We start from the raw sequence: 125,752 nt of genomic DNA on the forward strand, positions 1-125,752 counted from the left end.
AAGAGGTTACCTTGCCAGTCAGCTTTGAATAAGCAAGATGAGTAACTAAAGTAAACCAAGAACAGAGAAAACAAGAGTTCTGGCATGTGCTAGACAATTGAAATACCTCAGCTCCCAAGGCATGGATTATTATGGATACATGAAGTACCACCTATTTCAGGCAGCCATTCTCTTCCTAGGAAAGCAGAACAAAAGAGCAGTTGACATTGGTGCAGCCACATTTGGGAGCTTTTCAGGAGTCGTATGTGTGCAGATCAAATGACAGAAAAGGTAAGGAGGCTCAGAAGAAGGGACAGTGAACTAGACAGCCTGAGCACCTCTGAGTATTTTTTAAATGAAAAAAAGTTTAAGGAAATATCTAATCACAATGTATACAAATAAGAAATTCCTATAGGGAATAGCTTTTCATTAGCAAACTTACTAATTTTCCACTTTATATTATTTAGTTAGTTGAAGCTATAAATAAGATAACTTTAAATACGGATGATTTAACTCTTAACCTAGAATCTGTAGCTTTTCATAAATCGTAACATTCTCTCTATCCCATTTGGAAAGATGTCACCTCCTTTCTAGTAACCAGAGATCACAGAATACCGGGTTGGAAGGGACTTCAAGGATCATCTGGTCCAACCTTTCTTGGAAAAAGCACTGTCTAGATAAGATGGCCAAGCACCCTGTTCAACAAAATCTCTAAAGTGTCCAATGTTGGGGAATCCATAACTTCCCTGGGGAGATTATTCCAATGGTTGATTGTTCTCATTGTGAAAACTTTTCCTTGTGCGTCCAATTAGAACCTCCCCAGGATTAACTTGTATCCATTACCCCTTGTCTTTTCCACATAACTCCTTGTAAATAGGGACTTTTCATCTTCTCCACATCCACCCTTTAAATATTGGACTGTGGTGATAAGGTCTCCCCTAAACCTTCTTAATGCTGAACAAAATCAGTTCTCTCAGACTTTCCTCCAGTGACAGGCTTCCCAGTCCTGTTTCATCTTTGTTGCTCTTCTCTAGACTTTCTCCAGCCTGTCCATATCTCTTCTGCATAGTGGGCACCAAAACTGAACATGGTATTCCAGGTGTGGCCTGATGAGTGCTGAGCAGTGTGGGATAATGACTTCTTGATCTCTGCTGGTGATGCCCTTGTGGGTGCAGCCCAGCATCCTGCTGGCTTTCTTTGCCACAGCAGCACACTGTTCACTCATATTGATCTTATTGTCCACCTGGATTCTCAGGTCCCTTTCCACAGAGCTGCTCCCAACTGGGTAGATTGCAGCCTGTGCTGCACGCCTGGGTTATGTTTTCCCAGGTGCAAGACCTTACACTTGTTGAACTTGACTAGGTTCTTGTTAGCCCATTTTTCCAGTCTATCCAGGTCTTCTTGCAGGGTGGCTCTCCCTTCCCACTCAGGTGGTATCATTGGGAAACTTATCAAGGTACACTTGAGCCCATCTTCCAGATCACTTATGATGATATTAAACAGCGCTGGGTCCAACATCGATCCCTGGGGGACCCCACTCATGACAAGTTGCTGGTTTGAAAAGAAGCTCTTTACCAACAACCTCTGGGTGCTGCCTGTCAGCCAGTTCCCCACCACCACATGGGCCACTTGTCCAGACTGTAGCCCATCCCTTTCTCTAGGAGCAAGCTGTGGGAAACTGCACTGAAAGCCTTGGAGAAATCAAGGTAGACAATGCCCACCACTCACCCCACATCAAGCAAGCCAATTACTTTGTTGCAAAGGATCATCAGGTTTGTCAAGCATGATTTGCCCTTGATGAATCTGTGCTGGCTTCTCCCAGTCCCATGCTTCATATGATAGCCCTCAGGAGGATTTATTCCACAATTTTCCCAGGGACCGAAGCAAGACTGATGGGCCTGTAATTTCCTGAATCCTCATTTAAGTCCTTCTTGGAGATGGGAGTGACATTATTCTTCTTCTTCCAGTTCTCTGGGACATCCCTCCAACTCCACAACTTCTCAAAGCCTATGGAGAGCAGCCTTGCAATGGTATCAGCCAGTTCTCTTGACACCTTCAGGCAGGTGTCCCATTGATTCATAGGGGTCAAGATCCTGAAATAGCTCACATACTCTCTCCTTCTTCACTGACAGTAGTGGATCTGTGTTTGCCTCAGCCTGGATTTTTCTTCCCAAGGCCAGTGGCCCAGCAGTGCTGGTGAAGACAGAAGTGAAGGAAGCGTTGAGAACCTCTGCCTTTTCAGCATTGTTAGTGACTAATTCACCTCTCTTGTTCATCAGCAGGACGGTATTTTCCTTCTGCCTGTCACTTCTGTACCTGAAGAACCCTTTCTTGTAGTTTTTGATATCTCGGGCCAAATTGAATTTGAGCTCAGCTTATTCTTTTCTAACTGCATCATCAGCTGAGCTTTTTCTTTCCTAATTGCATCTCTGCATGCCCTAGCAATGTCCACGTAGTTTTCAACAGGTATGTATCCACTTCTTCATCTGTGGTATGCTTTGCTTTTGAGCAGACTCAGAAGCTCTCAGTTAAGCCAAGGGGGTCTCTTGCTCCACCTACTTCCTTTATCTTTAAAGGGGATGAACTGTTTTTGTGCTTTCAGAAGTGTGTTCTTAAAAACTGCTAGCACTCACTTGCTTCTGTGGAAGCTTCTCATGGAATCCCTTCCTTCTTGAGAAAACTCACTGCAGGAATTTCAGACATGGCTGCAAGTATTTCCCCCACTTAATAACTACCTCTGCATACAGGTGAAAATGGGAGGTTACCGATCTTTCACACTGCCTTTGGAGACAGAGCAGAAGCAAACCTTGCACATCTCCTTGGATATACGCCCAGCCACTCAGCTGCAGACAGACACAGCTCCTACTCTTTTGGCTAACTGGCTGCAAGTCAGAAAGGCACTGGTCTCCAGAGTCACATGCCTCTTCAAAAGCTACATTAAAACCTGGCTGACTGAGAGCGAAACCAAGTTACCGAATCACATCAGAGAGGAGTTATCTCCCATCCAGAGCTTTGCTTGCAGACCTAGTTCAAGGCACAACTTCATTCGTTAGCTACGTAGGCAAGGATGGCCAAGGAAATAGTAGTAATGAAAAACAAGCTGTGGCAGCCTTTGTCAGAATGGCCTCTGAAAAAAAAAAAAAAGAGCAGCTCCCAGTAACAACATATTCGGTTTATACTTCACCAGATATTTGAAATAAGGAATCACTTAACTCCAAGTCAGAGCCTATTGAAGAGGGGAAATGCCGTGTGTGTAGAAGACAGGGAATCATCTCAAACTAGTCAGTTTTCCGAGTTCATTGTGGTGATCCGGTTCTGAGTGATCCATGACTTACCTTCTACCATGGACTGAATTAAAAACACTGAGGCAAGTTAAGAGATTACTTGATGCTACAATTAACACAGAAAATGTACATCTTTGAGCTGATGTTCCTAGGCATTTTTGTTTAGGAGAACTGTATGAAACCCTGAAGCCATGACTTTCATGTTAAGAGTTTTAAATGCATTTTTCTTTTCCAGAAATACACTAACATTAAAGACATCACAGTTTCAGTAAAGAAACTGATTTTCAGTGCACCAGGGACCTTCACTTTGGTACAACTAGCTAGAAATTTAAAACAGAAGTTCAATAGTTTCCTCAACTGAAGGAACCCACTATGGAGACTAGATAATTTTAGTAATGCAACCAAGTTTCAACAGGAACAACCCGTGAACCATTAATAACATGACATAAAATACAGATAACAATAACTCCCACCCTCCACCCATGAAAAAATAGAAGTTGTCCCACTTTGCTCCCAGTGTCCATCCCAATTAACAGCAGTTCTGTTAGTCCTGTGGCAAATAAAATCTATTGTGTTACCACATGACTTACAAGTTAAGGAGTATCGGTCATGCAGCCTTTCCTGGTCCTTCCCCCCACCCAAATTCACTTGGCTGATGTTCTTAAATGAGGCAATTCACTCAGAATTTTAACAGTAAAATATTTTTAGCAGAATATTTTAAAAAGTAATTTAATGTTTTAGGTTTTTTTTCCCTTCCATTCACAGCAGAACAATGAAGAAATCTTTCAGTACTGGCTTGAAAAACTGGAACTGCTCTTCACTGGTACTCAGTGGTCACCAGAAGGAGACTCACAAGTACAAGTGGCTGCAAGAGACTTGTGTTTTTTTAACAGCTGAAATCTTGACTGGCAACCAAGTTGAGTTAAAAGCAAAACAACTATGATTAATAACAGATGAAAGTCTGCTTAAATCATGTACTCTGCTGTCTGCACTTTTCAAAAGCCTTGTTCACAGGACGATCCCATGGCTAGGGACTATTAATAGGGCAGCTTCAAATGAGATACAATTCAGTTACAACACAACAGTACTAGAAGTATTTCTATAAATTTTGAAATGTTTTTAATATGTACATTCTTTCTTAGTAAATATTAAAGTAGTGCTCTTTTCTTGCACTTTTTTCTTTAGACTTCTAAAAGGGCATCAGAAATACAGTTTTCACCCCCCTCCAAACCAATGCAGTTACCTTTGTAACAAGCACATATGAATTCTGTACACCTTTCCCTCCCCACAAAAGAAATAAAAATATGCCATGACTATCCAATTACACATCATCACAAGTTTAAATTACACATACAAATAATTCCAGAGTATTTAGAAAAAAACAACATACTGGATTTATGGAACCATTCCATGCATTTAAAAAAAAAAAAAAGAAAAAAAGAAGAAAAAAAATTTTTAAGTTTTTAAGTTTCTTTAAATGGTGTTTTTTGCTCTATCCAAGTACCAAAGTCTGGATTCAGTGTATCATTAAGACTAACCACTGCTTTAGTCATAGAAACATGACAGTACACAGATAACCAAGTTTCTATTTATAGACAATATGATATACAGTTACTACCTCTTTAATGAATGTCAAATAAAGCAAGTTTCGCTTTCTAAGACATTGAAACTGCACATTAAGAAAACAGTAAGAGGTGCTGCTAAATAGGTAACAATATTTTGGAAGGAAGGCTATGTATTTATATGATCCCGCTTAGCAGTAGCAGTTAATTAGCAGGGTTCCTATGTTTTAGCTAATTTGTTTCTTTTTCCAGAATGACAAGCTATTCAAGAGCTAGCACTTACTAATCCAGAAATATCACCAATTTTATCTTCAAGAGGAAAAAAGAATTTATGCAGTGAAAGCCCTTGGGGGCAGTTTCTTTCATTACATAAAATCTTTGTATTTTCTACAAAAGAGGCTCGTAGCACAACATACAGATTGGAAACAGACATTTCAGACATACATTAAAAACCTGAATTCAAAGGGTATTCTTTTAACCTTTACTATGAAGACCACACGTAAAATTATCATATTTACATGCAAAGGACGCTGCATGATTTCATAATATCCTATTTTTCATGTTTGCCTTAAGATACTCCTTGAAAAGTTGTATCAGTTCTAAATTTATTTTACATGAATCTTGACAGATATCACACTCAAGCATTACTCCCTCCCAGTAAATAAATCAATACTGTCAATATGCTCAATTTATTTTAACAAATGAATTTAGAGTGTCATATGTTCCTGATATACAGGGGTTAATACCTGTGCAAGTGAGTATCCATTTATCAGGAAAGCTCTCAATTAGCAAGGTGCATTTTCAGTACAATCAAACCCAGCTTGCTGCATTACCTGTTCTTGCCCTGAAACACTGTCAAACTGCAGTTGAGTACAGTAAGAGTACAAGATTGTTGATCAGTACCATTCATTACAGCTGTTAATAATTCTGTTTGTGCCGCAAAATCAGAAGCCAACATTTGAAAAGAAATCTTGGCTCTTCTTCAACTGAATTTACCAGGTGATGTTAACTACCATCCTTATCAAACAGATATCTGTAAAGGCTATTTACAGTGCACATGGCTGAGCATGTGCCCTACAGACACAAACACATCTGCCAGTTGGATACCATGTCATTACACAGTACCTGAAAATGACAACACATCTTAAATGCCATTTCAATTAACAGTTTCAAGCGGGAAATGGTCTTTATTTTACAACTGCTATACTTGCATCATTTTTTATTTTTTTTAATATAAAAACACTAACTCCTGTCCAGAAGTCTAGACACATTCTACATACTACAGGTTAAGGCAGTAAAAAAATGTGTTCCTGATAACTGGTCTTGACAATGTCAATTAAAGCTGTCTGAAGCTACTCCAGTTCTCCAACAGATCTTTGAAATCCCAAATAATTTGAGAGTGAAAAATTACCTTTGCTTTCTTTTAGTAATAGAGACATAACAGAATTTGGTATGCTAAGTTAACAAGTGTTAAGGGAAGGAAACATTTCATTTCAGTTCATTCCATGAGTTTAAAAGTGGAAAGAATACAGTTTTAGATAGGACTCTGAATCAACCAAGAACTGTAAGGAATGAAGGAGAAAACCAATTTTATGCACATTACTGCATTCTTAAAAATATACTGTTATCTTCAATAATTCAAGTAAGGTAGTAGACATTATAAAAAATAACTTCATGAACCATACTCAAGTTTCAAATCACATTCTCAAACTTTTAACCCAAAGCAGTTTTATTGTGTTAACTTCATATAATAAACCATGAAGGTCTCACTGTACAAATGGTTAATGATTTGCACTTGTGATTCCTGTAACAGCTAGCAGACTTGCTAACCAACTTACTGTAAAGATATGGCAGATTATGTATTTAATCAAAGCACTTTGATTTAGGCATGAAACAAATTCAGATGGTTGACATTCTGTGCTTCTAATGCATCACTCATAAGAGAGGCAAGAAACACTCACTACTGTACAGACAATTATTTTTACAGAAAACCCTTCCTTGAAATTAATCTTTTATCCGCAGCTGTAGATGAGAGTATAATCTGTTGTAAACAGGGCACTGTGTTGTAAAACCAGTTTTTTTTAATTAAGATCTCTCTCCAAAAGTTGGAAAAACAGACTCTTCAGAATGTCTTTCAAATGTAGCATGTTCTGTTTGCTATATCATAAAGTTACTTTCATTTGATTCCTTTTAAAGATGTTTGTGTTCACAGCAGTTCTGTTTTTAAAAAGTGTTTGAAATTTTTATAAAATTCTGTACATGTTCACAAATTATTGCATAAACAGCATAATCTTCATGACAATATTCAGCAACACATGTCCATCTCAGGAACCTCACGTTTCCCTTCTTGCTTTTTTCTTCTTTTTAACTTGTTTGGGGGATTCCCAGCTTTCTTCAGACTTCGCTAAAAAACAAAACATAACTATAGTGTTAGGACTGAGAATGTTTACATAGAATTGTAACTTTTATAACCCTGGATAGTACACACGATATTATTATGAAGTAATTCAGAACAATCAACTAGCAGTTCTATTCACCTGCTTCTTCCAAATAGTTTAATTTAAAGTACATCTAAACCAACATTTGCCAATTTCAACCTCCTTTTTAGCCCCATAAACACATAGAGTGATACACAACAAAAGTCATTCATTTTGCACATGTATTATTTACAAAAGAGTCACTGTTATTTTCTGGTTAACTAAAAAATAATGTACATGTACACAATTGACATTAAATGCTCATTTTTACCAGATTACACTGGTTTTAGTCACTATATATGTGACATGTCAGAAGAGTTTTTTTAAAAATAATGAACTATGTAAAGATGTGGTTCCAATAAGAAACTATATTCTTTTCATAAAACAGACTGCCTTAAAACATGCTGGCTGCCAAGAGTGGTAAAACGAGTAAAATATTGTATATACTGAACATAAGAGATGTGCTTTCAATTGCTGAGACGTGAATCAGTACAAAAGATTTCATATTTTAGAGCCAGAACAAAAAGGCATCAACTGACACATTGACTTGAAAGATTCCATTGTTTCACGTATTGAAAACCAAGAAGCCAATTACTGCAGTTGAAGGAGACCATTATTATGAAGTCATAATTCTGCAATCATTAAAAACTCATTTAGTACTTTAACACTTAGCCAGGAACTTATTATGGATTGTCAGTATTTATTAATTTCATTAAAAAGTCTGATTCAAAACAACTTTTTTTTTTTTAAGCAATGCCTTTCACATCCTGACTTCCTTTCCAATTTTCCCATGTTACTGTGTGAGTACTTCGGTAGAAGCACTTTTGTAGCGTACAACAAGAAGGTACTTGACATTTTTGGGCACAGCATATTTTCAAAAAACAATATACCTGCAGCAATTCAGCCTGATCTATGTGCTGTTAAGCTACAACAAAAAAATAAGTCCATCACCCAATACCTTTTTATTACAATATAAGCAACTGTTTTCCTATATGATTACATGGGAGCATACAGAAAAAGATGCTAATGAGCTAAAAGTTGAGAAGTCAAAAAACCCCAGTAGGTTGAAAATTGAATTGTTTGTATTTTTTCAAAATTTTTGGTAGCTAAATATCCTGTCAACTGCTATGTCAGCAGCCATCTGTTCTCCACCGAAGGCTCACAAGCAGGCCTTTGAAACAGCGTTGGCAGAACCCCTCAGTCGCAGCATGGAGCTCAAGTCCTCATGGTGTACATGAGTACCTCCAAATGTCTGTTAAGGACTGGACAAGCCCGACAGATATTTTCAGTCATTCAAGCATATGAAGCCAGTTTTTCCTCACAATGAAAACAAATATATCAAAGTGCTTCAGAGGAAGTTAAAAACATGGCAAGATGTATAAATGAGATACACAAGTACCCGATATGGCACTCTAAAACTCAAAGCCCAGGGCAAGGCATTCTGACTGTACACGCTCTATGGGGAAAAAGCACACCCTGAATTCAGACAAAGGAATTGCACCAAGAGATACTTACTCTGTGGAGGAGGCACACTGTTTTGCTTAATATTAGGACTAGAAACATCTGTCTCTTGCAGCATCTGTGGCACTTGGGAAATGATCTTGTCAGAATTGCTCTCTGATACAATTACAGATGGCTCAGTAGAAACAGCAAGTGAAGGAGCCTCCTCAGACTATTTGAGAAACAGAAAAAAAGTTTCCAAAAGTTTTTTAAGTCATATAAAATAATTACTCTTACATGATGTTATTTTAGCAGTATACTTAGCAGCTGCTGAGAAGATGGCATTGAAAAATTAAGCCAATATTAAAATCCTTCAAAATTTTAAATTGAGGCTGTAATACTAGGACTGCCATCTAGTGCCAAAATTTTTAGTTGCATAGAAGTAAAGATAAACCACACAAATAAATTCTTAAAATATATCACATGCAAAAAAAGGGAAAACAATCTAGAAATCACCAGGACCCTAAAAAAGATTCTTGAATAGTTATTCAAGAGAGATGTAAGACAGTGACACATATGCATTTGGTTGCAAGGCAAACAGGCAAGTTACACAGGCCCAAATACGCAACTTAAAACTCAAATCAAACTTTTATTTAAAAAGGATTTGCAGTCATTCCTATCAACTGCTCAAAACACTCTGTATGCTTCTATTAGAATAACAAATATTTGCGAGAGCAGTCAGCAAGTATTTAAGTGGAAACTACTGGAGAAATAACTGCCAAGATACTTGCAGTATTTTCCAGTTATCTAGTCGGTTTTGAAGGTTCCCACTACAGAGACAAGACATAACTGTAACTTAGTGTGTAGCACTTATTGTAATTAAAATTACAGCAAAACAGAAAAAAAATTTTTATATTCCAATAGGAAAGTCAGAACATAAAAAAGTACGATCCCACAGCAAGTCAACAAATGACAAAAGGCTTCAAAAAAGAACGCATTAGAATTGTGTCTTAGCCAAGCAATAAAACCCAAACTTTAGGATGTTATTAAGAAGTCATGGCTGTAGTTGTGCCACAATGGCCAAGACCTGGAACTCTGACAACAAAACAGTGAAGTTTACACCCAGCCCTTGATGAAGATGTACACAGATCCTACGTTACAGTCACCAGTTTGTACTGTTTCCATCACTATAATGCAAGCATCTCAAAAATTCACTCAGAATACAGAAAAGAGCAAAAAGATATAATTTTCTTTTAATCAAATCACACTAAGCAAGAAATTAAACAACTTTAATTGAAAAAAACCAAACACATGAATTTAGAGGATAGCAGTTCTTTAACCTTTTATGAATAGTCTGCTGTACCCTTACACAGACTGAAACAAGTTTTTTTAATAACTATAATTGCAGTATTTCTCTTAATCTAGTGAAAAATTAGTAATCTCAAATATTTTTTAATATATCAACCATGCTGATAAAATGAACTCCCATCCTACAGGAGTTCCAAGCTTAGCTAATTCTAATGTTGCCTAATGGTTAGCAATCATCAGCTACATAAATAAGGGAGCTTTAGCACAACGAAATGTGGTTTCTAAAACAAAAGGAGGACATAAAGTTTCTAGTGCAAGGTAATCAATTCAGGTAACTGGTATCAAAGTTTTGTTAGGACAGCCACACTCCACCAGCAGGTAAAGAAACTCAATTAAGATTTTAATGGCTCAGCTCTCTTAGGTTGACTAACAAACATGTTGCAGCTTGAATATTACAGGATGCAGTATTACTGACAATGTAATGATATTGGTACATCCAGCACTATCTGGACATTTTTCCAAATATTTCTATCTAAATTTTGGATACAGAAAAGTGGGTAGTGATACCAAACATTAAAAATTGGGTACTACTCTTTTCTAGGATATTCTCTGTTAACAAATCCGTTCAGAAAGTAGACCTGTAACAATGAATAAAGCCTACTTGAAGATATAAATAGTTATATGCATAATTATATGATTTAGTAATGAAGTAGTAACTTGTCGAAGCATTACAAATGAAGGATTTCCAAAGATATCTCTTCATTTAAAACTAAAACATGCCCACTGATAAAATGCAAAAAGTTTCAATGAAGCCCAATGTATAATATGGGAAAAATAGTGTGATGTGAAACAGAAATGTTCAACACTCAGGTATTTCTGGTGTCTATGAGGATATCCTAAATAATAACTTATTTGTACTCAGTTTATTTTCCCTTATATTTGGTTCTCATGTTTTAGAGCATTTGCTCAAGCAAGACTAAATTACCTACCTTGGAAACTCAAGTCATCCATTTCACACATCAATCACAGATTGTTTCTAAAACTTTTTGGAACAGCTGAGTCAAACAATATTGGAAGGCATCTCTGCCTGTGTGAAATTACAATGAAGCCAAATCTGACGGCAAGGAGATTTGATAAAGACTGACAGACCATCTGCATTGTCAGATACAACAATTCGCAAGCTGTCCTTTATCAACTCCAGTTCCAGAGAATGCTAGTAATAGTTTCATTTATCCTCTTCCCCCATACCAAGTTTAATTCAGTCACCACTTGCACAGACATACATAGGCACATATATGAACAGATGGAATTTAAGATTCAAGAGTAACAGAAGCTCTCGAGCCCCTCAAAAATAGCACAGCGTGGGTCTACATCACCAAATCACCCAGGAATTTCGGTATGATTATAAACACTAAAGAATTGAGGAAAGTCTGCTGAAACTGGGCTTGTATTTTGACAGTGTCAACAGCTTGTGAGAAAAAATAAAATCTAACTGCTGATACATTTCAAATCAATTTAGACTTCTGGACAGCAAAAGCTATAGTCTTTTGGGAAGCACAAGTACGCCTCTCTCTAGATGCCAGAAAAACCCACCTTGATGTCACAACCTAAGCTTTCTGTCTACACATTTTCAACTAAAGCTTCTAAAATGAAGCAATGTATTTGCTTTTAAGTTTTTTTAAAAAAACCAGACAGTAACAGGAGTAAAGGCACTTGCGCACACAGGCAGATAATCTTTCCAAACACAGCTTCAAAAAACCACCTCTAAAACCAGCTATGCTCTGGTCAGATAGAATAGGTAGCTAGTTACTAACCTTGAATAAAGGTTGAACTGATCTAAACTAAATAATTGTAGTAAAACTCCACTTGGATGTAGGGTATTTTTAATGAGCCTTAAGTATTTCTGAATGAATGTACTTTTCAAGACACATTTTCAACACACTTCTGTACTTTTTCTTTGGTGACCTGCATCCTCTTGTAAAAGATTTCATTCTAGCATTTTCATTTGAATCTTAACACCTTGTTATCATTACAAAACTAATGCTTAGCACTTAAACTCAGTATTCTGACATATACTCTCTGGTACTGAACTGCTGCCTCACTAGTATTGTTCACTTTTTATGGAACACAAAATCAACGTCACTAGAAATATTAAATACTTTACATCTCCTACAGTGTGACAGTTTGTAGGGTAGCAGTATCTGAGAAAGCTGCTATTTGGAGAAAGATTGAAAGAGAACTTGTATTCACTAGACTATGTTTCAATTGTGAGATGAAGCAAACAGTTTGTGAATTGGTTCACGTAAAACCTTTTCTTATTCAGTCACTAAGATTAAGCTCAGTACAGCTACAAAAAAATCAATTTTAGACAGCATTTAAGTCAGAATATAGCAAGTCAATAACACTTCATTCTTTTGCAACAAAACAGTAGAATATCCTACTAGTCTTGTGCTCAGAACTTTTAGTTCTTATGTTTCCAGATTTCAAAGTTTTCAACTATTGCCTGAATAATTCAAACGAGAAAAAAACTTGCCAGTCGAGAAAGTGACCACTGATTTGGAAGATACTGCTTTTCAGAGCAGATATATTTTTTAAAACTTATAAATGATATCTGTCTGAAATTCAATTTCTCAATTACCTTTACATTCGTAAGCATTTAGCCTGAAACAGTATTTTTAGTGTAACCTTATCCACACAAATTAATCTTTGAAAGGACTTCAGCACTTCCAAATCCAATTGTAACATAAACCAAATTTTGCATCCCTACCTTAGCTGGTTCACTAGTACTTATGGTCTTCAGAGAAAAAGCTCTTTCCTGCTGTGGTTGAACTTTTGAGGTATCCTCCTGAAATTCCTCTCCAGCTTCTCTATCCAGTTCTTCAGTGTCCTACAAAAAGGGGTGTGGGAGGGGAAAAAAGAAGAGCCTGTGTTTGCAGTCAAGTTCTGACTCTTCTTCCCTGCATGAGTTTTGTTGCCATAATTTTATTATAGCTTCTATAACTTCTATACTAACTTCCATAACTAAGAAAATCTATTACAAAAATTAAAGTAGTGAGCTAAAATTAGCCTAGGCTAACACTCAAAATTTATAGAACAACATAATAAAAAAATACCCATAGAATCCAATAAAGCCCAGAAAGCAGTATTCTTCATACAGCTTACTAACAAAAATCCCAATCCGAGAATGAACTACACTTCACACTCCTGTTAAATTATAAGGATGTGAAATTAAACTGAATTTACTCTAAAAACTTTGCAAAAGTATCACAATGACACTTGACTGCTCTCAATTCTGTGCTTTGTTACAAATAGAAAGTTTTAAAATGCAAGCGCTGCATATTAACCTGCATAGTTGTCTATTATTAAGCTTTAATATTTTTGCAACTCAATTTAGTTTGCCATGATGCCTGTAAAACAAACTTCAGTACAAAAACCGAAAATATGTTCAAAGTATCCAAGACTTTTACTCCTTAAACACTCTAATGGTGGAAAGTTTTCATTTTACGTGTGGAATTAGAGTAGTTACACTTCTTTATAGGACTAGAAGAATCCCATGGTAGTAAAGAGTAAATAGTACACAGGTCTCTGATTTTAAACTGGAAGTACCTCTTGAAACACTGTTCCTTCACTTACTTCCACTGGAACCTTATAAAAATGCAGTCACGGTCTAAGTCTGTTGTTTCTTGACAGGAAAGAACACATTGCCTTATACGTAGCTCTTAAGTTAGCTTCCACTGCTTTGACAAACAGTGAAGTCAAAAAAAGAGTGTGAACATTTAAGTAAAATCAATGAGAAAGATGAGGCTGTTTAAATGAAGGTGTTCCATTTTCAGAGAATAAATATACAGATTTTAAGTGAGTTTGAAGTAGGACTGACAAGTTAAATTACTAAACTCTTATAAAAAGGATAACTTCAGTGATGTATTGGGAGTTCTGTCAGCTCCTATCAAGCAACACCCTCAATTTTACATAAAAATTTAGTACAGATAAATTCTCATCTGTAAACTTATGGCTTCATAGACTGATGGACTGAAAGAAAAAGTAACAAAATTGAGTGGCTGGAGACTAACATGCAGAACAAGTGAATCTGATTATGTTAATATGGACAGTAGAACTCCATTTGACATATACCACTTAAAAGACAGCTCACAAGCAATGGAAAAAAACCAAATTCAGAATGCCCTCACTGACTATAAGATCCATCCAGGATACCCACAAACACCTGTTAACCATAACCTATTAATCTTGACTTACATTCAGAGTCATTGTAGAGCCCAGAACAGATTTCAATTACAAAAAAGTTGCAGTCCTAGTTCCCCCAGATTGAATCTGCCTCAAAAGAAACACTGCAAATTGCCTCACATTTGCCTCAAAAGAAACACTGCAAATTGACACAAGCTCCACCTCCAAACAGACAACTTGAAAAGAGAATTTTATGTAGCAGGTATGTAATATATTAAAATTGTTTTAAAACAATCTCAGACTGAAAAGCGTGACAACCATAAAAGCAAATCCAAAGCAAGCATGACTGAAGTTTTGCTTTCTCCCCTGTCCAATCCACCTAGTCAGATTTCACTGAACACTGATCATTTTGTAAAGAATGTAAACTATGAATGGCTGTCACTACAAGCAGATGCAGGATGTAATCTGATAATGAGCTATTAAAAGCTTTTTCCTATTAGGAAAGTACTTGTTTTCATCTATTCAAACATGATTCAATTGCCAAGTGAAGTGCAATCTGCTTTCGCTATTTTTACAAATGTGTTTCAATGTAATCTTCAAAAGCTATTTAAGTAACACAGAAAACTCCAACCATCCTCAGTTTGAAAATATTCTCTTCCTTGTTAAAATCTGACTCAGAGTTTGAGGCATTGAGACTTTCAGATAAATCAAGTTACAACAGTACTTACAAAAACCACTATATTCTCACAGAATTGAAAGTTTAAGAGAGAACTTAAATTTCTTTCATTCTGCTAGCTAGCTATGTTCACCAAGGCAGCTGTCTTTGAAAGGACATGAGGAGAAGGCCTCCCATGCAGAGGACAGTTCCTCCTGGAAGCATCCCTACAGTACAGAACCCAGATTTGATAGGAAATAAATAATTCAGGATAAATAGATCCCATATTTCACGCTTTTCTTAAACCTAGCAAAATTACGAATTATTCCACATTTGACCTGTGAATACAACAAATTAAGGAAATTACTGTAATTCTTGAGAAACAATAGTAGACGATCCAATACCATAAGGAAATTAATTTCCCCAAAATAATTTTTGGTTAAGATGCTAATATACAAAGATAAGGCAATTCTGTGAATTCCTCACAACTGCCTTTCAAACCATCCAGATTTTACCTGTGCAGGAGAGTTAGCTTCTTCCCCCTGCTTCTTCTTTTTCTTCTTCTTTTTCTTGGATTTGCCACTTGTAGAACTCTGAAGAATTGGCTCTGCTTTTTCTCTTTCATTATCTGAAATCTTTGTATGGGAACAAAAGGTATTTAGCATTTAAAATGACAATAAAACATGCCTTCTATAGACTAAACACAAATTAAAGGAATTTAGTTGCATATACAAGTGTAAACAGCCTTATCTGTTCAGTTCATTTTAGGAAGACCACATTCTTTACATGCTATCTGGTAATACAGGTAGAGGAGTTGGGAAGGGAAAAGGCAACAGAGCACCATGTACTGGTGGCATGGAAATGCTGTTTTTCATATTGAGAATTAAATACTGTTAAGAAGTATTTATGAAAACAGATCTAAATCCTCTCAGTCTATACTGATAAGGTAATCCCTTTAAATACAATGAGACAGTAAGATTTAACATGGAGCTGAGCAACTTCTCTTTTCTTAATAACAACATAGAGCATTTTCCTTCTCTGTGTACACAACAAACACAATTGTGCTATTCTTGTCAGTAAAAGAGATGAGAGATTACCTTTATCACCACCCTCTAAGTTACTTTAAGAAATGGCAGTGGTAAGGGCAAAGTCTTGGTGCTAAGGAGAAAATACCACCTTTTACCTTCTGAATATCAGATCTCTCTTCACGCTGAGGAACAGAAGCAACTTTTTCTTCATCTACCCAGTTTCCCCACTCCTCTGCTGGTGCATTCCAATCAGAGCTGGGATCAGCTGAAGAAAGTCCATCTACAAAGATTAAAAGTTACTTTACAGGTGCTCTTTTCCAGTTTAAAAATGAAAAAAAAAAAACAAACCCAAAACTAAGCATAAACCCACTTCCTGAAATCAAGATATAAAGAGTAATTTCCTGAATTTTTGAAAAAAGTAAAGATTTTATCAATAGGTGCAGGACATTTTTAAGTGATGAGTACGACTGATTTTACAGCGCAGTCTGATTACAGACTAATCACAGCAGCTAGCCAGATGCAATTGCTTTGAGATATTTTTCTAAATTACATGAAGAGGAACAAATTTAAGAGTTGTTCTCTATGTTAAACCTTCTTCCTAGTTTGTGAAAAAATTAGGATGAACTGTAACACTGATCAATCTTACCTTCGTAAGATTACTTTACAAGTGATATATCTGAAAGTGTAATTCTTAGTCAAAAGTCATCTTGAAGCACTGACATTTATTAATAACCTTATTTTTTCTAAGACTCTTTCATCCCTAATCCATTTTGTTATTGTTCATTTATGATGGCACATATTTATGTTGTCACACAGGAATGACAGGTTTAAAGGGTCAGTTACATAAAAATTAGAAATATCTGAACGGAAGAACTAAGCCTTAGACTGTCTGTTTAGTAGAAAGTTACTGCAAGCCAATTTTAAAACAGAACACCTTGTAAAAGATTGCATTTTCATTTCACATTTGTATTAACATCACAAATATTTCTCATTCCCCATCTATACCAAATTGAAGAAGAGGCAAACTTGGTCTGCCAACTACAGTAGGATTCAGTTTAATCATTTAAAAATCAAGTCAAAATGAAAAGCAATAATAAACCTAATTAAATTTACTGGAAAACATACAAAGCTAAAAATGCACTAAGAGATCTTAAGATTAGTTAGTGCCTCTTGCCTTCGTAGAAAAATATTACGTTAATTATTCCTACTTTGGATGCTAAAATTTACTGATTTGAAAACGCAATTACTGCCCAACATAACACTTCACAGTTTATCTACTGCCGTCTCACTACTTGCTTAAGGAAAACATCCATTCTGATTAATAATAAAAGTAAGTAGTATTTCTATATACAGTTAATTTCCTCATCCTGATCCTGATCAAGCAGTAAGGTGTATCTGTGTATCACATTGGCCTAAATTTGCATTTACCCACTTCTATCACTGTACCTTTCAATTAGTTGACATCTATGATAAAATTACTCTACTAACAGAAGCTATAGCCTTAAACACTCCATGCTCAGAAATGTGAGTGAATTATGCTTTTGATAAAATGTAAATCTGATTACTTTCAAATGTGCTTCCCTTATCCTTAAACCAGATAAACCACAAAAGATAAGTTTCAAAATGATCTGGTATCAGAGCAATCATGCCAAAAGTGGTGTAATGCAGGACTGCATCAATCTATTCCACTTTGGAAGTCATTAAACAGGAAGTTGTTCTTAGAGAGAAGGTAACATGCAAGGCTGCTCTGGAAGTCCATTTCTGGAACAACTATCCAGTTCAATGCCCTAATGAGATGCAGTAAATGTTTTCTTAAGGAGGAAAGGGAAAGCGGGGAGTAAACACACATTTTACCACAATTCCCAAGTAATTTCAGTGATTTCTATCCTATATATGCTTTCTATACACTAAGAACTTCCTAATGTTTGGTAAATGTGAAAGTCAGTTAGATTAAATACAGGAATCTTATCTCACATTAACTTTTCAGTAAGGTACAAACATATAGAAACAAACTGACTCAAATACAATCTGCTAAATATATAGTTTGCAGATTTGCAGTAGATTTTTCTCATCATTTGCAGTAAGACTTTTTTAATTTATTACTCTGATTTTTCTAGCAAAAGCCAGAACTACCTTAAAATGCATGAGCTCTCCCACTTCTGAGTTTGAATAGCCAAGTATTTTTTCTAAAAATTAACCATTTTCTATCATAATTTGTAAAAATACTTCTTCCTGCTTTCTTCAAACTGTCAATTAGTTTTACAAAAGTGAAACATTCCAGGTTTTTCCTCAGATATCCACAACTGTCCAATACCAGTAGCTAATATAAGTAACTAACAGTAATTAACATTTTATTAATGAACATTTTAGAGGAACATACTTAACCCAGACCATTCATCATCAACAGGGGGTTGAGCATGACTTAAATCCCACTGAAAATCAGAAGTACCAGTCTGAGAAACTGATTCACTGTTGGATCCTGAAAGGGAATAAACAGAATTGTACTTGTAAGTTAACAAGCTTCTTGAAGTTTTCTTGGGGAACGAAATTCCAATCAAAGTAGGAAAGGAAGACAAAAGAAAACACTCTGACTCTAAGGACTGCACAGGACAGGAAAACTAGAAGGCTCTTGTACATGAGGTATATTCAGAAAATAAGGAAACTGAAGGAAGACAAAATTAAGTCATGAAAAGAATATGGAAAAAGAGATAAGAAGAGTGAGTGAAAGCAGTCTGTGAGGCTTTCAGCAGTCTCCTCAAACTGAAAAACACAATGAAATTTTGTGGGTAGTAAAATTATTACCCTGTATTAGTAGGAACTCTTACAGAGAGAAGCTTAAAAGATTACTAGAAAGAAACCTCATTAATTACATTGCAGGTCGACCAATTAAATTATACATTACTAAGATTCCAATTCTCATTTAAAGTAAAGGATTTCAGGAATGTAAAAGCGGCATGACAAACAACAGTAAGGCCAGTATCAGTCATCATAACAGAAAGTGTTACACATCTAACATTATTAAGAAAAATAAACAAGAAACAGAAACCATTACATAAAAAAGTAAAAAAAACAAAAAAAACCCCTTAATTGTAAGAACGAGAGAAATTAGTATATTACTGTATACTGAGACTTCTGAAGTTTAAATGCAGTTCAAATATGACCTGGGTCTCTTTTATACACACCTCTGCAAAAGATACCTCAGATGACAGAAATATTGACGTGTTCTCATTGTTTTTGCCAGCCAGTCACAATTAAGAAGTAAATATATGTCCATGTGGTCACTTTACATTACAATGTTGCTGCTTAATAGCAATGAATAGCATTAGCTGTTTTCACACTTCTCTCAGAGTTTTCATTGCAGATGAATCTCAACTCAGTCTGTCATCCTACTTTATTTAATAAACTTTAAGTTTTAGTTTAAAGACGACTTGAATTCAAGTGGCTGCTTGGAAATATTTTTTTTTAATTAAAACTTTCTGTACAATTAAGACTCAGGACACTGAGCTTGAGTTCAACAGTTAAAAGCCTGTAACATGGAATACAAGCAAACATAGCCTAAGTTCATAAACACGTGGCCAGCTACTTCCAAACAGAAAACAGCCATGCCAAGCTCATGCAATAAGCAAGCAAGAGCAGAAAACCTGACATATGATCCCTCTTTTGTATAATAAATCATTGTAGCACTTATGTCAGTAGTTTAACATACAAGATTTATTATGAAGGCAGGTTTGCACTCTACAGCAATTTCACCCTTCAAAAAACAAAACCCTAGAGCTCAGCTTTTCCATCTGTCATACAGAGAAAAGACTCAAGACTTACAATCCTGCCTATGGAACACATTTTGAAAGTAGTGATTCAGTTCCTTGACGGGCAAAAAACCATCAAATAACAAATGTCCTAAAAGATCAGAGGTAAATGGGCTTTCCTGGAAAGCAATCTTCAGATCTCTAACTTGAGACATAGCAAAACTGAGCAACCTCTTATGCCCATTATTTAGACTTAATATACAAACAGGAAGGCTAAATAAGAAATCACAGAATCACAGAATGATTTGTGTTGGAAGGGACCTTAAAGATCACCTCATTCCAAGCCCCTCTAGGTACCAACCCTCTTAATGATCTAGCTTCTGATTATCAATTTAAAACAGTTACTTCATTGCATAATTTCAGCATAACAAAAAAGCTTTCTAGGCTTTCATAAAACACGCCTTCTACTCTTTATAGTACTATTTTCAAAGAACAATGAGAAAAATGTGTATTAATAACACTTGGCAAACTACATTCCACCCGGTGGAGTAGAAGAGTGGAAAAATCTTTGGAAAGGCATACATACCAGAAACTGCAGGAGTTAATCCAAATGAGGAGAAAGAAGTAGAATTCTGTTCAGAGGTATTAATCCTTGCATCCACATTCCAAGCAGCTGTGGAGGAAGGGGAGAAAAAAATTAAAAGAACTTCACACACTGCTGGCAATGTTGAAAAAGTTAGTTATTTTATTATGAATCAAGTCAGAAAAACAGTGGACATTCCAGCTGTGATAACATTTCACACAACTGAGGATATTAATCAGTGCTGATAGAGATGGGACTTCAGGAACACACAGCTTGAAATAATTTTCAAGCTTTTCAAGATCATCTTCCCTTTCAGCCTATATATAAACTTCTCACAGAGGAAAAGTAGATTGTGTTTTGAATGCCATTCTATTATTCTTCCCAATATCACAACCATTAAGTTATCGAAAAGCACATGTAGATGAAACACAGCTTGGAGAAAACATATATATATGTTAAAGAATAGAACCAAATTTAGAATAATTTTTGACAAATAGGAGATACTGCTTAAAAATTAACACATATTTGACTGTTAAATGTAAGGCAGAAAATAAGCAGAAATGATCAGTGGCACTAATGTGTCAAAAGGAACACCTGGTTATAACGTGATTCTAAATAAAAACTACTAGTGTTTTTTTTATTTTGAATCACATTTATTTAATTGAGGGGGATGCACTAAAAACTGGGCAGGTATTCCAGATGTTGCCCAAAAGGCCGACAATCACTACCCCTAATCTACTGACTCTTGTGTTAATACATTCCAGAATACTGTTGGTGTCCTTTGCTGCTAGGACCTACGGCTGACTCATGTCCAGCTTGGTGTCCTGCAGGACCCCTTATCCACAGAGCTTCTCTCCAGACAGTCAGTCTCCAGCCAGGATCGCTTCCAACCCAAGGTTCAGCACTTCACATTTGTCCTCACTGAGCTTCCTTGGGTTCCTGTTGACCCATTACTCCATTGGGTTTAGGTCCTTCTGGATGGCACCCCTGATCTGGACTGTATCAACTGATTCCCCTGTTCCCACTCAAGTTTGGTGTAAACTGGAAATCTGATATAAACGGCACTCTGTTGCCTCTTCCAGGTCACTCATAAAGACAATAAACAGGAAAGTTTAAGTACAGCCCTGTGATATCCCCCCTGTTAACAGCCTCAAAGGAGAGTAGGACTTATAACCATTACCTTTGAGCCCGACCAGTTTTTCAACCACCCTAACTTGGATACAACAATGCTGTGAGACAGTGTTGAAAGCATTAGTCAAGTCACTATGAAAGATTTCCACTGCTCTCCCCTCACCCACAAAATCAGTCATTTTACTAGAAGTAAATCAGCCTGGTCAAACATGATGTAACAAAACCAACAAAAAGATGTTCACAGTAACCAAGAACTGCCTTATTAGAAAATACAGCAGAATACAACTAACTAGAAGATGAAAAAAAGCCCTTTGCTTCCACTTGGCAACAGTAAAGCTTCCAATGGTGTATCAGGCCCAGCCTCAGGAACCCCATTTCAAGATATGCCAGAGAAATAAAAAAACATCTCGTCTTGTGCTAGTTATGGCTGGGGTAGGGCTAAGTTTTGGATTTGTGCTGAAAACAGGGTTGATAACATAGTGATGTTTTTGTCATTGCTGAGCAGTGCTTACACAGAGCCAAGGCCTTTTCTGCTTCTTGTACCACTGGCAGCAAGGAGGCTGAGCATTGTCTTCCCAACAAGAAGTTGGGAAGAGACACAGGTGGGACAGCTGACCTCAGCTGGCCAAAGGGATATTCCATACCATATGGCATCAAGCTCAGTATATAAAGTAGGGGGCAGAAGGAGGAAGAGAGGGACATTTGGATTGATGCCATTTGTCTTCCCAGGTACCCGTGATGAGCGATGGGGCCCTGCTATTTTGGAGATGGACAAACACCTGCCCATGGGAAGTAGAGAATTATTTCCTTGCTTTGCTTGCATGTGAAGCTTTTGCTTTCCCTATTAAATTGTCTTTATCTCAACCCATGAGTTTTCCAGCCTTTACCCTTCTGATTCTCTCCCCCATCCCACTGGTGGGGGAGTGAGCAAGCACCTGTGTGGGGCTTTGCTGTTGGCTGGGATTAAGCCATGACAAGACTAAAGTAACACTGCTGAATTCAAAGGAACACTGCTTTCCAGAAGAGATGAGAATTACTTAGACTGAACAGTGGGAAGGTATATTACAGCATTTACCAATAAGTTGGAGATTGCTGCCCAGAGAGAAATCAAAAAATCTCTTCATTATTACTATGGACAGCACAAATGATAAAGGCAGAAAATCGTACTGAACACTAAAAAACAGTTTCTAATGAGAAAAACAGTGTAATGTCACAGAAGTTGAACAATCTTCATGCCTGAAGCCCAAACAAACACCTGTCAAAACCAAACACAGTTGATTTGATCATCTTGGATCAACAGAATAGACTTATGACCTGGGTTTTAAGATGTTCTTTAAAAGAACTTACACTTCAAAATGGCACAATTTTATCTCAGAAACAATTTTATCTCAGATAAACTCAAAAAACCCAGTTTAACTGTACACAGAGCCATAGATGCTAAGCCATCAGAACTTACAGTAAACAGAAATTGTTCAGTTTACATTTCACTAGACCATGTCAAGATTTTTTTTAATATATAAACATAAAGATATTTCAAAGATCCACTACTAAAAAATATATTTATGTAACAATGCTTAAGGGAAGCAAGTTTCTTCAGAACAGCTTACCAATGGGAGTGAACAAAGAACGCTCTTTCCAGGGCCTGCCCACCAGGCCTACACCCCAGTCCTTTCCATTTCCATTAGCATCTCCAGTGTCCTGGCCCCAAGCCAACGTCTCAGTCTTCCTCTTCCCAGCTGCAGTTGAAGGAACAGATGTCCATTTCTCTTCTCCTACACCAATCTGTGAGATTTTTACAGACTTCTCATTCCAGCTTCCTCCATTTACTGTATGGCTTTCACTCAATCCAGGAGAAACTTAGATACAAGAATAATGAAAGCATTTTTTAAAATAAGAACTGGATGAAGAATTAAAATATCACTTACGTGCACACTCACTTGATAAAAAAAGCCAAAAGACAAATGAACGGCAGCTTTGCTACACCAGTGGGATACAGACGAGCTGCTGCTCTGTCTCAGTTGATTTTCCAGTTCAGATGATATGCACCATCTGTCTACTAACTTGAAGAGTAAGGAACAAACAGCACCAACTGCACTCTCTTTCCTCATCCCTTTCTTTAGAGGGCTGGTATATTGGTGAATCAGTGCCTCTAGATTATAAAAAAGGCCAGGTAATTTCTCTTAGAGTATGATGACGATTTGTGGAAAACCCTATTCACTAAATGGAGAATATTTTTGGTTTCATAACTGCATACAGCAGTTTTCCAAGCAGGAAGTAGAAGACATTACCAAGTATTAGAAAATACTTACCAAACACTGCACAGGATTTACAAAAAGCATAGTTATCACATTGTTGATAACTGTCCACCACAGTTAGAGTTAAAAATCATGGTAACACTCACAAAATAATTTATAAGTAACATATTTTATGTTATACTAAGACAAAAGACCACAAGACTCCCACTGTCTACCCTGATGAGAAATTACCAGCCATAGCAAGTTTAATGTATACTTTGAGAGAAGTCAGCAGTACACTGAGACAAAGATCATTATAGAACATTTTTAAATTTATGTCCCTATAAAATATAAGGGCTAGTGCGCACAGCCTCACCTCCTATATATCACAAACCTTTCTCAAAGGGCTTTGTATATCAAAACCCCTCTCTCTTTTTATATATGCAGTGTAAACAACAGAAAAACTCTTTTACAAACAGTTAAGAAATACCTGCATATTGCAAGTGTAACACTTAAACAGTCAGCCAATACCTCATGCACAAGTCAGTATCATCCACCAACAAAAACTACAGACCAAACATTTTATTCCTCAAATGAAAGCATAGCTCAGGCAGCATGAACATGCCAAATTCAAGGCAGCCTCACTGACAAAGTATTGATTAGGTGAAATATGCCTAGGTTTTCCCAGATAAATTAATTTCAAACACTGGAATTACACCAAAACACTGCCCTTGCTCCATAGCACTAGCACTGCTCCTGTCAGTCAACTTCATCAGAGGGTAATATGAAGTCCTGGGGAAAGGCAACAACAAAAATAACAAGAGACAGAAACCAAACTGTAGCTGGTAGAAAAACCCTTCTGCAACCTTGCAAAAAGGTACCTGAGGTCCTGAAGGAGGAGCTTAATTATTCTGTGTTTATTATACTACTCTTTACCTTCTATACGACCAGCATGTTTTTACAGAATCACAGAAAACTTAAGATTGAAAGGGATCTCTCCAAGTCACCTAGTTCCACCTTCTGCTCAAAGCACAGCTGACATCTAAATTATACCACATTATTCAAGTTCTGGAAACCATAAAGGCTGATAGTTCAAAACATCTCTGGGAAATCTCATGAAGAGCTGTTTTCCTCACGGCCTGTCAGAATTTCCTCTTACTGAAACTTGATTATTGCCTCCTGTCCTCTCATTATGTATCTCTGAAGAATCCAGCTCCTTCCGTGTGATGGTACAGGGAGTTTGTATGTGAAGTAAAGCTCTCAAAAACGAGCAGAAAGGGATTCACTTTCTGGATCTGAGTGCTTTTAATAACTCATCTGACTTTCTTAATTACACTAACTACTTTTCATTAAAACAACACCGCTAATGTTGGCTATGTGTAAGAAACAACTATGTTGATTTCATTATGCCAAATTAACTCACTTTAAGTATTAGTATAGCAGTATCTCTTATTAGAAAACTGGTAAGATTCACTAGTCAATGACAGTCTAAAAATAGCCAAATATTTTGAGTATGACATATGTCATGTAAATTTATAAACATATACTTATATTTAAGAACTTTAAAAATGAATGAATTTACGCATCTCAAAGGAGTAGGTAAAGAACTGAGTAACCAGTGTATACAATCTGAAACAAGTGAAAACTTTGCAATAATCCTGACTTGTGAGCTCTTGGCAGTTATCTAAACTAAGTTTTTCTTTGAGCAAATAATTCATTAACATGAAAAAGAAAGTTTGAAAAGCTAGCATAGAGGATTTTTCAGTGGAGCTTGAAAATGAGTTTTAGTGTTCTGTAAGTAACTATTTGTATAATAGGTAATCCATCTGAAAATTCTAGATACTGAATCCTATTTCCACATGTAACAGAGACTGTTTTCAACCTATTAAAAAGTAACTGCAACTTTGAGATATAACATTTATTACAACATTTGCATAGCCAAAAGAGCCAGCTGTATAATAAAGTTCCATGTCAGTAACTGCACAAGGTCCTGCACCAACAATTGGTGTTTTCCACTTCTGTAAAACACTTCTCTAGTTACTTGTGATGCCCAATAATGAAAACTTTTTACCTTGTGGAATTGATGACTCCCCCTTTGCAGGTTTAGAACTGCTAATCTGTGCATTAGAAAGTGCATCACCTGATTAAGAAGTAAGAGGAAACAAAGTTAGACGAAGATTTTTCAAACAACACCACCTGTAAAAATCTTCTTAAAGAGCATCCATTATTTTAAGAAAAGAAACATATTAATCTCAAAGTAAATTAAGACATTTCCAGAAAATTTAAGAATAAAATTAAAATGCTCTATTATAATTTATTTATTATTTGTGTTTATTTTGCAGATAGAACGAACTCAAACTGACTTAGCGCCCATAAACCAAGTAACTGCAGATTTCAAAGAACCTTAGCTAATTTCCTCATGAATGAAGAGCAAAAATCTAAAACAGAGGCTGTAATTTTTAAGATAAGGGTGGCTCTAAGTATTTCTGACCTGTAACTCTTTCTTTCTACCTTACCATGAAAACACTAGATACAGCTGAATTCTTTGCAGATTAGTTTGGTACAAGGTGATACATAAGAACATGATACATAAAGGACTCTGGCTAGAGAGGTTAAAGTAGCAGTTATGTTTCACCACAGTGCAGAGACACAGCTAGAACTACCATTTCTTAAAACTCTGTAAATGGACAGGGAAAAAACAAACCTAACAGGAAACAATTGATCCAGTCCTCAGGGCAAGAATTATGCACTCAGTCAAGATGCAAACAAGTGTCAATAAAACACCAGGGTGAGGCATACAAATTTCAATAAATTGTTACAAGGTACTAGACAGTTGCTAGGCTCAGTCTTTTTGTCACCGTGCTAGTACATCAAGTTTCATCTAATTAAAACACCAATTTCTCAGTTGCAGCCAAATATGAATTCCTGTGCCTACACATGATTTAAACCAGCCCATGCAACCTTCTGTAACAGCAGAAGCCACATCTATTGAATTCTTAGCTATAACAATTGATTACTAAATCTCAGCCAGATGTGCCTCATCATTATAAACAGCTTTAGTATAGGGTACTACTAAATCTACATTGGAAAAAACACCTACGTGTTAAGCAGTGAATGGTCTTTAAAGAGAATTTCATGGGCATAACTCTTCCGAAAGGAAGCACTCAAAAAGTTAAGGAGCTGGTGCTGCCTGCAGCAGTGCTGAGGATGCCTTTGAAGTTCCAGGAAACATAAAGGGCAGAGTCAGCAGAGCACAAGTGAAGGAACAGGGATATATGCCCGCACAGCTGTGCAGCTACGGACAGAGCACCAGTGCGGATGGAGGTCAGTGTCTTAGCCACTTAATCTGGAACATTCTCTCTTGAGCCTCCCCAAAAATACGGCTAAAAAGGGGCAAGTTTTGCACAATAAGAAAGTACTTTTACACAGCGTGACAAACTTCCTCAAGCGTTTCACCTCCAAATATACCTATCATATGTCTAAAACAGCATCACTATTTAAGCATGCAAGTAAAGTTATCCTTCTAGGACAGATTCACAGACCTATCGACCATCATACCTTTATTTTTTCTGAGACCAACCGGCAGTGATGGTGTAGGCATCAGTTGTTCAATGGATACAGTAACCGTATTTTCCAGCCCCTGGAGATTTGATTCTCCCGAGCCACCCTCGGTCAGCACCTTGTCTCGCTTACGCTGCTGACGTTTCTCTCTGTTACTGATTTTTGTTTCCCAGGCTCCTAAAACATCATCCAAATGAAAACATCAAAAACTAAGTGGGAGAGCAAGGGAAGAGCTTTAGCTTGTCTCATATCAAGTTGAAGTCTGAGGGTGGTTTAACAATCAGACATGGCAGTCAGCTTCAACATTAGTTTGAAAACACAAACAAATGGCTAAAGGTAAGTTTTTCTGGATGCAATGTGATAATACTTTGCTTCACAGAGCAAAACGTAAGTAACATGAGGGCCCTATTATTCACAACTTCTCAGTTTTCATAAGTTTAACTTAAAAAAATCAGTTTAAGTTACTAAATTCTGTTGATTCAAAGATCAGATTTCCACATATAGTATGTGACTATGGAGTTATGACAAAAAAAGTTTCTTATTTTTTTAATGAATCAAACACAAGTAAATCTTAAACAGCATTTAAGCCAAAATGTTTGCATGTTGTGTATGTTTGTGTTCAGTACCTTCATCAACTTCCTTTCCATCTAGACGAGATGTATCCTGAACTGTTTTAGCATCTCCCTTTGATTTCTTTTTTTTCTTTGACTAGAATAAAAATAAAACATTATCTTAATAGTTATTTAGTGGTCACTTTTCATAGTGATTGAGAACTCTCCCCCTCCACCCCCAGTCCAAAAAAGCAGGAATAAATTTGAAACAGATTTTCCTGAACAACCCTCTGTGAAAGACTTACGCAGCACAGAAATGGCAAGTGGGTGGAACATTACTTATGCTACAGAGCACAAAGCCTGGTGGAAGAAGCTGTGCTGGTGGCATCACAATCACAGAGGAGTAATGAGCTGTGTAGCAGGCAGATCCTAGTCTGGCAAAATTTGTTTTGTGTAGAAGCAAGTATAAAGTCACATATGGAGAAATAAATAATGCCATTGACTCCTTTAAAAAAAAGCTACGAAAATTCCAGCTTGGAAATTACTTCAAAACATAAGCTGTGCTTAGAGCCCATACATGAAAGACTTCCCCCCCCCGCCCCAAGGTTTCATCTATTACAGCTTCTTGAATACAAGAGCTAAGCTAAACAAATAGGAACAGATATGAATACTTCTGCAAACAGTTTTGGTGCAACAGGTAGCAATATACAGTGTTGGCCAATAGCCAAAAAGCACATGAGGAACTCAGCAGGCCAGCCAAAATTTTTGAGTCCTGAAGATGCACCATATCCCATGCAAGAATGATAGAAAAATAAACTTTTCTTTTTAATCCCTAATGGTCTAATTATTTCTAGTATTCAAGACAAAGCAAAGTTGTCTGTTTGCAAACAGAATGGAAGATGGTATTTTAACATTCTACAGTCTCATCCACAGAGTCACTTTTCAGATAACAGTCCCTTACACTAAACACTAAAAAAACCTCTCTGTAATGTGGCAAGTCACTTAAACGGAAAGCAGGGAAGAAACTATTCAAAGTGTCAAGGGATTTATAAACTCTATGAATAGCCACAGATCAGACATTACCCAAAGCCTTCTCTTGCACAAAGCAGAACAACTTAAATGACTATCCTGAAAAAATGTGCATGAAATTCACAACCCCAAAGCAGGTAAGAAACAGAGAAGCAAAAAGGATGTGTGATTTTCATTGAAAGCATATATCAAGGCACAAAAAAACAACCATGCCCTTCAGGCCACAGACTATATGTATTCATATATCTACATACATGTACATAAATTGTTAATCCCACCCATTGACTTATACCATCCGTCCCAAACTACACAAAGACACATACAGAGGACCCCTTAAAACCTTAGCAGGTTTATAACGTTACAAATGTACCAGATGCCCTGAGAAGCCTTACCAAATAATTAGATGTCTGTACAGTCACCTGTAGTTAAAGGAATGTCCTTGAGTATGCTTTTGACTGAAGGGTAACAATCTACTCCTGAGTAAATCATGCTTTGCCCAGGGTCCCCCAAAGTGATGTGAAAACATAATTAGGTTGAATAATCATTCATATACTGGCACTCATTTAGTGCAGTTGCAGCTTCAACTTTGCATTTTAAAATTCAGACAACTATGTTTGCGATTTTAAGGCAAAGCTTGAGTTTAGCATTTAAACACCTTGCCTACTTAAAAACCTGCAAACAGTTATTCATTCAGGTTCAAACTGTGTTATATTCTTGGGAAAAAACCCAACAAAGTCAATCTGATATGCAAAACATGGGGAAGAGAAAGAGGCACTCAGTATGAAATTTTACGGCAAAGCTACTTCACAGAAAAGCCCTTTATTTGCCAAAAAGATTTTGAGTCCCACAGCAAACTAAAAGAATACAGTCTTTTAGCCAATATACTAACTGCAAAAGAAGTTATTAGAGGGCAGTCAAGGACGCTTATTAAAGCCTGAATGAGCTAAAGAAACGACAATAATCATAGAAAGGTTTGGTTTGGACGGGACCTCAAAGATCATCCAGTTACAACCTCCCTGCCATGGACAGGGACACCTTCCACTAACCCGGTTGCTCAGTGCCCCATCCAACCTGGCCTTGAACAGAGCCAGGCATGGGGCACCCACAACTTCTCTGGGCAACCTGTCCCAGTGCCTCACCACCCTCACAGTACACTAATTTCTGACTGTTTATGCACAATCATTTATTTTTCCAATACACCTCAGCAGAGTTACAACAAGTGCATTTTGTTGAAGAAAATAAGTCAGAAATCCATGAGAGTGGGAAAATTTTATGGAAAATGTTATCAAGAGAACCAAGCAAAAAAAATTACCATCAAAGGCCTATCAAGTATATCCATGTTGCCTACAAATAATAGCATCTATGATAAGGCAAGAAGATATTAGTCTTCACAGTGCAAAAAATAACACTGTCATTAGTATAATTACCTTTTAGATAACACTGCACATCAATGTTTAAAAAGATGTTTTTAATGTAGCTGTTCAATATGCATAATAAAAAGCTCACACGAGACTTCAAAGCCCATATTTGTCATCAAAAATTAAGAACTCTAATGGATACATCTGGCAAAAGAAACAAGCAGGCACATGGTCTCAATCCTCTGAATAGTAGTCCCCCAATTGGTAGACCATTTACAAGGCACTTAACAATACTATCATTATGCTGCATCTCCATAGAAGCCATTGAAGAAACACAAATTTAATTTCTGTAGGCTTATCATTGTCACATGATGAACAGAGATATCAGTGTTTAGTTGGGGGCAGGAGGGGGTTTTGCTTCACAAACATTCCATGATAAGATATGATCTCAGAAGTTAAGAAAATACTGTTTTAGCTCTTTTCAACACCAAATCGGATTAGCACTATTCATAGTAAGAAATATGCCTCTTCATTCATGTAAGTAACAGGATTTTAAATTACAAATAGAGTTATTAGATACTGAAATAACATACACTAAACTTTGACATTGTCATTTTGTATCCATAACTGACCTTTTCATTCTTCTTTTCTGTCTCCACAGGCTGCTTTATATTGTCTTTACGGACAGTTTGCGTTACTTCATCTTCAGACACATCAAGGAAAGACCGTCCATTAGGCTGTGTAAATAGTAAGTGTAAATAATAAAAAAATTGAAGAAAGCAGATGATGCAAAGCTCAAATTACACTATGACTGAAATGCAATTACTTGTTGACTGGAAAATGCTTGTATGATTATTGAATAAAGATTATTGAATAAAGCAGTCTGAAATGTGGAGTGGTGCTCAAAATACCTACTGCAATTCTATATTTACCAAACACAGAAACGAAAAAGGAAAGGAAACAGGTCTCCTCATTTCATCTCACTCCTACTCAACCCAGGAATTGCATATCAAAAGGTAAATTTCTGAAAGTTACCAGTTTTTTAAGTTCTCTGCAGCTGTTCCAAAAACTGATTCAGAACAGCTACGGTTGCACGTGTCATAAATTATCTAATTAACACAATTACCACTTTGTAGCAGTTCAGCAACAGGCTGAATTTTTAAAAGTAATTTCTACTTTAACCAAACATCTGCAATTTCTGTGTATATCCCTCACAGCTCACTTCCTTCACAAGTTAAACTTCATAGTAGAACAGAAATTAGAAGTCAAACATGAAGCATGACTAAGCACAACATCCCATTGTTCTTTCCAGACAGATTTGATTATAGGCGTTACATTAGTCTACCATTTTCCCCTCACATAATAAAGGAAAGAAAATCAGCATGTATTATTCAACATCCAAAGTTAAAACTCTGGACAATCATTAAATTAGTCTTTACCACTACCTTCGGCAGCAGAGGCATACACTTTAGCCTATATATTCCCCATACAAAAACGTAATAATTTTAAAGTTGTTCACTGTTAACAAAAAGCTATGACTGAAATTACTGTGCTTAACCGCAGAAAAGATGAGAATAAGCATACATTATACTACTGTCAGCCATTAAGTTCACTGAGCGAAAAACAATTGCCAAGAATAGTATTTGATAAAGTCCACACAAATGTCACTGATTCACATTCAGAATGACTCAGATAAATTAATGGTTGAAAATTAAATAATCATAAATAACTACTTCAAAGTTACTTTAATTCTGGCAATTCTTTTAAAATAAAGTTCAAGCTATATTACCTTTAGCGTTTTTTTTGTAATTAAAAAACCAAAAGCTATTTTAACTCTGCATCACACAAATGTAATTGCATTCAAGTAAAACAAAAGCCATATCACAACTTAGTGTGGCCTATTCCTTCAAATATTAGATCTGATCCTCAGTTTAACTGTTACAGGTATTTCAGTCTTGCCATGTTATATTATACTTACAAGCTACCACTGGCATGATTTCACCAGTGCATAACATAGTATTGCTTACCGTAGTTAGCAAGCATGCCAACTTCTTAAAAGTAACTATTAATAGAAATTGAAAGATCAGGTCACCTAACCCCTCTTCTCCTGCAACAACCAGCTTTAAACTAGAGTTCTCATATCTAAGATGCAGTACATTTCCCTCAGCATTCTGAAAACTAAGTATATTTTACAAATCTGTGTCTCAGAACTCTCCCTAAAAGTTCTTCTCAACAGAGCTCACAATACTGAGTTTCAGAGGGATACCAAAGACCTGATACTCAATCTTGAAAATAACTCATTGCCAAAAATCAGTTCTTGTGCCCCTCTATTTTCTTCAGATTCTGTTTAGCGGTAAAGTATTGGATTTGATGCATCTGGTATTGGACTTTTGTCAAGAAAGTTTACAGCCAACTAACTTCTTAAATTCTATCCCTTGCTTTGCTTCTTTGCTATTACATATATACCTTAAATTAAAAAAACCCCAAACACTTTCTTAATCGCTTCCAAATATTCAACAGCTAAAAGTTTTAAATAATTTAAAAAAGCTTCAGTTGTTTCTCTGAAGTAATAAACTAATTCATATCCCTTAAGAACCCCCTGGAAAATTCATCCCCGTGACTGTTCAAAATGCTGTCTGATCATCTGATCATATAAACAACAACCTTTAGAAAGTTGTTTAAAAACTTGCACTTCAATACACTAAGGGAGAAATGTATCCCTGAATAGTCTCCTTTTCAGTGGAAGCTTTCCACATTTATTTTCTGCCCATAGATGAATCATAGAATTTTAACCAAAATCCATGTGACCATTTTTGGATATACCAAAGACAGCAACAGAAGCGGGAAAGAAAAAAGCTTTTCTATAGTACTCAGAAATGTTTTGTTTTAAAAAGACAACCACAGCCCAAAATTTAAAACTTTATGGGTAATATATTAAACATCCACTGACAAAATTAATTAATTCAAATTGTGCAATTTATTGTGCCATCTTTTTTTCCCCTCATCCTAAGGCCTCCAGGTATGATGCAACAAGGCAGAAATAGTGCTGTCAACAACATCACTGATTACTGAATGCTTTTCTTGCCTGATGACCCTAAAATTCCAATATTTAAACAAACCTTTTTTCACACAATTCATTTGAGGGTGTTAAGATACACCAAAAGTAGAAAAGGTTTTGCTGAGACTGTCAAAATGAAAAATATTCTTTAAACACGGCACAGTGCAAAGGATAACTCAGTTTCACACTTCAAATAGCAGTTAATGAAATTGCTTTAGTCTGAGCATTACACGGCTGTATTAGCCAAAGCCCTTAGTTACACACTATAAAGATCTCTCTGCTTAGAATACCTTTGGTCAACGAAAGAATCTGATTACCAATACTTTCTCTAAGTTTCTCTTCAGAAAGAAACTAAGCAGTTTTCTCTTTGAGCCCTGTAGAATCCTACAGCTCAACTTGTGCCCTTTGATCATTAACATACAGACAAACCAAAGGGGGTGTATCAGCTGAAAGTATAAGTCCTTATACAATCTCTGACTGCAACAAGCATTAAACGGTCATAGCCCAGAAAATTCTTTCAAGAAGACCAAGTATGAAACTCTTTCAAATGAATGCAAATGCTTTTACTAAATCGTGTAGCATTTACTCTCCAGGTGTACTTCAAACAGTAGGAAGTACATCGTCAATTCAGTATTTTCCACATCTACAAATAGATGGTGTGAATGGCTTTCTAAAGCTGTAGCAGAGCACAGAAGATGGCTACTCTCAAGTTTCTGTGGTGTTTTGCAGATGGCACAGAAACCATGTAAGAATAGCTTCACCTTTTTCTGCTGAAAGTTTAAAAAGTAGGAAAGAGAGGCACAGAAATTATTCAGAAGAGAAGGGAATTAAAATCTCAAGAGATTTTTGGAAGGAAGAAAAAAAAAATCTTCATGGGACCAAGGAACTCTGTGACAGGAGAAAAAGAACACCGCCTCTTCCAGGAGTTTAAAAAAAAACAAAAAACAAAAAAGAAAAGGAAAAAAAAAAAGGAAAAAAACAAAAGCAGCTCCAGTTTTACTGCACAATCTGAAGTAAGGACACCATATTACCTTGCTCCAAGCAGCTGGAGAAAGCTAGAACTGGCTCCATAAACTATAATAATGAATGCTTAACAGTTTCAGCTCCATTTTTTTCTCAGCATGCTCATAGCACGTAAATAAACAGAATCTCATAGCTGCTACTATATCCAGTCAACACAGTGTTATTCAACTAAACTTACTTTATTGAAAACACGAGGTAAGTTGTACCCTACTTATACCGGAACTCAATGAAGCCACATGCAAGAAAGAAAGCTATTAATACTCTTCCTCAGAAAAGGTACAGTGAAGAACACTTCTGAACCTGACTGATGAGTGTTACGCATCACCTGCCAGTGAGCTCAGTAATGCTGTATTAAAGTAACCCTACAGCTTTTAATTAGACATCTGTAGTGTGTTCTTAATGCTACAGACCAGTTGCTGTAAGCTTTCTGAAACGCCTGCAATGGAAATCTAGACCCTTGCATAGCAAGTCCTGTAGCAAATCTACTTGTAATAGGCTTACTCTTTTCCCCTCCCAGACCTCAGTATTAGCATCCACAAAACCACAAGATCAAAATGACCAGGCAACAATCAGTAATAATTTTTGCTGCATCTTTAAATTTCCAATGTTATTTTGAGAATTTTTCACATGAAAATCAGAAAACATTGCGACATGTTAATACTGGTCCCTCTGAACTTATCTTGGAAAATGAGAATAAGGCAGGCCTAATAAACTTTGCCACTGGTATAAACTTATTTGCACTTTAGTTAATGATTTAGTTTGTGCATTTTCTTTTGGGGAAAGGTGAGATTTTTTTCATCTTTGAATGAAAATAATGAATAAAAAGTACTATAAAAATAACTTTTAAAATCTTAACAGTATAGAAAGACAGCTCAAAAACTACTTTACTCTTCTGATTATGAAAAGATTTGCTTTACATTGCCTTAACTTTATTCTGTGCCTGTATAAACCAAGCTTGAATCAGTACAATTATTTGTATTCACCAAAAACGTCAGTCAGTTAAGTTTTATATGAAATTAATACAAGTTAGCTTTTATGAAGCCCTACACTACAATGCATTGTCAAGTCAACAGTAAATATCTGCATGTTCATTCTATCTTCTATTGAGGCACTTCTTAATGTCTTCAATGATGACTTGCAAGAGCTCATGCTGTGGAGTTTAAAAAAAATAAAACAAGCAAAACTTAAATAATTTCTAAGACTAGTCTTTGTTTTCAAGAAGGTATAATGGATCTACTAAATCTTGAAAAATCTGCTGTTCAAGATGGTAAAAAAATTACAACTTTAGCATGCCTTCTCCAAAATGGAGACCCAAGCTACACTGGAAAGATTCTGAATCACAGTGTTTCCTCTTCATGCTCAGGATTCAGACTCTTACAACTTCCAGAAACAACTTCAGTAGTTCAATGTTCAAAGACAGGTTGGTGGTCTATGCAGGCTCTTTTTTTTTTTTTTTTTAAGATGTTCTAGCCTTAGCTTCTCATTAAAAAAATCCCCAAACTTCTCAAATCTTAATACTGCCACAGACTCAAATGAAGATACAAACCTATTGTCTCTCCTTTTTCTGGCCATTAGGGAAACAATTCAGATTTTATAGAGCAAGATATGACACAGTTGTAACAGGCAGGGGACATCTGCTACACTTTCATTCCTATAATCCATTTGGACATAAATAGGATTACAAACATCCTAACAATATAAAAGCTATAGAAGCAATCCCTTCAAGCCCCAAAACTGTGACAACTGGAAGCTTTGAAAGGACTGTTGAAAATTTCTGCATTCTACTAATTTTTTCAGAAGTGGACGCATACTGTCAAAGATGGGAGGTTCCCACACCACATACTGAGGATTTAAAAAAAAAATTACAGGAATGATCTGTTTTTAAGGTGCTGCTAAGACACAGATTTCCTTATTAAAGGAGATGATCCTTACTGTAACAACTAAATCAGACATATTCCTACTGAGGCAAGCTCACCACATGATTGACATTAACTTGTTCCATTGAAAATACACAGCAATAAGCTTACTTAAGTTTGAATCATCACAGCATTTATGAGGCTTAGAATGCTGGTTCCACTAGTCTTTACCTGCCTAGACTACAACTCCTGTCTTGAAACTGTAAGCCATACTACTGGGTCCTAACCCCGCAAGCATTTACTGAATAATAATAATAATAAATAACGCTTTCATATAATTTTTGTTGCCCATATAAAGCTTCTAAAAAGAAGTGAGCCATTTCCTCATCACCCAGAACTATTAACATGCAATTTCCGAGCGTGCGCGCTTCTCCTCCAGGTTTTCAGCGGAACCAAGTAATCCAGACTACACGTGACGACTTCAGAGCAGTCAGGACCCCCCACCATCCCTTCCACAGGCAAATATTGCTCGGCGGGAGGTCTGTGGCACCCAGACCCTACGGTCGGTCCTGCCCTTCCCAGCTGTGCCCACCCGACCGCCGGGCGGTTCACGGGTCGGGGGCACCGACACAGGGCCCGGGGAAGCGGCCGCCGCGCTCGGGGCCGCTCACCAGACGCGGTCCCCTCGCCCTCCCGCGCCCGCCCCGTTCCGCCGCTGTCAATGAGACTTTCACCCCCCGGCCCTCCCGGCCCCCGCACCCCCCTCACCCGCGCCGCTTTCTCCGGCAGCTTCTTCCTGTTTCGCTTTTTCTGCTCGTCGCCTTTGAGGTTGATCTGCCCGGGGCCCGGGCCCGCCGACTTGCCCTGGCTCCCGCCGGCCGCCAGGCCCACGGCGACCGCCTCGTCACCCTTCCTCCCGGCCGCGCTCCTCGCCGGCTGCTTGCGGAGGCCGCCCCGGCAGGCCGCGGCCACCAGCAGCCCCAGCAGCGCCAGCCCCAGCGCGGCCGGCACGGCCAGGGCGAGCCAGGTGGGCAGCGCCTGGGGGTCGAGGCCCAGCTCCAGGCCCAGCTCGGCACGCAGCAGACCCAGCCCGCCCGACAGGGCGTCCCGCACCCGGACCGCCGCCTCCTCAGCCTGCCGGGCCGCCGCCTCCTGCCAGCTCCCCGCAGCCATCGCGCTCCCCGACCCCGCAGAGGCCCGAACCAGGCGGGGCGGCTAGGGCGCGCTCAGGCTGAGCGCATCGCGACCTCGGGAGAGCCGCGCCGGCCCGCCCGAACCGGAGGCGCCGGGGGTTGGAGGGAGGGAGGACGGGGCACGGTCGGAGCCTCGACAGGACGCGGCTGCCTCAGCCCCGGGGGCGCCCGGGTCTCCTCCTCTTCCTCCTCCCCGCCCTCCGCCTCGCGCGCGACGTCACGGCCCCGCCGCGCGCCCGCCGCAGCGCGGCCCCAGCGCCATCACCGGAGCTCCCGCCTCCGCCACCGCCTCCCGCGCCGCGCCCGGCCCGGCCCTGCCCAGCCAAGGGCGGTGCCGGCAGGGAAGGCAGCAATCTCGACGTGGCAGATAGCGAGCGGAGAGGCAGCGCCGGGGCGGCCCAGGGGTTGGAAAAGGTCTCCAAGATCATCGAGTCCAACCTGTCACCGAACACCACCGTGCCAACTAGACCATGGCACTAGGAGCCACCTCCGGTCTTTCCTTAAACACCTCCAAAGACGGTGATTCCACTACCTCCTTGGGCAGCCCATTCTAGTGTATAATCTCCCTTTCTGTGTAGAAATTCCTCCTAACGTCCAACACAGCTTGAGGCTGTGTCCTCTCACTCGTGACCTGGGAGAAGAGGGCAACCCTCACCTGGCTACACCATCCTTCAGGTAGTTGTAGAGAGAGTTAAGGTGTCCTGCCTGAGCCTCCACCAGGCTAAACAACCCCAGGTCCCTCAGCCGGTCGTCATAGGACATGTGCACCAGACCCTTCCCTAGCTCCATTGCCCTTCTCTGGACCTGCTCCAACACCTCAATGCCCCTCCTGTAGTGAGGGACCGAGAACTGGACACGGGACTTGAGGTGCGGCCTCACAGTGCCAAGTACAGGGTGACAATCACTACCCTGGTCCTGCTGACCACAATTCCTGATACCAGGATGTCATTGGCCCTCTTGGCCACCAGGGCACACTGTGAGGGATGGCCAGGTGCTTGTGTCCGTGCCCTGGCGACAGGGGTGCATTTCCACAGTAGCCATGGCTAACCAGCCCTGTTTTCGTGAGCGGTTGCCCTGGAGGGGCAGCACAGCTCTGGTGACACCACCAGTGTCACACCCGGAGCAGCCCAGGGGCCACACCAGGGGTCTCTGCGACTTGCAGGTAGACACTCCTCACTGTCAGGCTTCAGAGGCCGGGATCGGGGCCCCTTGGAGGCTATCTTGTCTGTGGAAGTGGTATTTGAAAATCTTGCCAAAAAACCCCCCAAACCCCCGCAAACATGTGCTTTTATTTCTCAGTATACTAGACAAGGCAATATAGAGTAGATATATTTTATGACCCACATTTTTTAAGATTTTTGACTCCCACAATTTGGCTTAATACATTGAATTAAATAGCTTTATGAAAAATACAGCTGTGTGTACTGCAGTGGGAGTTCTTTTATTATTACAAAATCCAGAACTGTGTTTCTCCATGAACTTCAAAAATAGGCCTTAAAAAATTTGACCCCAAATGCATGTCTTGATTTTTCAGAAATCCAGTCTCACAGCTTCCGGAGTTCCTATAGAATTTGGGTTGTCAAAACCTGAGGGCTGACTTTGTTGAACGGCTTTGCAGTGACTATAGTCTCATGGCCGTGGTGTGTTGCTGGAAATGAACATTGTGTCTCATTGCTCCCATCTGCATTTTGACTTAACAAAACATTCTTCTCTCATAACCTGCTAGAAAAATATCTTGGTTTAATGCATTGAAATCTGCATGGGATACTTAGAATTTTAAATGCAGTAAAATGATTTTCATTTGTTTAAGCAGCATAGTGATAGCATACTCTGCTTTCTATACCCATAACTTTGCTTTATTTTGTAAAGTCAGTATATCGCTTACGTACAAGTATTTAATGCTTTCAAAGTGTCTTAGAAAAGTAGTCTGAAATTGCTTCTAAGTCCTACTTTTTTTTAATGATACCACCAGACAGTCAAGTCACGCTTTTCTAATTGACTTCATTTGGAACAAGGGATTTTTCTGGAAGTAGAGGTAGCAACAATTTCAGACAGAGCATTTTACTGGTAGACATTTATATACTTTTAGAATATTATTTTTTTTTCAATTCCAAGTCATAATACTGTCTTTTTTATAAGCCTTTTACAGAATCAGAGGAACATAAAGGTTGGAAAAGACCTCTAAGACCGAGGCCAACTGTTAATCCAGCACCACCGTATTCTCCCCTAAACCATGTCCCCAAGTACCATGTCCACACACCTTTTGAATGCTTTCAGGGATTCCACCACTTCCCTGGGCAGCCCATTCCAATGCCTAACCACCCTTTAAGTAAAGAAATTTTTCCTAATATCTGACCTAAACCTCCCCTGCTGCAGCCTGAGGCCATTTCGTCTTCTTCTGTCACTTGCTACATGGGAGAAGAGACCATCCCTCACCTGGCTACAGCCTCCTTTCAGGTAGTTGTAGAGAGTAATAAAGTCGCCCCTGAACCTTCCCTTCTCCAGGCTAAACAACCTCAGCTCCCTCAGCCTCTCCTCATCAGACTTGTGCTCCAGACTCTTCACCAGCTCTGTTGCCCTTCTCTGGACTTGCTCCAGCACCTCAATGTCCTTCCTGTAGTGAGGGGACCAGAACTGGACACAGGACTCGAGATGCAGCCTCACCAGTGCCAAGTACAGAGGGAAAATCCTTAGTCCTGCTGGCTGCTGAACCTCTTACAATTGGCCTCAGCCCATCAATCCCTCCTGTCCAGATTCCTCTGCAGAGCCTTCCTACCCTCCAGCACATCAACACTCCCACCCAACTTGGTGTTGGCTGCGAACTTGGTGAGAGTCAACTTGATCCCCTAGTCCAAGTGATTGATAAAGATGCTAAACAGGACTGAGCCAATACTGAGCCCTGGGGAATGGCTAGTGATTGGCTGCCAACTGGATTTAGTTCCGTTCACCACTGCTCTCTGGACCCAGTCATCCAGCCGTTTTTTCACCCAGCAAACAGGGCACTCACCCAAGCCATGAGCAGCCAGCTTCTGCAGGAGAATACTGTGGGAGACAGTGTCAAAGGCTTTACTAAAGCCCAGGTAGACAACACCCGCAGCCTTTCTTTCCCTCACTGAGAGGGTCACCTTGTCATAGAAGGAGATCAATTAGTCAAGCATGCTTTAGCATACACTGTTTACATTTATTGAAAATATTAATTATCATCATACCAGTTGTTGCACATTTCAGCCACCCTAACATCCCAAATAAATTATAAGTATATTAAGATGTCTGTTTAAGATATTTGCTTAAGATGTTTGTTTAAGATGTTGCACTATGTAGATAGAGGTGACAAAACATGTAGTTTTAGTTTTAAATACATTAACTGAAAAAATATGCCTAACACATTTGAAAGCGTCATTCAGCTACAGTGGATATTTTTTTTTTGTTGTTGTTGTTGTTGTTTGGTTGGTTTTTTGGTGTTGTGGTTTTTTTTTTTTTTTTTTTTTTTTTTTTTTTACTTTACTCGAAGCCATAGAACAGTAGGTATTGTTCATTTTAAAGAAAACACTTCAAGAACCTGGTGGGGCTGAATTCCACAGTTCAAGCGATTGACCCGCTGTAGGTTTTCAGTGCAACACCGTGGCACCATCAAGTGGCAGCACCGTGAAAAGCCAAGCGCTTGTAGGAAACATTTCTGTGTGAAAAAAAGAACAAAGGGAGCAGATACTCACCTGAAAATAGCCACTTTTGGTTCGATTCGGCTGGTGAAGTAAGTTAATCTGAAACGAATAAATTCATTTTTATTCTGAACTAATGAGATACAGCCATAGATAGGCATACAGTTTGTAGCAAATTGAAATATTTTGAAGAAAGTTTGTGTGACTCATTAAAACTGTTGGGAACAAATACACTACTCTGACAGTACTCATCAAATAAAGCAAACATTGTCTTTCATGCTAACTTCAATACTTACATTAGTCTAGTATTAATCTTCTACTGCATTAGTAAATTTGATCAAAGCTACCCCAAGGATTCTTCTAGCAGTGCTAATATAAAACATCATCTTTCTTATGTCATTCTCACAAAGATCACAGCATAAGTCTGAATGATACATTACAAAAGAGAAAATAAAAGAAAAACCAAAAAGAATGGAGACAAAGCTTAATTTAATTTTTTTAAATGAAATTTCTCTTGACCCTGCAAACATTCCTTGTTTTACCACAGCTGCTATTAAACATACCTTACACAATACCTTTCCACAACCATATTTAAACTCAGCACCTGCCATTTGTCATGGCATGAGGAAAAACAAACTATTGCCTTACAGTCTCAAAATATCTGTTTCATGTGGTTTTTATGATTATCTTGAACAATATTGAAGCCATGTGTCTTGCAGCTCTAGACATTCTTTAGACTAGAAGTAAGATGGATGCAGCAGAAACAAATTAAGCCTCTCAGCAGTTAAATAAGCAGAATCCCAACAAAACACATTCAAGGTTTCTCTTGTGACAGGAAGTTGAAAAAATCTTGAAGAATAGGCAATTTTGCTGTCTTACATGGCTCATGAGTCTGAGTTGCTTTAAGGTGAACTCAATACATAATTTATTGAAAATACTAAGGTAAATACTCATTATTTATCCTGAAGGAGGGAGCAACAAAAAATCCAAGAATTACCATCCTTGGCAATGTTAACAAATAACCAGGATGGGGATGAGTAATCTGCAGACAGTTTTCATTGAGAAATTACTCATCTGGCCCATGGCTGGGTATCTTAGGCTAAGAGTTAGCCCAGGCTGCAGAGTGGGCTCAGAGTTAAGGACTGGATTAGGAGAAGGGTCGTCATCATGACTAGAGATGCACTTGGTGTGGAGCTACAAAGGGCAGCCAAAGAGCGGTAGGACAGGAAAAAATTCTTCCCTGGGACAGTTTTCATCCAGGCCACGGCTGGGCATTTTGAGGAAGGCGCAACTAATGTCTTGGGTTAGGGTTAGTGTTAACATTACATACATAGCTGGGAGAGAGATAAAACCTAGAGCTACAGTTGGCGTGGGACAGAAAAGGTGCAGCCTACCCTAAGGGGTGGGCTGCAAAAATACTTTTCTCCTGAAATCTTTTTAATCTGGATACTAGTTTAGGGTTTGGAGCTAAGACTTAAGCCTTTGCATTCAGACTAAGTTAGAGGTTTAACAGGGCAGAGCCTAGAGCTCCATTTTGCAAGAAAGATTTGCTGTAGGATATTTAAAGTGTCATCCAACACAGTGTCTGGGGTATTTGGGGCTAAGTCTCCACTAACATAATTTGGGGTTGGGAGAGGGAAAGGACAAAGCTCAATTAGGAGAGAGGCTCTAAGGGGGTGGCTGAAGGAAGGTGTGTGTTTGCAGTATTTGCAAACAAATATTGTCCCCTGAGAGCTTGTTTACCTGGGCCATGGCTGGTAGACCTGGACTAATGCTCAGTGGCCTTCTCGTCTCATAGTGGTCAGTGATTTCAGCAAGACTTTGAACAATTTCAATTTTTCTGATGCGGTACTTCAGGAAGAATTTCTTTCCTAAGGGAAGAGGAAGAGTTCAGTTATATGAGTAAGCCATGTCCCTCTCTGACCTTGAAAGTTCACCTTATTTTTTTTTCCTGTTGGTATGATCAGCTTTCTGAGCTGACCCAGAATCCTAAATCAAAATTCACTGTTAGGGAGTAATGTGTTCTTCAAAGTCTTTCTCAATTTTACATTATTTTTTTTATAGTTTACATTCTTGGGCATAACCATATCATTCAAATACAGAAATATTCTGATAAAAATACTAAACTTAATTCCTTGTGCAATGGCTAAGTCTGTTTTCATTAAACCTTTGACATAAATAGTGTTTAGTCATCAAAGCTAAGTTGTCCCTATGACTGATAGAGCTCATGAGTGTCTTGGGAGGTGAAGAACACTTCGGCAAACTGTTCACGTTCAAATTTCTATCAGCCCTAAGTACTGAGAAAAATAAACATGCAAAGACTTGCTACCCAGCTGAGGAAAAACCCTTTGAATTAATGGAAAGCAAAGACCAAATTATAGGCCTATTAGCACACATCACTGGTTGTACAACATTGTTTTCTCTATTTTATTAAGTGTACATTAAATATCTCCTGTATTATGTCTTCTGACATTTATCTTTGGAAAGTTTTCACAGCTTTTTTTATAGGCAAGACAGTTTTCATCATACTGCATTTTAATCAAGAGGTGGGTGCTGTTCATAGCGATGGCACCAAGTTAGCTTTAAACCATGTGGTTAATTTACTAGCAATACAATTACAGAATCCAAGGGTGCAGGCTCATTTATCGTTTAGCCTCTAGCACTACAGTCTATGTTGCTGACTCTCCTGTGCTGTCAGTACCTGAAGTAGCTACTGACAGAAACAGCAGGGACATCAGTGTAGACATATTCAAGTTGTTTGAGTCGTTCCTATGTGTTCTACTGTAAATAATTTTGTTACATGCTAGGACTGGTTTCTGTCATTCTACCCTAGAGATAGGTGGAAATATTCCAAAATACTAAATGTTATCAGAAAACTCCAGCTCAGGGAAATGACAGTCACAAAGGAAAATGTTTCTCTTTGAGCTTTCAATGCAGCCTCGTCTGGTCCTGTTCTCCTGATGGCTCATGTAGCAGAGTGCTGTGAAGCTCAGGCATCTGTGAAGCTCTGAGGTCCACCACAGAGAAAACCTGTTCTTGGCAGCTGTACTCTTGGTAACCCAGAAAACCTGAACCCTTGCCCAAGGTAGGATATCATGTGTTTTCGGTCCCTTTTTTTAGTGGATGGAAAGCTGTATAGTCCCATGGGAGGAGAAAAACTCCCACAAGTCAATTATGAAAATATGAATAATATATAGATCATTTGCGAATTCAGTCTGAACTGTCAGCCCTAGAGATGGCATTTCCTAACTTTTGGGTACTTGAATTGGCATTCGTAGTTATTTTAGTGTGAAAATTTACATACCTATTGGCTTTTTAGAAAATCAAATAGGAAAAAGGTTTTCTGATTTTAAAATCAACTTCAAATTGAAATTATGCTGATACAGAGTAAAAACCTCAGCCTCATTTAAAACCTGATGAAACATGACCCTGTGAAAGACCACTGTGTCTTTAGTATGTGTGTCTATGATGCTCAGTAAAACAATCCCAGGGACTGTTTCAGTTCCTGACTCTGGGGTGGCACTGGTTCGCACCCTGTTTAACTCATGCTGCTTTAACTCATGGGCTGTGCCCATACTGAATAGGTTGTGCCTCTGAGTTTCATTCAGGTGCCATGTGATGCTCCTATAACCCTAAGAAATAACTGCTATTTTTCTGAAGGTCTTTTTAGGTCAAGCTGTCGGAAACAATGTGAGGACTGTGTTGCAGCTTGCCACAGTTAAGTTTTTATAGAATGAGTTTGGGGGGTGCATACTGTGTGCTGTAAGGATCTGTGGAGATGTTTCAAAATGTAAGGACTGTGCAGATCAGAGAAAGCCAAACCTTGTCAACAGTGCTTACTGTAAGCTAACCTGAGCATGCTGACTGAGTTTTGGTTGGAAAGTTAGCTGGAGTGGTCCAAACCAAGCTCAGGATGTGAATTTCCTCCTAGACATCAGCCAAGCTTAGCCTGAAAGTCTAAAGTAGAGCGTGAAAGACCACCTAGATTTCTATGGAATTTGTGCATTAGCTGCCAGACCAATGCTTTTTGGTAATCATGTAATTGTTCCTTAATCATTCTGTGTATGGTTTTCATCTAAACCAGAGCACTACTATGCAAAACATTCACATTTAGAATTACAGAATAAATGAAGTTGGAATGACCCATCTATTCCTATCCCCTGCATGAAGCAGGGCTAACTCTGAAGTTTGATCAGTATGCTCAACCTTGCCCAATCAGGTTTTGAAAGTCTCCAAGAATGGACATTTTTCAGGTTCTCTAGTTTCATATGCCAGTGCTTGGCCACACTCTTGTGAAAAAGATTATCTCCAGCTGGAATGTTCTGTGACATGGCTTGCAGCCTCTTTTTGTTGTGCACATCTGAGAAGAGTCTGGTGCTCTTTTGTGGCACTAAAGCTGCATTATATGGGAAAACTGTTGTTTAAACATGTCTTAAACTGGTTCTTTGAGGTCTTTTTGCAAACACGTGTTTCTTCTTCCCAACACCCCCCACGACAACTGTTATCTCCCATGCAGGAATGTCCTGGGAAAGGTGTCCTGACGTGTTTCCCATTGGTCCTTGTTAACCCCTTCCTGTGATTGGGTGTTCCTGTAAACCCCTTGAGACTTCTAATTGGTTAACCTGTGATTCTCCCATACCCTATAAAAGTAACAACCCCCAACAATAAACCCTCTCTTGCCTCCTCTCCACGCCGGTGTGCTGTCTCTGTGCCTGCCATGGAACCACGTGGGTGCTGGGGGGAGGGGAGGGCACCTCTCCCCTCCAGGCTCGGGGCCTGAAAAACCCTGTCGCTGGAGTCCCCTTTCCCCGTCCCTCAAGACGTCGGAATGGTTCTTCAGATGGAGATGGAACTAGAACTGGGCTCCCCCACGTTGTGGGTGGGGAAAGGGATCCAGACTCTTTTCTCTATAACTCTTCTTTAGTTTAGCTGAAGTCAGTAGTTAATTTCCTCTTAGCCTTGTCTTTTCCAGGCTAAACAAAACCAGGTCTTCTTCTGTAGTTTATGCTCCAACCTTCTAACCATTGAAAAAATATTGAGAAAAGAGTGAATTTTACACTGAGAAAATACATTACAGAGCCTGAAATCAGTATGTGAATAAAAAGAAAGCTCAGAATTAAACAGATACTTTGGACAGAAAGCTAAACCTGGACAAAGGCAAGAATTCCTTTCTGAAAAAGCAAAACCAATTGTGACCAAAGAAAATGTGAAACCTGTCTCTTTTTTTCCTGTTTCTTTTAGAATTATGTCTTTTGCTTAGTCTTTTTCTTGTTTTAGCTATCTTTAAAAGAGAAAATGTTATTTTGAAAAAAAATAATTTGTCTTTTAGAGCTTTTGGCACTTCTGAACAGAAATATTTTATTGCAAAGAGGTTGAACTGTTTCAACCTATATGGATTTTCCACCCTGTCTTCTAACTAAAACTGCTAGCCAGCAATTTGACTCAAAGTCATTAACACTTCCCTTTAATTCCATTTTGTCATATTCACTACTAATTGATTTTTCTGTATGTTGGACTTCAGGAGGCATTTTATATCTTCCAAAAGGTGAACAGGCCTAAGCGTTTCATTCATAAAAGTGAAGATCTAAAAAGTCACAGGTGTTGAATTCCACATATTTTTCAAAGCATTTTCATGATGATGAACCTTTGTGATGTAAACACTGCCGACTGCACACTGAATTTCTGAGCAGCACCCCAGCTTTCTACCTGCAGCTGTGCTGTCTCTGTGCCATCAGAATGTTTTACTCATCCATGACCATTGTCCTTGAGAAAATTCTGCATGTCCTCTTGCCTTCTTTTTTTCCATTCTATTTCTACAGCCCCTTTGAAGTAAAAAAAAAAAAAAAAAAAAAAGACAAGCAGTCCTCTAACATAAGGACTAACTTTTATGATACTTAGGTTCATTATCATTATGTGTCATTTATGCAGACTATTCAACAATTTCTGCTCCATTTTTATTGTGTCTAAAACAGATATTCTATTTCCTGTATTAAAATCATGGGTCAAATCCTCTCATAAAGCGTGGGTTATCCTTTGGGGAATTCTACTCAAAAATAATAAGAAAATATTCTCAGTACATCAGCACTCTTGTGTGCGTTAGGAAAGGAGCAACATTTCTTTACAAGAAAATGGACTCCTATTAAAATCTAAGGTGTGTGCTGGTTTAAAAGTTAACCAGCAGGGGAAATGAACTCAACTCAAAAGAGAGATTATAAGTCAGAATAACAATTTAATAAAATAATACAATAAGTACGATTATACAGACAAGCAATTTGGTTTTAACCCACAAAACCCAAATGTATAACCCAGCACCCTGGGGCATGAACAAAGTGGTGTTTCTTGGGCCCCCCCCGAGTCCAAAGTAAAGGGAGAGGCGAAAAAACCTGCTGGTGGGAGAGCTGTTGCAGTCTGGTCAAAAGTGGTGATTGCAGTCCAGTTGAGGGTGGTGAGCTGCAGTCTGGTTGAGAGCGGTGAGCTGCAGTCTTCCTCTGGATCCCACGAGTGGTAAAAAGGTTCCAAAACTCCAAGTTTATATATTCTCCAGTTCAGGCAGGAATGCTCAGTCCTTCCCTCAGAGCGGGGAATTCCATAAAAGGGTATGAGGACAGGAACATCTACAGGCCTCTACTGCTAACAATTTCTGGGAAATGGCATGGAAGGCTATAGAATACACAGTTTTGGGTTGCACCCATACCGTGATGAACTGGTCTCAGCTGTCCTAACTAGGACAAGGTGATAAAATTATGCAGATGCCAAAGTGCCTCCAACAGTTACATGTAATCCCTGATGTTGCTGTCTGGATAATCTTTTAAAGTAGTTCTATTTATGGTGACTATTTTTCACAGCGTTTTCTTGGATAAATCCTGAAATGCTACATTTCTTGTAGTATCATTTGAGCAGTAATGGAGAGAGGAGATTTTTAAAAATGCCAATAGATTGTTCATTTATTCTACAGGGCACAAACGACATACTGCATCCTCCAGAGTGGATGTTAGGTGTTTTTTCTTTCTTGTTAACCCTATTTCTTTTACTACTGTATCTGCTATCTCATATGCTTGTCCTCTGACACCTTCCTCCTAGACCCTCCAGTTCTTCTGGATCCTGACACGTTTTTAATTTCAGAGTTATGCCTGCACTCTTGCCCTTTTCCAATTCCATAGTACCTGTAACTCATTCTTGGATACTTTTTTTTTATTAAAGAAATACTGCTATAATATATAACATAACTGAATAAGAAACAATACTTAAAATATAATATAGTTTAATAGTTTGCTAGCCTTTACTCCAGTTGCTCCATGTGTATGTTACATCTTGCTTTTATCCTGTCTGTTATCATTCTGTGGTAAATTGTCGGACTTGCTACAGAGCTGCCTTAAGCTGGTAAAGAATTGATGAGACTGATTGGGAAATGCATGAGCTGAGCCTCTTGCTTATCTTGCACCTGGCTCGAGCAAGGCCTAACAACGGAATGATGTTTGGAGCAAAGTGGGGATCTCATGGCTGATGTTTCAGTGAAGCACAGAAGAGCACCCAAACCTCTGGACCAGCTACAGACCTCACTCCCCCTTCACTGTGCAAAACAAGCCTTCTTACAAATCTGGTCCTCCAAGGAGATACGTAGGCAAGCAAAAGCTGTCCAATGAATGTCAGACGGTCTTTACTACTTTCTTCATAGGTGGAGGAGGATCAAAGTGTTTAATTTAGTCTTTGTATCAACTATGAATTCTGAGTGAAAGTAACCAAGACCGTCATTGAGCCCTGTTTGCTTATTAACTTTCACCCCCCTTAAGAATGCAAATGAAAAGAGAAGATGCCTTACATGTGTGACCACAGTCACCAGGACCCCATTTACATGAAATTGTTCCCTCCTTTTGGGATGGTTTAAAAATTATTGTATAAAAAAAAGGGGGGTTGGAGACAGAAAATGAAAGAAAAAAGATAAAAGAAGAGAGGTGGAAAACACCTCTGCTTGTTTGGCATTGATCAGTTAACTCTGTCTCTCCTTCTTCCCAGAGGGATGCCTTTAGGAGCTTTGTGCCTCCAACTGTGTTGGAGCAGACTCAGGAATATTTATTTACACACACACACACACACACACACACACATATGTATTTTTAATAGATCTCTGTTTCTGTACCTTGGGTTGCTACCCATCATAACACACTGTAGTTAGTGCACTTTCCAGTGGTAATCTTGAACCTGTTTTCCTGTTGCTTCAATAAACCTTACTGTTTGTGACTCTGGATCTGAACTCTTCCAGAGCTACAGTATCAGAAAGGTAAATCGCACCATTCATGAATCTGTGCTGGCACAATTCTAATTGAATGCAATCAGACTCATAGTGTCAAAATTGCACTACTTGTGAACCCACGTTCATGACAGTTCTTATTGAACATGACTAAACTGTGCTGAACTGGTTATAATCAGAAATTAATGTCAGCTACATCCAGCCTCCCTGATCTCTAAGGATCAACTGGAACACAAGGAGGTGTATTTTCTGTCACATTTTTGTACTCTTAATACAACAAGTACAAACTGCTCAGGGCACGTCAATACATTTTTTGATGAATCATTTCCATTTTTTTTTGCTGGGGTTTAGCTACACTGGCATCCCCTTTATGTGTGCTTTGGGACGCCTCTGCAACATTGCTTTTCATTACTGCTGTAAGGACCCAAACATTTGAATGGATCAGTCTGACTGAGAAAAGTAAGAAAGAGGCTCCATCTGCTATTTGAGTTAGAGAAGAATGACATCTTGAAATAAAGAAAAAAACCTGACTTAGCATTCTCTATTTTTGGCTTTTCCTTGGAGATCTTGTATTTGTCTTGGCTGCTAGGGAGTACCATCCTGATTAAATTGTCTGTCTAGACTGATAACTACCCAAGCCTCAATAAAATTACAGCAGAAATCAAATCAGCTTTTGGAGCTCTCTTCTGAAGAAGTGGAGAACTAGAGTAGCTTAATTCCCAGAAAAGGGGAGAAGACGTTGTGGTGCTGGAGAAGAGCAGATCAGGAGAATGAAGAGTAATCAGTGACTTACAGTGTTGGAAAATTATTTGAGATTGCTTAGAAAGAAAACGTTCATCTGATCCCTTGTGCTCCCTTCATCAGCCATGGTAGCAACTGTTTGCAATATAATAGGGTATAAGGGAAAAGTGAGAGCTGCACCGAGAGTAATAACGACACAAAAAATTACTTATTTTCTTGTATTATCAGGATCCTTAATCAGTTATGTGATATTTTAACAAGAAGTAACTGACTAGGAACACTGAATGTGGTTGTTAAGATGCTGCAGTAAAGCATCAGAAAACAAGATTTCCAAACTTGGCACCTATTTAATAAATTTCACCTGCTGTAAGGCTGTTAACAGCTTTATTCAGCATTGAAAAATGATGCAGATCACTAGAAAGCTTTTTGCTGTGGATTAAAGTAGAAAACCCAAGTAAACAGCATCTAGAGAAAAACACCAAGACCAAAGTGTTGGACAAGCATAGTTCTTCATGCCTTCCTTGCATTAATCCCCTCAGCCAGAAGCCACCAAAAACAATAGCAGGACTTCATACTGATCATGCTGATCATGCTTGTGCTTTTACTCAATATTAACAATCTGACAGTGCTGAAAACATTTAGTCTTTTCCATTCAGCTTGTCTTTAGGTAAAATTCATGTTAGGCTCCCACATCTTGAACATAGGTGTTGCTGAATGTTCCTTGCAGGTGCAGAATTAAAAAAGGAACAAAAAGTGGACTACAGTTTAACTGTTAAGTGATCCTTTGACTAAGCTCTTCACCTGCTTATTTTTTGTACTGTTCAGTAGGTTCCCTTGAGGAACTCAATAATATGTGTAGTGTACAAACAGAACAAAAAGACAGTCCCTGTCCATGAGACCTTATTTTCTTTATAAAGACCCTTGGTAGATATCACCTATCCCTTTTACTTGGTTCAGAAATATTTATTGAACATATAATCATTGGTCATGTTATTCTTGGTCATAGGCACAACATACAGAAATCTAGAGTCCTGAGCACATGCAGTCAGTTCTTTACACAGGTATTTAGTGACGTCCTTGAGAAATATTTTTGCCATGCCCTTACCCCTTTTATGCCTCTTTCCCAACTTTAGCATTTCAGCAGCTTTGAAAATTTGACCTTATGGTAACAAGTGGGAGCAGTTTAAAACAAAGATGAACTACCCAGAGACCAGAGAATTGAAATGCTTCTCATTAGAGAGAGAGGCATAAAGACTTGCCAAACCCAGGAAATCACATCAAGAAGAAAAGTGTCACAAATGATCCCACTGAGCTCAATATGGGGTTTTGTATTGGCATGTGCCTGTGAATTGAAGCTCAAACATCCAGAAACTGGGCTACAGGGAGGCAGCAGCAAGTTCCAAGTAAGTCTCAAAAGGTTTTTTTTTAGTTCTGCCTCAATGTTGCCAGCTAAAAGATGTTGGGGGAGAAATTTTGTGCACGGGGAATAAATATACATCACATTTGAAGTGTACTTACGTGAATTGGGTTCTGTTTTTCTGACACCAGCCTAGGAGAGAGAAATTATTTTTTGGTCCTATTAAAAAAAAACAACTTAAGAATATTTTCAAGATATCATTTTTTTTCTTTCTAGTTTTGTTCCTCCTGACACTAATTAGCTGCAGCACATAAGAGCTGCACACCACAGCTTTTTCTGGGCACTAAGCAGCAGTACCACAGAACTCTTTTGCACTCACATGAACCCAAGACAGGAACAGGCAAGGGTGGACTGAGAAAGATGAAAGAAAATAGCTTAGAATTTAGAGGAGATTGAAAAAACTCTGGTTTTGACCATTTGGAAGATGTTTGGTGCCTGGGAACATTTACCACCAGAGAGCAATGGAAGCCTTTAAATACACACATCACTCACCCACTTTAAAAGACTCCCTTGTCCATCACTGAATAACATGGGTTGTTCTTTCATATTTGTTCTAAACCCAGTGTAAAGAGACTACAGATCAGTTGTTGTACTAAGGCTCTCTTAAAATTATACAAATTATACTCCAGATACAAATATTTTAAATATTTCAAATTTTTTTTTTGCTAGTTAGCAAAACATACATTTTACAGGACTTTGGAGGTTTTATATGCAGCATTTTAGGGAGCAATGATTGTGTATCCATTCTAAATCCACTCATCCCTAATGTTACACATATGACTAAGTTTCTTTTAGTCTCATATGTGTTTTTCCTCTTACTGTCATGAAAATGAACATTTTCACTACTGTCTTCAGTAGATAGGGGCATTGTACAGTGGCTCTTAATTACTTTCTCCCTGTGTTCCTCCGTTGCATGAGAAAATGACGTCTTTATTACTGAAGCCACAAAATAACTTCTAACCATGGTTATGAAAATCCAAAAATAATGAATTACTAACTGTCTATCAGTAGAGTGCCTCTGAGACCAACGTGACCTTCAAAAATTACGAGTAAACTGGTGGGGAACTCTTGAGATTAAGTTGCTCTACAAATTGTATGTATGGCCAGAGACTGAGTGGGATCTTCATATTAGTCAGTGCAAGAAATGCAGCAGCTTCCAGTCAGCTGGTGCTCACTGCCAGCGCTCCAGAGCTCTGCCCGTGCATCTTGTCCTCTCCAGTCTGTGGTGCTCAATGTGCTGCCTCTCCAAACGTGAGCTTATACTTTTCATCTCTCTTCATACCAGAAGAAACATGACAATACTTGAGGTTCATTTTTAAAACAACGTGCAAGAATGATAGGGTGATAGATCAGTGTGTCTTCAAGAGTTCGAGGTGATAGATCACTGTCTCCTCCTTAATACCTCCCTCCCACTCCATGAAGGAAAGGTAACCTAAGAGAAATATGTGCAAACACACACATGCACAGACTTCCTGAGGGAAGTGATATAGCCAAATAAAAACAGGCTGTCTGTGATAGGTGGTATGTTTACTGAATTAAATTCTTCATTCACCTCTGTTAAAAGCACATCTTGACCAGCAAACAACACAGTTTCCTTTACTACACTAATGGTAAGTGCATCATTAGAGCAGATCAGTGAATGAAACAGGAGGAAAAGATAATACGTAATGACATCAAGATACCTAGCCTACAGCCCATACCTCAGACAGTCCACATGAGGACACATGTCCAGTACTGCTCAAGGAGTCTTGAAATAAATGATCTTTCAGGATACTCAGTCTGACAGACTTCTCAAGCCAGTACTGATCTGTGATCCAACAAAATCCTAGCTGCGCTCTCACTCTATCTCCTTGACTGACCCCTTTTATTTTCTGGGTTCATGTTTTCATGCTTGTCTTATTCATATTGTTTCTTCTCTCCTAACTCCTCATCCAGTCTTTCTTCCTCAGCTTTCCTATTCACAGTGATTTCCAATCTTCTCCTTTACATTTGTCAGGTACTCTTGGCTACTTGTTCTAGTGTTTTTTCCTAGACATTTCCCACTGTTTACACCATATATGATCACTAATTGAACCCATCTTCCTTTCATACCTCCTACTTACCAACCTGTTTGTTCACTGTCACTCTCCTCTAGGTCTTCATCTCAATCTCATCTCAAACTAGGTCTAAGCTAGCCACCTCAGTCTCTCGACTGTTCCCATCCCACTGCTCTCAGCACCTTGTCAGCCCATTCCAGCTTTTCTCTCTCGCGCTGCATCTTCCTCACCACACTGCTCCAATCCACACCACTCCACACCGTACCACCCACACTTACCATAGTATTCTTCTCTCCTATACCACCAAGACCTGATGTTGTGGCTGTTGAAAGTGCATCCTTGCTCTCAGACCATATGCCCAGACCAGCCAGCAGTGATATCAGCTTGGAGTCAGAAACGTGGGGAAAGTAGTGTGCAGCCTGAGGCTGGAGTGTGTGTATGTGCTGGGGTCTCTATTGAAAACATGTGTTATACAAAGGCTCCAAAGTCTATAACATGGACAGACTTTGCAAAATTTCATGAGGATAGCGAGAAGGTCATCTCAATAAATAGACCACCCAGCTTGCAAACAGGAAGTCCCTGTAGCAGAGGATGAATGTACTAAAGCTATTTAAAGAAAAGCCTGCCAGAATTTTTTAACACGGTCAAAACAATGTATTTTTTTTTTCTTAATTTTGTTTTTTAGAAACAGCTGAAAGCTTTTGACTACAGTTTTCTACAAAATTGTCCAGAGGCAAGCATCCAGCATGGAATATTCCAGACCGAGCTATTCATGTGGCAAAATTATATGCAGCTGATAAGAGGGCTATGGGTTCAGAAGTGATGGATAATTGTCATAATAGTGCTACAAGTCCTGCAACAGCACACTAATGGATTAACCGAATCAGCTAGCATACTGCTACTCACCAAAGCATAGCAAAGGCAGTGTGCAATTTCTGTTAGCATTTCACTCCATTCATTCATATAATGGAAATACGAGTTTGAAACCTAATGGAATACTTTCAGAGGCATTAAAAAGCACAGCCAAATAGCAGACTTTTGTCAAGATCCCAAAGATACTTAATGTAAAATCTATCTGTATGCAAAACATATGCATGGAAGAGTAGCCATCTAGATCAAAAATACTGTTACAGGAACACTAAGTTTGATTCCCTTTCTAACATATTTTATCATCATGGTAACTCAAATGCCTTACTTATGTAAAATAAGAAAAGAAGACGGAGACTCTTCTCTGTTCAAATATACAGTATTGCTGTATTCTGTTTCTGGCAGATAATTGCAGAGTGGATAGAGGAAGATCATACTGTCAAAATGATGTGAATAGAAAATTGGTTTTAGTGGGGTTTACACCCCTCCCCCTTTATTTTGATTTGTTTGTTTGTTTGTTTGCAGCACCAGTGGTAACAGTGTGGGATACTGTACAGAAAAGGGAATTATGACTTAGATCAAGTGTCTACTCCTGTTCCATTAGGTTGCTCTGGAAATCATTTTTTCTGTGACTCCTTTCTCCACTAGTAAACAGCACGTGAAGGTCTTTATTATATTGCAGATCGAGTTTCAATTTCTCAGCAACTTCTAGAATGCTGCTAGTTGAGTTTCCCTGTATTTGGCCACCTAACCAAATAACTCCAGCCTTACCAGTGCTAGAAAACATCCTTCCAGCAGATGGCAGATATTGCTTATCCAATGTAATCCTGTCATTCTGATTAGTACGGCCACTGTGCAATCTGGAACATCAATAGAAACGGGAGCTAAAACCTGAATAACTGATCCTCAAGACACACACATTTCAAAAAATTTTGGGTAGCATGATTAAAGTTGGCCATATTTCTTATGTGTTTGGTAAGTGCAGAATCCCTAGTGTATGCTTCTCTTTCATTACTATTTTTGGAAAAAAAGGAAATATTTAAGTGAAGTAATGATTAGGGATCTAACTGTTCAAAAATAATGGAAACTTCTCATTTGAACACGTGTTTATGATTTTTGAGTTTTCTTTTACTGATTCACATGAATTAATCAGTCAGAATGCTTTCAGTGTTGAAGCCAGTTGGGCATTTTGTAACAGGAGAAACTCATACAAGTCTGGACAATGCATAGCAGATTTAAAGCCCTGGTATACTTTACAGTAAGTCTTGACATCTGCTCTATTTTTACTGCCATTCATCCTTCTGTATGCATTAGTTCCCTCTATCATTTATATAAATTCATGGAGCCAGAGAAGTTACAGTAAAGTTCACTTCATGGTGTAAGAAGCATAAAATAGACTAGCTGATGGAGAGCTCTAATTTCACTCCTATGTGCTCTATTCTATTATTATTTGTCTACTGCTTAAGAAAAATGTTCCATCTGGGAAAAGACAAGACAAAGGAAATAGTAGGAAATAGCCTGATACTTGCAAAGAGCCACAATTCAGTGACCTCTTTTGCAGAACCTGAATTATTTTCCAGATCTGAGCTATGGTACAAAAGACCATCTTCTTTATGAATTATATCAAATTTGCTCTCCATTCTTATTTTTCTCTGGCACTTTCTGAATCAAAGCTCCCAAACTCCCACATGGGAGATGTTATAGCATCTAAGATTTTATTCATTAGCTGTTCAGCTGAGAAGATCAAAACTGTTCTTCCTTGGTACGTTAAAATATTCTGCAAAGGAAACTAATGAGGTTTTAAACTTTTTTTTTTTTTTTTTTTTTTTTTTCCCTTTGCCTTTTTTTTCTAGCTAAGTTATTTTGTTTGTATGGTACTCTGGGAAGCCATTTCTTTGCAGTATTTTATTTTAAATTTTCTTCAGTCCTGTTTCTGATCTTTTCTTCCTTGAGATACTCTAGGAAATGATCAGCTTGTGTCAAGACGGGGATCATCTTCACTCTTAATGTGAAATATTACCTAGTTTATTGTGGTTCCATGAATATAAATTTAAATGCTCCATGAACACCTCATAGTAAAGAAGTCTTTAATTTCTTTATTATTACAGCAAGTCTCTTTGCAAAAGTAGATAATATCAGATGATTTTTTATTGATAATATTACTGCTGATGCTATCAGTATGTGGGTAAAAGTTTTACCCACACAGTATTGAAGCCATTCCGTAGATCAGAAGGATTGCAAAGAGATTGTAAGACCATTTTTCTATTGGTATCCAGTATAAATTTAAGTGACATGCCACAAATTATGTTGAAGACAGTTTAATATGAGTAAGAGTTTCAGAATTTTTTTCTGAATTAAGGAAATTTCTACATGGTCTATGCCAAAAGTTTGGTATTGAAAGTATCCACTAGCAAGTCTAGTCTTTTGCTTTGTAACTAACAGGGAAAATGTCCATGAGAAAATGTATCACTTTTTGAAAAGTCGAGCTTTCATACCAGTGTGAAATACATCATGAAGTGTTTAGTAGCACCTACATCAGTATGTAACATTGGACTGCTAGACTTCAAACACAAATAACAAGAATTTATTATTTAGAATTTAGAATGTAACATTTCTGAATTACCTGTGCAGTCAGATGGGGGACCTAAGTGTCAGGGAATGCACTATAGGTCTTCTTACGTCGTATAATTTCTTGTATGATAAAATTTCTATCACGCATAGGAAGCAAATATCTCTTGGTCATAAATACTTGTCTCAGTTGTATACTTATTTGCAAAATATTATTCATTCCTCTAAGCATACTGTGCTGTTGTGTCATTGTCCTGATAAGGATCAGAAGATATACCTGGGTTTTAGTTTGGTTTGTTAAGAACTATTGTATGCTCTTTCTCTTTCATGTATCTGGAAGGAAAGAAAGACAAAAGTGGGGAAAAAGATAGAGGCTGATTGACTAAAAACTTCTGCTTATCTTTCCTCATGCCCTGTTCATTGTTGTAGGTGCTGTGAGGCTGAAACATAAATGTTTTTATGTAAGAAGTGAAACAACAAGCCTCTCCTGAGAATCTTGACCTTAGAACACATAGTTTTTCTTTCTTCTTCAATCAAAATATGTAAGCCAGACACCCACATTCCCTTTCATTGGAATCTCCCATGGGATATAGGTCCCTCAAAAGTGTAAATGTCTATCTATCAGTAGTTTGGTTTCTCCCAGTGCTAAGGATAACAGCATTTTCTTAATTAATTAATTAAAAAAATGTGAGTATATTTGTGAAGCACTCAGAGTGTGCAGTACAGAGGTTATTTAAAGAACAGAGAAGAATACTTCTCATTCATTATGGTGTTTTTTTTATAAATAAAATAGAAGAGTTGGAACCAAACAATGCAAATGAATTTGTACTACAACTTCTATAACTGAAATAAAAGTTTAAGTCAGCCCTAAATATAAATGCAGAGCATGAAAACAGATCTGTAAAACTTGTTGAGTTTCACTGTGTGTAAATTTTCTGTGAAAGCACTTCATAGCTGAGTTTCTTGTAACAGTGCTCTTCCTTCAGCTATTTGCTCTGCTGTGGTTGCCTCTTCGCTCCATGCCCTTTAAAGGTGCCCCTTTTTCTTTTCTGAGGTGATTTGCAAGGAATTATACTTCTCATTTACAGTCTCTTTCAAGATGAGCTGGGAATGATACAAATCTGCAGAATCATGAAACTGCATGAAGCACTACTTTTCTCCAAGCAATGTTTCCCAAATTGTCCAAACCTTTATAAAGTGTTTCTTCTTAATGTGTGATCTTGTTTGAACCTTTAAGACTTTATCTGCTTCTAGTTACTACATAAATATTTGCTCCTATTTTTTAATGTTTTTACTCTCTCGCTTATCATTTGGTCTTCTCCCAAATCGTGTTTTAAATCTCTTAGGGCGGGGCAGCATGTAACTGTGTTTCTGCAGGGCCTGCTACAATCAGATCCATAAGTTTCTATAGCTGTGTATACATGACTCAAAACTTCTTAAGCACCAACGCTTCCTCTCAGTGAGTACCATGTAGATGCCACAACTTTTATCTCAGATGAAACACATCTTGGTAGAAAAAGGTACAAACTGCATTCCTTTGCATCTGCTGTATGTAGATCTGATTTAAGAATCCCTTGCTCTTAATGTCTGTCTTTGTCATGGGACCAAGATCAGCTAAAACTGGTGTTTGAACTCTCCTCCTGGGTGGGAAAGACATATGAGTAGCTGTAGCTGATGGGGCAATGGCAGCTAATACTTGAAGTTACGACTATCTTTTATGGCTGAAATGCTAGTAATTATGGCTGAATCTTCAGCCTTCCAACAATAAACTTTATGGAAATGGACATCTCCAGAAATCCCTGAAGTGAGCTTAGGAGAGATAAAACAATTTCTGCATGAAAAATCACAAGAAGAATCCTGGATAAATCCCCAAATCTGTTGAAACCACATTTGCTGCTCCCCAACCCAGTTCTGCGCAACCAGTGTCTTCAGGTCTGAAGTCCCAGCTCTCTGGAGCTGGTGCCTTCTCATGGCCTCCATCAGCAGCCTGCCCACACCTTTGGAGCCAGGTGCCACACTCCTGATATCTGCAGCTTTGTTTACATCACTGAGGGAATACACAGAGCTATGTTTGGTATTCTGTATTTCTATATTAACGACCACAAATCTGTGCATCCATACTGTTACTGCTTCACCTTCTAACCTTAGCCTAATATTACTCAGTCTCTCATTTGTTTCCAAGGTCCTTCTGCTACGACTCCTGTGTGGTTTATCACCTTGCTCTTCCTCTCTGCCTTTCAATTTCTTGATCTCAATACTCCAGCTTCTCCTTATGTAATTGAGAAAAAAGGTAAAAAAAATAAGACATTTGTTTTTTGTGTAAACTCTAATCTAAAGATAATATTAACTGCAATAATGGAAGAACAACTTTAATACTGTAAACTGTTAAACCTTTTTAAATATATCAATACTTAACACAGAATCCAACTTTATTTAAACTTGGGATATATGTAGTAGGGTGCAAGTGTGTTCTGATACACAGCATTCATATTATAAACAAAGAGAAGCCAACACCAGCAGGACTAGCACAAATCACATTACAGTCCAAAGCAACTCCACTTTGTACTCTGTTTCGTAATCCCTAACTTTTTTTATCTTTCATCTTTTTTTTTCTAATTTCTCTTATTTGATCTGCAAGCACTTAGGCTTTTCATAGTTTTCCATATGTGAGACATTCCACAGGATCCCATGATCCTAAATACAGTGTATTTAAGGGGCCCTGGGCCTTTGAGCTGTTACACACACATACTTAGCATTGGGTATTGCAAGAGACCCCCATGAACTGTGAAAAGTGAAAACTTTTACAGGATTGTGGCTCTAAAATGCAAAAGCTTCAAAATAGGGCACATGTACTACATTTGTTTTGAGAATGCTATGGTGTTGTGCAGCTAAATAGACATGATGTGTGATAGTGGTCATAGCATTGCTATTTGTGAAGTAATCACCATAATGTTTTCCTTATAAAGCTATATTTAACCAATATCCCTCACTGAATTATGCCATAGTTTCTGGTTATGTTTTGAAAAACTTTCCCCAACAACACCTCTTGCTCATTCCTTGCAAAGTGGTGGTGAATTTGGATAACAGGCTAAAGGGAAGAACTGATAACTAGAAAGTGTCAGAAAACCCCAGTGCTACCTACATAAACATGCTGCTACATGAAGGCACGGGTTATCTTTGTTCTGCGAGTTATGAGCTCATACGTCAACATGGGAAAACAGATGTTTAGATGAAAAAAATAATGAAAAGGCAGAATGAGGAACATATCCAAGTTCCTTTGGCTTTTGTTCAGGTGTTCCGTGGACTGAGCTAATGGGAATCATGTGGAGTGGTTGATTATCATTGGAATCAGACGGTCTTTTTGTAACTGTAAAAAAGAAAGAAGCAATTTTAATTTGTATACACACATCTTTGATTTAGTTCTGGGCTTTGTTAAAATTGTCTTTCACTGTTTCTTACAAGAAGGGTAGAAATTAATTGACAAAATGCATTTCATGTTCTTCTGTGGAAAAAAAATTGTATCATAAAATTAGTAGGTCATCAGATCTCTTCTGTACCTACCTGTAACTATTGAGATGAAAGACCACACTGTTTCAGCCTTTGCTCCTCAGGTGGTCATCCGTGCAAAACAACAGCACTTTTTGCACATTTCAGTACAGGATTCTGCTCAATGTGCAAAACTCTGGAAAATCATTTCCTACCGTGTCCATTTGTTAATCCCTTCCAGGCCCAGTTCTTACTTAGTTTTGACTGAAGTGCTGCCATGCTCTTTTACTTTAAGAGATGTGTCCCCCATCTTCTTTTGCCTTCATTTCCTCCTTATGATGCTGTGGGCTGGCTAGGTGCTTCACTGGCTAGTGATGTGATTTGCCATGTCTCTGGCTATGAAAGCCATGTACTCCTAAGGAACAATTTTTTATAGGGTTCCCTTTCCCTTCCCTTTGCCATGCTCCTCTCTTGCAGGCTGATTAACATATTTGCTTTCTCTGATCAGAGTGTGAAATACCACCCCCCTTCGTATCGGTTAGATACCAAACACTATTTTTGTTCTCTTAGTCTCAGTTTCAAAGAGCAAACAGAACTTCCTATCACAGGAAATCATTTTTATTATGACTTTGGGACCCCATTTTTTTTCAGTTGCCATAGAGTTATGAATCCTGATCCTCCTACACCTCTCCTAAACAACCACTTTCAGATGCTATCTCAGGGCACGATGTACCATGGAACATTCTGGTAGAAAATTATATTAAAGCAATCAGTTATATCATGGTCTTTAGACTGGAGAGTTTAATGCAGAAAACCTTGCTGAGTTTTTTGAAAGATATGAATCCGCAGCCTACAAGGGACCACTGAGTGCTTGTACAATCTGGAAGTTTACACTGAGAAATGGCTTAGGTATATTTATAAAAAGTAGTTATAGAATTATCTAATCTAAGTCCTCCCTTGCTGGTCAGATTGTCAACAGATATGTTTATAGTATTACTTTAACATTTAAGTTTATTAATTTCATTATTAAGTCATTTTTGCCCAAGACAATTCATACTGACCTTAAAATGAAATGGAAACAAATGGTGCCAGAAGTAAAAGTCAACAAGGGAAGGATGATACATGGCTGTCATCCATTTACCCAGAGAAATAAGATTAAGGGCTAGGTTGTCAGCTGTACTAAGGCAGTGCTCAGCCCAGCTGGGACTGCGGGGGAGCATTGTTTTTGTTCCCAGGAAAAACTGTTTCCCAGATTAGCTAAGAGTTAACATCTATTAGACCAGCTTTGCACCTCCCCAAACATCCAAGTAGCTTCCTTGGCCTCTGGGGATCATGTTCTCCTGATTAAAATGATTTCAAGATGAAAGAACAGTTTCTCAGTTTCTTACCTGAAGTTTGCCAGACTTTGCTCCTCTTGCTTCTCTCTCTGCTCCACCAACTGTATTAACTTCCTAGTCTTCTGATATTTCTTATTTCTAGTTCTTGGGTTTTATTCCCAGTTTATAAGCATCTCTTTCCCTTTTGTCACCACCTCCTGACCCCAGCTGACCTCAGCTCCTGGTAGTTGTCAGTGTCATGATGGTATGTGTCCATGGGACCTGGGGCAGAAGACCAGAAACCAGCAAAGACATACTTGGTCTAACGTGAGTCTAACGATATCTGATTTGCCACCAACTACACACAAAATGTCTTTAGGTCTGTCTCCACATGTTCTTTTTATTTCTCTGGCTGCCCAAAACTTCCTAGAGTGGTTGGTTTCAGGCAGTATATGACTGTATTAAAACTCAGTACTTGTTTGGTTGAGCATTTGGTGCTTGACAGTCAGCAGTCAAGAAAAGTAGCTCAATGTCCCCCTAGAAAGCAGCTGAAGCCACATTTGGAGAGGTGGCAGCATTAGAAATCCAGCCAGTGACTGACAGTCTGTCCAGACTTGGGATGTGTCTTTAAGGAAAATTTCCTTTTGCTTCAAACTCAACGTGTAGTTGCTTCAGGATGGTGGGAATGGCAGAACTAGAGAGCAGAACGGCAGAATTAGAGATGAAAGTTGCAAGAAATCTTTGCTTCACCTTCCTACCAGGGAGTAAAGACTGGAGAGAGGCTCTTCGTCTCCCACCACCATAGATAATCTCGCACACAAAACTGGATATTGAGGATAGGATTACTTTTCAAGTGCTTAAAAGATGTAAAGCGCTGAAAAGGAACTCAAATGCCGGTGTGAAAGGATTCATATTCCCAGATTTAAGAGAATGAACACATAAAGTGCTAGTTGTCACCTAAGGGTGAAATCCATCTGACCTGAAGAAGAGAAAGTAAAGAGCTTCGGTGAGGGAAATTTCTAAAGTTAAACCTTTGCCCTCCAACTTGAAGGGCAGCTGTGTACTGATTTACTGCACATTCAGAGCATGTGCTTATAGAAAATGCCTTCATGTGACATGGCTATAGGATTCGATAGGAAGCTGTTGATTTCTCTATGCTACCTCACTGTTCTTCAGCTCCTCTCTCTCCAAAGTAGAATTATACAACTTCTGCTACCCCAGGAGACTCTTTGGCTGAAGGATGAATGCGGGTTGTGTTTTAACCTAAATGATCTCATATAATGAACTACTAAAAGCTGGTTTTAATAAAGAAATTAGGGAAAATGAGACTGCTGACAGACAACTTGATGAACATTCTCAAATTCCTTCTACAATATTGATTTGATTCCAGTTTCTCATTTACAACATTTTCTTGTTGTATACATAAACTATTTCTGCAACAGTTGAATTTGTCCAGTGAGCCATGCACAATCCAAATGTAAGTTCCAGGCCTCTGTTTTCAACAAGACCATTGTCTTGGCTAGAAACCACAGTGATATCAGAGATTTAATATGTCAAAGCAGGAACAGCACACAAACAAAAAAACTAGAAGAGCTTAGGAGAGACTCTGTTTAGTAATACCACCAAAGGACTCAGTCTTGCAAAGGAAATTGAAGCAGTTAATTATTACCCTCTATTGGCACCAGATTATTAACACTAGGATTATACATCACCTATAAGTATAAATTTAAAGAACTGGTTAGTCCAAAGGTAGGCATCCTGTCCTGACAGATGGGGCTCATGGCTAGGCTTCGCAAATGAAGATTTGGGAAGGCTCTATCCACATTTGTTACAGGCACGCTGGTGGCTTATGAGGCCAATACGTGACAGACAAATCCGATTGCAAAAGGCACAGCAGAAAGACTCCTTAGATGGTGTATTCTGCAATACACGGTTCTTTCTGCGTTGCCTTTTTTCCTCGAGGGTGATCCTGCGTGTGTTCTCAAAGGAGACAGCAGCGTTATAGATGGTGTGTCTCCAGGCCTCCCGATTGGAGGCCAGAGTAGAGCAGTTATGGTGATCAATATGGCCAAGGCTGAGATGTTGTTTCAGGGAGTCCTTGTATCTTTTCTTCGGGGCTCCTCTCATGCGGCAGCCAGTGGCAAGTTCACCGTAAAGCAAGATCTTAGGGAGGCGGTGGTCCTTCATCCTTGAGACATGTCCCGCCCAACACAGCTGTGTTCTCAGCAACATGGCCTCAATACTTGTAACTGCTGCTTGCTCTAGAACAGATGTGTTGGTCACATAATCTGACCAGTGGATGTTTAGGATTGTTCGGAGGCAGCGTTGATGGAAGCGTTCTAGGAGACGCAGGTGGTGGCGGTAGATGACCCATGATTCGGAACCATATAAGAGAGTCGACAACACTATGGCTCTGTAAACACTGATCTTGGTGCTTTTCTTCAAGTGTTTATTACGCCATACTCTTTTGTGGAGTTTTCCAAAAGCACTATATGCCTTTGCTAATCTGTTGTCTATCTCTCCGTCGATCTTAAGATCTGAGGAGATGAGGCTACCGAGGTAATTAAACTGTTGGACTGATTTGAGCTCCGATTGGCCAATGGTGATGTGGGGATGATGGGGGACTTCCTGAGGTGCAGGTTGATGGAGGACCTCTGTCTTCTTTAAGCTGACTTCCAGCCCAAAGAGCTCAGCAGCATCTGCAAAGCAGGATGTCAAACGCTGCAGGGCTGCTTCTGTGTGGGCAACAAGGGCGGCGTCATCAGCATAAAGCAGCTCCCGGACAAGATGGTTTAAGGTCTTGGTGTGGGAGGAGTTCTTTAAAGAACATGTAAGGAAGGATAAGCAATAAATCTTTTTTGCCTTGGTAGAGAGGTTATTTTCCTTCCAATCTTTGGCAATCAAGATTTTAATCAATTGCAATGTAAATGGTAAAGGCACCTGAGAGAGTCTTTCTAATAAGTGTGGATATTGCTAGAGGAGAATGTGGCTGTTCTTTCTAGGGAATATTTAATTCTAAATACTGAGATTTGGGGGAAAAATAGAGAAAATAAAAACTGGCTTCAGCTTCCAAGGTATATCTTTTTCTAATTAACAAAGAGTTTTTCTTAATGTATCTGGTAATGGAATTCTGATTGATAATAAAATTGGAATAAATTCCTTTTTATATTGACAGGAAAAATGAGAAAGGCATTTGTCATAGACCAGTTTGTAGCTAGAACTTAATGAATACTGGACTTTGTGTGATAGACTTCTTGTAATACACTTCAGTGCTGAAACAGAGTATTATTTTCCAAACATGATAGTTAGAGATGTATATTAAGGAACATTTCAAATAGGGTAACATAGAGCTGCAAATAAAATTAGCAATGTTCCTACATAATCACATACAAAGACAATACAGAGATTTGAAGGAAGATACATGGAGAACATTTCATTATTTTATAAGTGTTAATTAACCTTTTATTTGCTTAGAATACTAAATGAAAAACATTGGCTGAAGATAAAAGATCAAATTAACTACCCCTCCGAGAAAAATTTTTCCTTAAGAGACTTTATTAAGCCTAGAAATAAAAACATTTTTGACAAATTAATGACAAAATCTGACAAATACAGACAGTTCCTGAGGCAGAGGAGCATGAAGAAGTGACATGCTAGAGGACCACAGGACCACTGTGGTATTTATGGTATCAACATTATCTTAATCTGAGAGATTCACCAATATAAAAAATTAATAAAAATTAATATTAGAACTTCTTTTTTTTTTTTTTTGGTACTACAAAAATATTGTTTCTCCCTTCAAGAAGATAATACTTCAGTATCTTAATCAAATGATGGAGGTAATTTAAAAGTATTAAGATTTGGAAACCAAGTACTGAGCCACTCATTAAGTAGACTGATCAATGGAAGTTTTTTCAAAAGAAGCTAAGAACCCCCCTTACTGTACAGTCTAAAGTAATTGTGGTACTTGATTTTCTTATATATCATCATTGATGAAGTACTTCTGCAGAAACAACAGCCATTTGTTTCTTGGATTTTACCACATCCTATAAGCCAGCTTTGCTTTACATAAATCTCCAGGGCTTCCACCAGGAATGAAGCTTGGCCTTGTGTTTTTCACTTTTCTGTTGGCTGCAGAGCAGAGACAGCAGCCAGTAAACCATGCAGAAGATAGCAGCCAGTAAACCCTTTTGTAAGGGTTTGTAAGGTTTTGTAAGGCACGAGCTGTGGGCCCAATCTAACAGTCAGTGCACATGCAGCACTCCCACAGTTGTTACTAGACACCTGACCTAAGCAAGGAATGGAGGACTGTGTTATTGCACAGCTAAACCTCCCCCACAAATGTAAGAGGAATTTTAGATTTAAGTCATCTTGAAAGAAGAAAAAAAAATCAGCCTAAGGAGAATAGAAAAAGAAAATAAGGAACAATTGCTGGAAAAGGAGAATCCTATGTTCCTAAGACAGCAAACTGTTCTATCTACAGAGTATAGCTCAAAGCCATGAAAAGGTACTTTTTTGAGTGCTGAAAGCAGGAGGTGCATGTCAGTGCGACATTTCATTTGTGTCAATTTGTTAATACAGCTATTGTGCCTCTGGGTTTAAGCTAGATCACTGCCATTGGCCTATGGTATCACATTCCATGGACCACAGGAGAGACATGAGAGGACAGAAATACAACCAGCAGAATGTTCACTGGATTTTCATGACCATAGGCTGATGCTCACCAAAGCAACCTGAAGCAAATGTCAGGTTCCATTTCAGCAAGGTTGGAGGCAAATGTTTTACATTGCCCCAAGAGGTGTCTCAGACACACACTTGTAAAGTCTCTATGGCTCCATTTAGGAAAAAAACCCAAAATAAAGAGGAGATCAGTATAAAGCTGATCAGTATCAGCTGACAAAAACAAACCCAAACAAATTGCAGCTTCCCGTTTCCCATTTTGAGCCCTCCATTTTTTTCATTGGTATCATACATCAGTTAGATGAACGTTAGGGGATTATTACTGGAACTCCTGAAAATCTTGTGTTATGCCTCTGAAAATGCCACTCTTTCCAGTACAATGTTATGTTGTGATAGATGGATTCAATAACAGTGGCTAGCAATCCAGAGATGTGAACCACAGGGAGTGGGGTATTTAAGTGTCATCATGACTTGTGAGAGACTGCTCTGTCCTACATGTCAATACCTGTTTTCAGGAGGAAGGAACTGGCTACCTAGCTAAAAAGGTGCAGCAGTGTGTTTTTTCTGGCCTCCCTGATCTTGAAATTAAGTCAATTTTTCAGTCCCCTTAAGTGCATGGTAATGGGTGCACAGCTACTCTATGGTAGCATCAACTTGTGACCACAAACATCCGCATGTGGGAAGAGGGACAGAAGGGTGGGAAGCAGTTTTCTGCTGCTGGAGAGGCCCGATACACTCTGCAAGATGAATTTGCCTAACGTTCTCCCTAACCATCATTGTTGATATCTGTCATCCTGGGTCCGACCTCCTACCTGTGCTTCTGGCTATGTTTAGGCTCTTGTCTACTCTGGCTGGAAGGATATATCTGTGTAGTGATCAGGCATGCAGGAGAGCCCATGCATGCTCTCCTGTTCTTCTGAATGCCAGTGCAATATACTCAGGGTCTTCTGCTCCAGCCTGAACTGCAAAAGAAGTCAGATCTTCAGGACAGTACCTAAGTGAACCAAAACTATCAACCAGCATTTTTGTAGCACCGTGGGACAGACTTGCTTTGTGCAGCTGCAGTGGTAAAACAGCAATGAGGCAAGAGAAAAACAAAGGATGTCCAGCTGGCCTTTGTTCTGTGCTCCTGAGTGACTGCAGACACAAATTGAAAGGCTGGTTTAAAGCCATTTGCTCCTAAAAATCATTTTGCTGTTTTAATAAACCAGGATCAATTTACTGAACTCCTATGTACTTTCTGTGCAGGACATGATCAAGAGTCGTGTTTTCATCTATCACCTACATTTTCTTACCAAAGTGGGCATTTTAATTACTAATGTTCATTCACTGTCACCTGCACTGGCTGTTACCACCTCCACAGTGTGTGACCCCAGAGAGCAGAACTAAAACAACATTTATTTTATTTAGAAAGAAAGTAGCCACTGAGGCTACTTTAAGGAAAACAGTCTTTGAAGTTGTGAAAGCAAAAGGTCAACATCTAATTTATAGGGGCTTGTGATGTTTGTAGAAATCTATCTCTGTTCCGTGGTCTTTTATATTAGGCCAAATTTGATGCAGTTACATGGACTCTGCAAAAAACACTCCAGTGATTTGTTGTTGTTGAGATGCTGACTGCAGAACAGTTCCTTGTGACTTTGACGTGAACAAGCAAGTACTTCAGCTAGCATAGCAAACCTCTGTGTAAGGCTGATCTGCTCTGGACTGTGCTGCAGCATGCTATAGGATGTGTTTACTGTAAAATTGCAGGACCACTGAGAACCAACTCACTGTAATCTAGGACTAATAAGAGTGGTCTTAGAGCCTCATCGAAAAGATACAAAGACATTCCAGGGTTTGCTGATCGATTCCTTCTATTTCAGGGTAGATGCAGACTACTTAAGCTAGAGGATAGCAACCAGCTCTCCTTTCTAAGTGAGTTGTCTATGTAGTTGTCTACATCTCTAAATACAGACTGCACATGCTGGGGGCTCTTGCCATGTGAAGCCAAAGGAGCATTTAGGATGGCAGCATGTATCTCACGGGTTTGCTCTTTTAGGTGGTGGTGAGTGCGTTACAGACACTGAAGCCAGCTCAGGTTCAGCAGCCTGGGCTCAGTGAGTTGTGCTGGACCTGGCAATACCCAGAGCCACCCAGGTGATTCTGCCTCAGGCTTTCCCTCATGACAGGTTCCAGAAGAACTTATGATCTCAGAGATAGCACTGGACCTGGCTGGCTCCCTGCCTTCCCATGGCATTGCATCCTGCATCCTGGCATGTTCAGGAAAGGAGTAAGGATTAGCAGCAACATTTCTCGTATTTTCTAAGGTTTTCTGTTAAAAGTAGCATCCCAGTCCCTCATCACAGGACATAAATGGCAAGTGGAACTGCAAGTTTCTCAGATGTTTCCCTGATTAACCCTTTGGTTTCTGAGAGCTTTCATAATCTGTAACCAAACTTCAGTTTCTCAAATGCCAAAGCAGTCTCAACCAAGCCATTAAAGACTATCTATCAAGAACACTATTCTGAAGAATCTAGAAATTTGTGTGTGTGTGTGTGTGTGTGTGTGTGCACTGGCGTCACTGTCAATGCAAAGAGGAGCTGCTGTCTCCATGCCACAGCGCATGAGACTTTGATGGACATGCACAGATCAAAAGTACAGTGTGCCTGTAGATGTGACGTTCATGGCCTAGGAAGTAATCTTGTGGGTTCTGCAATAGAATTTACTTTTTCCTTATCTTTTGATCTTCACAACAGAAATTAATATTTTTCTTGCTTTCACAGGAATGCAAAAAAACAATCATGATATTGATATCGACTCATATACCCTTGTTCTTTGGAGGACATGAAAGATTTGTATTATTTGGAAGGAGGCTAAACTGAACATCAGCTCAGGATAGCTGCCCAACACATATTGAACATAAAGCACCAGAGGAATCCAAAGATGCAAAGGCATATGTCTGTAGAGGGTATTGAGAAGTTATATGTGTTTCCAGAAGCAAGCAAATGCTTCTGAAAAAAACCACAAGAGGCCACATCATATAAAGAGGACTGAGACCCACTTCCCCAGGTTGACCTGCTCACTTGTGCATGGAGAAGACGTAGAAGCTGAATGAGCTCTGCTGCTCCACTGAATTTGACTCTCCAAAGCTAGAGATGTATTTTAAAGTTAGAAAATTTTGAGGTCACATTTACTAGATGAACACATTAAAGTCACCATTTCCTTGATTTTCCTGCCCGTGGCTCTTCCCTGAGAGCAGTGCCACCTTTATTCATTAGTTGACTCACGAAAGAACGTGTGGCTGTAGCTGGCTGGTTGCTTCTTTCCACTGCCACAGCCTCTTTTTCTGGCAGACATTTTTGCTACAGAAGTCTGAATTTACCATGGAAGAAACTGGCAAAAAGATTGCATGAATTTAAATTTGTATTCCTTGAATTGCAGTGAAACAACCCACAACAAATTGAAAGCACTTTCACATTAGCTGTAGCAATATCAGCTGCTAGCATTCCAAAGCCTTTCACTTCTGGAGTCAAAGGTGTCTGCTTAAATTGCTAATTAGCTTTCTATTGTTATAGTTTTTCTAACTTAAATACTCTGCTTGAAAGCATTTTCATACCTGCTCTAGTTGCCATAGCATCCATCCACAGATCAGCTGCTCTTCTTTAACATCTATAACTATAATTTCTTGAGGAAAAGAAATAGTTTTTTTGACAAAACGTAGAATACAAATTAAGAAGGCACTAATAAAGGCTCAAATAAATTCCTTATCTGGCAGCATACTGAAAATATCTTGATTCTTGGCACAGCAAATATATTGTGGAGTTCACTCTTCATTAAAAAGCACAGGCAACCACAGTACCAGGATGTGGGTAATCTTAAAGACTAATGTGTACATTTATGCAGATACAGTCTTCTGGGAAACAGCTTGTTTTAATCATAAAAGAAGCCTTCAAGTAAATTTAATGAGGAGCTGGTTGAGGAATTTATTCTGAAACTTTAAACTATGTGTAAATTCCTGAGGATCAAATTAAGTTGAAGGTAAATAATGTTCAGAATGGTGTTTCAGTTAAGGCTGCCTAAAAGCTGGAGACACAAAGATCCTGCTTAGAGAACATTTATTTTCCAGCTAGAGATTTCCTTAAGGAGCTCAGACAGATGCCATATGTTGATGATAAAACAACATCTTTCACAATGTGACATTTGGAGCCTGCTCAAAAGATCAGTCATTTTTGTCTTTTCTAAGGTTCCCACCTTTAAAATAAATGCCAAACTGTTATGGACTGGGAAAAGAGTAATTTCCAATAGTTATAGGTGTCATCACTGATGAAACATCCATAAGCAGATGTTTTGCTTTACATGCAGGGAAATTCTGGATAAAAGAAACACTGTGACAAGGACAACTGTGTCAAGGGTGCTTTAAAAAACCCTTGCTTTGAGCTCTTCTCTCAGTGAGAGGATGCTTGGACTATGTTCTTCCTACATTTAAAAAATAGTGCACATAAAGATATTTTATTTAATGATTTACCTTTTGAATCATATTATTTATTTGAAGTTATGAAGTCTAGTCAGAGGTACAGTAATATACAAACATACACACACACACACATATGTACATGAACACAATATCCTCTGTTTCCCTTTCTCATTTTCACAGAATAGAAGCATAAAATGGGTTTGATTGGAGGGAACCTCTAAAGATCTAGTCCAACCCCATGCAATGAGCAGGAACATTTCAACTAGATCAGTGGTCTTGAATGTTTTCAGGGATGTGGTATCTACCACCTCTCTAGGTAACCTGTGCCAGTGTCTCACCACCCTTGTTGTAAAAAGTTTTTCAATATGTCTGGTGTGAACCTATCCTCTTTTAGTTTAACAACATTACCCCTTGTCCAATTGCTACAGACCTATTAAAAAGTTTTCCCCCATCTCTTATAAGCCCCTTTTAAGTATTGAAAGGCCACAATGAAGTCTCCACAGAACCTTCTCCAGGCTGAACAACCCCAACTCTCTCAGCCTGTCCTCATTGAAAATTTTTTCTGCATGTGGTTGATCATTTAATGATGGTGTTAGCAATATACACTGTCTGTGCTTCCCAGCTGGACATTGTCATTTAATGCATAATTCTTAAACAAAGAAGTATTTTCTAATAATGTCAGATATGCAGATGAAGCAAAGTAAACATCTAAAGGCTAAGTATGTTGGCATCAGAAGGTGCAGCTTGCTCATATAAGTGCTCACTGGTGTATCTCACAGATCTGCAATTTCATATTAAATTTCTCCAGTATTAATGGGGAATAAATTAGATCTTATTTTACTTAGCCGAATTTTTGGGTGGAAGATCTCGGTGGGACAGAATATGAAGAAACAGATTCATTCAAAAGATACTGCTTAGGCATATCCTTAATGTTTTCCTCTAGAGCATACTGAACTGATGCATATATGGTTTGAAAATATGTGGACCTTGTATGGTCTGTGTCCTGGTCTTGTCTCTTTGTCAGAAGAGTGTTTTTTACAGTGTTCAGAAACTTCTCAAGCATATTAGAGGATGAAAAAGGGAAGGTGCCTCCAAGCTGCTGAACATGTACCCTCTGTCCTGCATGTGCACTGAACAACTTATACAAGAGGTCCCACAGAACTCAAAAGCAAACCTGCATGGGGAGAAAGCCCTAAATTCAGAGTAGATGTAATGAGATGCTGGCAGATGGGGAGGGAAGAAATATAAAAGGTAGGCTTAAACAAGTGGTCATGTTGTGGTTCTGCTGGAAATAATATGATTATTTATTTCCTTTATTTACGTCAGAATCTTGCAAACTCTCGCACAGGCAAGCAACTTTATACACGGGAATTCAATTCAAGACACAAACTCACTACCAAATGATAAATACAGACATGTCTACAAGATTACAGCCTGACATGCTGGTGATTGTTAACAAATATCTATGAAGGAAAAACATGAGGAAAATCACACCATTTGATTTAGGAGGGTGGAATAGTCCAGGAGGCACTGTTCTAATAGGAGGGAGAGCCTTGCAGATATGCACAGCTGAAAGGGAAAATGAGGCAGCACTGACTTGAAAAAAGCAGAAAAGTGGAATTCAGAGGGTAACAAATGTTTGAGCTACATAAAAGGTTCTTCTTATGGAAGTTTCTGACAAGGATCTCAGCACTGGAATGAGAACAAGATAAACATGATGGCTCTGAGAACTTGATAGTAAAAAGCTGTCAAAAGGAAGATAATATAAATGCAACAGAAATGCTTATGGGACAAAAGGGTTTCAAGAATATACTACATTTCCACAAAAGGCAGGCATCCGATAATCAGATCTGGTTACAAAATGCAAAGAAATTACCCTACAGAGAGCTTAGATTTTTTGTGAAAAAATCAAATAATCTGGATAAAAAGGCTTACAGATTAATGTTACTGATTTTTCAATGGAAATAATATGTTCTGTTTTGTTTTTTAAAGAAAAAGGTTACATCTCCAAACATTTTAACTTAGTTGCAATACCACTCTCTTGTAGGAAGAATATTTAATCAGCCTCAGGGACAGCTGAAACCCATGGGAAGTGCAGGTGATAACTATGTCAGAAAGATCAGATCCTAAAAGGCTGCAGCATGCAACATGACTGCTAGAAGTTTTAATTCACAAAAAGGACTGCAGAGCTTGGCATGGTGATGATGAGACTCCTGTTCCCAGTTGTCTTCCTACTGGAAGTGTAGGAAAGGCTGAAACCCTTATGATTACCTCACAAGAATAACCTCCCACGCAATGACACCCCTTAACCCACCAGAAGTGCTAGCATAGCAAATGATAACTTTCCCCGGTATTTATTCCCACTGAATGAGTGATAGTGGCAGCTATGAAAGCCTGGCTTGCAGAGTTTGCCTTGCAGTGAGGGTGACTGCCTTTGGGGCAGCTATGATGGCGCTGTCTCCAGCTACCTGTACCACCTCTCTCCATGGATGAATCCCCAGATCATGCAATAGATGCTGGATTGCTACCACTGCCACCCTGAGACATTAAATAAAATTAAAAATTGTATGTCAGTTTATATTAACACATCATGTTGTAAACAACTGAAGTTCATCTTTTGCTTCACCGAAAGCTGATCTTTCTTTGCATTAGAGATGAGAGTCCCTAAGAGACGGTATGGTAGGAGGGCTCATCCACCAGGTAGGAGGCTGAACCACCACAGCATCTCTAGGCAGAGTGCCCCCATTCAGCAATCTGCACTCATATTCTCAATTCTCATCGGACATAGCTTTTAAATCTTACAGGGTCTCTTTCCATGATCAGTTCTCTTTCACGAGCTATTATCAGAATATTTAATATTAGCTATTTAATAGAAGCGCAATGTTCAGAAAGTGTCATTATTTCAGTCTTTGTGGTAATTTATCTATACTAGAACTGTATTTGTGGCGGTGGTTTTGTGGCATGGAATCCTGTTTACTACAAGTTGAATTGGGGCCAAGAGAAACAGCAAATACTTGAGCAAAAATACACTTGGAGGAACTCTCACTTTTTGTAACAAAGCATTAAAATAATGATAACTTTTATTTTTTGTTGTGGGTCTTTCTAAAACAGCTTCTTTGCTTGTGTTTCCTGGCAGGCAGAAGTCCATATCCCCACACCACCATTAGCCATGCTTGGAGTATAAGGAGGAGCCGCAGTCCTTCTGTGAGGTCCTTAGAATCAGAGTATTCTCTCCCCCTTTTTCCACAGCCTAGGAGAAATCCCTAACAGCCCAACACAGGACTGTCACTGAGGGCCTTCCAGACCCACAGGCTCTGAAGATCACACTGGTTTGTGGACTGCATCCTGGGCATGGTGGTAGAATCCCTCCAGGGACCCACATCTTGAGGGTGACTTTCCTCTGTGTGTAGGAAGCCTCCACAAAGCCGTACACTGCCTGACTGCCACAGGGAGGTCTTCTTAATGTTCAGATCTTTGCATAATAAATAACTACTGAATGTGAATCAAGGCAATTATAGCTACAGTGCAGGGAACTTTCTAATGTTGACTTAAGCTATGTTGGAGGCAGAGTGAATATTCTGCAGTAACCCTACAAGCTAGGAGACAGAAACCAATTGACTCACAGCATTTTCTTAGTGTTCTGATTCCTTTTAAATGAGCTCCATTAACACTGAAACACAGAGATCAGTTAATTGTGGTTGTCGAGACACTGCAAATGATCCTTCCTATGGCTGTTTTAATTAAAACACCTGCTTTCTAGTTTATCATGTCAATATTGCACCTGTTTATTCTGTGCAGATACAAAGTAATGGTTATGAAAGAAAACTTTTTCTTTCTTTGAGTCATTCCAAGTCAGCAAAATTAAATTGCAAACTCTTATCTGGACTTTCTGAGTTTGCGTATCTGTTCATTTGCATGTGCGTGCCTAGAATATTCAAATTTTGTTGTAAGATGTGTCTCTTTGCACATCTAAGAAAAGATTTCCTACTGCTAAGCAGTTCTTTGATACTTTCAGATTCTATCAAATCTATCTCTGATTTTAAAAGCAAACAAATGGGAGGGGGTTTTCTCTTCTTTCAATTCAAACCTTTCAAACATCAGCTTTACTATTTAGTCTATAATAACACTGTTCTACTACATAACTTAATATTTACTTGCCTTCTAGACAGAATTTCTTTCACAGCATGCTTTAGATTATGTTTCTATGATGTAAAGAAATTATTTTTCTTGGCTGAGCACTAGTTTCTCTAATTTTTCTCGATATTGCTTTCCAGAAGCAACTCTAAGGGACTTTTCCCGACTGCCTTGCAAGCTCTGCAATAAATGACATGAGAGGGATTTCCAATTTTGTTGACTGGGGGTAACTTTCAGGTTTCGTACTAGTCTGCAATTAGAGATACCCTTGAGTCACAGAGTATCCCTCAACATCTCTGCCTTGTATAACAATCACTGGTTTCTGCCTTCCCACATCTTGACACTTGGCAGTGCAGTCTGGCCAAAAGCACTCTAGTCCCACCTCCATCCTCAGAATTTCTCTTGATACGGGCTAGTAAGGTTGTGCATCCATTCTTCTGTCCCTTGTCTCTGGGGTAACACATTTCTTTCATTCGTCTGGGTTTGAGCACTAGACAAGCTCAATAGTACAGCAAAGATGAGATGTGTTAGCTAGACCTAAGATCAGACTTTATATTTGAAACAAAGTCACAGATGCAGAAAATAACATCATTAAATGATACTAAATCTCATCATCTCTTACCTAGGATACTAAGATCTTGGCATACTGTCACATGTAGGTAGGCCTTCAGTGTTCAGAGCAACATCTGCATAATGCTAGGGTTACCCTTGATTTGAAATGTAAAACTTGCCTGGTATCCATCCACCAGGATGAAGCCATGCCTTTCTAGGAAGCCCTGTCATCTTCTGAATCTGTTTTCTTTGTTGTCCTCATTCTTGATACTTTAGGAGTAAGGTATAACTGTTCCTAATGATTTCATGCAGAGACACTGTGGGAACTTATTGAAACTCCTTTTGTCTTGCTTATCCTGGTGGTAGGTGAATTTTTTTGAGATTGTTGGCTCCTCCTGAAGGCAGGAGTGCTTTGTAGTACTACTGCCTGGAAGATCACAACCCTTTGGCAGTAATACACTCACACTGAATATATAAATAATTGATTCTAAACACATTCTACAAAACTTCTGGCATGTTACAAATCTAGACTGCATTCAAAGAAATTAATGTAGGCATCAAACTTGGGAAGTAGTTGGTTTTTTGTATATATCTGTGAGTGCAAGTCTCTGTATACATTTTTTAGTGAGTTTCTGGGACTTGAGTTTCCTTAACTTTAGCTAGGGAGATTTTTTAGCAATAAATACTTTATTGTCACCTCCACATTGACCACATGAGGTAACAATGAGTCAGAAATGCTTACTTGAAGTGTGTAGTGTGTATCAGTTGCTAACAGAGAGTGGACTGATACTTAAATCAGGCTGTGAGTACACCAGGCTTGGGTGCAGAGCCAATAGACTACGGATTTTTAACAAGTCATGAGAGCATGGTTTTATTTTCCTGGGTTTGGTTGCACATCCTTACTCTTTGACTTGCAGTGTGAATTGCAGTTCTCTGAAACAGATGTCACAGCTGCTTATCCCGGTGAGAAATGAAGAAAAAGTGAAGGTCCCAAATAGCTACAACTCCAATAGCCTTGACAGACTAGCTTGAATATCTGAGAAAAACCTCAGCCAGAACTATCTACTAGATCTCATTCAGAAAAGAAAGGAAGTGTGAGTGTACTTAGATACTCATGAAAATCTGGACATGTAATTGCTATAACCTTGACTGTAAAGATGCAATCTATCAGTGAGAGGGGATCATTTTACCTCTACAAAAGTGTGTAACTCACCATCCCACAAATATTGCAAACACCTCTCTTTCCACCTATCATTTTTTGTCACTTCTTAGATTTTTTTGTAAACTTATTTTGTTGCACTGTTCTGAAGCAATTTGAATTGAGTTTGCTATGCTCACAGTCGTTACATTTGGACTCTGTCAAGCTCATTCAAGTTTGTTTCTATAGCAGAGACTAGGAGTCAAGTTGAGCTTTTCTACAGTCCTAGAGGGAAAAAGAATCAACTAATTTCAGCAGTGTAATATTCTACTTTTGGTCTGATAGCTTTTCTACTATGTCTTTAACAACTTAAAATGATGCTTCAATTTCAGGCTTTATGGACTATGGTTTAAAAACACTGTCCTTGAGGTCAGCTTCTGGTAAATGTGTCTTTTCACACTTTATTGTGTATTAGCTGCTCACTGTGTAACAGTATCAGTTTTAGCAATTAATGTCTCCACCTGTCTCTTGGGAGAAGAGATTTTAACATTGGAAGAACCTCTTGAGAAGTACTTGTTTCTTTAATACATAGAGACTTTTCTGGTCTACTTGCTTATTTTCCTTTTTTTTTCCTTCAAGTACTGTTGATGAAGACAGTCTTGGAGGAAAAGAATGTGTCCCCTGTTCTACTCAATTTCCTTCTATGTCCTCAAAACTTTAACATTTTGTTCCCAATTGAAGCGCATTTGATGCAAACAGTTTTGACAAAGGAAGGTGGTTTTGGTTTGTGTGTTCAAATAGTCAAGTGAAAGAAGACAAAGTGATTTTCAAAGCCACTTCTTTCTTACCATAAAATAGTACATTGACTCAGAAGGAATCTTTAAAGGTCATCTAGTACAACCCCAATGCAATAAGCAGGAACATCTTCAACTAGACTAGGTTGCTCAGAGCCCCGTTCAATCTGACCTTGAATGTTTCCGGGGATGGGGCATCCACAACCTCTCCAGGCAACCCGTGCCGGTATATAACCACCCTCATTGTAAAAAAATTCTTCCTTTTACCTAGTCTGAATCTACCCTCTTATAGCTTGAAACCATTACCCCTTGTTCTATCACTACAGGCTCTATTAAAAAGTCTGTCCCTATCTTTCCAATAAGCCCCCTTTAAGTATTGAAAGGCAGAAATAAGGTCTCCCTGGAGCCTTCTTTTCTCTGGACTGAACAACCCCATCTCTCTCAGCCTTTACACACAGGAGAAGTGTTTCATTCCTTTGATAATTTTTGTGGCCCTCCTCTGGACTCACTCCAACGGTCAGTGTCCTTCCTGTGGTGGGGACTCCTGGGCTGGACACAGCACTCCAGGTGGGGATCTTACCAGAATGGAGTGGGGGGAGGGGAGAATCACTTCCCTCACCCTGCTGGTAACTGTTCTACTGATGCAGTCCAGGGATACAGTTGGCTTTCTGTACTGTGAGATCATGCAGCCTGATATTCCTTGCATATTTTTCTGCAACAGTTACATTTTTTTTCACTGAAACCCACCAGTCCTTCTCTCTACTTTGTGGTCATTTGCTTAAATGGAAATGTCATGGAACGGGTAATTTGGTAAAACACAGAAGAGGAAGGGACCAATAAATGGCCATCTCTTGTGACAGAGGGATGTCATCAGTGGAGAGATCTGTACTGGAATCTGTGCTGTTCAACTTGTTCATACATGATTTGGAAAAAGGCATCAACAGCAAAGTGACAAAGGTTGCTGATGATGCAGTTATTCAAAATATTAAAGATGAGGACAGCTGCAGAGAGAGTACAAGCCAAGGGAGGCAGGCAATAAAAGGACAGATCAAACTCAGCATGCATACATGTAATGTGATTTGCTTGGTGAAGAAAGCAATTCTAGCTTTATGAAAGAACTCTAGGCTAACCATTGCTTTGAGGAGCAACTAGATTTTGGTGTTGTGACTGACAATTCCAGGTAAACATCTGCTCAGTGCTTTCTGATAGTTAAGAAAACTCAAATCAAACATTCATGTCAAAAGAAAGGACTTACAAGAACTGGCATAAAAACAACAGCTGATCGTTGAAACTTCAATATGAAGAAATTACAACTTTCAGGGAAAATATATTTAAGGTTTACCAAATCACCACAAGGAAAAGGTTTTAACTGTTCACCATCTCTTTGTGTGATAGAAATAGGGCTCAAAAATGCAACTTATGGGAACCAGGTTCAGAGCAAGCAAGAGGACCTGACTGTTCACACATAACTACATGCATACCTGTGGAACTCCTTGCTAGAGATGTTAGGGATGCAAGAAGTCTGCATATGTGCAAGGGAAGACTTGAAAATTATTTGAAAGATAGAGAGACCAGCTGTGTGTATCTAAATATTGAAATAAAAACAAGTTAGGAAGATCCACTGAGCTGAAAAATTGTTGTCAATGAGGAGAGTATTAGTGGAAATGTGTCATATATGTTTATTCTGCTCTTGCTCTTACCAAAGCATTTGCTTATGAACTGTATTTCTGCTGGTCTTTCCTTTTACAGATAAACATTGCAATGTCACTAACAAAATATAAGATTGTCTTCATAAGGGAGGGGTTAGAGAAAAAGAGAGCAGGGAAACCACCAAATTAATCTTAGAATAAATAATGATTGTAAAAGAAGAAAGGAGCAGAGAATCTAAGGGTCAAAAACATAGAAGTTGAGACAGCAAGCAGAGTACTCTGAAAAATGCCAACCATTCCCAGAAGGTGCCCAAGAAGCTCTGACTAGTGATGCAGCAGTATGAGGACCTACTTCCAACTAATTCATCAGGATCTCCCATGAACTCTCTGAGAAAGAGGAGTACGACCAGGGCCAGCCAAAGGGAGAACAATAAAGAGACAATGCCACACAATGTGGTCTTGGTGGGATGGATGAATAAAAAGGTGAGAGAAAAACTGTACTCAAAACTAAGAGATTCTGGATGAAAAATCAGGAGCTGTAGTTTGATCCACAATACATCCCAGCATAACTGTTTCTCTCCTGCTACAGAATCAGTCAGATCAAGAACATGCCTTTCTCTACCCCTCCATTGAAGACTTTCCAAGTTAGGTGACCTGGAGCCATAGCTCAGAGAACAGGATGGCTCATTAGGTTTCTTTGTCATCTTTTGGTGTCAAGTGCCAAATGTGGGGAGTATCTGTAAAGCCAGTACCAGACTCTTTGCAGGGTGTGTTAGATCACTGGACTTTCAACCTTAATTTTTTCCCAGTGAAAGCAATGTGGGAGTGGAAGGAAGCAAACTTTCCAATACTTCCCTTTCTCCCAGGACAAATTGTTTGCAGTCACAGTGTTTTCAATTCAGGAATAAGATCATAAGATAATTTGTCCTCTTACATCATCCTAAGGAAAGAATTGAGCTACAGTCATTGTACTTGTATCAAGAAGGAGTGATCACTGTTTGTTGCATGAGTTATTGGAGTTTTTCATCCAACTATTCATCTCTGAGGTTTCCTTTGTTAACATTTTTCTGCTACGTATAGTCAGGTAACATGTGGTGTGAAACTGCGAAATGATCAGCACAAATTCCCTCTGTTGATTGATTCATAAAATGACAATCTAGATAGTTACACATATTTTATTCATTGTCACTTAATTAAGTAGTCTGAAATCCATGTTGAGAGAAAAGATTCAAAACCGTTTTGCATCATGTATATTCTGCTAAGAATATTGCCCAGTGATACTGCTGGCTTCCGCATGCTCCACTCTGGCTTTCTCAGTTAACTGTAATGTCAGTGCTCTTTGATTTTTCGTCTTATCTCTATTATACATGAAATGCCATCCATTACAGTCATAGAATGATAGAATGGTTTCAGTTAGAAGGAACCTTCAGAGATCATCTAGTTTCAACCCCTCTGCCATGGGCAGGGACACCTTTCACTACACCGGGTTGCTTAAAGCCCCATCCAACCTGGCCTTGAACACTTCTCTGGGCAACATGTCCCAGTGTCCCACCACGTTAATTTTTAAGACTCGCTTCCTTGCGTCTAATCTAAATCTACCCTCTTTCAGTTTAAAACCATTTGTCCTTTAACATCAGAGATGTTACCAGATATTTCCATTAAAAATTCCAGGATTTTTGAAATAAAACAAGAACATAACGTATTACACTTAAACACACAGACAATAGTTGTGTAATTACTCTCACCCATCACAATAATAAAAATAATCCACTTTAGGATACATAATTAATTCATAACATAATAGCCATTTAATTTCTGTAGTTCCCTACTGAATGAATTGGTGTAGCACTGAGCTAATATCATTGTACCATTTACAGTAGATATTCTGTTTAAAGACTGAAAATATTCCCTGGGAAGAACTGTGATTTGGGTGATCAATGAGCGTGAGCAGCTCTAATGCACATTTCTTCTTTCATTCTGGCTGCAGGCAAGCTCCTTAAAGACCCAGGTTTATCTATATGAACTGTCAAGTTCCAACCAAACTTCATACTAACAATTTTCATCTTCTCCCGTAAGTCTGTAAAACACTGTTGTTCATAAATGTCAGTTGGAAACACCTTATGCGAGATCTTAATTCACCGAGCTGTAGCATCACTGTTCAGAATACAAGAAGATGCCAGCCTTTGGGGCCACAGCACAGCTGTAACAAGAAATCTCCTCATGACATTTTACCACTGAAAATGCAAGAAAATTTCATGCCCGAAAGACATAATCCCTCTTTAATGAATTCACCAAATGTCTCCCAGAGACTTTTCAATAACCATTTAATTTGTATATCAATATGAGTGATACCAGGCACTGGGAACAAAAAAAGTTAATGCAATCTCAAGCCCCTGAATGTTGTTATAATGACAGTAGTTCACAATATAAATTATAAACATGAATAAACTGGGACATCACTGTTTCTGATATAACCTCAGGTACTCACTACTGGTTGCTACTCTGCTGCACATTTGGCCCCCTTGAGCTGATGTAGGGGGAGGAGAGGATACCTGGCACCATCTGCCCCAGCAATAAGGTCACCAGACTCTGAGGGCAAAGGAAAAGCTGCCAGCTATTAACAGTGCAGAGAACATTAACAGGACAGACACGTAATCGAGTGTGCCCACTTCTATACAAAAAGGGAGAACTCAGTATCTCTAGCTGCCCTAGCAACTGCGTTCATTAAACTATTATTTTCCTCATTTTAAGGATAAAAGCCAAGAACTCCCATTGATTTCAATGGCAACTAAGTAACTTGGTGCTGTTGGAAGTCTTTAGGTGCTAGAAAAACTTTAAGTGTCTGCCTTTAAAGCTCAGATCTTTTAGTGTATTTAATCATCAAGTTCTTGGATGATAAATGCATTTTAAAATACGTTCCTTAAAAACTTGTTTGTAGAAAGCCTGGGGAAGAGGAGAGATGAGACCTATGGGTTGCAATATCTCTAGGAGGCTTTTCCATCCAAAGCTGCTCCTCATGTTTTGCTGCAGTGCCTGGCAGCTTGCAGTGTTTGCTAATGATCAGACTAGTCATCACTGGTTATGAGCAATCTTCTCCCCATGCTTCTGTAAATAAATATTTCCCACAGGATACTTTTTGACTATACAGTCTTGATCTTCTACTTTCCCTATTTTTACTTTTTTCTCTCCTTTTCCCATTGTCCTTTGAGTGCCCTGAAGCTCTTTCTACTGTGCTCCCATTGAACCACGGCAAAGATTTACCCCAGGATTCCCACTCCAGGCCCTTTTTTTGTACAGCAATCACTAAGAGAACAGCAAAGCCACTTGTGCTCCCAAGAGGCTGCATTGCAAAGCCTGTAGTGTGCACTCTGACCGGCTTTCCTGACAGGACGGACATAGATCAGACACAGAGCAGCCACGAGCTTTTCCCCTACAAGGCAATCCACTGTTAGTCACACAACGATGGACTCAGCACCAAGAATGAGATGAAGGCGTTACAGGAAGAATGTGCATTATCCCATAAGTCTTCATACAACAGCAATAAACCGCCAAATATTCACAGTTGATATAACATCAGGCTTGGGTCCCTATGAGCTTTTCAGTGAGGTAATGGGATTTTATTCTTTGCTTGGTGTTAAAGAGAAAAACAGAAACAGTCATGAAGAACTCTTGTGTTCAGGGCGTATTTTAACGTCTGCATCACTGTCATACTTGCATTGTCTTAAAAGTGATTATTTTGTTATCCTGTGACCACTTTACATCAGACACTTTGGCCTAAATCATAGAATCATACAATCAGAGAATCATACAATCACAGAATCATAGAATCAGCTGGGTTGAAGGGACCTCTGAGATCATCAAGTCCAACCCTTGATCCACTACTGCTGCGGTTGCTAGACCATGGCACTAAGTGCCACATCCAGTCTCATCTTAAAAACCTCCAGGGACGGAGAATCCACCACTTCCCTGGGCAGTGCATTCCAATGTCTGATTACCCTCTCTGTAAAGAAATTCTTTCTAATATCTAACCTAAACCTCCCCTGGCACAACTTAAGACCATGCCCTCTTGTCTTGCTGATAGTTGCCTGGGAAAAGAGACCAACCCTCACCTGGCTACAACCTCCTTTCAGGCAGTTGTAGAGAGTGATGAGGTCTCCCCTGAGCCTCCTCTTCTCCAGGCTGAACAGCCCCATCTCCCTCAGCCTCTCCTCATAGGACTTGTGCTTGGGTCTCTTCACCAGCCTAGCTGCTCTCCTCTGGACCTGCTCCAGGACCTCAATGTCCTTCCTGAACTGAGGACCCAGAACTGGACACAGTACTCCAGGTGTGGCCTCACCAGCGCTGAGTACAGGGGAAGAATCACTTCCCTGAACCTGTTGGCCACACTGTTCCTGATCCAGGCCAGGATGCCATTGGCCTTCTTGGCCACCTGGGCACACTACTGGCTCACGTTCAGCTTCTTGTCAATCCAAACTCTCAGGTCCCTTTCTGCCTGGCTGCTCTCCAGCCACTCTGTGCCCAGCCTGTAGCTCTGCGTGGGGTTGCTGTGGCCAAAGTGGAGGACCCGACACTTGGCCTTGTTGAACCTCATCCCCTTGGAATCAGCCCAACTCTCCAACCTATCCAGGTCCTTCTGCAGAGCCCTCCTGCCTTCCAACTGATCGAGACTCCCCCCCAGCTTAGTGTCATCTGCAAATTTGCTGGTGATGGACTCAATCCCCTCATCTAAATCATCAATAAAGATATTAAACAGAACTGGGCCCAACACTGATCCCTGGGGGACACCACCAGTGACCGGTCGCCAACTGGATGCAGCACCATTCACCACCATTCTCTGGGCCCAGCCCTCCAGCCAGTTCCTAACCCAGCACAGGGTGCCCCTGTCCAAGCCGTGGGCTGCCAGCTTTCCCAGGAGTTGCTGCGGTGTCAAAGGCTTTGCTGAAGCCCAGGTAGACTAGATCCACAGCCTTCTCCACATCCACCAGGTGGGTCACCTGGTCATAAAAGGAGATCAGGTTGGTCAGACAGGACCTGCCCTTCCTAAACCCATGTTGGCTGGGTCTGATCCCTTGTCCATCCTGTAGGTGCCGTGTGATTGCACTGAGGATGATCTGTTCCACCTTGCCAGGCACTGAGGTCAGGCTGATGGGCCTGTAGTTTCCCGGGTCCTCCTTCCAGCCCTTTTTGTGGATTGGCATGACATTTGCCAACTTCCAATCATCTGGGACCTCCCCAGTGAGCCATAGAGTAAAATCATAGAGTAAGGACTGAAAATTGGGTTCCTGAACTCTGTTTCTGCCTATGCCAGCTGTAGCTCTCGGCCAATTTAAAGACTTAGCGTGTATCAAGTATTTTGGGATTTGGAGCTGGAAAATGAGTAGATTGAGTAAAAATAGGTCAATAAATAAATAGAAAAGGAAACACTGTGGAATGAAGAATATGCTCAAGACTTTATTTCAAGGTGAATGAGGGAGTTGGTGGTTGAACAGAAGGGCATGAGCTAGAGGGAGCCATGGGACAAAGTGAGCCTGCAGCTCAGAGCAGACAGGCAAACCGAACACTCTTTGCAAGATTTTGGATCACAGACTAGGTTAATAGCATAAGTCCCCTGTTCAGTCATTCCTAGGAAGGCATCTTCTGAAGTTACAACTCTCATGTGATACTAGAAGTATTTTCTTTCATAAGATGTATAAATTTACCTTATAGCAAGGGCAGAAAATGAAGGTTTGCACTTGAAATGATGAATTCAAGAGATGGAAATAATTACTTCTTTCCTTTGCATTTCTAGTTCAAGGCAGTCAGATCAGCCTAATTTTAAAACACTTGAAGGTTTTGGATTTCTTAATGTGAACAAAGAAATAAAAAATACCCTTTTAGATGGAATGAAGTATTTTATTCACTATGAATGAGAATATTTTCTTTAAAAGCTGTATGTTGTAAGCAAAAAAAATTTCCAAATAAGCAGCTGAAATAACTATCCTACCAGGACTTTTTCCATTCTTGGCCTTCCTATGCACTGAAAAATTTGACAAAACCTAATGCATTTGCAAAGCATTTGAACATTACAAGTACCTCTTGTTTCTCCGTAGAGAAATGTGGGCAAAGCTTCATCTAGCTTTAGTACTGAGAAGACTAGCCAGCAGTGTGCCCAGGTGGCCAAGAGGGCCAACGGCGTCCTGGCCTGTATCAGGAATAGTGTGGCCAGCAGGATTAGGCCAGTTATCGTCCCCCTGTACTCAGCACTGGTGAGGCTGCACTTCAAATCCTGTGTCCAGTTCTGGGCTGATCACTGCAAGAAAGACGCTGGAGCGAGTCCAGGGAAGGGCAATGGAGCTGGTGAAAGGGGTGGAGCACAAGTCCTCTGATGGCGTTGTTTAGCCGGGGGAAAAGGAGGCTCAGGGGATCTCTGCAACTCCCTGAAAGGAGGTTGTAGCCAGGTGAGGGTTGGTGTCTTCTCCTAGGCAATGAGTGACAAGACAAGAGGAAATGGCCTCAAGCTGTGCTGGGGTGGTTCAGATTGGACATCAAGAAGAACTTCTTCAGTGAAAGGGTGGTTAAGCATTAGAACAGGGTGCCCATGGAGATGGTGGAGTCACCATTCCTGGAAATGTTCAAGAAATGACTGGATGTGCCACTTAGTGCCATGGTTCAGCTGACATGGTGGTGTTAGCTCAAAGGTTGGACTCAATGATCTTGGAGGTCTTTTCTAAACTTGATGATCCTATGATTCTATAAGACCAAACTAATCTACAGATTTGTAGCATGGTGGCACTTAACAGAAACATTAATCTTTTCTTTTGGGTCTTATCCTTTTGTTACCTAAACAGAAAAGTCCTCAGGGCTGTTATTATCCCTGTGACTGATAACATGTCAGAGAGAAAATGTGACCTCTGCAATGTGTTCCTCTTGAATAGGGACGAGAAAATCTCATGTAATATTAGTGTCTGGAAAATGAGACCAGATGATTCAACTACTAGAGAAACTGCTTTAGAACAGCATGAATTTTTTATGCCTTTCAAGTCAATCTTCTTTTGCTGTAACATTGTCAATCAGTCAGATCATTCTCATACTTCATTATGTTTCCATGGTGATCTTTTCTTTCAAAGTTAAAAATAATCCTGTTCTGATGTTGAAACTTGTAGAGAAAAAGACCATATATAATTGCCTACCTGCAGTTATGTGCCTTCTATGTGTGGAGGTAAGTACTCTAAAAGGATATCCATTCATATCTGTTCTGGGTTTTGTAGCTGAGATGGTACAGTAGCAAGCAGGCTAAGCTGCTTTCCTCAGTTATTGCCAGTAATTCAAGTCAATGTGCATCAGTGAGTTTTTAAACTGTACTACAATTTGCTACACTTCCAAAATTATCCTGATAAACAATCCCAAAGCAACATGCTAACAACTTATATGTATATACTCAATAGCAATTTCTATGCTTAATATTTTCTTGCTTTTACTGTTACAGCTGTTCAGAGAAAAAGAGAGATATTAGTGGATGAATTGACTTCATTGAGGCAGGATGATATCTGTGACAATTAGATGTTTACTTGGGCAAGCACCTAGAGGAACAATGTGTTTCATACTGATGACTTTTTAGGAAATCAAGACAATGGGCATGACAAATCTGTAAAAACGCTCACTGATCCACATGCCATGGCTTTTTTCTTAACTTGTTAATGCAGACTCTAGGTCCAAGATGCACAGTTGCCACAACAGAGGCTTATAACCGTGCTTGTTTATCAAGTGCCATACCATGAGAAGTTTTAGAAATCTGTAGTTTAACTTTTGTTAGGATTCTAAAGCCTCTTTCTTGAAAAGAAAATAATTTTTCTCATTACACCTCCTGGAGTTTCATACTAGGTGTCCAAAAATGAGGATCATGCAGTCTGTAAGCCCATATGTAGAATGCTACACCAGGGGCAAGTGCAGAAGCCAGTTCTTCAAGGCAGCATTCAGCTTTATGCACCCTACAGCAATTACTTCTGCTGGAGCTCACCTGAGCCATTCACTGCCTGGTGCTTTCTGTGGAGTGGGTATCCTACAGGTAAGAGCCTGTTTTTCTGCACAGCCCTGATCAGCCCACTGTACTCTATCCTCCCTCTGAACTAAATCATGCAAAAATTGCATTAAGAAAAAAGAGCAATCTTCCATTTGCTACTATTTCCTTTATTTGCTTTTTATTCACCTCCCATTCTTTCCTCTGGGAAGCTGGTCCAGATGGTAACCTCTCCTCTTTGATACTACCTTGATTACCTCTGAGGTCTGAGGACGTAGGAGAGAGTCCCCTTGATCTGGGTCACCCCTCAATACAACCGACAAATAGCGTGGTGAATACAGCTGTCAAAATTTAGCATCACTACCATAGCCATGCTAATGGACTTAATTCCAAAAGTTTGTAATTTGGCTTTATTTAGCCATTTTTTTTTCTTTAGAACAGTAAATTAGTATCTTAGGAGTAGGGCTGCTTTCAGTAAACCTCAAATACCTGTGCTAGAGTGGAACCTTACACCAAGCTGATTGATGACTTTTTTATTTATTTATTTTTTACTAGGGCAGAAAATAGGAAAAATATGATTCAAAAAGGCAGCCTGGATGGGTTAAATTTGTTCATGATACAGCAACTAAAGTCAGGATCTTAAAACAGGATTCATCAAATGAGCTGAATTATATACAGCACTTTCAACTTTTCCTGACATGAAGTAGCATGCCTGACTAAGAATGAAAGGATACAGCCCTTTGGAAGTTAGTGAGGCTATTCTTGGTCCCATCTTACTCAGAGGGAAAAGAAAATGCTCTTTTTCAAGCTGTAGCAGGATTAGGTCCTAATCTGGTGCCTATGCTTAATTTTCTGGATTCATAGAAAAAAAGCACAACAACCATTCACTTATCCAGAATAATGTGTGGCAGGCTCTGACATTTACTTGTAAAGGATTAAAAGTAGTTCTGAAAGCCCAACGGTAATTCTAATAATTCACATTAAAAATTGAAGTAAAGGCTTTTAATTTTTTTCAACACTCAAACTCACAGTAGAAATTGTAGCATTAATGTCAGAAAAACGAGGCAAGGTTGCATTTTCTTGAAAGGTAACAGAAGACTCTTTAAGAGAATCCATGTGCCTATTGTTGTGTTACTCCTTTCTGATCTGAGACAGTAGTTCTGTGCTCACAGAATTTGGAGGCAAGAAGACATCTTATTAGATCTGTTTGACAGAGATTCACACACAAAAATGTCTGTAGAAGAAAGAGTTCAGTTGCTGTACAAACTAACCAATATGTTGATAGCACTTGTCTCTTCAGGCTGACACCAGCTAATGGCATTTTATTTTCAAGTGATTTCATCACAGTGAAAGACCAACACTTTCTTCTGATGGCATACAAGTGAAAGAAACAGGGTAAAATGATTCTAAACAAAAAGAATGAAATGAGAAGCCTCAGATGAACAAAAAAAGGTCAGAAGCACAGCACGTAAGCTCCTATCCACCCTTTACACCTCCAGAGGGAAGAGCGATGCTGCAGTGGTTGAGCTTCCTCTCTGTTTGCTCTGAGTCAAGGTCTACTTTGTTCCAGGCTGGGAAAACATACAGTAAGTGCAACCCACTTTCACGAAGAATTTACAACCTGAAAGGACAAGGCAAACAGAGAGAATGAACAGTCTGGGTTGTCATCGCCAGTCCCTGAAGGTGCAACACTGTAACCTCGTCTGTTGCGTAACCAAGAGACCGCTGGGTCCTGTCACGGCCCTGATCAGGAGTGGGATCTGAATTGACACCGAGCACATCACCTCACAGCAACACTGACTTAACAGGCTGTATAGTGCTGTTGGTGTAAAGCAGGACATTAAGGTCTTCTTTTCTGTACAGTGAGAAAAGGATTTATAGGCAAAAGTGAATTTCAGTAGTAGGTGGAGGTGCTCACCTTCATTCTCTCCTTTCAAAAGAATGGAGAAAGGTATATTAATAACTCCACGAAATAATTTTGTCTAGCTTTTCACTTCTCAGCTTCCCAGATGACTATCCCAGCAGAGCTCTTTGAAGGGCTCTTTAGTTTTCTGAAACTGGCTTCACAGATGCTTCTCCTTTTTACTTCTTGCGCCCTTCAACCTTGGTGCAATAATACATCTTTATTGAAAGTCAGTTTTAACATTCTCATTCCTCATTCTTCTCTAGTATCCAAAAGGTGAATGCATCCAAAACGAATTGAAATTTCTTTCCCAGTTGGATCTTACAACAGTAATAAATGAGTTACCATCTGCATTTCTAATTAAAAATCCAATTGGTGTAATGTAATGAGGTTTTTAGATGCAATTAGCAACTGCTGGGGGTCTCTTTATAGAACCAGCACTACAATTATGAGGCAAATAGATTTTATCGTATGCAATGAAGGGCTTTTTCAAAATTTTCTGTCCTTAGCTGGGTGAATTCACAACAGGGAGTTAGGCACTTTTAGATACTGTCATCTACTGAAATGAAAAATTCAGTTTACTACTTGGGTTTCCTGCACAGATCAGGGGAGAATAAAATGCCTAATAGGCATCGAGCCTCCAAAATCATGCCTAACTTCTGCCTAACTTCTGGAGTTTTATATTTACTGCAGAATCTAAGTCCATATGTTTATGTTTTTATCTCAAGCACAGCCTTAAGAGTAAATAGTGGAAACTTCTAATTTTCTTGGAAGTAGAGATGATGAAAAAAGTAGAACTTCCTGGGGGGAAAAAAAAAGTTTAACCTGTTTTTTAATGGTCAGTAAAAATTTAAGAGCCACAAATTAGTCTTGAAGCTATTCATGGATCACTTCTTCTAGATCAAAATTTCATAACTTTGTTATAGCAATGACTTTAAGTTCAATGATCCTTTACAAATTAGACTTTATAAAGAGTGAGAATGATAGAGAATATATTTAAAAGCCTCTTTCTCTGCCTCCCTTATCTATTTGTGTATATACACACACAGCTATACTCAAAGGTCTACATTAAACTCTTCTATCAGAGTATTGCCATGTGTCTGAAGCATTTCCATTTTTCAGACTCAAATGGTGATGTTTATAAAAGAAAGACATTCAGCAGGCAATGCCTCTCTTAGCCTTTATAAATTATCAGCTGCACTGTCTTATTCACCAGATTCAATATAATTAAAGAAAATGAAGATCATCAGTATGACCCAAAGTTCTAGGTTGCCTGGATTTCAGGTTTCTTGGGGACAGACCTGAGAGATGTTCTTGGGTTCTTTCAGTCCAATCAGTGATTTGTCTCTTTCAGTATGTGGAGGCACCTCCTGCCCTCTTTCCAGGGTCACCATGTCATCGGGATCTTGCAAAGCAGGACAGTGCCTGTGTGGGCCAACCTCCACCTAAACCTGGGAGATCCTGAGATCAGTGCTTCCTAATTCCTGTTTGATCCTTAGAGGAAAGAGAAGCTAAAGGACACAGATAACGTAAAGAACATGTAAGATTCCATTTTTTCCTCACAACAAAATCAAAGTGACTCTAGAAGAACAGTAACAAAAGCAACAGAAATAACTCTGCAAAATGCATTTTTAATACATATTTCTGTGTATTTTTTGTCAGAAAACATAGAATACTTGATAAAACTGCTTCTAGATCACTAAACGTGAAAACAGAAAGACTTCAGTAAAAAAAAAAAAAGACTGCTCTATTTGGTTTGTACTCAGCTTTTTCCTAGTTTGAGTCAAGAAACTCTGCTATCTGACCCAAAGAGACTTATTCCAAAATCAGATTACAGCACAGATTTATTGCCTTTACTGGAGATCTTAACAGTAGCAAAGAGACCAAGCTGCAAACTGATGTAGTCTGAACATTCATATACTCTACCTCCAGCCCACAATTACTGTTTCTAAAGTCTGTTACCATGTTAATGACTTAATTACAATTTCTTAAATAATTTTGTATGATTTTTAACACAGGGCTGCCATTGAGACTGTCTGAATCAAGCAGCAAGTGAATTTAGGAAGCAATGAATGACCGAAAGTAGCAGCATGACAGGCAGAACTAGTCAGAACAACACTGCTTAATCTGAGTCACCAGAATTTGATGAGTATAAGAAGAGTTTCATGTCTTCTTTGTATCATAGAATCATAAAGTCATAGAATGGCTTGGGTTGGAAGGGACCTTAAAGAACATTAATTCCCAGGTCCTTCTCCTCAGGACTGTTCTCAATCCATTCTCTGCCCAGCTTGTACCTGTGCTTGGGATTGCCCTGACCCATGTGTAGGACCTTGCACTTGGCATTGTTGAACTTCCTGAGGTTCGTATAGACCCACCTCTCAAGTCTGTCAAGGTCCCTCTGGATGTCACCCCTTCACTCCAGTGTGTCAAACGCATCATATAGCTTGGTGTTTTCAGCAAATTTGCTGAGGGTGCACTCAGTCTCACTGCCCATATTTCTGACAAGGATGTTAAACAGCACCAGCCCAAATACCAGCCCCTGAGGAACATCACTCCTCACTTCTTTCCAGATGAACATTGAGCTGTGGACCTCAACTCTTTGAGTGCAAATATCCAGCCAATTCCTTATACCCTAAGTGCTCCATTTGTCAAATCCATTTCTCTCCGGTTTAGAGACCAGGATGTCATGCAGGGGTGTCAGATGGTTTGCACAGGTAGATTACATCAGTTGCTTTTTCTTTATCCACTAACACTGTAACCCTACCATATAAGGCCACCAAATTTTTTGTGCAGGATTTGCCTTAATAAAGCCATGTTGGCTGTCACCAATCACATCCTAATCTTCTGTGTGCCTTAGCATAATTTCCATGGTCTTGCTTAGCACAGAGGTGAGACTGACTGGCCTGTAGTGCCCCAGGTATTTATTTTTTCCCATTTTAAAAATGGAGGTTATGTTTCCCCTTTTCCAGTCAGTGGGAACTTTGCTGGACTGCCATGACACCTCAAATATGAGAATCTGCTTAATCCCTGTATTTCATCAGGTTTCATGGACTTGTTCCTTAGAAGGTTTTGAACCTGATCTTCTCCTATAGCATGTGGTTATTCATTATCTCCATCCCTGCCTTTCTTTCTGTGACTTGGATGGTGTGGCTGGAACACTTGATGGTGGAGGCCAAGTGTATTGGGTCTGGCTGAGCTGGAGTTCATTTCCCCACAGCAGCCCTCACAGTGCTGTGCTTTGCATTGGCAGCTAGAAGGGTGTTGATAACACACTGGTGTTTCGGCTACTGCTGAGCACAGCACCAACACTGCAACATTCCTTCCTTAGTTGAGGGCAAGATCCTGAGAGGTTACCCAAATAGGCCAACTGACCCAAACTGACCAAAGGGATATTCTGTACCATATGACATCAGCTCAGATATAAAAGCTAAGACAAAGAGCAGGAAGGCTCCATTCACTGTCTCCAATGGTTGCCTGCTGAGGAACTGTCAGGCGTACCTAAGCCCTGCTTCTTGGGAGTGGCTGATCATCACTGTCCATGGGAAGTAGAGAATAAACCCTGCTATCTTTTGCTTCTGTGCGAGCAAGCTTCCACTTTACTTTTTGCTTTAAATAAACTGCCTTATCTCAACCCACAGGTTGTTTTTTTCCACCTTACTCTCTCCCCTGTCCCCCTGGGAAGGGGAGTGATAGAGTAGCTGGGTGGGAACCTGGCATCCAGCCAAGGTCAACCCACCACACCAAGGCAAAAAAGTCATTAAGTATCTCACCCTTCTCTATATCCAGGTGATCAGGTCTCCCTTTACTTTCTGGAGAGGGCCCGTGTTTTCCCTAGTTTTCATTTTATTGCCAGTGTACCTGTAGAGGCTTTTCTTGTTGCTCTTGACAGGTCTTTGCTTTTCCTAACCTGATCCCCGACTGCTAGGATAATTTATCTGTATTCCTTCCAGGTTGCCTGTCCTTATTTCTACCTTCTGTAGGCTTTACTTTTGTGTTTGAGTTTTGTCTGAATACTCCTTGTTCATCCACATAGGCCTCCTGCTGGTTTTGCCTTCCTCTTTTTTGGGAAGCTCAGTCCTGGGCTTGGAGCAGATGATCCTTGACTATCAACCATTTTCCTTGGGTCCCTCTTCCCTCCAAAGCTTTATCCCATGGTACTCTAACAAATAGTTCTCTGAAGATGCTGAAGTCTGCTCTCCCGAAGTCCAGGGTAGTGAGCTTGCTGTGCACCCTCCTCACTGCCCTAAGGATCTAAGGATCCCCCATTTCATGATCACTGCATCCAAGACTGCCCTTGAACTTCGTATTCCCCACCAGCCCCTCCTTGCTGATGAGAACAAGGTCCAGCATATCACTTCTCCTCATTGACTCTTCTATCACTTGAAGGTATTACCAATGCACTCCAGGAACATCCTGGATTGCTTGCGGTTTGCTGTGTTGTCCCTTCAACAAATATCAGGGTGGTTGAAGTCCCCCATGAAGACCAGGGCTTGACAGGACAATTACAGTCAATTAAGCTTACACTAAGCTTCTACTTGTAGTTCAAGCAATTTCTCTGGAGTTCAGCAGTGTGATGAAAAGAAGGGGGTCCTGGGAGTGTCATTTTATACCTCCTTTGCGCTGAAAGAACAGAAATGAAAGGTAAGAGCTATTCTTCCTTTTGAAAACAGGGCTTGTGAGCTGCCCAGCCTGCATAACCATCCAATCTACACCTGGATCAACCTGCTTATGTGGCCATGAACTACATGATGCCCCTTCACTGAGGCTGGAGTCACTCCTTACTTCAGCAGTCCAGCTCTTGAAGAGGAGACATTGGGAGGAGGCAGGCAGTATGAATCCTCAGGTAGTTTTTTTGCTTCGTTTTTGCTACTCTGTTTCTAAACATATTTGCCTTGACTTTGTTAGACTATGTGAAGCTTTCTACCCTTCTTCTATCTTTCTCTGATAATCAGCACAACCTCTGCAGTTGCTGACACAACTAAATCATTCTGGTGCCACAAATCATACTGTTGGAATACCTCCCAGTCAGCACAATATGCAGAAGTATCTTGAGTTGTGGGCAAACTACTGCAAAGAGAAATTTGGAAGGTTTGGAAAGTTTCCCATAACAGGGATACCCAGTGGTTGACAGGAAGGGATGTCATGGCTACCCTCCATGAAACCAGACATCAGCTGGAATCTGGCCCTAATTTTACAGGGCTGAATGATAGTCCCACTGTGATGGTTTCACTCAGGCCTTCCTGGAGACCAGCTTGTAACCAGGAAGGAACTAGGAAAGTGATAACGGAAGTATTCCATGCTATTCCTTTACGTAACTTGAGGTATAAATAAAGCCAGCGGGAGGGACCTCGCTCTCTTCCTTTCCAGCGAGGTTCGAGAACGGTGGGTCCCTGTCTTGGTCTTGCTTATCTGGAGCTGAGGCCTGCAGTGACTGCTGTTCTCTGCCACCCGTGAGGGGAGAGCCAAGGGCCGTGTCTAGCCATCCTGCTTGTTCAAAGGGAAGTGGTGAGATTTTGCTAATTTACCTTCAGTTGGCTGGTTGACTTGTTTAGTCTTTGTCCCTTTTTGTCCTTTTCCCTTCTCCCTCCCCCCCTTCCCTTTTGGGGAGCTGTTTGGGATTTCTAGAGTTGTGGTGTATAGTATTCTCATTGTATATATCTGTCTCATATGTAAAATATATATATATATATTGCTATAGCTTTGGCTGCTTAAGTTGTTTTTTTTTCTTCCCTCTTTGGGAAACAGGTCCTTGTTGTCAAGTTTCGGGGACTTGGCGGGAAACCAGCTCGAAACCTGTACACCCACAAAACCAAATCACATGTTGACAGGTAATGGCCAAGGTGGCAAGAGCAGCTGCAGCAAGCATGCCTTTCTGCACTGGTTTCCTTCAAGTCTCAGCAGAAAAAATAACCAGAATAGTAATCAGGAGACTATTATCTACTGATTCTTTACTGTCATGACAGGCTGCTTATAGGGCTAGAAGTGTCCTACTGTGATAACACGGTAATTTTCTGGTTTTGGTTTTGTTTTTAGAAAGAAGCCTAGATATGTATGTCAAAGACTGCCAAGGGAAAAAAATAGGAGGGAAAAGAAAATCCAATTTTTCTGACCTTTAGGGCATACACAGCAGCATGGTTAAGTCAGTGAGCAGAGTTCACCACTAATATTTAAAAGACTGTGTTGTCTAAGTTACCATTATTGAAATTCAGATGACTTGGTGCTTTTCTGTCCAATCTTGCAATCCCGATCCTACTTTGATTCAGTTCACTGAGGGGGTAAATTCAGGCTCTTGATCACTAACATGAAGTCAGATACAATATATCGGTTCATATTTTTTTTCATTTGCTCATTCTTCTTGAGTTAAGAACTCTGATAATGTAGAGCTGACATTTGGGGAAAATCTAGAAAATGAATTCCTTTTTATCTCCAGGCTAAGCTGCACCAGTGAATAGAGTAGTATAATAAAACCTATTTGTATGCCTGTCATACAAAGACAAACCTTTTCCAAAGGAAATGGATTTGAGTATTTGCAAGAAATGATAAACAGTCAGACAAAAAGGTACTGAATTTCCCTTTGAGATGCATAGGAGAAGTAGGTTTTAGCTTCCCTTTTCAGGGAGGAGGAATTTGCATGAAAACCATGTCAGCTGAGAATCTCTGAAATGAGATCTTATCCGGATCTTTGTGGAAAGAAGTGACTTGGAAATATCTTGAGGGGTGTGGTTTAGAGTTATGAACAGAATATCAGCCTGCATTTGTAACAGAAATAAATTGAAAGAGGCGTATCCACTTACGCTAAAAAGAATTTACTGGATTTCATTTGCGCAAGATGCTTGTGCAAAGCTGTGTCAAAATCCAGTCCTCTCTCTGATGAGTGTAATTGAATTACTATGAGTAGGTGCTTATACAAGATGAGGTGTGGAAATCAAGCCTAATTTCAAAGTACTGCCACTACCCTGACTGTCTCATGAAGCTGAAGTTTATTATAATTCTGTTTATTATATTATATTATAATATTACATATTATAATATTACTGACAAAACAGCCACACAGACAGAGTCAGGGGTTCCTGGCCACCACAGGCAGCCTGACTGACGCAACCCTATAGTACCACTGTCCAGGTGACACAGCCATGCAGCCCTGCTGCCTGGGTGACACGAAGCCCTGAGGCCCCACAGACTGGGTGACACAGCCCTATGATCTGCTGTCATGCCCTCTATAGCAAGCATGGAAGGCTGCTGGCTGCTGTCTTGGTCCTGGGATGAAACTCCACCATGGAAAAGGTGGCCAGGGGCAGAGGTCTGCCGTGTAAGCTGAAGCATCTCTTTACTTTTGGAGGTATTTTTGGAGCGGTTACGTGGAAGAAGTTTGTCTTGGAGCAGCCTTTTCCACACGGAGTCACTGAATTTATTGGTAGCAGCAATCCAGTAACATCTGAGCCACTTGGAGAGCTGCGTCCTATGCTAAGGAAAGGAGGGTTGAGGCACCTGAAGACGGATGTATGCAGTTAGCTGAGAAGTTTGGGCTTGTGTTATGGGGAAGAGATGGGCGAGTTCAGCAGCTACATGTCTGTTCAGGGCTTTTGTGATATTCAGAGGTCTTTTAGAGATTTCAACCAATTGCTGTAATTCCAGCTGTAATTAACGTATTTTCCAAAACCATTTAATTACTGGCTAAATGTAGCTGAAGGATACTGTTATATTTAAGTTTAGAACAGAGTAGTTAAGACACCTACTGCCTGAAAAATGTCATTGTGGGTTAATACATAATGATGGTAATTTTACTAAATGAAAAATGTTCATGTGCTTACCAAGCTTAATTAAGCTTTGCAGCACTCCTAAGACAGAAATATTGTTATGGTAATTTTAAAGGGTAGGTAAATTGCTCATCTTGGCACATGAATGTTGGGTAATTTACTCAAGGTCACACATCAAACCTGCAATATAGTCAAAGTAGAGCCAATCACCTCGATTCCTAAGTTTCCAGTTTTCAAATAATTCTCTCTTTTCCAATGTTTCAGCTTTTTTTTCTGAAATAGAAACTGGCTTTCGTTCACAGACCTGATTGTTGATAAATTCCACTATCCTCAAAGGACATACAACTCTTATCTTCCCCAGTAATTCACTGCAATGTGGCAATTTGCTAAAAAGTGGAAGATGTGAGGACAAAGAAGAGACAACATGAAGATAGAAACAGAGGCAAAAGCTAACAAAGGAGAGTGGAATGAAAGCAAGTAGAGGCAGAAAAAAATCCTGGCATTCAACTGAAAGACAAAGAAATCAAGAGGGAATGAGGGGTTAAAAGAAAAATGAAAAATAGAAGAAAATGAAATGGGAAAGGATATAATCTAATCAGGAATTAGCAGAGAGGAAATTGTGAGTGAAATCAAAATTCTCTAAGAATTGAGATGTATTTAGTGGAAATGGATTAAAAGTAATAATCTACTCCCTCCACCACATTATTCCGTTTACATGCCAGGAAATTCCTTACATCCTCAATCTATTAAGTGGTGCTGTACATAGAGACAGAAAAAACTGCTGCCTCTCAGTAAGGATGAAAAACACAGCAAAACTCCTGCAGAGTAACCCTAAAATGGTAACAGGGGCAAATTATAGAAGGAATCCCTGCTGAGATCTTTTGATTAACCTTGTTATGATGTAACTGGGAAGCCTAAATTAAACCAACCATTTCTTCTCTTTTTTTCCCTTTCCTTTTATGTTACAGTAATGCAAATAACTAGTAGAAATATATGAATGAAGGTGTTCATTTGTTTGTTTCTTTTGACTTTCAGTCTTGCTTCCTTAAATTTACAAGTAGCTTATTTTTCCCATTAAAAGCAAGAGTAGTTCAAGACGCTTTTAAAAATGAATAGATGGGAAATTCAAAGACAAAGCCTCACGTCTTAGCTGACAGCCATGTTCTTCCTAACCCAATTAGGAAATCAAAGCATTTAATGTGTAGAACGAATGAGAGCAGGCCAGCAGCTCGTGATCCAAGCCATTTCTCCTAGCATACAGTGTGCCGCTGACTGATGGCAGGATGGGATGCTCTCCTCTTCCCAGTGCTGTTGGTAATTCTTACGCATTATTTAGCTAGTGTGGAAAAAATATCAAGGTGCTTGGGTCAATGGTTTCAATTTCTAAGAACAGTCTCATACCCATCTTCTTGCCTTCTTCCATACAGACTTCTTCCCAGGGATGCTGAAAAGCATCTTCCCCTCTCTATAGCCAAACCTTTTAAAAAGCTTTGGTCCTACAGGATTTCTATCAGAAGTAGCTGACTACTAGCAAAACAGAAGATCATTTCTAGTCTCTCATCAGTAACACCTTTTGCTGCTTCATTGGGTGCCTTACTCAGACTTCCCAGCATGATTTGTCCGAGGAGACCATGTGCATGGAAGCAGTGGTAATGCGTACAGATAGGATTGGTTTGCTGAGCACTGTTTCCAGACAGAAAAACTCTCTGTAACTTGCCATACTCAAAGTTTACTGAAGTTTCCATATTGTGACATACCATATAATTTGCCTGGTTTTCACCAAATCTTTCGTCGGACAGAATATCATCAGATACTTTTACAAAAATGACTAGTTGTGGATTGATACTTATTTTCAAGTTTAATAATAATTTTCGGTGACCCTAAAAATGCAATGGCTATAGCACACGTGGGTGGGCGGAAATGGCAGAAATGTAGCCACAGTGAATTTTCTTCTTATCTGATTGAATATTTATGCAAGGTTTTTGCTTTCAGCTCACCAAAGCACAACCAATCCTCATGATTCAGTTCATCAACCAACTGTTAATGGCTTGAGGTTAAGAGCAGGGTTCTTTTCTTAACCTCCTGACTGATTGCATGTCCCGGCCACTAAAGAATGTACACATGCAGTCATATAGCACAGAGTCTGATTTAAAAATTTAATATGTGCTATTCATTGACCCATTTTGCTTTTGCTAGAGTTTTCACTTGGGAATGTGAAATCTCTGGAGTAGTAGCTGTGCTTTGCAAACTGCCTGTTCTGGCACAGTCAGGTAATCAGAAATATCATTGCCAGGGGCTATTTGCCACATTTTCTAACTTTTGATCAAATATATCTCATTATTTTTACTCAGTATTAGTTATTATTTCCATGACTTTGAAATGAGTATTTCAAGTATTTTGATAAAGCAATTGAAATTCTGTAAATCAAGGAAAAGAATTCTTGCAGAGAATTGTAGCTCTGTCTTGCTGTTGCGACTGACTCTCTATAGTTATTGTCTTGTCAGAAGCAAGCTCAATGACTGATGCAGGAAAGACAGGTAGACAATTTAGTTCCAACTTAATCTGGGCCATTTTTCTAGTGGCCAGATGGGAAACAGTGAAGTGAATTAATCCAACTCCTGGTCCTCAGGATCAGAGAATCCATTCCTTCAACATGTCCCTTGATGATCAACACACCTGAAATGTATCAGGTAAGCTCTGGATTTGTCATCTTCATGGATCAGACAGTACATTGACCAGCAACAACCTAGGCACGTGCTGTAGCCCTCAAAAGATGATTTATTTGAGCAATTCCTCCAAGTGTTTGAATAAGAAAACTCTTCCAGATTTCCTTCCACAGTTCCTCTTTGCTACTCAGAAAAGGAGCCTGGGTCAAGCGTTACACCTCAGCCTGTAGACAGACATCTTGGGCAATAAAATTAAGAAATTGTAGCACTTGTGCAAATTCTACACTTCATGGCTAAGTGCTCTCAGTTCTCATGGAGGAAGCAGTAATCTGTAGTCTGTCACCTGAAAAAACCTGCTTGTTGCAGTCAGGCTCGTATGCAACTTCCCTCAAGGTGCTGTAAAATCAGTTGAAGTTGTGTCTTGCCAAAATCTCTGAATCTGCCACATAATCCCTCCTCTGAATTGTGATACACCATCATCACAAAGAGGCATAGCAAAATTAGTGGTGGAGCAGAGGCATAACATGCACCATTTTATCTGTGGTCATGGACAAGAGTAAGGAAATTTGGAGTAAGGAAGAGAGGGCTGGTATTGTCTCTTAGAAAAATGTTTGTTAAATTAATATTTTAATTCAAACTGAGATATCCACATTTAATAAGAAACTCTGACAGAATGAAAAACTTTATTTCAAATCAGGAAAATACATCCTAAGAAATTTTTGAATTTCCTGCAGAACAAGGGTATCAGATGCTCATTGTGCTGGAAACATTTGGCCCGTATTTCATAAAGGAAATGAAGATGACTTTCTCTTAAGGATTCCTGGTCTGCATCCCCATTTCCAAGGTCTCTCCTGTTGTTCTCCAGGCGTTTGTTCAGTTGAGAGAGCCTAATCTAACTCAGGTCAGTCACTGACAGCTTGATTTTATTCTTCCAGAGCTTTTCGAACTGTTGATTCCTTGCCACAAGGGTGAGTAGATACCACAAAAAGAGCACAGTAGTTTCTGTGGCTCCCTACTGTCTTGGTTAGGTTTGTTTCCACTGGAAGAACTATGGCTTGCAGAGATTTTGGCATCCTGGCTTCATATCTTAAAGACTAGAAAATATGTCTCCAGTTTTTGAGGAAGACAGTGATGCTGTGACATCCTGCAGCTACAGGTCCTGGATGATATAATGCTTCCAGACAGTTGACCCAGTCTGGAAAGGATCACAGTAAGGTGAAAGCAGGGTGACCCAGAGGCCAGTGGTTGTAGGGTGCCCCAAGGACCGACAGAAAAGTGCATGGATAAGTGCTGAGGCTGCAGATAATGCAAGTTCAGACAGTCTATACTTGCCATTCTGGCAAACTTCATTGAAAATGAGACATTTTCTGAGACAAAGCAGCATTTTTCTGACCTCACAGTATAACAAGATTTTCTCTGATATTATTTTAGTAAGTCTTATTATTACGTTATCTTCAGACCCACAGTCGTGCACAGATTAAATCATTCTTAACAGTTTTATAAAGCACAGAACAAACAAACACGACTGAACTTGATTCAAAGTATTTTCTCTGAAAGTCCTTTTAGATAGAAAAACCAAAGTCTTGTAAAAATCAAAGCTCAGATCTGGTTTCAGCAGATGTCTATAAATCCAGAATAAGTACACTAAAGCCAATGGAGTTATTTAGATTTTTCTACCACTGATGATTAGTGTTATACAGTATTTTTATTCTCTCAGCAGATCCCTCCCAAATCAAGAGAGACATTTTAAGGCATCTACTTTAATATTCTGAGGGCAAAAGTTTTTATAAAAATCCACATTCACTTGAATGTTTACAACATCATTTTTTCTTTTTTTACAAGCATTCTGGTAAACACAAGTGTTTGTGGAATGCAGCTGAGTGGCTTAATGAATACCAATAAAGTTACTCCTCAGTTTTTATTCAAAGGAATAGTCTTATATTCTTGTTAAAGTATTCTCGAACATTGGTTACTGCATTTAACATTGGTTACTGCATTTAACAACCTTTGGGGATGACTGGATTAGAAATAGTTAGAGCTTGTAAATTTTTCAAGACTGTAAAAATTTGCTTTTCAAATAGCCACAGAAAACAGCAGAAGTTTCAACATTTCAGATGCTTATTTGTAAAATAACACCAGAAACTTTGAGTACCCCTGGTGAAAATCCGAAGCTGCAGATCAGTTTGTATCCAACTGCTGTAGTTATACCTCCTCTTGTATAAGCAAAAGAGAAAATCTTGCCCTATCCTATGTGATTGGTTTAAAGTCCCAAACTCCATATTGCAGCGCCGTTATAAGTGACCTTGTAGGATAAGGGAGCAGGCGTATCACTGGATAATGTGCACCAGTGGATACGGACCTGGCACTGCTTGCTGGGGCCGCTCAGGTCTGTGATGTTAAACATGCTGTGTGTGTAAATGGACCAGGCCAGCAAGGGCAACCACAGGAGCACTTGCACCTGCAGTGTCTGCTAATTAGCAGGCTCTTCTTGTACTGTAATGCCTGTCTGATGTTTGTGGAGGAGGATGAGCTGTATGGCAACAGGGCACCTACCCACACATGATACATTTTAAAGGGATCATTTGTGGTCTTCCTATTCAGCCATAGGTCTGTCTGAAGGAGCCCCTTTGAGCATCTTCTGTGAGAGCAGAGTGTCCACAGGCACCTGGGTGCAGCTGAAGTTGTTGCTTTGTCTGCTTAGAACGGCAAAAAAGAGAAAACTAACTCTGCAGGAGGGAGCTGAGAATAGACCTCTACTGATCTATCCTGTAAACATCTGGGTCAGAAATCCAGGAGAGACTCTACTGTGAGCCTGTAAGGGTCAGCTCTTCTTGAAAGCAGTGGCTGCTTTGCAAGATCCTTTCTGAATAGCACAGCAAAAGTTCTCAGTGGACTGTGACAGTCTGTGAATGTGAAAGGTCTGGTTTAGCTATCTCCATGGGAATCATACCTTCCCTGCTCTCTTCCCACACATAGAGATGTGTGACCTGTGTCCCAGCCTTCTCTTTGTTCCAGCCTGGTGTCATTCATTTTTTGGACTGAGGATTCTGGAAGCTACACTGAGCACTGAAGTGGCTCCAAAGAGGCTAGAAGATCAATGTACAGATTTGGTAACAAACAGCCATTCCTGAATCCCCAAGGGAGCTGCATCTCCTGTTTATTGGAGCTTGTGTAGCCTTTGAACTGGGCTCACAGAGCTCCTTAAGGCAAAATTATTTTATAAAAGAAATAATCTTAAATGAAAATTATTAAATAGTCACACACGAATGCAATGTTGACCTTTAAGAATGAGTGTTCTCACCAGAAACCAGGTTCTGTGGGACTTCTGTCCATCCAGAAAATAGAAATAGCTGTTGTGTAAAATTGAAATGAATGAAACCAACTTGAATCTTAAACACCGAGCAGTCACAATAAGCTGCTTGTCCATAGCCTGATGTATTTACTAAAAGCACATTCAAGAGAAACAGGAGCTACTCAGAAGCAATTTACAAACAGGAAAACAGAGGAAATTGGCTGGGTAATTTATTCTCCAGGAAGTATTTGCATGGTGTTATAAGCAAGGCACCCAGAAGAAAGGCACTGTCATGTCCTACCTGTTTGTGACTTAAATATCAGTGTCTTTCATCATATTAGCTGTGTTAGTGTCAGGTGCTTGCTAATGCAACCTGAAAATTACAGTTTTAAGTGTCAAGTGAAGATTTAATTTTAGTATTTTTTTCATGAAAGAAGAGAGAAAACCCCTTAAAACCCAAATTGAAGGTGACTGAAACTTCATTCACAAGCACAAACACATATGTAGAGCTGAGCCACTTACAGTAACATGTAGGATGTTGGGACACTGAGACCAGATACTAAGTTTTTATCTTTGTGTGAGTGTCCAAACCTTATCCTTTTCTGTTCCTCTCTGTCATTCACTGCTCCCTCACTGAGAACCTGCTACACCCAGAGCTGTTTTGTTCTTTGCTCTCTTCTTTTGCCAAACTCTTCTTCTGAAAGCTATTGTTGGCCATTTAAATGGGAATTAGCCAGAAATAAACGTCTCTTTTCCATCCAGCGGCAACCTGCACTGAACTGTGCTTGCAACACTTGAAGAAGTGAAATAGGAGATAAAGTAGAAGTGAAATGTGTTGGAGCAAAGTTTGATCATATCCTGGATCTCTCATCTTTCATGTATACACTTTTTCTGAATCTTTATCACTCTTAACGGGAACAGATATTGATTGCAGCTGTGATCTGGGTGGTCATGTCCCTGTTTAGAGTCAGGTCTCCGGGTTTCTCTCTCTCCAGGACAAACACGGGTACAAAGGATTTGAACTGCAGTAATATCAAGTGAGCACAAACCTCAGCCAGATTTGGTCCTTTGAATTTCTACTTTCAATAGCAACATGTTTATCAGTAAGCAATGGAACTATCCTGGCAGCCTGAGAAGGGGAGACTTGCTACAGCTGAAAGGGCAGGGACAAGGAAGGAAACGGAAATCATCTCACCCAGTGAGATGCTTTCTGCTCCAGCTACTCAGCCACACTCTCATTACATGTTAGCCTTGGAACATGACTTAGAAGTAATTGTTCAGCATTGCAGAAGAATGGCTGTGTACCCCACCATTAATGATTAGCTTCATTTTGCATGAATTAGTTGACTTCCTGCAATTACTTCTGCTCTTCCCCACCAGGCAACCACGGTGTTTTGCTTTCCAAAGACAGCCGAGTCAGCAGCTTGCTGACCCTGAATGCCTATAAGCTATAAGGTGCTCATTCTATTTTCTTCACTGGTCACAAGGCTGAGGTATCTGAATTCCAGCAGACACAGGATGGTTTATGGTTTGCTGTCTGCACCAGATGCTTAGCAAGAGGAAAAACGTGAGGGGAGAGTATGTGAGAGAGGAATGAGTTTGCTTTGCCAAGCCAACAATCACCGTAAAGAAGTGGTGTGGTTGTGATCAGAAAAGTGATGCTGCTTAAGAAAAATGTTGATTTTTTTATTTATTTCCCTTCCGTACTTTCCACCTCTGGAGTACTCCAATGGACCAGGTGAAGCATTTTACTAAATGCTAATTAAACCCTGCATCTGGAAATTAAATAAAGTGCTCTTCGCTTTGCACTTCATTGATAAGGGTGAAGTACCTGCAGCTGGAGCTTGCCTGGTGCTTTTGTTGATCCATGAGGCAGTGCCAATGACAGGTGCTGTGCCACAGCCATCTTGCCTTTGCTGGCTTGACTTCTATTAGTACTTTTTATTTCCGCTTAAGCAGAGCGTTGTGACTCAGAAATCAGGCAGGAGAAATGTGAAAGCAGCAAGGTACTTTGTGCACAGCCATGGCTGTACTTTGCTTTTGTGCTCAGTGTGCTGCTACTTTGCAGTGTCATCTGCAACTGCCAAGACTGACCATTGGGGAAAAAGCATTTTGCACTTGGGCGCAGCTGGAACTGCGGTCTGACACTGTAAAATAAGGAACAAGAGCAATAAAGGTTTAGACTTAGCAGGCTCACTCGTCCTACATCCAGCATGGTCAACAGTGCCAATTCACACCTCAAAGCCACTAGGGAAAGAGTAGAAATATCTAAGGAGCACAGACGTGCTCATTACTTCCACAGAAAATCCCATATCAGGAGCATATACCCAAAGCCAATGCCTCGAAAGAGGATACTGCACCAGGATTGGAAAGAAGCCTGCAGGAGTACTGGGAACTTGCTGAAGGGAGACTAACAGGGGATGACATGCTCATGAAAGACAATGAAGAAGGTGAACAGCTGTGCGGGGAGGAGCTGTGACAGAAAACTGTGCTCCTCTCTAGGGTGGAGAACTGGGCTTTTGACTCTGGACTTGGTCCCAAGGAGGGGGGAGACAGGGATCATTCATGTGTCTGTTTCTTCAAGGAAGGAGTTTTCTGTCACATTTTCCTACAGTGTATTAACACGTGTTTGAAATTATACTCTGAACATGGGATTCCAGATGTTCGATTACACACCTCATTAGACTCAGCAGGTCTTTGGTAACATAGGCTTCTGCCTCCAGCTCCCACCATTTCTGCAGTAAGGTGAAGACATCCCGTACTCCACATGCCAAAGGCCACAGCCATCATAGATACACTGAGCAAGGGACTTAGGAAACAGAACAGTGCTACTCCTTATGGTCTTTGCACTCCTAAGGAGAGCTCCTGATGAGCTGTAGCAGCTGTCTGCCAGAGTAGGAGCCTTCACAGAGAGTATATATTTGCAGTGAGATTGCTTGTGCTGGCATGGATTGCTTGTTCTTCTACACTGCTGTTGATGTTATCAGTTCCGCATCCTTTTCTGCACTGTCTGTACTGAAGTGACCCTTTTGCCCTGGGGGAGTCCACAGGGGCTGCAAATCCTGGACAACAGAAACAAAAGCCACCCTGAAACACTTTTTGCCTCCTCTAGGCTCTTCAGGCCACCTCCAGAAAGGTCCTAGTAGGTCTTTGCTTACCTCTGACATCCCCGACACCTGGAGGAAGCTGATCCAGACGCAGCAGTTTTCCATTATTTGCTGGCCTTCACTGACTGCTGCTATGAATGCACAGACACCTTTGCAAGCTGAATATAATCAAATGAGATGGTAAAGCTGGATTTTTGATTGCTCTGTCTGACAGGCTGAAAGGAGAAAGACTCAAGAAATCTGTGGAAAGGGAAGAGGAATGCATGTTTACTTGTTTAGGGCATATCTAAAAGTGTAACCTCACAGGATCCCAACAAAACCTTGCACTGACCAAACTTTGAACAGATCAAAGAACAAGACTGTGAAGAAAATGCAATTTTGGCTCCCCAGAGCAGTAGAGCTGTATATTAAGCAAGGAACTTTAAATAATAGACTGTCCCTCAGCCAGAGCACCCTCAGTGCTGAGGTCCTGGCAATTTGTAATATTGTCCATTGCCTAACAAAGGCAAGTGCTGAGATCCATAGGCCCAAATTAAAGAGCTTCCCTTGATGACTTAACTGATTTCAGAGCTGAGCAGCTCTACCTCTGCAGCCGCTCTGGACAGGTGGCACAAAGGCATTCAGCCCTGAGGTGTGCAGGACTTACTGCTGCTCTGCTCTTGGCAAAGACAGCTCAAGGAGCTCAGATCCACCAGCAAAAGAGGTAGCACTGAAAGTGCATGTGAGTTTTAGGAATAAGAGCTTGTGAGTGAAAATGATTGCTGTGAAGGGGGTTACTCAAAAACTTTCTTAATGCAGGTCCTGTTGCTGTATCTCTAAGTCACCTTCTACTGGCACGGGGTAAAACCCTTCTGCCATTCAAATAAATGGCTAGAGAAAAAAAGAGGACCATTAATGAAAATTCATGATAACTAATGAAACCTCTAGATCATGAAAACTTACTGAGTTAGCGAAAAAATGCAGTCTACTGTAGACTGTGCTGTTGTTGACCCTGGAGTCACATCACTCATGCTTGCCACCCACTGGTGGCACAGTCACAGGTCAGAGGCTGAGAGGAGCCTTTTTCCTGCCCCAGTCTTGTGCTAGGATTGCCCAGCCCTGACCCCAAAATTTGCCAATGTCCAGCCAGTCAGCAACACCCCAAAGCACCCTGAAGAGAAAAACATGCCTCTGCTTCCTGCCTACTTTCCATCAGCAGATGCTCTCAGGACTTATGGGGGTGACAACTGAAAAAAAATGTGCTGTAAATAACTCTGAAGCTCAACATACCTTAGAGTGTACAGTATTTCCTACATATATCGCTCAATTTTATATGCATATGTAACTGTAATATTACATTTGCATTTTGGTATGTGGATGGAGGAAATGGGTTTTGAAGGCTCATCTAAGAATACATACCAAATACGAAGTCTCTCAAACAAATCTTCATGCAGAAATACGTGCATACTTATATTAACAAAAAAGGGGCTCAGTACAATATGATCAATCTAGCTTTATTTGAAAATTCAAAACATTGAGCATATTGAGAGAATAGCAATTCATTTATAGAATTAAAACTTGAGAAAGACACACACTGAATACTTGAGGGCATTGAACAAACTTGAGAAAATGAATTCCTGTTAACAGAAATATTAGGTATACTAGAAGTAGTAATTATGAAATTACTGAGCTCTCATGAATACAATTATTTAAAAAATATATAATACACATAGAAGACAGAAATCTAACTTGAATTCAGTTATACTGAATGTATGATTCAGAAAAAATAGCAGATCATTACATATGTTACTACAGCTAGTCTTAAAAATATATGGTAATTATAGATCTATAGGAACATAGAATGTAGGCCACCCTCAACACTGCACAGCTTCACAGCCCTGTTTTTCATTTGAGGCCATTCATCTGGTTACAATGCAGTTCAAAATCTGAGTCTTTTCATTATGAGCCACTGCCTATTTCTGACAATCCATAAACATTAAATCCTACTTAAAGCAGCTCTGCAGCTTATTGACTGCCCTCTGTACCTTCACAGTCATACTTGTGAAAAATTGTACAGAGAAAAAGATACACTCAAGGTAATGTATTTCAAATATCTACTTCCATCTTTCTTATTTTTTTCTTTGCCACAGTATCAGAACAAGTGAATGTGATAAGTATAAAGGAGCTTCAGGTTAAAAAGCATAGTTACTGTCTGATTAGGAACACCACTAGTTTGTATTGCAGTTGGTCTCATTTAAGATACCAAGCTCCCTAAATTGAAAGAAATATGCAAATACCATGTAGACACATTCATATATAAAATAATTTCCATGCCTGTCTTAATTTCCTGGTTTCTGTGACTTCCTACATGCCAATGGCCATGAAGATTGCCTTACACCATTACTGAGGAAACGACGCGGGTCTCTGCACCCACCTGCATCTCTGTGGGCAGAACTGCCAAGACCCTCTTGTGCTGAGTGGCTGGTAGCAACTTTATGTCTAATCTCACCCCCACAATTGCTCGCAGGTAGCAGGGCTGCCTACCAGTGCTCAGCAGCTCGCAGCTCCCTGCTAGCTAGGCAATTCTGTTCCTTGCAGCGCTGTCACCGAAGTGCTGGCGGAGAAAGGGTCCCTCCCGATGAGGCTGGCCAGTGCAGGTGACAGAGGTGTGTGATGGAGTAGCTCCAGCTGCAAAAATCAGACCACCTTCTCTGCGTGTGCACCCCTCTGTGCCACATACATTGCCTCATTCCTGACTTCAGCAAAAGTAACACGAGCAAGGTAATGTACTCTGGTGTCAGGAGGAAAGGAGAGACGCAGGAAGCAGATACTGAACAGCTACTTTCCTCTTTGCAGAACAGTAAGTAACAGATCGGCATGTCAGTTCTTAGATAAGTGGGTCTCCTTGCTGAATTCATTACCAGGAGAGCTGTCAGATACCACAGTGCAAGAGACCCTCAGAGAGGAACAACTGTCATAGACCAACATGAAGGACCAACCATTCACTCCAGGACTGACTTAGTAAAATTTAGTGGGAAAAAGAGAAGCATGAGGGGAGCTTAATAATATTCTCTAGATATGTAATATGTTTATTTGAAGGGTGAGAGAAATACTTTGGAATGGAAAGGAAGCAATGTGACTGAGTTATCACACAGGTGACTTAGGAAAATCTGCTTTGCAGCAAACCAGTTGTCACATCTCCATCTCTGGCCTTCCCTACACTGGCTCTAGAGAAGGACTTACTAAAAATAATATAAATGAAGATGGTTCTGCTCTGGGAAGAAATCAACAGTATTACCTCCTAGGGTCCTCCTATGCTATTCTGCCCATTTAATACTTTAATTACTTGAGATTTTTGCTCGAACTCTTATTTGCTAGGTAGGCCTGGACATTGTGCAGCTGAATGCTGAAAGAAGGGCAATGTTGTAGGTAGCTGGGACTGGCAAGGTCCTTGGAGCTTCACGGCTAGGATGGTAGTCTTAACAGCTGTTCATTAAAAAAAAATGTGGCAAAACTTTCCTAGTGATCCTTTTATACCTAACAAGCTTGCTCCTGTTTTATCCTCCAGAACCTGATATTTCAGGTAAAAAATATAGTTCTGAAGAATGGAGCTATCATTGATTCTTATATTCGTTTTACCTGGGCATTTTTGGGAAAGCAGAGTGTTCTCCATTCATTCACTTATGCAGATGTTAACAAGCATCAGAAATAATTAAACTATTTTACCCAGCAGCAAAACATTAAATACGATTTGAAAAACACACTTAATGGAAAGGAACATCTTCATTTTCACCCTTATCTATTATGGCAAAGCCTGATTTTCTCTGCTTTATGGTGTAAAATCTTTGCACCTCTCTAGGTATGTTTTGCTGTCTCTCTCAGCTTTGGAAGGCTTGAGTCTTCCATGCAGCATCATAAGGAGAAAAAATGGGCTCAGTAGAAAATACGCATAAAATATGCTTTTAATTCTGGTATGCCTGGAAAACTAAGAGCATAACATATGTGGATTAGGTGACTCAAGCTGCTTGCAGGGGTGTTCTACCCCAAGGGTTATAGATGAATTTCTGAAAAAAGTCTGCAATATATGAGGCTCTTGCTTGACAGCAGCATGGCTGAGGATCGGGGAGAGTCTCTCATCTTCACTCCCTGACAGCTCATTCCTCCCCCTCATTCTTTGTACGTACTCTGCTATTTTGCTTTTGCTAATATTGGTCAGAAATGAAGTGAGCCTTATAAAATATATATATTGCAGCTGCCACTCAAAATAGACATGAGGAAAATGAAGTAAACAGCATGATAATCACTGTTTTCCTCTAGTCAAGAGAAAAATTCAATATACCTTAATGGCAATCACTAACCAGGAATGGTCACAGGGGTTGGTTTGGGTGTACAAATCACTCTCTTTTCCTTGTTATTTATTAGGATGGAGTGAACAACAGGCATGAATGACACAGAATGATGAGTACAAAGCCAGCCTTATGACTGAAGAGCCTCAAGCAAAAATAAAATCTTATCTCTCACTGCAGGAAGAAGAAATCCCACTGCAGCAATAAATCCAAAGGAACGGGACCAGGCTCTTATTTACATCCTCTGATTCAGATGTAGGACAGGAGCAAGCAGCCTGTGCAGAGGCAGAATTCCAAAAGATGAATGAGCTGGGCCTTTTTATTTTAGCCTAATACAGGTACAGACTCTTCTAAAATTATCCTCCTGCCCAGGCGATCCCAGTTCTGTCCAGAAGGGTCTTTGAAGACTTGTCTACTTGCTCTGCATGACCTGAAACCATTGCTCCCTTGCTTACAGCATTATCATTATGATTTGCTATTTGTACTCCTCTACGGACCCTGCAATTACAGTTGACTGTCCTAAGTGTCCCCAAAACAGTGATGTTTTTTGTTGTTGTTTCTAAAATAATAGTTTCCAGAGGCCATTCCTCATCACACAATAAGCATTTGAAAGCAGCATTGTGTTTGGAGGCAACCTTACTCCCCTGTGGCTCTTCCCAAGCCCCAGCACTGCTGTGTTATTGAGGATGCTTTCTCCCTCCTCCCAACCTTGAAATGCCAAATATATCCTGACTACAGATGTTGCAGATGATATAATGACATTGGACTGTAATCCAGACTATGATTTTACTGCCAATTAACATCTTAGCTGTGACTGCAAACCTAGCAGTGTTGTCCAGTGAGAAAACAATATTTACAGTAGGAGTTCAACCACAGCAGCTCCATGGTGCATTCAAGCATCTATTTACAAGAAGTTCAAAGGGGCTGAATTTATTACTGCAAGAAGTGTCCAATATACCACCTTATTAGGATATATCTGCATAAATACTACCACCAAATTTCACTTCCACTTCAATATTAGGATATATTTTACATACATAAACACAGAAATAGCTGCTTTGAAGTTGGGGCACAAATTCTCATGATAGAAAGAAACATTGAGGGGAAATCCGCTGTTGGGAGACTGTCTCTGACGTAGTCAGGGTTGTGCTCAGCATTGTGTTAAGCAACCAAGACCTAAGCTGAGATGTAGGCTTTAGCACCATCCTAACTTTTAACTTCCTGACACACGTTGATTTGTATCACAGCCTTCATATTTTTTAAACAGAGCGATTCCTGTATGTTTAATACGGAAGCTGCTATTTGCTGTGGAGTTTCCAAAACTTATATGCCTGCAGGGTATTTAAAAATATTTCCAAATCAGTCTATCAAGGCAGGTTTTTCTCCTGTCTGAGTGTTTATGTAATAAAAACAAAGACCTTAACAAATGCCTCCCTTGTAACTTTGCCAGTATACAAAGAATGAGGTTTGTATGGAGCAGGTGCCAGTTATGTGTGTGTTTCCCTGCACTGCTAAACAACTACTCCACTCTCTAAATTACCATCTCCATATGCAAACATAGCCGGTTTGCAAAATAATAAGAAATACCCCAACTGACAACATTCAGATTTAATCTACAAAAATTTAGGTTGCAAAATTACAGGGTATTATATCTTTTTAATATGATCCACTACTAAGCTTATTTTAATTACCTTTTTCAGCAGAAGAAGCGGACCCTATAGGGAGTAAAGGATGCCTTACTGAAGAATGGATTTTATAGTGATTTTATTTTGGTTTTTTGCATGGGATACAAGGGAGGCAGAAGCCACAAGGAAAGAAATGTTTAGAGATCCCCACAGTACAGTGCAACACTGCATACAGACGTGGTTTGATGGACAGGAGGTTTGGCAGCAGGAGGGGATGGAGTAGCTGCTGGGTCTAATCCCCAGTGTTGCTCACAGGTAGAAGCAATCCTAGAGCACCCAGTTCTATTACTGCCTGACACAGACCATTTTAATGCAGATGCACTCCCTGCTTTGAGATGACCCTGTAGTGACCCCTTGATTGGAGGCTGCAAGTAGATGGCATGGTGCAGCACCACATGGAAAGGCACCATGTGTAAGGGTGCTAGGTGGCATGATCAGCCCCAACACTTGGCCTGCACAGCACTGCCTGTGACATCCATTCCCTGCATGGATGGTGAAGGCTATGCTGGGTCTCTTTGTCTCTTTCCCAGTCACAAAGGGAGGCATCAAGTTCCCTCATTTCTCCCTGCTGCTTCCAAGTTCCAGGCCCTCTTCTCCCACACTTCAGGGGTCCTTCAGCCACTTTTAGGATGTTTTTAAATATCTGACATTTTGCTGCCCTTCTGTGCTCCCCTTAGTACTTCTCAGCAATATTCAGTGAAGTCACCAACTCTTTCCTGGTGGTGTGTTAGCCTTTTTTGTCTTCTACAAGTGCTTTACCTAGCAGGTGTTCTTCAGCTGCAGTCTGGGATAATCCCCTGCTTGCCACAAGGGTTTATAAAGCCCACAACTGCTTCTGCACTGCCTCTTTGGTACTACCCTGCTTTTGTCCAGAGATACAGACAAGACCCCATTGCCCCACCACAATGGCACAAAGGGTCTAGTCATGAAACAGAAGCAGAGTCACTCTTTCCTAACTACAACCAGCTTGTCTGCTTGCATGGAGAAATGAAAAAAATTATAACAATATTACTCAATAACTCAATAACTATTCAAGATGGACAAAACCAAAAGGCCAGGCAAGGAAAAGATTATGAATATGGGCAGCTTTATTAAAATGTAGTCACATGAAATTTTCTTCCTTACTAGGGAAAGTCAGAAGAAAAAAATAGTCTTGGAAGAAACTGTAGTAGTTCCCTTCAGGAAGTTCTATTTTGGGATAACATAAACAATGTGCTGGTTGGATTAATATTTAACATGGCTGAAAAAATATCGTCCTATTACAAGTTCCTCACAAAAACAGACAAAAGCCAAATTCCATTCTAAAGTAAAATCTATAGAAATATAAGCACCTCATAGAAGGAAGATACCACCATATGTCAAATAAATGTTTAAGTATTATTTTTATGATCAAGAAAATAAAATGAAGAAATTAATGACAGAAGAATAAAACCTCACAGAGGTTCTTGATATTCTGTTGACTCACCTTTATTTATGTGGTTGAAAAAAAATCAGTTGATTTAGAACTGTAAAAAAATGGGGATCCTTTTCCAGGTCTGGAGTATTTTTGGGGAAAAGACATGCAATAACTCATGCCAAACTACACAGACATAGACAGGTATTTTGAAAGCACTTTATTGGGATTGAATTATGCTCTTTTTAACCAGTGTGTTGAACCTTTCTAGGAAGAGCGGAGTATTTTTTCTTTCTTTATTAAACATATCTGTTTTTTCTAGATATCATAAGACCTCTCTTATTACCTGTGACAGTGGAATACCAGCCCTTTGGAGCTTGGTTCAAAAGTCCTACAACTTCCTTCCCTGTTAGTTCTAAATGTTTTCTGTGGCGAAGATTCATGACTGTACAGATGGTCTATTCATCATGTTAGGCTCAGTTACCTCTGAAAATACATGGGGGAAAGCATGTTTCCATTGAAATCAATGTTAAAATTCCTATTACTGCAATGGGGCTACAATTTCACTCACAGGGTTTAAATGGCACACTGACCTTTGGGTGTTCCTCTGGATGGGAGCAAATTCCTTACAGTGTGTGTATTGTTGTGTTTGATAGCAATGTTTCTAAAATATACTGTTTCTGTATCACATATTATTACAAAAAGTAATCATGTCATTTGTCAAAGCAGTTTTTCAAAGCTGGATTTGCTCAAAGTTTTTTGTAATTAATGGCATTATGGAGACTCTAAATTTAATTATTCAGGAGTGTATTCTCTCTTTTGATGGATGTCATCGGTAATTAATCATCTTGCTTCTTTTTCAATTAGCCTAGATACATTTTTGCCTTTACAGGTTAACCCTTAATATGAACGCAGCAGAGAGGGTGCAGCCCTAATCTGACTCATGGCATGAGGTAAGGATACATGTGTTGCATGCTGCCAGCAGTACTAGCGCTCACTCGCAAAATTTACAATGATTTATTGACCTAGAATTTTTTTTTCAGCTTCTTAATATTCCTACTCTAAAAATGGGTTTAAAATCAGATTTAAAACACTAATATTCTGTCTTTATATACTTCTTGCAAAAGTTCAAAACAGCGTGGTGGACTCCAGTCATGTGTTAGTATGTATTCAGGATTTCAAAGCAAACCCTTCAGAAATACAGAAAGATCACTCTGTATGTTTTGTCTTTTTTTTTTTTTTTTCCCTCTTTTAAACACTCTGGCATTTCTCCTGTTTAAAGACTTGGAGAGTAGGAGCCTGTCTGGTGAGTATATGCACAAAGAACATTCTGATTTTTAAATTACAGTTATAAACCAAAACTATTAATAACAGGACAAGGCCTTACAAAGATAGAGCAATTTGCTGCTTGTATAGTAAGAATATGTGTGGCCAAAAGTTGTAAAAAACTTTGGTAGCAAAATATTTTACAGATGGCAAAACCATAAGTGACTATAGAAATCATGACAATGACAAAGGTATCAGGAAAATTAATTTCAAAGGCAAAGTGCAGGAAAGAAGGATAAAAGACCATGTAAAAAGACTATAAAAAATTTTATCTGACTTTTTTCCCAGGAATAACAAAAGTTCTCTGAACACCATCTTACTTAACATATCTTTCCTCACACTCACTGCCAAGAAAACATCTATGAGAGGGTAGGAATGAGGCCTACAGCCATGAGATGTGATGAAGGGATTTTTATGAGATATGCCATGAGATGTGTGGCTAAGGGATTACTGTGGGCATGATGGCCTACTAATGGGAATGACAGGTCGTCAGGTAGAGGCCACATGACCGTTATCACTGCAATTGGCCAGGTAGAAGAGGAAGTGATATTAAGGTGTCATGGGTCTGCTCTGCCCTTGCGCAAAACTCACAGCCTTTATAATCTCTCTCTTGGTAACTCTCGATATCCCTCATTTATATATAAAGTGGCTCCCCTCTGCTCTCTCCCCTTTATGATCCTAGTAAGAGAATATTTGACTACAGTCTCACACTCCTCCCAAAAGTATAAATTTGGCATTTGAAATCCTCCATGGCAGAGGATAAGAATATGACCACCTTGCAAACAGGGTCATGGGCTTGCTTGTCTCTGCTCCCCAAAGCAGTGATGCCTCTTTGGTAAGTTTTGCTCCTCTAGCTGCATCACAATATACCCGGGAATTCTTGTACATATTGCTACATGCTTATGCTTTGTAGGTCTTGTGAAGCTAGCAAGAATCTGTAACCTGTTGCTCCAATAAACCACACCATTCATGAATCTGGATCGTGAAAGTTCTTATTGAACTCGACCAAACTTACAGTTTCGAATTGGTAAACTGCACTATTTGTGAACCTGTGATTGTGGCTGAGACCAAACTTGTAGTGTAACCCACACTATTTGTGCATCTGGTGTCTTACTGAATGTGACCAGACTTATGATGCCGAATTGGTTCTAATAAGAATTTAAGCCCAGCCAGCCCCAGTCCGTCTGATCTCTGAGGACAAGCTGAAACACGAGGAAGTTTATTTTCTGCCAAATTTCTCTACTCTTAATGAAACAAAGAGACACAGAAGAAAGCGTATTAATTTACTTTCCACTGTCTCCTTCCTCTCTGAGTCTGCATTCATGGTGTCTAACTTCCCAAAAGAGTGTCTCAGGGGGAGATCATGCAGACTCATCATAAGGAAGGGGAAATATGTGATACCCACTGTGATCAAACCAACTCAGGTCTCTTCAGAAAGACATAATTTTCTTTCCCAGAAGTCATGTTTTTCTGTCCCATCACCTTGTCCTGAGATGTAGATAGAGTAATGGTTGATACTTTCTTATGTACTTGGTCATGTCTAAAAACTGATATTCTTCAGTAAGTCTCCATTTCCTTCAAAGAAAACCATTCCCTGGATCACCTTCCCTTCAAGGCTTTCCTCCTTAAGGAGGAGAGCAGCCCAACATGACTCTTTTGGCATTCCCCAGGAGATAAACCATGCAGCAGAGCTCAAGAAAAGATTGACACAAACCCCTGAAAGCAAATTCAGCCTCCTTTTTTCAATCAGATAAAGCAATTATTTGTAGTGTCAGCTGGGCCAGACCTCAAACATCACATAGCGAGAAAATAACACGGTAATCTTGCAGGACAAATGCTGGGAACCTCACTGCCCTTTGTCTGTCCTTGTGCTGTTCTTCATCCTCGAAGAGGTGACATGAGACCTGCATGTTGAAAACAAAGCCATGGCAGAGTGATTTCCAGGTGGTGTATAAAGCTTGGGAGCTTTGAACTGTGCCCTTCCAAATTCCCACACAGGAGAGAGGAAACATGACCTGAATGTCTCAAAGCCTCAGAAAGCCAACACCTGCCCTGACCTCTGGGACCATGCAAAACTGACTGGCATTCAGAAAAACCCAGAGATTTCTCCAAAATGTGAGAAACCTCAGCATTAACTCAAGGGATATGGAGATATTAAGATGATTTAAGGGAAATATGTTTTCTCCATTCTATCAGATATTCTGGACTTGTAGCTGAGACTCTTGCCTGCAGAATTCCAAAACAGGGCAGTCAACCCTTGTTCAGTGATTTATACGATTGAGGCAGCATACATGTGATTAATAAAAACATCTTATTTGCCTTTCATTGGAGCTACTGAGCTGCTGTAAAGCACTCTTTTCACCAGAGACACAGCAATCATCCTAGATTTCTGATCTCTCTTCTCTAGTTTATAGGAAAACATGGATTATGGGTGACTTCTCTTTCACACAGAAGCAAATCCTGAAGAAAAACCTGTCTTGTTGCTGTAAGTGTGGAGAGAAAAGGAACACTTAGTCTTCTTCCAAACTTTGCATCCCAATGGAACGAGAAGTGAGGACTCCAAAGAGGAGAACTGGATCAATGTGTGAGGGCTACGTACTTAGGAGGTCATAAGGAATTTATTTCTCATTGGGCACAGCTTTTGGTACTACCCAGAAAGGAAATGTAATCACTGTCTTTAGGAAGGCTAATTGAACATACTTCATAATGACTACAGCTTGAAGAAGCTTCACAAGAATGTGCAAAATAAATTAAAAAAAGCAAGGCTTATTTAAGGGAGCTTGATGCTAGAGTATGAAACTTCATGTTTAATAGCTTTGCTATATCTACTTGTTTCTTTTCCATCTTAAAAATAACAACCATTTATTTTCCAAAGTCACTGTCCTTTAACAGTCCTTTTTTTTGTTCTATTTGCTTTTCTTCTGTTTATAAGCAATTCCCATAAGATTGAATGTAGTTATGTAGTCACATGACACATCAGAAAAAAATAATGTTCCTTTGGTTCACTGCTTACTCCATGAAAACACTTGGCTGTCCTCCTACCAGGAACTGGCCAGGCTGCAAGAGAAACTCAACAGCAACTTTGTTAATTTTAAGTGTTTGTTCTTGGTGAAGCTAAGTCAGCGTTATGTCCTCATTGTTAAGAGTTATATCCCCATTGATGAGAAAAGCTTGAAAGGATTGAATGCCTAGTTTGCATAAACACTCAAGTGTTTAGCATTTGTCCAATATTAAACTCCCAGAAAACAAACAAAAAAAATAAAGACGAGAAGTGTCTAAAGGGTCATCCCTTCTGTCCTTCACCTGTTAGTCACTGGCTTCACCAGTAATGCTGCCATAGAGCACAAGCTCCTCTCCCTGAGTCCTTTTCACCTCTGCTAAGGAGAGCCTTTTGCAGGGTGGGGGGGATCTGCTTAGGTCTGAGGATTTGACTCAGACCTGCTTTTCAGCAGCTCCAAAACCACACAGCCTTGAGCACCTCCTGTTACCTTGCCTTGCCAAGGCTTACAACAAAGGAGCAGGGAGCTTGCAGGGGACAGGTCAAGGGACCTTTTCATGATTCTAATAGGTACACTTCAGAGGAGAAAATCCTAGAAGCTCCTATTTGTCCTGATTTCACTTTTTTTTTTCTCTTAAGTCATTCTCTCTGTCTTACAGCTCTCCAGGTAAAAGAGATCTTTACTCCTCTGGTACTGCACCATGGACCCTGCCAGAAGTACTGAAGCTCAGCTTCGCCAAAAACAGCAGGTATGATGTCTTTTCTTCTACCTCCATGCAGGGAGTCAGCTGTGGGAATAAGCTGAATAAGTGGAATAAGTGGAACTAATCCCACTAAGCAGATACCTGAGAGAAAAGACGTGCTTTAGGCTAGATCAGCTCCAGCTGTACAGATGCTGGGCCAAGCACAGGGAACGAAGGGGGAACAACTCACTTGCTGTAGAAGACCAGACAACAGGACTCACTTCTTTGGGTAGTAGATCACATTAAAATAATTGAGAAACTACATCCATATTTCAGTCAGACTCCGTGTGTAATGTAGGAGATATGTCTACATGCATATTAGGCATATCACCCCTTCTGTTCTGTGTATTAAAAAAAAAAAATATTATAATTTACTACTTCTCTTCCAAATGGCCAATTTTATAGATGCTATTTCTTTTTCATAGCTGAAACATTCTTTTTCAAACTTGGTTTCTTTGCACACATGAAATGTTTTTGATCAGATTATATTTATGGTGAAGGCAAATGCTAATTTAATATCTGTCACAAGATCTTGCAAGATTTCCCATGAGGTCTCATGATGATGTATCAGCATGTAATTAAATAAGAGGGCCAAGTCAGTCTCTGGTGGAAGTCCTGGGAAGGCAGTGATATTACATCAAGAAAGTGTTTTATCCTACTGCAGTCAACTCTAGCTTGCCTGACATCTTGTTATCTTAAATTTCTTTGTTTTTTTTTTTTTTTTCATTTTCCCCCACCCATTCTTATTCATTTGTGCTGAAGGTCCACCTTTTATTTTATTTTTCCCATTTTAAATCATCCATGTGAAAGCATGTCACTTCTCAGAGATTTCTTTGATATGCAGGTTGATTTCACTTTGTTTTCTTCATGTACTGGTTATCTGCTTATTTATAATTTCATCCCCAAACAGATTGATGAATACTGCTCTCAGATTTGCACAGCAGGAGGCTTGAGACAGTATAACACATGGTGTCATGATAATGCCTAGAGCTTTAGCTAGGATTCATTACTTTTCATATGTTTCCTTGAACTTTTCCACAAATGACATATATTCATTCACAAAGAGAGGTTTCTATTTTCAGCCATTCTCTGTTACGACTGCCCATCCCATCAGGCTACACCCTGGCCTTGCTGAGCTCATCACACATGTTCTGGTGCTGCATGTCATCTCTGGCATCTTCTCCATCAATGTCCCTGTCTGTTGTGACCATTGCAGCTGGACACAGAGACCTACTCAGTGTGCTGGCAGCCTGTGCATCTTGAGCTCACCCTTTTGTCTGCAGGGAGGGTACATCTGCAAAGCCCAAAGTAGCACTGTGCAGAGATACCTGCACTGCAAACCAGCTACAGGTAGTACATGAACATTACAGATGAGCCTCTGCCCAGGCTAATAGCTCTGCAGAGAGGTGGGATGCTGGAGACAAGCAAAAGGTGCTGCTAAAATGACAGTGTTCCTTTAAGAGCCTCTGCAAGAGGGCCAAGGCCTGATCAGGTTTCCGTGTATGCTGATGCTAAAGAGCTGGAGCAATTTCTTCTCCTGCTGGAGTACGTTGGTATGTCACGAGTAGGTTTCTGCCCATGCTGGAGATCTAAGGCCAGCCACAGCTCGCATGTAGTGTGACCACAGATTTCTAGAGTGACTATAGCTTGTGGAAGAAAAAAGGGGTATTCTATGCATTTTTTTCCATTGAAAATTTTCAGCCAGAAGTGATTTGGAGTATGGTCTTGAAAATCAAGATTCCAGATCTGCTGAAAAAAAGCCAGCATCTGTGTGATCAAACCACAGTTTTCCATGTAAAAATATGCCTGTGGATTCTGAATCCTTACACCAAGCCATTTAGCCTGTCCCATGCTTCAGTCCACTCTTGGGAAAATGGAAAGACTTCTTTACCCCACAGCAAGGAGCTGTAGCCACAGCTTCCAAATATATTTCACACCTCCAAGCCCCTGGGAACCCTCTTGGATCTTCTTCCCTTTGCATTCATTTCCATTTTGGCAGTCCCCAGAGCCCCTCCTTCCTCATCCTCCTTCCCTCTGCCCTCAAATCCATCATGTTCTCCCCCAGATCTCTACTTTTTCAACCCTCTCATTTTCCAATTCACTTCCCTGCCTCCACAAAGCCAAGTTTTGCTTATCCCCCTCCTAGTAATCTTGGTTGCTTCATACAAACCCACCTTTGTCCAGAGCAAGTGCTTTCCTTTTATGCTAGATTTGTTCTAATACAAACTTCACTACAACATATCCAGTTGCTGATTGCCAAAATCAGTTCCTATAACACAGACCTTTCCAACTAGCAGCCTGGCTGTCCTCCAGGATGTCTGCAGGAGAGATATTTGAGGCAGAAGCCGAGGGAAGGAAGGCCTGGCAGAGGATCTAGGTTTTTCTCCTTAAAAAAAGCTGCAGAGAGCAGCAGTAATAAGTCTGGTGTTCAGGATCCCCACAGACATTCTTAATGGGAAGAGAACTGGGAGCATCTATTGAAAAGTTTGAGAGGACTGTTAGAGAAATTAAGACCAAGTCAGTGATTTGCATGGTGTATTTATTTTCTAAAATGGAAATTAAGGTTCTAATTGAGCATTTTATGTAATTAAAATCTTCTATGTGGAAAAATGAAGTCTCTGCTACAGAGGTAATAAGAAGTACAAAAATACTTTGAATGTGCTAAAGATAGTGCAGATAATTAAATGTTTGTCATGCTTCGGTGTTCTCTCCAACCACATCAGGTATTACTGTTTGCTTGTACCAGATGCTGGATTACTCCCAGATCCTGCTGTGCACAATATGATTCTCCCACAAATTCCCATTTGTGATGAGGTAAGTTGAGATAACCTCACTGCTGTTGTGAGTCTCTGTACTTTTCATTCAGTAAGTTGTATCCCTCGGTCCCACTGTGCTGGGTGCTGCACAAGGGAAGAGTGGGTACTTGCTTGAGAGCATTCCTCAGCAGAGCACTTTGCCACCTGTTGGATATCTGGGGAGTAGGGATGAGAATAGGGATGTACAGAGCCTGAACACTTATCCTAGTGCCAGTAATTGTGCCTAATGTGAAACCAGCAAGTATTCCAGGATATATGGGGAGTAGAAAAAGATGCCTTTGCAGAGGGATGTTTTTGGTGCTGGTCAGTGAAAAAACACTGTGAGATGAGAGACAAGAGAAGAACCTCAGGAGGAGTTTCCAGATACTGTTTCTACTTTTTCCAGCAATTTCGGTTTGCTTTATATTCAAACATGAACTTGTCTACTTTGTCTTAACTGCAGCTTTGCATTTCCACCATGATCCCCAAATAACTGTTTACTGGAAGCTCCTGGTGTCCCAGCTCTGAGTGGGTTCTCTGGAGACAGAAGGGACTTGCACGTGTGTGAGAAACAAAACCCTTACATGTTTGTGAGAGCATTTTATTCCGGTATGTAAAATATTCTCCCTTTTCTTCCCCCTGTGTTTCTTGAGCTCCTAACAAATCAGCTATTGTCAGACAAGAAAAAAATGAAAAAAATCTCATTGAGAAGCAATGTTCAGTGCCCTCACCTTTTGGATATACAGTTTCATTTATTTTTGTTCTTTGTGTGCTTAAACATCCTTATGTAATTTCCATTTCTTTACATTACGCCATTCTTTACTTCCTTTATACAAAACGCACATGACTCTTGCAGAGGCAATGGAACTAACAAGGTGGTCCTTAGGCAGAATCTCCATTGATTTCAATAAGCAGTTCGATTAAGTGGAGAATATAGGATTTGAGTCAGCCAATTTCACCCAGATTAAGGGGAAAACGTGCCTGAAATTGATTGATATGGAAGCAGTAAGCTCAAGTCCATTGGGCACTCATAGCTTGTAGTCACCATTCATGCTCTATCAATAATAATATAAATTCAGTAAGAGTACATGGTCCAGAAGCAGATTTGTCTCTGATAGATCTTTAAAAGCTGCACATGGAAGTTCTGCCTCTGAAACCATAGCCATCTTTCTTGACAATGGGATGCAGGCTCAGCCAGGTAATCAATACTATGCTCTCACTCAGCTCACTGCTGGACTAGGATACCTCTAAATAATCACCCCTTTTGTGACAACTCTTCCCTTTTATGAGCACACAGACTTAATGCAACTGCTGTCAATAGCACTATCACAAACTTGAAAGACGTAGGGAAAGACAGGACCTATGAAGGAGAGGCACTTCCTGAATTAGAGTTCAGTCCCATTTTGTTGAAGATATCATACCACCTATTCCTGTTCATAAATTTATTCAAATCTGCTTTATAATATATAGCATAGAACAGCTCTGTGCAGCTGCCTTCTCTGAAAGCTGATTCAAAGGAGGAATCTAATATGATGCTAACGCATAATCTTCCTTTGAAGCCTATGGAGCCAACCACCTCCTTACAGTCAATGCTTCCGTGCTTTTGCTTACTTTACTATCTGCTGTCAACAGGGTGCAGATTTGCATTCCTCTTGCACAGGGTCTCTGTGGAATACACCTCACACAGTCTATCTAGTCTCCTGGCTTGGGCCCCACTGTGGACTTACACTGTGTAGCTCAGGAGCATCTTCCCTGTAAACCTTCTCTCTCACCCTTGCACTTGGGCAACGAGTGACCAGTGCAACTGCTCCCTTTGAGACAAGACCACAGACAAGCAGCTGAGTGAAACAGTCATTCCTGACTCAGGAATTGTAAAGGCTTTATGGAAAGGAAGAGAAAGATTTCAGTGAAAAATCCCTCAGTTGGAAAAAGCAGTTCTTATCGGCACTCCAGTATTTTTCAGCAAAATTTACGGTTTCTTTTATGTAGCAAATCCTCTGTAAATGATTATATATACAAACACTGAAAATTTCCAGGTCCCAGAACACATAATAATATTTGCCACTTATAAAGCCCTTTTCATCTTCAAAGCACTCTGCAAGGGCCAGCTAATGAATCCTCAAGTTATTCCTTTGAGGTTAAGTGATGTGCTCAAGGTCAAAGCTTGTATCAGTCTCAGAGCCAGGATTAGATATGAGCAGATTTTTGCCTCTGCGTTCCCTACTTAACCCATGATATTCATACAAGCAATCACTTACTGTACTATAACAGAAATATAGACATAGAAGCATTACAAATTCTTCAAGGGAAATAAAACTTAGATGTTTCAGAAGTAATTTCTCACCTTTCCTCCAAATTGTAACTCCCTCTGTGCTTTAACAGTAGCAGCCTGCTGCGTTTTGTCGTTTGGCAGGAATGCTTGCCCACCTGCTTTACCAGATGAGTCTCTGTTTCTCAACAGCCTCTGCCTTTTTCTTCAGTTAAGCCACTCCCAGGCCTACCTCCAGATGATAACCTAGTCATCTTCCCAGCCAGGGGCAACCCTATTCCAACATCACTCCTGCCCTGTTTTCCGCAGGATTAACAGTGTTCACTTGACCCCTGAACTAGATGTAAGGAAGAAAGTCTTATCAGAAAGATCCAAGCACAATATAATTATATCACTGAGCATGTTTTGTTTGGATCATGCAGAGTTAAATCAGAAAATCAGTGCAGTGTGCTTATCAGTACAAATTTAGCAGGATGCTTCCTTATCAGTACAAATCTTGCCAAGATGGATTTTTTGGGGGGGCACTAAACAAGTGGGGTGTAAATCAGTGTAAACCTTACAGAGGTTTAACTCCCTTAACACCTGGGACTCATTGCAAAATAGCTCCAGTTGCACACTTATCTTTCAGCTTTTGGGATTGTGGTGATTACACAATGCAACTTGAGCCACAGAAAGTAAGGAATGGAGTGCTACCTCCCTGGGGTGCTCCCTCCCCAGCAGGAGGGTGTTTCTAGGGTTCCCCAGTACTGCCTGGGCAGCCCTGCAGAGCTGCAGAGAGCATCTCCTACCTTCCTCCATCCGCCTCCATTTGCCTCCAGCTCTGCTTCAGATGCACAGTGTGTGCAGTCCCAGCACCAACACGAAAATCTATCCCAACAGCTCAGCAGTGCATGACTCAGCCTAAAGCAAAGACAAGATGCTTTTTTTGTCATAGCCTGATTGGAGTCACTCTGATAACATATGATTGCAATGTAAGTGGGAGGAGAGTAGGGGGGGAGAGAAGGGGACATCTTGCAGACAGCTTAAAATGTCCTAAAAGTTTCAGAAATTGAGCCCCCAGTCTCTTTCTGGCTCTTGTAAATGCTAGTCAGAGCCTAGCACATATTTATGATCCAACATTGCCCAGTTAACTCATATCTTCCAGACAGTGAATCACAGCCACCTTGTAGTCTCCCTGATGTGTCCTCCACTGGCAGCTTCAAGCTGCTCAACAGAAAATGAAATGAGCATTTTTGAAAGCTTGTAAGTCTGATAAAAGTATTTTATCAGCCATGGTAGAAATATCCAAGACTATGATTAAAAATAATGTAACCAGATGGTATGATAAAAAAGATAGCAACAATCCTGGGAAAGAGCAACCACATGAAGGGATTTTGCACGTCTGCCCATCTAATAGGAAGTACTCATGCAACTTCCCATTTTTTCTCTGATTGAGCAAATCTGAAATGCTCTTCTGCGTGATCAACCCCCTTGAAGAAAAGGGATTCACCCTTTCCCGTCACATGGGACACTCAGATTTCAGTCCCACCCAGAAAAAAGCATCAGAGTCCTCCACATTCATCCTATGATGTTATTATTAAACACTGTATCAAAGATGGCACAGACTAGCACTACGACTCTCATAATTTCCAAGTCAAGTGGCAGCTGCTCCTGTATTTTGTGTGGGACCTGGTGCCCTGCCTTGCATTTGGCATGCTGCAAAACAGGGTTTGCATCAGGCCCCTGGGGAACACTGGCTCAAATCGGGACTGGGAGGGGAGGCAGCATTATGACACGTTACTGACACAGCCTGGAGAACATGGAGACAGCGTCCTAGGTCTCAACACGTTTGGCACTATGTAACCGAGGTGTTTCTAGCATCTGCATTAGTCAGTCAGGATTTTTTGAATATATTTCTGGATTTAAGCAGTTAAAGTTCTCCTAGGTCCTTTTTTTAGACACTAAATCCTGGATCTAACCCAACGCATATAAGTAGGAAAAATGTGAGGTCTTTGCTCTCACCATAAAGATGTCTAGCTGCCTTTTAAATTCATTCCTGTTATTTGCTTCAATAGCTTCGCCTAGCAATAATTTATTCCACATACTTATTACTTTTTGATTGAAATAGCTGTGCCTGAATTCCCCTTTCACTCTTCATTTCCTAGTTTTTAGACTGAGCCTCTTGTTTTTCCAGACTTCTCATCAGACTGAAGAGTTTATCTCATTCCAGTTGATCAAACCCTTTTACAACTTTAATATTTCTTCAGGTCTTCTTTTCTCTGATTTTTCTGACAAGAATAAATAGTTTCCTTTTGAATAAATGTAGATTAAGTCTGCTTATGCCTCCATCTCCAGAAAGGCAGAAAGCTATGTGAGAAAGTAACCATGCCAAAAGCCTGTATTTCAATCTTAAGAGCACTCTATTTAGTAATAGCAACAGCGTATTAGGGGTGAGAAATTAAATGTCCTATATGCCAATTCCCATGTTCCATTAACTTGACAGCTCTAGACTTTTTGAGCTGGTATGGCAAGGTGTAGCTTC

General features: G+C 39.7%; 1 protein-coding gene and 1 long non-coding RNA gene across 2 annotated transcripts; both read right to left on the reverse strand.

Moving 5' to 3' along the window:
- Positions 1-4,359: 4,359 nt before the first annotated feature.
- Positions 4,360-37,427, reverse strand: MTDH (metadherin). Its single transcript, XM_027717528.2, has 13 exons — positions 36,814-37,427; positions 30,741-30,845; positions 27,797-27,878; positions 27,168-27,347; positions 25,681-25,749; positions 22,983-23,231; positions 20,248-20,334; positions 18,296-18,394; positions 16,071-16,195; positions 15,403-15,522; positions 12,818-12,937; positions 8,818-8,974; positions 4,360-7,229 (listed from the first exon to the last, which is right to left on the reverse strand). The coding sequence occupies exons 1-13, from the start codon at positions 37,216-37,218 to the stop codon at positions 7,159-7,161; spliced, it is 1,869 nt and encodes a 622-aa protein (XP_027573329.1). The 5' UTR covers positions 37,219-37,427; the 3' UTR covers positions 4,360-7,158.
- A 3,324-nt stretch (positions 37,428-40,751) lies between these two features.
- On the reverse strand, positions 40,752-52,785 carry LOC120323477. Its single transcript, XR_005563953.1, has 3 exons — positions 51,405-52,785; positions 42,641-42,768; positions 40,752-40,914 (listed from the first exon to the last, which is right to left on the reverse strand). It is a non-coding gene; the product is annotated as an uncharacterized LOC120323477 (long non-coding RNA).
- Between the last annotated feature and the right edge of the window lie 72,967 nt (positions 52,786-125,752).

Source organism: Pipra filicauda, unplaced genomic scaffold (genome assembly GCF_003945595.2).
Source record: "Pipra filicauda isolate LSUMZ 115617 unplaced genomic scaffold, ASM394559v2 scaffold110_size2237424_pilon, whole genome shotgun sequence".
Taxonomy (NCBI): Eukaryota; Metazoa; Chordata; class Aves; order Passeriformes; family Pipridae; genus Pipra; species Pipra filicauda.

Excerpts from the sequence above, each read along its gene's own strand:
- MTDH (XM_027717528.2), bottom strand. The coding sequence starts at position 37,218 with ATGGCTGCGGGGAGCTGGCAGGAGGCGGCGGCCCGGCAGGCTGAGGAG. Across the intron at positions 25,750-27,167 it reads TGGTCTCAGAAAAAATAAAG|GTGATGCACTTTCTAATGCA; the intron begins GTATGATGGTCG and ends CTTCTTAATCAG. Across the intron at positions 20,335-22,982 it reads TTCTTTGTTCACTCCCATTG|CTGCTTGGAATGTGGATGCA; the intron begins GTAAGCTGTTCT and ends CTTCCTCCACAG.